A 144,179-nucleotide genomic window follows, 5' to 3' on the forward strand; every position below is an offset into this window, starting at 1 on the left:
GCAGGCATGTTTTTTGAATATGCCCACACAATAACTGATGGCCTTCCTACATTGTTCTTCAAGCCTTCCTGCAGCAAACCTGCTTCCTACTGCCTTTACCACAGTAGTTCATATAAATTATCCTCCTTTCTTGAGGATGTTTAATCTGAGTTAATCACCCCACCAGCAAATCATACAAAAGTATAGTGATGGACCTCAATATGTAATTTGGGCACCTTAACCATCTTCTGATTAAAGCAAACTGGAAGTTAATTGGGAGTTTCTTATTTATACTTCCAGGCGTTTTCCCAATCCTAGACCATTTGTTTTCGCTTTTTTTTTTGCGGACAGAATTTTCCGATCACAAGATCACATTTTCTGTTTCATATTGACTTGAATGAGAGATTAGAGATGTTTATTTTCAAATGTATTTTCATCCAGGTCAACATGGTTTATTTCACATATGGTCATTTGCCTTTAAACCTACATTTGAAGGTTAATTACTGAATGAAAAAGAGGCTGATAATGACAGAATAAATACTGGTTACAAAAAAATGTATACCAGTTTATGAATGCTTCACCAAATGCAACTGAGAAAGTATCATGTTATTGTGATATCTTTTTTGATCAGGATGTTTCTAACTTGGGTTAGAGTTATGAAAAAAGTTGATGAAAAGCTAATAATAAATTTAAAAAAAAAAAAAAGTATGATTGAAATAGATCATTTTTAAATAAAAACAATCAAAAATAAAACTCATACTAAAAAAGATTAAATATTTTATTTGTTTATCTGACCATTAACCAACATCAGAGAGCCGTGAAAGTGAATGTGTTGTTAAATTATTGAAATAATATTTGTGGGAATTTAAAGTAAATACTTTAGGGGTTTATTTGACCAAAAAAGTTTAAGAATCCCAGTTATAGATCAAAATAGCAATTCTGGTGATCTTTTGTAGCAATGGCAGCTAAGCCACCAGGCTAATCGGCTAGCAGTATGTTAAGGTAGCAAGTTATTCAGTTAGCACTACAATAAGATAACAGATTAATCGGCTAGCAGTATGTTAAAGGGTTAGTTCACACAAAACATGAAAATTCTGTCATTAATTACTCACCCTCATGTCTTTTACACCTGTAACACCTTTGTTCATCTTCAAAACACAAATTAAGATATTTTTGATGAAATCTGATGGCTCAGTGAAGCCTGCATAGACAGCAATGGTACTTTCTCTCTCAAGATCCATAAAGGTACTAAAAACATTTAAATCCGTTCATGTGAGTACATTGGTTCTACCTCAATATTATAAAGCGATGAGAATATTTTTTGTGCGCCAAAAAACGACTTTTTAACAATATCTAGTGATGGCCGATTTCATAACACTGCTTCATGAAGCTTCAGAGCTTTACGAATCAAATCAGTGGATCAGAGTGCCAAGGTCACGTGATTTCAGCAGTTTGACGGTTTGATACATAATCTGAATCACTGATTCGACTCAAAAGATTCATAACGCTCTGAAGCAGTCGATCACTAGATATTGTTAAAAAGTTGTTTTGGGTTTTTTTTTGCAGCACAAAAAATATTCTCGTCACTTTATAATATTAAGATAGAATCACTGAACTCACATGAACTGATTTAAATATGTTTTTAGTACCTTTATGGATCTTGAGAGAAAAAAAGTACCATTGCTGTCTATGCAGGCCTCACGGAGCCATCGGATTTATTCAAAAATATCTTAATTTGTGTTCCAAAGATGAACGAAGGTCTTACGGGTGTGGAACGACATGAGGGTGAGTAATTAATGACAGCATTTTCATTTTTGGGTGAACTAACCCTTTAAGGTGGCAAGTTATTCAGTGAGCAGCATGATAAGATAACAGATTAATCAAATAGCAGTATGTTAAGGTAACAGGTTAAATGCTAAGTTTTAAAGCTAGTCAGCTAACCAGTTTGCTTGCAAGTGTCTTTTAGGATGCTGAGTTTGACCATCAACATTTTCTGAAAGTTTAGCACCTCCATTCACTGACCAATATATTTCAGATCGTATTTTACACCATATTTGTGGGAAGTGCCAGCAAGTTTTTTTTCTTTTTTATAGCTTTGTAACATGTAATGTGTAAGCTCATGATTATGACAAGTTAGTGCTTGTGCCATCATGAGAATGACTTGTATTTTTTTTTTTGGGTCTGCGAGCTAACAGGAAAACTGTCGGGTGCTTTTGGATCTTCTGTCCAGAATGCATGAGCGATTTTACCCTGAGGAGATTCTGCTTCAGTAACTCTAAATAGTCCTTCACAAAATCGCTTGCTTGTCTTTGCCAGAATCCTTATGGTTCCTTGTCCTTTGTCATTATGATCTCTGAGATGGAAAGAGGGGCTCTGGTTCTAACACTGAGAGCTTTTTGTGATAGAAATAGCATTGTCTGAAGAGTAATGACATATGGACAGCTCAGTTAGTATTCCATTTCCTTGTATTACATCATCTTTTTTTTTTTATCCGATTAAATTCCCCTGTGACCTCATTCCCATTCAGTTTTAATTCCCAAAATAACTTTTTTTATAAGTTTTCACAAAAGTAGTTTGTGCATACAAAAAGTTTGAATCAATTTCTAGTGATTATGTGAGGTACTATCACAACATACTGCTTCCTTTGAGTATGAGTGCTTGTAGTTACTGATTCAAAGCTCAGGAAACACAAAGCATGATTGTGACCCCGTTCCAGTTACCTTTTCAATGAAATCTAAAAGCACTGTGGTCTGACAGCACCAGCTGTAATATAAAGCTTTTACAAAGATTTTTAAATTTTTAGTAATTTAATCATACTCTGCCTAAATTCCCATTAGTCTAAGCGAGTGTCTAGGATAAATCAGTAACAAAGATCATAGTGAACATAGTGTTTGTTTGTTCTTGCATTCTGCCCTGTCTGGGTCAGAATATTGCAGCCTTCTGTAAATTATTGATTAATATTGATTGAGTTAATGTGGTGAAGAGTAGTATTTCAGTGCATTTAAATATATCCAGCTCATTCTAGTTGGTTAGTTTTTCAAAGCAGCCGGATTTAATGTTTTTTGCTTATATTTTATTGTGGATTGTAGTAGTAAACACTACTGTTCAAAAGTTTGGGATCTGTAAGAAAAAAAGAAAGAAAAGTCACTTATGTTCACTAATCGAACGGCATTTATTTGAAATGGAAATCTTTTGTAACATTATAAATGTCTTTACTGTCACTTTTGTATAGATAGAGTCTAGTGGCAAAATGGACACACAATTTCACTTGAATTTTTATTGGCCCATTGTCTGCATCTTGTTCCAGTACACCACCAACTCACATTGCTTCTTCACAGAATTCAGATGACATAAACCAGTACCATAACATCCCTTCATGACATCAAAAGAGCCCTGCTAAAATGTGTTTCAAAATTCTTCAGCTATGAGACTGTGATCATTAACATGCTTTCAGCACATAAATTGCAGAATGAGAAAATTGCGGAATGAATTGCCATCTTAGGTTACCATAGTAACCTGAAGGTCTCTGTGAATTTGTGTGTAACCCAGTTATTTTAACTCTCTTTCCTGTTTCTTATAAGTTAATTTTTCATGGTATCATATCATTGCAATGCCATGTTCGGACACGTACCATGGTAATATCAAGACCTGGTCTGCTTTCTATACTCTACAAGGTTTTGTTGTATGCATTGCCTTCTCCATACATTTTTGTGTTATGTTGCAGTGTTTACTGAATGTGTGTGTTTTCATCTCTAATCTCTTTTTCCCTGTAGGGCCCAGTATCAAATGAGGGGAGACTGTGATTGGCCCCTGCAACCTGTGGTGTATTTGTGTCTTCAGTGGATCAAATACACTTTCTTACCTTAATAATCTTCAGTCATATATAAGTACACACACGCATGCACAACGCCTCAGCCTCATATCTCTAAGGTGAGAAACACTTTCTTATTGGAAGTCTTCACTTTAAATCAGACCAGATTTATATGTTAAATGCTTATGTTCTCAGTACTTAAAGTCGGCATGAAACTAAAGTTGCGATCATCTTTTCTTCCCAGTTATGACGTATATTAAATGACTTCTTGTCACTTTTATTAGTTTTTTTTTTTTAAATATTGCTGTTTAAGTTGAATTCATTTTTATTTCAGTTTTAGTTTTAGTTAGTTTTATTGTTTACACTTAATAATTTTAGTGCTTGCAACTATTTATATTTTAATTTATTTCAGCTTTATTTCACTTAACAAATGTTTTAATAATTTTTTATAATAACCCTGGTCTATCAGGAATTGATTTCCTTTCATGGTGTCTGTTCTTAATAATTAGCAACATTTTCCTTTGCGGTTGCAAATATTAATATTTCATTTTTTCTGTCTATATTGGTATATAGCCACTATAGGACAGATATTGGCATGATTTTTAGAAATGCAATTTAGTCTTAGACATTCAGTTTTACTGTTTCTCCACCTTTCTTGGCATAGGCTTCACTATGGAAGCCTGTTTCCATCCCAGACTAAAAAATAGAAAAGGTAATTGTGAAATATTGCTTAAAATAAGAAATAAAATCACAGTTGTGAGATATAGTCACAATTACAAAAATTAAAGTTTAAATTGTTTGAGATTTGAGTGGTCAAACTACTTTCTCCACAAACAATGTGCCATCATAACTCTTACTTCAGGATGTTCCAAAACGTTTTCCTCCCGTTTCAGGTTTGTGCTTTCTGCATCCTTGTATTGTGGGTGCAGTTACACCTTCCAACCGCATGGAGGCGCAGCAGGCTTCTCCTGATAGCAGCAGTGAGGAATGTACTGTACTAGAGGCTCTGCCTGGCAAGGGAACAGCACTAATTTGCTCTCAACACAAAGGAAAAGTGAGACATCTTTCAATACACACATACACATAAACAGACACACACACCACAAAATGACTGCACAGATGGGTGTAACGTCTCGCAGGCAGTGTATTTCCCACGAGCATAAGCTTTCTGTCCTGAATAAACAAGTGTACCCTGATCTCAGCTGGTTACTCTATAAATATCATAAGTTGAAAGATGCAGCGAAGTGTCCTCATAGGGAAGGGAACATTTAGGATGACTGTGAACTTTGAGAATGTTAATTTATATTAGGACATGTAGCACCTGAAATTGATTCTAAATATTCTTGGAAAAGATAATGAGCTTCTGTTCAAGCATCACATGACAAAACTATTCTGAAGGAAGGATCAATGGAAAGGCCATCACAGTAAATAGTAGATTGATTTTGGTATCATTGACTGCCACAGAATTGTTGACATTTTTGCAGATTTATTTATTTATTTATTTAGATTTATTTATTCAGACCCTTTGCTCAGTATTTAGTAGAAGCACCTTTTTGATCTAATACAGCCATGAGTCTTTTTGGGAAAGATGCAACAAGTTTGTCACACCTGGATTTGGGGATCCTCTGCCATTCCTCCTTGCAGATCCTCTCCAGTTCTGTCAGGTTGGATGGTAAACGTTGGTGGACAGCCATTTTTAGGTCTCTCCAGAGATGCTCAATTGGGTTTAAGTCAGGGCTCTGGCTGGGCCATTCAAGAACAGTCACGGAGTTGTTGTGAAGCCACTCCTTCGTTATTTTAGCTGTGTGTTTAGGGTCATTGTCTTGTTGGAAGGTAAACCTTTGGCCCAGTCTGAGGTCCTGAGCACTCTGGAGAAGGTTTTCGTCCAGGATATCCCTGTACTTGGCCGCATTCATCTTTCCCTCGATTGCAACCAGTCGTCCTGTCCCTGCAGCTGAAAAACACCCCCATAGCATGATGCTGCCACCACCATGCTTCACTGTTGGGACTGTATTGGACAGGTGATGAGCAGTGCCTGGTTTTCTCCACACATACCGCTTAGAATTAAGGCCAAAAAGTTCTATCTTGGTCTCATCAGACCAGAGAATCTTATTTCTCACCATCTTGGAGTCCTTCAGGCGGGCTTTCATGTGTCTTGCACTGAGGAGAGGCTTCTGTCGGGCCACTCTGCCATAAAGCCCCGACTGGTGGAGGGCTGCAGTGATGGTTGACTTTCTACAACTTTCTCCCATCTCCCGACTGCATCTCTGGAGCTCAGCCACAGTGATCTTTGGGTTCTTCTTTACCTCTCTCACCAAGGCTCTTCTCCCCCGATAGCTCAGTTTGGCCGGACGGCCAGCTCTAGGAAGGTTCTGGTCGTCCCAAACGGCTTCCATTTGAGGATTATGGAGGCCACTGTGCTCTTAGGAACCTTAAGTGCAGCAGAAATTTTTTTGTAACCTTGGCCAGATCTGTGCCTTGCCACAATTCTGTCTCTGAGCTCTTCAGGCAGTTCCTTTGACCTCATGATTCTCATTTGCTCTGACATGCACTGTGAGCTGTAAGGTCTTATATAGACAGGTGTGTGGCTTTCCTAATCAAGTCCAATCAGTATAATCAAACACAGCTGGACTCAAATGAAGGTGTAGAACCATCTCAAGGATGATCAGAAAAAATGGACAGCACCTGAGTTAAATATATGAGGGTCACAGCAAAGGGTCTGAATACTTAGGACCATGTGATATTTCAGTTTTTCTTTTTTAATAAATCTGCAAAAATGTCAACAAATCTGTGTTTTTCTGTCAATATGGGGTGCTGTGTGTACATTAATGAGGAAAAAAATGAACTTAAATGATTTTAGCAAATGGCTGCAATATAACAAAGAGTGAAAAATTTAATTTATTTTTTTGTCAAATACAATTACACTTGTCAAGTCAAGTCAAGTCAAATTTATTTATATAGCGCTTTTACAATTGGTAATTGTTTCAAAGCAGCTTTACATATTAGAAGCGCAGAAAAAAAAAAGGGAAGTGGTTAAAACTGTACAAACAAGCGTGGTAATATGTAACATATACAAGATGGTGCTACATTAAGCCAATGTCGGCTGACTTCCAGGGGTGGAAAAAACCCCCTAGGAGAAAAACCCAGCGTGCTAGCACTGGGAAAAAAGTCCTAGGAGGGAAAAAACCCCTTGGAAGATATATATATGTAAATGTATATGGAGATCAAAATCTGAATTGTACATTTTTATTATAGAGTTTAAAAATCGATTATATATAAATATATGTAAGCGGATACGGGGATCCTGGGCTACGTTGTAGTCAGGTCCAGACGCAGGTTCTCCATCTGACCTGGATACGGCCTGGATCCAGCACCCGGCAAACCTCAGGATAAGCAGAGAGACAGATATTAGCGTAGATGCCGTTCTTGTTCTGATGTACAGGTATATCTAGTGTTATAGGAAATGTTCTCGGTTCCGGCCGACCTAATTATTGCAGCGTAACAATCCTTTAACGGATTTGAAAAATGTTAATGTATTGATAATGTGTTATGTGTATGCAAGAGCAAAGAGATGTGTTTTTAGTCTAGATTTAAACTGACAGAGTGTGTCTGCTTCCCGAACAATGCTAGGAAGATTGTTCCAGAGTTTAGGTGCTAAATAGGAAAATGATCTGCCGCCTTCAGTTGATTTTGATATTCTGGGTATTATCAACTGGCCTAAATTCTGAGATCGCAATAAACGTGAAGGACTATAATGCATTAAGAGCTCACTTAGGTACTGGGGAGCTAAACCATTTAGAGCTTTATAAGTAAGTAGCAAGATTTTAAAATCTATACGATGTTTAATAGGGAGCCAATGTAATGTTGACAGAACTGGGCTAATATGGTCATACTTTCTGGTTCTAGTAAGAACTCTAGCTGCCGCATTTTGAACCAACTGTAGTTTGTTTAAAAGCCGAGCAGAACAACCACCCAGTAGAGCGTTACAATAATCTAGTCTTGAGGTCATGAATGCATGAACCAACTGTTCCGCATTTGTCATTGAGAGCATATGTCGTAATTTAGATATATTTTTTAGATGGAAGAAGGCGGTTTTACAGATACTAGAAACATGACTTTCAAATGAAAGATTGGTATCAAAGAGCACACCCAGGTTCCTAACTGAGGACGAAGGTTTAATGGAGCACCCGTCAAGTGTTAGAGAGTATTCAAGGTTTTTTCGTGAGGAAGTTTTTGGTCCAAAGATTAGGAAATCAGTTTTTTCTGAATTTAATAATAAGAAATTTCTTGTCATCCAGTTTTTAATGTCAGCTATGCATTCTGTTAGTTTTGTGAATTTGTAGGTTTCGTCAGGGCGCGAGGAAATATAGAGCTGAGTATCGTCAGCGTAGCAGTGAAAACTAACACCATGCTTCCTAATTATCTCTCCTAAGGGCAGCATGTACAGAGTGAAAAGCAACGGTCCTAATACTGAGCCTTGTGGTACCCCATATTTAACCTGTGATCGATACGACATCTCTTCATTAACTACCACAGACTGATAACGGTCAGATAAGTATGATTTGAACCATGCCAAAGCAATTCCACTAATGCCAATATAGTTTTCAAGTCTTTTTAAAAGAATGTTATGATCGATAGTGTCAAAAGCAGCACTGAGATCTAATAACACTAATAGAGAAATACAGCCACGATCGGATGATAGGAGTAGATCGTTTGTAACTCTAACGAGAGCAGTCTCAGTACTATGGTATGGTCTAAATCCTGACTGGAAATCCTCACAGATTCCATTTCTTTCTAAAAAGGAACACAGTTGTGTTGAAACTGCCTTTTCTAGTATCTTTGACAGAAAAGGTAGATTCGAGATTGGCCTGTAATTTACTAAATCTCTCGGATCTAGTTGAGGTTTTTTAATAAGAGGTTTGATAATAGCCTGCTTAAAGGTTTTTGGCACGTGTCCTAGTGTTAAAGATGAATTAATTATATCAAGAAGTGGACCTACGACCTCTGGAAGCATTTCTTTCAGTAGTTTAGTCGGCATTGGGTCTAACATACATGTCGTTGATTTTGATGATTTGATAAGTTTAGATAATTCTTCCTCTCCTATAGCGGCGAATGATTCTAGTTTTACCTCAGGGACACTACAGTGCACTGTCTGAAGAGAAACTGTAGACGGATGCATGTTTATAATTTTCTCTCTAATATTATCAATCTTGCAAGTAAAGAAGTTCATAAAGTCATTACTGCTGTGCTCTATGGAGCAGTTGAATCTCTGTTTCTAGTTAATTTAGCCACTGTGTCAAATAAATACCTAGGATTATGTTTGTTTTCTATTAAGAGATTTGAAAAATAAGTAGATCTAGCATTTCTTATGGCTGTTCTGTACTCAATCATTTTTTCTTTCCACGAAAGGCGAAAAACTTCTAGTTTTGTTTTCTTCCAACTACGTTCAGCTTTTCTAACAGTTCGTTTTAGAGCCCGAGTGTGCTCATCATACCACGGCGTTGGATTAGTTTCCTTAATCTTCTTTAGACGTAAAGGAGCGACCGCATCTAATGTGCTGGAAAAGAGAGAGCCAATAGTTTCTGTTGCAGCATCGAGTTCTTTTAAGTTGTCAGGTATACTAAGGCGATGAAACTGCTCGGGGAGATTATTTATAAAGCAATCTTTAGTGGCCGACGTGATTGTTCTACAATATTTATGGCTGGGTGGTGGTTTTGTAGCCTTGGCTAATTGTATTATACACGAGACTAAATAATGATCTGATATATCATCGCTCTGCTGTAGAATTTCAACAGCATCAATATCTATTCCATGCGACAGTATTAGATCTAGGGTATGATTACGACAATGAGTGGGTCCTGACACGTGTTGTTTAACTCCAATAGAGTTTAAAATATCTGCAAATGCCAATCCAAATGCGTCTTTATTATTATCTACATGGATATTAAAATCACCAACAACAAGGACTTTATCCGCAGCCAGTACTAACTCTGATAGAAACTCAGCAAATTCTTTGATAAAGTCAGTATGGTGCCCTGGTGGCCTGTATACAGTAGCCAGCACAAATGTCAACTTACATAATGTTACATAAAGCACCATCACTTCAAAGGAATTATATTTGAAATTCTTTTGAATGATTCTGAATATATTACTATAAATTACAGCAACACCTCCCCCCCCACTTGTCTGTTGCCTGGCTACCAGCTTTCTCTATAGCTGGCTAAGCACTATAATTAAGCACCATAATCACAAATTAACAATAAAACTGAAAGAAATATCTGATCATCCTCCATAACGCAGTTGTTATTTACATATCATCAGTAAACCGTTGCATTAGCAAGGCAGCGACTGACGCTTTTGTATTACATTCCAAAGAGCGGCCATTATCAGCCCCACAGTGGAAAATGAAACTGTAACTGTACCAACTGGCCTGGTTTGGCACGGAATGGAACGGTTACAGAATGAGAATCATTCGGCTCGATGGTGGAAAAGCAGCTATAGAACATTTTTAAGGTGGTTTTAAATTTCTGCATTAATACAAAGTTCTGTCATGAAACTCTAGATGGTGCAGACTGACAAGTCCTTAACTCAGTTTGCTTATAATCACATCATTCTCTATAGAGCATAGCTGATTGGTTCCTGCTGTATCAGTAGAGTTTGTTGCTCAACTTTCAAATACTTGGTCAGCATTTGCTGTAGCAGTTGCAGTGCGCTTTCAGAAACCCTCCACCTTCCCTAGCTCCACCTGTTTAGATCTGCTATGGGTAATTCATGTATGCTGTTTTGCACAGCAAATACATTTTTTTGTACATGCTCACAGCAGCATGTCATGTATTTATTGACAGTACTTGTTCTGCAGCAGCAACAACAGCGTAGCAGATCTGTTCCACCAAGACCAAACATATCAACATTGTCCATTACCATGCCAAACACTCTGAGAGTTGTCATGACAGAACTTTTATGTGCTGTTTTCAGGTGTCTGCGCTGTACTGTTTGGCATGTGAGAATGCAGTATGTGAGGATTGTATGAATGGAGAACATGTTGAACACCCCACTGATTCACTGGAAAATATTGTGGACCAACAACTAGCGGCACTGCAGGACAGAGTGGATTCAGCTAAGAACAGGTGAGCCCATGATGCCAATCCTTACAAATAATACTTAAAAATAAGAAGAGCCACGCATAATATAACCGTGGTGTATTTTTTTGTTTTATATATTTATATATATATATTATTTATAATGCTATCACATGCCAATAAGATTAATTTAGCTACACATTTTACCATATGGCATAAGGAAAGAATCCCATTACCTAATTGCTTGATTCATTAAATGATTGCTTAGTGATTTACTATTGATGTCTTCAGTTATGGTTGATGTATGAATAGATAGATGAATTGATGGTTAATGGACCTATTTAACTAACTTACAGGCTTCCTCAGATAAGAGAAGCAGTTCAGAGTTTGAGAGACATTCTGCAGCAGTTGAACACTCAGCGGAGCTCCATTGAGGAAGATATCCACTCGTCCTTCAGCGAGCTGCACAAAACTCTCGACACGCGGAAGAGCGTCCTGCTCATGGAGCTAGAAGTCACTTATGGACTGAAGCAGAAGGTTTGTTTGCAGCACACAGGAGGCACACAGCTGATTTCAGTAGAGTTTGGTGTGTGCTTGTTGCTGTAGATAACAGCATGATACTCTAATAAGCATTAAAATACATGCTTTGCACAAATATTGGGTAAATTATTCAATTTGTTACTAGATTAAATATGCACAGAATATATTTATTTACATATATTTGCTATACACTACCAATCTAAAGGTTTTTTTATGTTTTTGAAATCTCTTATCCTCACCAAGGCTACATTTATTTGTTTAAAGGGGTCCTTTATGATTTCACTTTTAGTTAGTGCATTGAAGTTAGTCTATAATGTTGCTGTTAGGGCATAAAAAAACATCTGCAAAGTTACAATGCTCAAAGTTCACTTTTTAAGGAATACAACAAACAGCTGATAGAGACTACAATAAGCTTCTTTCTGGGATGGTGACATCAAAACCCCTCAAAATTTACATAAACCCTGCCTCCGAGAACTCACAACAAAGGGGGTGAGGCCATGTTGGGCTGCTTTAGAGAAGAGGAAGAGTTGTTGTAGTAGAGCGTTGTTACCATGCCGTCATTTTACGCCTGACTGCTTCACAAACGAGGGTCAATTCAACGCTGGATTTGCACAAAAGATTAAGATGACGGCACATGCTAGTCGATGAGTTGAATCAACTCCACAGCAACTACATAAATTTATCCACTAACCATTCAGAAACATCCAGATTCATTCTGAAAGTTGTAACTTTCTTTCTGAGTCTCTCCATCAGTGTCCGACTCTGGTTTGAACAATGTAAGGCTGAACACTGTTACTGACAATCGTCATTTGGCTGTGTGAGATTCTCCAGCTTTGTTGTTGAGCAACTGAAGCACGAGCTGTTAAAGCTCCGCCCTCTTCTGTAAAGGGGGCAGGGAGCAGCAGCTCATTTGCATTTAAAGGGACACATAAAACAGAGTGTTTTTGCTCACACCCAAATTGGGGCATATTTGACAAGCTATAATAAATAATCTGTGGGGTATTTTGTGCTGAAACTTTGCAGACACATTCTGGGGACACCAGACACTCATATTACATCTTGTAAAAGAGGCATTATAGTTCCCCTTTAAAAATACAGTAAAACAGTAATATTGCGAAAAATTATTACAAACTTCAATATATTACTTTAATATATTTTAAAATGTTATGTTTTCGTTTGATGGCAAAGCTGGATTTTCAGCATCATTGCTCCAGTCTTCAGTGTCACATGATCCTTCAGAAATCATTCTAATATGCTGATTTTCTGCTCAGGACACATTTCTTATTATTATCAATGTTGAAACAGTTGTGCTGCTTAATATTTTTAGATCTTTTATAACATTATACAGGTCTTTACTGTCACTTTTAATAAATTAAATGCATCCTTGCTGAATAAAATAATCAATTTCTTTAAAAAAAATCTTACTAACCCCAAACTTTTTATATTTATTAAATTAACATTTATTAAAGTATATCAGTAAGTTAATTTGATACAAATAAATACAATATAGATAAGAAATATGTATGTTAATTATGCTGCCTAACTTTTGAAGCATATCTTCCCTTTTATTTTGTGTATCCTAAAGGTTTTGCAGGCTCAGTTGGACACTCTTCTGAAGGAGGAAGCTGCCATCAACTATAACTGCAGCCTGACCGGCGAGGCCCTGGACGGGGGAAACAAGGCTGTTGTTTTGCAGACCCATAAAGACGTAGGAGAGAGACTGAGTGACCTGGCCAGCCAGGGCCTTCCTCTTCAGCCTGAAGAGAACGACCAGCTGGATCTCATGATGGAGATCGAAGGGCTTCGCAAGTCCATCCACAACTTGGGCACTATCGTCACAACCAATGCCGTGGCCAGTCAGACCGAGGCGTCTGGGGAGGGTCTGGAACAGTGTGTTGTGGGCCAGCCGGCATCTGTCATCATAACCACAAGGGACAAGGCTGGAGGACTGTGCAAGACGGGTAACGCCATCATCTCAGCAGAAGTCTGCACGCCGGATGGAAGTGTTGCAGACGGCGAAATCGTGGACCATAAAAATGGAACGTATGAATTCCAATATACGGTGAAGAAAGAGGGCAATTTTAGTCTAGCACTGAGACTTTATGATCAGCATATTAAAGGAAGCCCCTTCCAGTTAAAGGTCACATGCTCTCCGGATGATTCTCCACCCACCACCACTGCAGCCAATGCTGCATCCACGGGGTCCAGCGATGGTGGGGCGCGGAAACGGAGCGCCAAGTCCCCAGGGAGCAGAAGCCGGCAGAAGGGCGTCAGACGGGGAGGAAGCTTGTTTAGCACCCCAAAAAAGAAAGTGAACCCGATCGAGGACGACCTCATTTTTAGAATAGGTACTTGCAGTAAAACGCCCTTTCACACCAAGAATAGTAGAGTCCACACCAAAACTATAATGATAACAGCACAGAGAAACGATCCAGCGATTGTCAGCTGATAAGAATCCACCTGACTTTAAAGAGCTGGAGCATTTAAAGCGACAGACGACATAAACTGCAGCTTGTGCTTCGAATTAACAGAACTATATCATCCACTGGCATGGACACAAATATAGTTATCATTATAGTTATCATTCTTGGTGTCAACGGGCCTTAATAGATGTGGTTTAATAAATCCTAAACTTCTAACTTCTTTTACCCCATTGAAAACACCAACAGCTAGTTTTACTGGCACTTCTAGACTAATACCAGTCCGGTGTTATTTCAGTATCATTGATATATATATATATTATATATATATATATCAATATTAGATTTTATATTTATATTTTCTATATATTCTGTTTTAATTCATTTTTATTTATTAGTTTTAGTTTGTTGTTTTTGGTCTTCATTATGCTAAACAAAAATTAGAAATTTTACCTTGACAAGCTGAACAATAAGTTTTTTTTGTAATATTTTATTTCAGTTAACTTTTGTCTTCAAGTAACACATTTTTTATTTTATTTTTAGCTTTAGTTAACAATAATAATCTTCCTCCAAATTAGTACGTTTTTGAAAGAAGTCGCACCAAAGCTGCATTTACTTGATTAAATATACAGTAAAAAAAACTAACAAAAAAACAAAACAGTAATATTATGCAATAGTATTGCAATTTAAAATAATTGTCTTCTATTTTAATATATTTTAAAATGTAATTTATTCCTGTGATGGCAAAGCTGGATTTTCAGCATCATTACTTCAGTCTTCAGTATCACATGATCCTTCAGAAATCATTCTAATATGCTGATTTGCTGCTAAAGAAATATGTCTTATTGTTATTAATACTGAAAACAGTTGTGCTGTAAACCATGATATATATTTTTGGGATCCTTTGATGCATAGAAAGTTCACAATAACATAATTTAAAATAGAAATCTTTTTTTAACATTATAAATGTCTTTACTGGCCCTTTTGATCAATTCAATGCATCTTTGCTGAATAAAAGTATTAATTTATTTAGTAAAAAAATCTTACTGCCCCCAAACTTTTTACCATATACTAGCTTAGACAAGCATGGAAATTCATGCTAACATGCATATTATTTACCTGATCTAACCATTATAAACAACCCTGAATAAATGCAGAAGAATATTTTTAGGTGACGTTTAGGTTACATGACCAAAATAAAAAAAATCCCTGGCATAACCACCTAGCAACACTCTTGCAACCATCAAACCACATTAATTTTGTTCAAGAAAATGTTCAAGTAAAAGTCAAAAAAGATTTAGTTTTTAATCTTAAACATTTTAATCTCTACAGTATTAATCTTCTCAAAGTACATCGGCTGTTCTGTTATCTTCAGCTCAAGTCTTTTACATAACATTTGTTGGTTTCATAGGAACAAAAGGGAGGAATAAAGGAGAGTTCACTAACCTCCAAGGAGTAGCAGCTTGTTCAACTGGAAAAATCTTAATCGCTGACAGTAACAATCAGTGTGTGCAGGTAAGAAAGCTCTGTCGTCATAATTTTCAAACATGGAAACTCCAGGTACTGTACAGTAAATATTTATACAGATAACTGAACTGAATTCCCTGTTGATCAGATATTTTCAAATACGGGAGAGTTTCAAAGCCGGTTCGGGGTACGTGGACGGTCACCGGGGCAACTGCAGCGGCCCACTGGAGTAGCTGTGCATCCAAATGGGGACATCATTATCGCTGACTATGACAATAAGTGGGTTAGCATCTTCTCTAGTGAGGGCAAATACAAGGTCAGTTATATTTAGTTAGTACGGACAAGCAAATTTAGAATTTGCTGTGCAAATGCCTGCTTCTTGTCTTTGAAATTACACCCAAGTTTTAATGATGATGTTCTGATTTTTCTGAAGGCCAAGCTGGGCTCAGGAAGGCTGATGGGACCAAAGGGAGTGTCTGTGGACCAGAATGGTCATGTTATCGTTGTGGACAACAAGGCTTGTACGGTTTTCATCTTCCAGCCCAGCGGGAAACTCGTCACTAAGTTTGGCAGCCGGGGAAACGGCGACAGACAGTTTGCAGGTAGGTACCTATCTACAGCAGTGAAGACAAACATCTGATGAAGGGTTGCAGACTGCATTGTAACATGCAGATGTCAATTTTATATTTGATTGAATTATTCAATGTCATCATGTAATCTTTCATTGGTTCTGTATGAATTTAACCTAGCCCTTTATTTCCATGTAGGCCCACACTTTGCAGCAGTCAACAACAACAATGAGATAATCATCACAGACTTTCATAACCACTCTGTTAAGGTAAGCTCAGTATACTGTTTTCTAACATTGTTGACCCTCTAACTATCATAGCTTGGACATTCTATAGAAAAATTATTTTATCTCAGAATTAATAATAATAATAATGATAATAGTAGCATTAAAACTGATATAAATAAAAAATATAAATCAAAATAAATAGATAAATATATACATGTGTGTATTTATATATACATAGTAAATATAAACAGCACACACACATATATTATGTAAACACAAACTTTAATTTTGGATTCGATTAATTGCAATTAATCGTTTGACAGCACTAAATACACATATAATAATAAGAATTTTCCTTATAATAATGATAAAAATTATTATATTCATTTAGAAAGTATATTTTAATAAAACACCAAAATATATATTGCACAATATATTGTATTAAATAGTAATATTTATTTATTTAAATACATATTTGTTATAAAAAAATACCCACAATTACTATATCACCATAACATTGCATTAAAGGTGCAATGTGTAAAATTTGTAAGGATCTTTGAAAGAAATGCAAATATAATATACATAACTATATTTTCAGTGGTGCATAAAGACCTTACATAATGAACTGTTATGTTTTTATTACCTTAGAATGAGCCATTTCTCATACACCACAGGCCCCCCCTCCATGTCAAGTCGCCATGATGCGCCGGCATGTTTCTACGGCAGCCATAAATGGACAAACACTCTACAGAGCGTGTTTAGTCACTATGTTGTTGTTCTTCTAAATCATTTTGTGTTTTTAGAGTCAGCTTGCATCATCACTACGTTGAATACGTAGTAGTAGTAGTAGTCATCTGGTTTGTTAGAAGCAGAGGCCGTTCTTTGTTAGAAGTAAGAAGAAATCTCATTGCTTCACACAAGCTACTCTCTGCTCTCTCAGACGACGACATGTCGGCCAGACGGCCACTGTAGCTTCTCCGAAAGGGAGGGGTGCGACGGGTATGCGCCGTTAGTTGCAGTTCACAGCCTCGCCACTAGATGCCGCTAATATTTACACACTGCACCTTTAAATAACATTGTTTTACAGCTTTATTGCAACACTTCTGATTGACACTAGAGGGTGATACAGTTGATTGGAAATTAAACATTGCTTAAAGAAAAAGGCTAGATTTATTTTCTGTCTGCCAGTAATCTGGTTACAAAAAACATGAGGAACAAAATCTCAGAATAGAAGATTGTTGCATGATTGAATTGCCTGTATTTTATGTTAATACTCGTTCTTAATTGCTACTCTGTGTGATACAACCATTCTCCAGTCAATAACCATAAGCTATCACAAATATTTCCATGATGTTACATGAACAAAAGACTGTACTTGTTGTCTTTTGTTCCTAATGTATATTCTGTACTGCTTATAATGTTCTTATGTCATGTTATTTTATAATATTACTTTATACTCTCTTATAGGTGTTTAATGCAGATGGTGAATTCTTGCTCAAATTTGGCTCAAACGGTGAAGGCAATGGCCAGTTCAATGCTCCCACGGGCGTTGCTGTGGATGTCAATGGGAACATTATTGTGGCAGACTGGGGAAACAGTCGGATACAGGTAATGAATTGTTGTGAAGTCGTTTATTAACTTCGAGAGACACAATATTAGAATTAACACTCACCAATGGTGATTTTTACTCGCATTTGGCGCTTGGCGAGTGTTAATTTTAGGTATAAACTCTGTCACTCTCCAGTCGGCCGGTAACATTTTTAGGAATTCTAACAATGCATGAACGCGATTTAACATGAATGACGCCCGGGACAGCACTGCATCACCACAAAAGTCTAATCCTTGACAATTTAAGCGCAAGAAGGTGTGAAATGGAGCTCATTTTGTTACACGTGTGCTGTGTGGGAAGATTTGTGTGCGCACACATCTGAAGCGCGACCAGAAAGACTCGTCTCAGACATCAAGCGAATACTAAACTGAGCTCTTTCATGTCTTCTTGCACTTGAGCGGACAAATTTACACAAAATTATGTCAAAAAATAGCGAGTATCTTAATAAACATAGTCGGTTATGTGAAGTGAACGTAAACAGTTGAGAAACTAAATGCATGTGCACAGTATCAGTATATTGGATCCATGCATTCACTCTTAAAGTGACAGCAGCCTAATATTCCTGCTGCTGTCTGTGTTTTTAATGTTAATCAAAAAACAAAGAGCAAAGAAAAAATCACTTACTGCTCTTGACTGTTATTTTGTAACTTAAATAAGGATTAATTGGTAACACTTTACAATAAGGTTCATTAGTTAACAATAGTTAACTACATATTAGTTTATAACAGCATTTATTAATCTTTGTTAATGTTAATTTTTACTAATACTTTATTAAAATCAAGAGTTGTATGTTAATATGAGTTAATGCACTGTGAACTAACATGAACAATGAACTGATGTATTTTTATTTGTGTTTAGGCCCTGAAGTAACACTCCTACCACCCTGTCTAGACTATATAGCCAGAAACATTTAGCTAATGCACCCCAAGTCAGTCTCCAATAGCTTACCTTTGCAAAAGGAACTTTGTGTCTGAAAAGAATCTGAATAATTGTCTTAAAGGAACATTTCACCCCAAAGTGAATGTTACATGTTACTGGTTGTTACATGTTTGCAACCACTTGATTTTCAGCACTGTTCAGACACTAAAATGACAATACAAAACAGATAAATAAATGCTTACAACACAGAACATTTAAAAATTTCATTCAGAAATCATTCTCATTCTCAGGTGTTTGACGGAAGTGGATCGTTCCTGTCCTACATCAACACCGCCGCCGACCCTCTCTACGGGCCGCAGGGCCTCGCTTTGACCTCGGATGGCCATGTTGTGGTGGCTGATTCTGGGAACCACTGCTTCAAAGTGTACCGCTACCTGCAATGACTTCAGAGGGACTGGAAAAAGAATCATTGTCAAACTGTATGTGTCCAAATCTTGCACTTAATGTGATGAAATGGTATTTTCCCTCCTTGGTTTTCACATCTTTTAGTGTTTGTTATTACTGTCGGATTACCCTCACAGAAGACTAAAGCTTGTTAACACTATTTATGGGATGCCTTGGAATGCCTTTGCCAAACCTCCACACACTACACTGTGGAAATACTGAGACATCAGAATGATTTGGTGAGTGTACTACCTAAGCTGAAAACTCTGCTCTTATGTGCTGCATGTGGGAACCGTGCATGCGCCGCCACCTTTTGGACACATCTGAATCCCATCTGACTCCTAGGATGCTATTAGAACACTATCTCAACACTTTTATGAACCTTTTGATGAGGAAACGTTTAAGAGATACTCATAACTCATGCAGCCAAGAGAGCAGACGGCGATATCTCACTGACTCCAAGCTTTAGCATTCCCTCTTTGACCATTTGGCTCCATTGTTTATGCATCTTACAGTTGACTAATACACTACCAGTCAAAAGTTGGGAATAATTACAAAGTCTCTGATGCTCACAAAGGCTGCATTTATTTGCTCAAAAATATTGTAAAAACTGTAATATTTTGGAATATTATTACAATTTAAAATAACTGTTTTGTATTTGAATATGTTGTAAAATGTAATTTATTTCTGTGATGCAAAGCTGAATTTTCAACACCATTCCTCCAGTCTTCAGAAATCTAATAAGCTGATTTTGAACATAAGAAACATTTCTTGTTATAATTAGTGTTCATGCGACTTTTTTCCTCAGAATTGTGATAAAGTCGCAATTGCGAGTTATAAAATCAGAATTGTGAGACATAAACTCACAATTGCATTATAAAGTCCAATTCTGAGAAAAAAAAAATTTTTGTCTCACAATTCTGACTTTATAACTCACAATTGCAACTTTATAGCATGCAATTCTGAAAAAAAGTCAGAACTGCTAGTTTATATCTCACAATTCTGACTTTATAACTCGCAATTGAGTTTATATCTCACAACTGAGTTTATATCTCACAATTATGACTTTATATCTAGCAATTCTGATTTATAACTTGCAATTCTGACTTTATAACTGGCAATTCTGAGGAAAAAAGTCAGAATTGTGGGATAAAAAGTCAATTACATTTTTTTTTTTTTATTCAGTGGCGGAAACAAGCTTCCATAGAAAAGGTTTTTTTTTTTTGTTTTTTTTTTTTAAGAAATTAACAAACTGCAAGGATGCATTAAATGGTTCAAGTAACAGTAAAGACATTTAATGTTGCAAAAATTTCTATTTCAAATACATGCTGTTTACTGAATTTTCTATTTGTCAAAGAATCTAGAACAAATAAAGCAAAAAAAATAAAATAATAAAAACCATTATTAGATGATAATTTTTGATATACTGTATTTTGATAATAATAAAAACCATTATTAGATGATAATTAAGCAGCATATCAGAAGTCTGGAGTAATGATAATGAAAATTCAGCTTTGCATCACAGGAATAATTTACATTTTAAAATAAATTAAAACAGAAAACAGTTATTTTATATTGTAATAATATATCATATTACTTTTACTGTATTTTGATCAAATATATGCAGCCTTGGTGAGCATAAGACACTTATTAAAAACATAAGAAAAAACTATTATTATTCCAAACTTTTACCGTTAGTGTAGGCCCCGATTATAGCTTCACAAACGCTGATCATATTCCACCCATGTCTGTTTAATTCATCGATCAGTGCAACTGCAATAAGCAAACTTACAGTGTGGAATTGAAACATCACCAATAGCATTTGAAGCATTTGTCCTGTGTAATGACATACTGTGTGGACGTGTGTAAGAGACTAACAGTAGATTACACAACGCACTGTTGCCTTGCATACCTATAGAATGATACTAGCAGCGTACGGCTCTTTATTTAGAACATATTAGGACTCTCTATTTTCCTTACGAATACTATTAAAAACTGGAAATATCTATATATTTGTGTATTTATCGTAAATAATGTTTCAGAGAAAAGAAGTTTGGGTTTCAAATGCAAATGTAGTTAAAAGCCAAACATTTTCAAGAAATTGATTTTGATTTGTCCATTATTCTCTGGTGTATCCCAGGATTCTTAGAGGCATGATTCATACATAGTAGTAGTGATGTCATACAAGTTTCTGCATAACTCACTGGCAATAGTATTTCATCATCATCACAACGCAAAGGTCATTTTTATGTTTTTGCTTTTATATTCAAATTCCAGAATGTGTTCGTTGTTGTTTTGATTTGGTACAGTAAGTCTGTACTGTAAATTATGCATATGATTTAATGTGCTGATTCGCTTTATTTTCTGTATATAAGGATTGTATGTAAAGAATGTTTTGTATGTTCATCAAAAAAGAATTTTACTTGAATGTTATCATTTTATGTCTGTAAAAAAAAAATCAGCCTTAACATTTACTTCATGCGACATTTTACATTGTTTTCACTTTATTGATAAAAAGGGTTTCGGTAGTATATTTTATTTCATTTAGTTTATTTTTTGATGTGTGCCTGTTTACGACTTACAATGATAATCCTGCTTGGACTGTGTTGATTTTTCTAATATTGCTATCACGTCATATCATTATCATGCTAATGTACAGCGCATTAAAAAGTGACTTTGGAAAAGCTTGTTGTCCTGTTTAAAAAAAAAAGAATTGTAAATAAGTGCAAAGCATGATAAATATGACTTCATTAATTTACTTTAAATTCTAAAGATTTTCTCATTCATTTTATATTGGCACTTGAATAGTCAATATTTTGGCTAATATTACCTTGAAAGAAAAACAACTGAACAACAGATCTAGAAAATTCATGTAAAAATGTTTTTGAAAGAAGCCTCTTTTGCTTAACAAGTCTGCATTTCATTGATCAAAAATACCGTAAAACAGTAATATTGTAAAATATATTAATATTTATATATTCAAATAACTTTTTAATAGGCTAAAATGTAGCCTAATTTATTACGGAGAAGGCAAAGCTGAATTTTCAGCATCATTACTGCAGTCTTCAAGTACCACATGATCCTTCAGAAATCATTATAAAATGCTGATTTGGTGCTCAAGAAACATTATTATCAATGCTGAAAAAGGTGTACTGCTTAAAGGGGTGGTTGATTATAATCGCACTATTTTAACTTTAGTCAGTGTGCAATGTTGCTATAGAGCAAAAACAACATCTGCAAAGTTACGACACTCAAAGTTCAATGCAAAGGGAGATCTTTTCTTTTACAGAAATCACTTTTAAGGACTACAACAAGCTTCTTCCCGGGTTAGTGACAACACTAACCCTGAAATTTACATAAACTTTGCCCCCAGGAACACACAAGAAAGAGGGCGAGGGCGATCATGTTGGGCTGCTTTAGAGAAGAGGAAGAGTTGTTGTAGTAGAGTGTTGTTACCATGCCATCATTTTACGCCAGACTGCTTTACAAACGAGGGTCAATTCATTGCTGGATTTGCACAAAAGATTATGATGGCACATGCTAATCGATGAGTTGAATCAACTCCACAGCAACTACATACATTTATCCACTAACCATTCAGAAACGTCGAGTTGCATTCTGAAAGTTTTAACTTCTTTCTGAGTCTCTCCATCAGTGTCTGACTCCGGTTTGAACAATGTAAGGCTGAACACCGTTACTGACAATCATCATTTTGGCTGTGTGAGATTCTCCAGCTTTGTTGTTGTTGAGCAACTGAAGCAGGAGCTGTTAAAGCTCCGCCCTCTCCTGGAAACCGGGCTGGGAGCAGCAGCTCATTTGCACTTAAAGGGACACACACAAAAACAGCATGTTTTGCTCAGACCCAAATAGGGGTAAATTTGACAGGCTATAATAAATTATCTCTGTGGTATTTTGAGCTTAGGGTGCGTTCACACTTGTCATGTTTGGTTCGATTAAAACGAACCCTGGAGCGATTGCTCGGTTAGTGCGGTTCATTTGAACATGTGTGAACGCTGACATCCGAACCCTGGTGCGCACCAAACAAGCGGACCGAGACCGCTGAAAAGATGGGTCTCGGTCCGCTTCCAAACGAACTCTGGTGCGGTTTGAATGATATATGAACGCAACACGGACCAAAAACATGTAAACGAACCAAAAACAGGAAGACGAGACCCTAAAAGGGCAGAATCCTCGCTCATGTCGGTTTTTCTTACCTGTCATAGTCGGGAGTTTGCCCATCACAGGCATTAGACGCGCGTCTCTACGCAGCAGATCATTTGTGTGTGACGGATGGATTCCCGCAACTGTTTTGACTACTATACACATTGTATAAGCACTTCACGAGTTCCCAGCTGGCTAAAATACCATCACATGCAGGCTACACACACACAACGAGTGCATTTACCTCAGAAAACAGCACTGTTTTGGATGTTCGGCAAGTTCCGTCTTAAAATAGGCAGTACGTCAGAAAATCCGACCAATCACGTTGTGAATGTATCACTATGCCTTAAGGTTCGGTATCCTTTGGTTTGGTGATAAAAATGCCAGTCTGAACACTAATCGGACCAGGACTAAATGTTTTTTTTTTCTTCTTTGGTCTGGACCAAATGAACCAAACTAACCGAACTACAAGTGTGAACGCACCCTTAAACTTCACAGACACAATTACAACTTGTAAAAGGGGCATCATAGGTCCCCTTTAACTCTTTTCCCACCATTGACAATTTTCCAGCAATCCATATTTTCACTGTTATACAGTAGAGGCCATTATTATACATCTTCTGAAGGAGTACAGAATCTCTGGATCAAACACAGATGAAGAAGAAGCAGAAACAAGCGATAGAAGCATGCTTTGCATTGCTTTTGTACATGTAAAATAACACAATCATCAAAACTGCATATAAATCAAAACTGCCTAAAGTTACTGAATAAAATTTTGACCCAGGAAGAGGTATAAGACTGTGAAGCTTTGGGGGTGTTGATGGACAAGATCTACTCCATGTATGTTTTGATCATAGTTCTGAATCCAATCCGATGTAGTCTGACAAAAACACGATTTTCTCAGCTTTTTGTTCAAAATGTTGGGGTTTTTTTTTTATGAAATCTACCCACACTCAAGTGTTGATAAATATGAATGCATGATGCTACAATACAAGTAGAGGCTCTGTTCTTTCTTTTGATATATTGTGTGTTCAGATATTTATACAACAAAATATTCTGGGGGCCATGAAAGCTGGTGTTGGCTGGCAACTTTAAAAAAAAAAACTGTTGGGGAAAGAGGTAATATTGGAGAAAGAATTGAGAGAATACTAATTCAATACTAATTCATACCCAAATGTCCTAATTTTTTTCTAACTTTTCACCCTTTCTATTAAACACAATCATGACAGACTCCAGTCATATCAGTAGCCACATAAAAAGGATTTAATTTTACACGGAACAGATTGCCTCATGGGGTTTAACATGTTGGCCAGCTCAACATAAAATAAAAAATACTGAGTGCAGCTTTGGCAATCATCCCTCCTCACCCTTCGTACCCTAACAAAAACATAACCACTTAATATCCACACCTATGTCATACACCATTACAATGCTAAACAATTAAACATACAGACAGACAAAATGAGGCACAGTTTCGATTAGGTGTGATGGACAGCAGCTTTAGAGGGGCTTCTGTATGTCTTTGATTGATGTATCAGCGTAGGTCACTTCTGAAGGAGTTGTGTGTATCTGAATAAGTCTGTTTCTTTGTATCTAATGAATTTAAAAAGCAAAAAAGCAGCTGTCTGATTTATATTATAAAGTGTAAAATTTACAAATAAATATTCAAAAAGGTCAACACATGCACAGATTTAAACTGAATCAAATACTGTTGGTTTATTCAAGTCCAAGTGAAAAATTTATTCCGTGCACGATTCCAATTATGATGGGTTGCCAGGCGACCAGGTACCTCAACCAATCCAGAAGTTGTCCATATAAAACATGTGTTCTCTCCCAGCTGATGTGAAGATTTAAGGTGTAAATATGGTTATTACAAATTTGAACACTTGTAGTTTGTATTTTGGTTTAATTCATCTTTAGTACATAATGTATACATATTTCAGGCCACCAGGGGTTTTCAAACTGGGCTCCGCTGAAAAACTGAGAGACAATAAAATTATTTTTTTAAATATATATTTTAACATTAAGGCCATACCTGACAGCAACATAATGTCGGCCCAGATCCGGCCCACATCTGGTCCCAGTTTAATCCACATGTACCAGATGTGGGCCGGATCTGGGCCACACTATGTGCCAGTTGAAAACACCATGCTAACACCTAGCTGTGGGCACTTGGGAGGGCTTCGGCAGCAGAGCATTTTATTTTATTTATTTATTTTTTCAGTTTGACACATGCACAGTTTTGTGCAATCTCTCGCCACAAGTTACAGCCCATGTAAACATCTTTGTATTCTTTCATGCTAGACTTAGTACTTTCTAACCTCTTCGAACAATCTCTCGTCTATGTAGGCCTCCATTGTCGTTGTAGCTTGCATGAGCTCCAGTCTGTTCTGTTTATGCCGTTTTTCTTTGACTACCTTGTGAATCGACGCCCCCAGGGCACGGTTGCCACCTTGTGGATAAACTAATTACAGCAAAAGTTAAATGCGCATGTACATGTGCCTACAAGTATATGCAGTTAAAATCTGGCAGTGCGCTTACAGCACACACATACTCTTCTAATGGCGAAAATTTGCATTATGCGCACTGTACACTGACCCTCGTGTACACGTAAAAAGTTAACTATGCTTTGGGCTTTTTTTATGCTTGAACATTCTTCAACTCTCGGCGACCGGTAAAAAACTCAGAATGCTCAGCGCGAAATAAACGCTCAGCGCCTCGTCACGCTGCTGCTGTTTTAACCCTTATAGGGTCTTTGGTCTGCACATTAGAGAGAACAAATTTAAAAAAAAAATTCTCTTTGTCCAAATGACATGAAACTTTGCACAGTTGTTAACACTTTCTAGATCTACAAAGAAAAAAAAAAAGGAGTGATACCTTGTTTTTATGTTAGTGTAAAAAAGGGGCACACTCAGGGTCTTCAGGGTCTCCACAGACCCCAAACAACAAAATGTAATTTTGTAACAAAATAATTGTTTTTTAAAAAATAAATGTAATTTTACTCTGTTTATTAATGTTTTTACGTCATATTTGTGCAGTTTTTGGAGGATTTGTCATATCTTTTAAATTTATATAAATAAATAAATAAATATTTGTTTTTTATACAAAAACAGCTTATTATGTAAAATGCACTTTATAAAAGACCCACATTTCTAACTTTCATTCATGGGGATAACATGGATAATTTGACATGGTTTAGTGTAAGATTTTTGCCCACCTTTTGGAAAATGCAGTTTTAAAAGTAAAAAAAAAATATCACTTTTACCAGTAGACGGCTGCAGAGCTCCACTATTTCCTATGTGCTATTTGACTGACAAAAAGACATCTTTTCACAAGTATTTTTCAGTTGGATTTATATCTAAATATTATGAAATCACAATTATGACAATAAAAGACAATAAAAATGACTTTTTGTCAAAGTTTAGCATTTTTTTGTACTGAAAAAAATAAGTTTTTCAAAAATGTCGATTTTGAGGATGAATATTGGCCATTTTCTAAGTGGTCTCATCATAATATAACAACAATATTGAAAAACTGATTTTTTTCATTACAAAAAATACTAAACTTTCACAAAAAGTAGGCTTTATTGTTATAATTGTGATTTCAGAATATTTAGATATGAACCCAACTGAGAAAAAAAAAAAACTTATGAAAAGATGTCTTTCATTCAGTCAAATAACACATAGCAAATAGTAGAGCTCTGCAGCCATCTACTGGTAAAAATTATAGTTTTTTTACTTTTATAACTGCATTTTCCAAAAGATGGGCAAAAATCTTACACTAAACCATGTCAAATTATCAATGTTATCCCCATGAATGAAATTTAGAAATGTGGGTCTTTTATAAAGTGAATTTTACATAAGCTGTTTTTCTACAAAAAAATATTTATTTATAAAAATTTATTTATAAAAATTTAATAAATATGATAAATCCTCCAAAAACTGCACAGACATGGAGTAAAAACATTAATAAACAGAATAAAATTACATTTGTTTAAAAAAAAAAAAAAACAAGTATTTTGTTACAAAATTGCATTTTGTTGCCTGGAGACCCCGAAGACCCTGAGTGTACTTCCCAAACGAAGACCGCACAAGGGTTAAAAATGCAGCCTTGAAAACCCCTAATACAGGTGTTCTATATGCAAGCTTGTTTCCGCCACGAAATTAAGAAACTAAGAAATACAAAAGGTCATTTTGACTTTTTATCTCACAATTCAGACTTTTTCTTCCTGCAATTGCGAGTTCATTAATTGCAATTCTGAGAAAATAGTCAAACAAGCTTCCATAGTTCTAATAACTAAGTTACACTAGTTCTAAGGTCATGATTTAATCAAATGCCATGCATGTAAATTGTGACCAATTTAACAAAATTCAAGGATACGGGTTATTCATCATCCTTTTGAGGTCCACTTTCTCATTGCAGTATGGACACGTCTGCTTTTTTCCCACGATGCACCAGCCACGAATACAGAATTCATGAAATCTGTTGACCATAGGTAGTTAAGGATAAACAGACTAATTGGACAATCAAAAGTTTTGCACAAACTTTCACTTTATGTTTCCTCATACACTATTAAATCAAGCTCTTAAAGTACATAACAATGAATGTAGCTAATGTATCACATTCATTTTTCCATATAACAACAAAACTTCTTGTTTCCTGTTAAGAAAATCATAGGGGAAATGAAGGATACATGTGGTTACAGGAGAGCTGGTAGGTGTCCTCAATGATACCTTCCTCATCTACGTCCACAAAAATCTTCTGACCACACACGGCACATATGTCATTACTAAGGTTTCGGGATGGCATACCACCCATGTTATAGTACTGAAGGAGGCAGACAGAAAAGAAACAAGGTAAAAAACAAACAGTAACAAAAACCTTTACTAAGATATGAATTTATTTTTTTTTTTAATTCGCAAATAAAAAAAAAAATAAATGTAAGGGCTTAAAGCTGTGTGTCCACCATAGCGTTTATAGCTTGCTGAAAACGGCAGGCACTCTTTTTTCAACACCTAGCTGCAGGCAAATGAGAGCACTTCGGCAGCGCAGCGTTTCTTTCATTTAGTTAATATGATATGGAATATGCGTGGAATTGTTACTAGTATCTGATTTCGCAGGTAGTTTGTTTCTGAATATAAAAATGTTGATGCAATATAAAGTACTTGTTTTAAATGATTTTGTTCCATTGTTGTGCTTGTTGTTGTCGTCTGTTGTTGTTGTACAAGCAGGATATGATGGTTGGTCGTTGTGGTGTTTGTCCCGCCCCTCCTCTCTGTGATTGGACGGCTGAGTAAAAAGTGACAGTGATGAGAGCTGCATTTTACCTAAAGTTGAACATTCTTCAACTCTCGGCAACCAGGAAAAAAAAACAGCAAGCACTCAGCGTGAAGCTCAGTGCCTTTTCATGCTGCTTTAAAAAAAAAAACATGCCGCTTCCATTGAAAACAATTGAAAAAATTATGCTGGCCTTAGAAAAAAACACTTTGTCGGACACACAGCCTTAGAATTACATTGAGAATGAGAATGTCTGGACATATAGGAACTGATGATATGTATTTACCCCTATAGTGGATGCCATGTAGTCTGAGCAGATTTCAGCAAAGTCACGTCCCATTACCCCATAGTACAGACCATAGAAAAGCATGATCACACCCACATCCATCGAGTCCTCTGCTTTAATCCTGAAAAAAAAACAACAACATTTCAAATATTTATATTTAATCATCATCTAAAACATGTCACCACAGAAGTACTTTATGCAATCCATCTCTATTCACATTTACAGTGTCACTAAAGCTCTATTCGGACGGGACTAGTTTTCTAAATGACGTCTGAGTTAATATTCTTATCACTCGATGTCTGTGATCTCATGTACCGATTCAGATGGGATTAACATCTCTGTGTTTATTACAGAGGTGGGAGTGTGTGTTTTCTAGATGCGGGCATTACAGAAGCTCATCTGCTGTGCTTGCGTGCATTATGAAATTTATGTGTTTTTAATTGATTATTTATTGATATCATATTAATTTATTCTAAAAACCTTATTTAACGTAAATTTGACTTTTTATAATTAGTATTGATATTAAATTTTACATTTTTTACGAAACTAGGTAACAGTTTTGGCACTTGCTATATGAACACACACTCAAGAAAATAATGGACTTGTTTCGAAAAGCTTAAATGGTCCTAAAAAAAAAAAAATTGTTACACTTGTACTGTTTGTGGTCAAAAATGACTGCACTGGAAATTAATGGGAAGCGAATTTCATCTAGTGGAAATGTTTGGTACTGCACCCAAACAAAATTTTACTGAAAGCTAATTTTTTTTTGAGACATCAACCTCAAATTTGGGACACAACTTGTTTAGATTTATGGCTTTGATTTTCTCACAGACAGTAAAACATGTTACGGAAAATATATATTTCATTTAAAATTTACAAATAGTATTTTAGTGCATTTTTCCATAATAATAAACTTAAAGGATTAGTTCACTTTCAAAAAAAATTTCCTGATAATGTCATCCGAGATGTTCATGTCTTTCTTTCTTCAGTCGAAAAGAAATTAAGGTTTTTGATGAAAACATTCCAGGATTATTCTCCCTATAGCTGACTTCAATGTGCTGAAGGTCAAAATTATAGTTTCAGTGCAGCTTCAAAGGGCTTTAAACCATACCAGACAAGGAATAAGGGTCTTCTCTAGTGAAACGGTCGGTAATTTTCAGAAAAAAAATGTAAATGTATATGCTTTATATAAATAAATGATCGCCTTGCACGTGCTTCTGCCAAAACCGCACTTCTGTATTCTTCGAAAACCTTACGCAGTATGTCCTACGCCTTCCCTACTCTACTTACGAAAAAACTGAACTGGTGCCGCGTTTACTCCGTAAGTAGAACAGGGAAGGTGTAGAACATACAGTGTAAACTTTTTGAACAACACAGAAGTTCAGTTTTGGTGGAAGCACATGCAAGGCGATCATTTGTTTATATAAAGCATATACAGTTGTATTTTTTTTTCCGAAAATGAGTAAATGATAGATTGTTTTGCTAGATAAGACCCTTATTCCTCATCTGGAATCGTTTAAAGCCCTTTGAAGCTGCACTGAAACTGTAATTTTGACCTTCAACCGTCTGGAGGCCATTGAAGTCCACTATAAGGAGAATAATCCTGGAATGTTTTCATCAAAAACCTTAATTTCTTTTTGACTGAAGAAAGACATGAACATCTTGGATGACATGGGGGTGAGTAAATTATCAGGAAAATTTTATTTGAAAGTGGACTAATCCTTTAAATTTCTACATTAATTTCACTGAAATAGTAAAAAGAAGTTGTATCTTTTTTTTTTTTTTTTTTGGATACCATCCATATTGAAATTTAATGAAAGCATGCCTAAAACTAGTGCACAAACAGGTCAAAAAACACATGAGGAGAAGCGTTAGGATAATACAATATTGGCAATCACAGACATTCTCATTCGGATGGGATTAGATTTCCTAGGAGGACCGCTGAGTTTGCCAAAAAACAGTAGGTAATTTGACCTGGAATTTTTACAGAGGTTGTGTGAGAAAAACGCAGACTTGGTAGATTCAGACGGGATTAAAATCGCAAAGCACGTCTGTGAAACACAAATTTCTCTAACGTCCCCCTGGAAAACTAGTCCCGTCCGAATAGGGCTTAAGGGAGTAATTCCTTCTAATTAGAATGCCATTGTGTCAGCATTTCCATGGAAACAATGAACGGGGGCTTAATAACTATTGACTCACTACTCAGTCACAGACAATTTCTCCTCCTTAGGATGCCTGTGCCCTGTGTTTAGGATTTTAGGATCCGAATAAAGGCACTGTTTCATTTCTGAGCAAATATATGTTCCCAATGTTACGTACCTGAAAAAAACATTGAAACCAAACATGGTAAACATGATGGCGAGATATCCAATCACACCCACAGCGTAGCTCAGCTTGTAAATGAGAAGGAACCATTTATACACCATCCTGCACAAGTGAAATACAGAGGCTTTTAGTTTGTATTCTATAGAACAATGCACATTATTACTAACCTACCCTTTTTAATTGATATATTTAATTAACATGGTTAATTATTTTTTTATATTAAGTTAATAATTCATTTTGTGATTCTAGAAGTTATGTTCTGTATTCCAGAACTGTATTTTCTTAATTTAAAATAATAGTTATTGAGGAAAAATAAAAAGACAAAATGGTTTTTATTTTATGCATTCTTTTAGTATTTAATTAAAAAATTAGATTATTTTAATTTATTAATAATATATTAATTTAAATACTTCCAACACTAAGTCATTCTGCTGCCCTTTTGGCTTATTTAAAGGAAATTATCATCCAAAAAATGAAAATTCAATAATGATTAAGTCATTAAGTTTAACTTTCTTTATGCTATGGAGTGTTAGAGTAACCCAAAGACAAGTCATTTTTTGCTTAAAAATTCTTTGATTACAATATAATTTCATTGAATAGAAAGAAAAAAAAAAACAGTGTGAACATTCCTCAGAACTTCTCCTTTTGTGTCTAACAGAAGATACAAATCTATAGAAGAGTCTGGAACAACATATGGGTGAGTAAATTATGACAATTGTCATTTTTTCTTAAAAACTGAAAGCATTTCAAGCGTTACCGTGGCGTTCTGCCAGAGAGAGGCTTGCGTGTGGCTCTGAATATAACATAGCTGGTGATGACGGAGAACATGCCCCATGTGGACAGGAAACGCCACCAATAAAGCTTAATGGTGAAGTATAGAGGAACCACCCACATCTGCAATAGTGTGACCATCTACAAGAGAAACAACATTAACAGTTAATGTTGTCACGATACTGGAATCTCCAACTTTGATGCGATATCTTGAAAAATAGCAATTTTCGATACCGCAGGGAAAACTGCCTTACATACCACCACACAGATAATTTGTTATTATCTCATATTTGTTTTGATAATTTGGGTAATTTTGTTGCAATAGCTTACAAACAACACAGGGAGGCTTTATCTGAATCATTGACATAACTTTACAAAAAATGAGACAAGTAAACAGTCAGTAATGAAATAAGAATACAACAGAATAAAGAGACAAATGAAATAAACATGGCTTTAAGTTTTTCAGGTGGGTCTAAGGCTACGTTTACACATGGGCGGCTATTTTCATAAACGGACATTTCAACCTCTCCGGTTTCAAAAATAACATTGTGCACACATGTCAGTTTTCAGAAATTTTTTATTTACACGTACCCGTGTATGTATGACGTCAAGAGTGTAACGAGCAGTTCAAGCCCACGTAAGCCAATCAGAATCCCGAAAAAAAAATCCCGAATTCCTCTTGAAGTGATTCAAAGTTGTTGCAAAATTGCTGATTTCCGAGCACTCATTCGTCTCTGCTCCTCAACATAATGGAGCAGCTGTATTTGCAAACATAAATGCGACTGCTACTCTAAACGCTTCCATGATCACATGTAAACATAGGTCGCACTTTTGACATAGGTGCGAGCTCTGGCGCATACTGTGACGTTGACAGCCTAAACACCCGTTTGTCTCAGTTTACATGCAAACGTGCAAACGAAGATTTTCAAAATCTCCACTCTGGCCAGAGTTTTTAAAAATACTCGTTTTCAGAGGCGAATTCTCCGTTTGCGTGTAAACGAAGGGCACAAACGAAGGGAAATGTCTACGTTTTTCAAAATAACCATGTACGTGTAAACGGGGCCTAACAGTATTCAGGTAAGAAATACTACAGAAATTAAAGTAATTAAATGTAAAATAACACTGGATACTCTTCGTTGTAAAAATTAAATAGAGATTAATGCTTGCAATTAAAGTTACAAAAGTTATTCAGTCAAGGGCAGCAAGTGATTTTCTGTCTTTTATTAGGCTGCTGTCACTTTAAGAGCTTATGCCAGGATCCAATATACTGTTACACAACATGTGCTTTCTCTCAACTATTTACGTTTCAAAACTGACTGTATTTACCTGAATACTCTGCAAGATGGGCATTTTGACATAATTTTGTATGTATTTGATCATTTAAGCACAATAAGCCAAGAAAAGTAGTCAATTTGGTACTCGCAAGCTGTTTGAGTGGTGCACGCACTTTTGGTGTTAGCACAAAACCTGCGGGAATGAGTAAAATTATGCACAATATGAGCACTATTCAACCGGACTACCAGAGCGAATGAGACGAGTGAGTGAGAGGAGGCGGGTGTGTGTCAATTTTGCTATTGGAAAGGAGACAGCAAGAACGCGCAGCTGGTAACAGTCTATCGATACTGAAGAAAAGGAGTATTGGAACTAGGGCTGCACGATTAATCGCATGAGATTGTCATGCGTGTCTCGTCAGTAAAGCCGGTTCTGTGATTAGCGGTAAATGTCCATCACCTGCTTTCAAATGGAGCGGCACTTAATATACAGAGCCGTAGTTCGTGGACAAGCTACGCAATATCGTGTTCATAATCGAAAGCGATTCATCTGCGATTATGAACACGATATTGCGTAGCGTGTCCGCGAACTACGGCTCTGTATATTAAGTGCCCCTCCATTTGAAAGCAGGTGATGGACATTTACCGCTAATCACAGAACCGGCTTTACTGACGAGACACGCATGACAATCTCATGCGATTAATCGTGCAGCCCTAATTGGAACCGTTTCAGATATTTCAGTATCGATACATAACACAAAACTATACTATATAATGCCAAACTATATAATGTCACTCACGTTGTAGGATCTGCAATGTCTTTGTTTCCACTGAACCAGGACAATCTGAGCAACCACTAGCGTGGCGATGAGTATTAGAACCATCTCAGCATGCATGGCCTCATGACCTCGATGCTTCACATGCAACCTCTCGTGCTGCATCCTGGAGTTACACACACATAAGAGTACAGACAAGTCAGAAATAATCAGAGAATGTTTATGACATGAAACCAAAGCGAACACAGACTGAGATCAACACGGATTTCAAAACTAGAAGCTAATGATACAGAAAAATAGGCCAAGAAGTTGTGAAAGTGCTTTTGTTCATTTTGCAGGATCATATACGAGGCCAGACCTACTGAGGCCACCTGCACGACATTTCTGGCGTTCACTTATAACAATGATACACATGCTCTAGAAACTATTTTTACATAGGAGGTGACAATCATAAGGCACTAAAAAAGACCGGCTGTGACAGTTTAGAAGAGCTGAACACCCTTTTACAACTTTCACATTTCTGAACATCTAAAAGATATTATTTCCATGAATATTCTAAGCAACAATCACATAAAAAAGATTGATTGTGACTACTTACTTCCATGATTCTCTGTGAGACATTTTCAAAAGATCATCCTGTGAAGAAATAACTGAATTTAGAAAATACAAGAATCCACATGCAGTTCTGAATGTTCTTATTTAAACCAGAAAAACAGTAAGCGTTTTCTGAAAAACGCTGTTGAAAGTGGATCGGACCAAACAGTAGGGGTGTGTCCACTGATGATGATGGGGGAGGAGAGAGAGAGAGCTAGAGGGGGATTTGAAGATAGACTGTAGAAAGAGAGATGGCTGAGAGACATTACAAAAGAGAAAATGTTAGAGGAATATCACTGGAAAAAAAGGGTTATGATCAGGCAAGAGCTTTACAACCCGAATTAATATTAGAAAAGTTTTCCAGTGCTGGAGAGACCTAAGAGTGAAGGCCTGAAAACTGATGCAGAGGTTGCGTTGTTTCTGCTGCATACCTGAGTAACACTAGTTTTGAATGTGTGCTGTTGGCAACTAACAACAAACTCCTGCTTCTATATACTTGTTTCCTGTGTTAATTTTTTTGTCATTCGTTCATCATCTTCACAAAGCTTTATTTTGCTTCGCTTATGCTATGATAAAAAGACATCCATCCATGCTTGCTCCACTCTTGCATTGCGTGTTTGTGCATTTTGAGGACGGAGCAATGGAGGGAGGAGTGTGTTTGTTTGGGTTGATTTCATATATCAACAGTGTTCAACAATGATTCTCAGGAATCGGTTAATGCACCTTTAAGTAGCTGACATGATTTACAAATACAACAAAAACACTTTTACAATGATAATGCTTGTAGTTTGTATGACCCTTCAAGATAGTACAAGTCAAATCTCCTGGTCTGGATTTATTTTAGTCATTATTAACAACTATTGATCAGTCAGAGCTCAGAAGATTTCTAGACACCCACATAATAGAGTGCAACAGTCGGGTTGCGTTCTTCAATGGTCTGCCTGGAAACAAATGCCTTGATGCCAAACCCCCTCGTGGAAGAAGTTTACAACTGTGTTTACAACTGTGACAATGAGCGCTTACCAGGAGAATGTATTTTCAAAAGTATGTGAAGTTTGCGGCTCCATTGTTGCAGTAAACTTGCGCAACGTTTTTGAATATTAATCAATAGTACATGCTTTTGTTAAAAGGCATCAACCTCTGTTATTTCAACTTATATATATATATATATATATATATATATATATATATATATGTTATATAAACTATATATGTATAAAGTCATGTTTAAAGGTGCTATAGAGGATGTTTTCGACGCCTGAGAAACCAAAGACTGTTAGTGAGTTTTGGAAATGAGCGCATGCATAAGAACAACCCCCCTCCTGCACAGCTCATTTTCGAGGGAATGCCTCCCAAAACTCGTGCACGAGTATTGGAACACGAGTGTTTACCACCGGCATTCGCTGTGTCGTGTTAGTGGATTCATTATGTCGGACTCACCGCAGGTAACTCATAATCTGCAGTTGTTACTCCTGACAAAAACATTGCATGCGGCGCCTGTGGAAAGTTACTGGAGCGCGCACGTCTCTCACAAGGAACGTCATGGCAGTGATTGACAAACCAGAGGGCCAATTGTTTATACGATGATGACACAAATGATTGGCTGATGTTTTTAAGGCCCTACCTCGTGCACAGATGATGTATATTAATATTATTCCTTTCAGTGCACCTAATAAATAGTCTTTTATCAGTTAGTAAAGACAGTTTCAAGTAATATTGCAAAAATGTATAAAACAAAACATCCTCTATAGCACCTTTAACAGTAGATTCCTGGTTTAGAAAAAAAAAAGAAAAAAAAAAACTACATTACCCATGATTCCGTAGAGAAATTTCACCAATCAGAGAATCACAACAAGCAAATGCCAAAAGAACAATTTAGCCTCATTTTACCAAATTAAAGATGTTAAGTACACAGTCTTGTCTTTTTGTCTGATGAAGTTTTTTTATAATGTGATGTGATCAGGTGGCACCATCTGATATTGGCAAAATATATTTGGCAAACACTCCAGTGTGTGTTTGTGTTCTGGAGATTCTGTGACCCGCCGAATTATGTGACCATAGTAGGCGAGCTAATCCTAATCCCAATCCTAATCCTACCGTCACTACGTTATGTGTACGCCGGTCACATAATTCAGTGGGTCACAGAATTCGGCACAACACTGGGCATTCCGGTAAATGCCAAAGAATTCATTATAATAACAAAATAATTATAAATGCCAAAATTATTAAATGTTTAGTTTTAAATTATTAAATTGGTTGTACATTAAATAATTTTAATTATTAAAACAAACAAAAAAAAATTAGGTATAGCTTACTATACATTGTTCGTTCTCGTGATAACTGTCAGAGAAGAAAGTATATATATATATATATATATGCCTTGTGTTTCAGGTCTTGATTTTATTTGTTTGCTTGCGTGCTTCTCCTGGGCGCGACAGAGCTAAACTGAGTACACTCGCATGAATGTACACAGGAGTGTTTTTTGTTTTATTTTTGCTTAAATTTACAGTAAAAAACCAGCAGTGGTTTACCGTAATTTACCGCCCCCACCTGGAATTTGCTTAGGGCCCCCAAATCACTAAGTCTGTTCAAGAGATATAATAATAATTGAAAGACTACACAGAATATTTAATTAAAAATGCCTATTTAAGTGAATCAGAAAAGAAACCTTAAGAAATGGTACAATTGCACCGATTTCTTTATACATTCATCACAAATTTGAACATATAACTACCCATCTAGAGTGCATATTCTGATGCTGGCATCTCATTCTGTAGGTCAGTGAGTGTGAGATAAACATGACCCGCTTGTCCACACCTCTGCATGACGAGTCAGCTGACTAGAAGAGAGCTTTTGTAGTTAGCTGGCCCTTAATACAAACTACTGATCATACAACAACCTTTCAAACCTCAAAGTCTTCATTACATAGCCCTCAATATAACGAATATATATATAAAAGGGTCAACAGGCATGCACTTATTCATAAACCAGATGTGTCCACTTGCAGGTTGAGAATGTCAAGTCCTTCTGACTGCCCAATGGTTCACATTTAATAAAACAGGCAGTGATAGGCAATGGATTTCCCATTACAGTATCACAGTGAATATCATAATCATATGTTTGCAATATCTATAAATACATGCATACACAAACAGATGTTCCTGCCACGTTTAAAGGCGTTTTACTCACACCCAGTTTGCACAACAAACAAAACCGACACACTAAACAATTCCCATTATAATCACGGAAACTATCTACACCGCACGCGAGCGTGTTGATTAAACAGCAGTGTAAACAGATTCGTTCATTATAACGACAGTGTACTAGCTAGCCGCCGAGTCGCTGGCAGTGTACAAGACAGCTATAACATAACAAAATATTAGTGCGGAACATTAGCGGTTTTAGTTGTCTGAGGACCATGTAATACTGAACCCAGTACCTGTGGTTGTAGGTCAGCCATTATTAATATCGGTCAAGATTCCAGTCATCTATTAATGGCTCCGTTTCTACCGGCAGACATCATGCTCGTGTTCCATCGTAAACGAATCATTCCGGTGAGTCGATTCTCTTCAATGAATCATTTGAAACTGTTCATGAATTGGATTGAAAAGATTCGTTCCGCGCGGTATTTGAGTCATCTTCTGATTTGTTTGAGCCGTATGTTCCACTCGTAACGAGCACTGAGTGATACCGAAAGCTTGTGAAAGCTGCATAAAGAAAAGTCTTTTCGAATTAAGAAATGTCCGACCTTTATCGCTCCAAATCGCCATCAGAGCCTTTAGAGTGAACCAAATATTTCTAAAAATAGCCTACTTAGTAATTTATTGTAAATACTATAGTGTTTTTGAACCATAAATTGTATTATACTGTATATTTACAACACTTGTTAATGAATGCTACAGAATACTGTAGTATAGTGATAAACTGAAGTTTCGTTTTTACTACATTAAACTGTAGTGTATTGTAGTATAATATACCCTAATTGTAGAAAACTTAGTAGGCCTACAGTATTGGGTAAAGTAATTTGTATATATTACTATAGTTGTTAATATACTACATGAAATGTAGAATTAACAAATTAAATTATAAGTTCACTTTCAAATGAAAATTACCCCAAGCTTTATTCACCCTCATGCCATCCTAGGTGTATTTGACTTTCTTCTTTCTGATGAACATGTTTGGAGATATATTAAAGGGGCTCTATGTAGGAATGACACCAGTGGTCGATATAGGTACTGCAGTCCAAATTCAAAATATTGTTTGCCCGCCCCTTCCTTCAAAGACGCGGGTGGCCAGCTTGAGGACATGCAACAATAAGGAGCACAATTGACAATGAAAGCTGAGGAGACTTACACACTGTAAGCTGATGAGCTGATTTATCTGTGTTTTAATATGCTGTCGTTCATAGAGATCTTTAGATGGATGCAGAGGCTTTTTCGGTCTGGTAGAATCTGTGATTCTCTGACCCAGTTTGTTTTCTGGTTTCCATGGCTGCAATATGCGGCGTTTTCCACCAACTAGCAACCTGTGATGTCAAAATTCTATTGGATAAACTGGCAGCATGGTTTTGCACAGACCAAAACAAAGACAGACATTCCGACACGGAACACACTAGGGCTGGACAATAATTCAATATCAATATATATCGCGATATAATTATTTTCGATAACGGTGATATGATTTTTAAACACATTTCCGGTATTTCGATATACATTACAGCATTTCTCATTGACTTGAGGCGCAGCGGTTAGAAAGAGCAGAACAAGATTGGCTATTTGCGTGATGACGTACACCACAGAGACACGCTGCCATCAGCGTATCTATTGGTTAATATGGTTTGTTTAAAATAGTAACGTGGAAAACAGACAGAGTTCAGATAATGTATGTTTCAGTCGATGGATGCGCAAAACGACGATAATCAAAAAGCGTGGACAAAACAGTCACTCTTTGTAAACTGTAAACAGCTAACATTAGTACCGTGTGCTCTCATGTCCAGTCATTTACGCCGTCATCACCCGGGTGTTGATAGCGCGCGAACGCAGGTGAGACCTGAACAGCACACATTGCTATTTGTGTTTAAACTAAACTCATTTGAGCCTTGCTGATTTAAACCTTCAAGAATAAGTCGCGAAAGAGAGAGAACTCGCACGCGCTATGAGAAGATTTGTGTGCGCTCATCCGAAGCGCGCACACGCTTATTTCAGACAGCGCGCAAATACTGAGTTCTCTTTCAAGTCTTGCGCTTCGACGGCCACATTCATACAAAAAATGATGTCAACATGCCCGTCTTGTCGAGTATCCTAGCAAACATAGTCAGTTATGTGTTAAGTGAACGTATAACAGTCGAGAAAGACAGCGCATGTGTAACAGTGTACTGGTTGTCTTAAAGGGAAACAAAAAACTATTCCTGCTGCCTGTTTTTAATGTTAAATCAAATAACAAAGAAATCACTCACTGCTCTTGACTGAATAGTTTTTGTAACTTCAATAATGATTCATCTTATATACAGTAAAGATAATATGCAGTGTTATTTTATATTTGATTACTTTATCCATTTTCTGTACCTGAAAACTACTGTTACATACCTGAAAAACCTGAAAAGCACTGTTTATTTTATTTGAATATTTGCTTTATTGTACTTATTTGTGATGTTGCTTGTAGTTTGATTGTTTGTTCTTATTTTCTTTATTTTTATTTGGCAGTAGTCCTATTTTTAGGGTCACGGTTTCGGTGCGGTACGGTACAGACATCCATTGTGGCCGTTCTTGGCAGTTTTTCTGAGGCTATTATATAGTTCATATCGATATCGGAATTATATCGTATCGACCGAAATTTAGAATTATATCGTGATATAAATTTTGGCCATATCGTCCAGCCCTAGAACACACATTTCAAAGTAGAATATCTGGCTGTAGCATTGTTTTTCTGAGAAACAAGTAGGTGAACTTAGCATGTTTCCTAAATATCTGCAAACATATTGCGGTATTTTTATGCTTTATTAAAGTGAAAATCTTACATATAGCCCCTTTAATAAATATCCTGACATCCAAGCTTTATAATGACAGTGAACGGGGTCACGAATAGTTTATGTGAAAGTGCATCCATCCACCATAAACGTGTACCCAATACAGTGAACGGGTTTTAATAAAGGCCTTCTGAAGCGAAGCAATGCGTTTGTGTTAAAAAAATCCATATTTAACAAGTTACTAAGTAAAATATCTTGCTTCCCTCAGACCGCCTTCTGTATTCAAGTTACGTTGCATCAGTTACATTTTTTCCTTAAGTTGAATAGGGAAGGCATAGGACGTAGTGCAAGCTTTTTGAACTGCAAGACTTTTACACTTTCTTCATACATTAAACGGAAGGCGGTCTGGCGGAAGCTAGATATTTTACTTCATAACTTGTTAAATATGGATATTTTTTATACACAAATGCATCGCTCGCTTCAGAAGGCCTATTAACGCCCTGGAGCGGTGTGGAGTATGTTTATGATGGATGGATGTGGATGGATGCACTTTCTTCTGCTCATACTCGTGAACCCAGTTCTCACTGCCATTTCACTGCCATTATAAAGCTTGAATGCATCAGGATATTTATTAATATTTCTCTGATTGTGTTCATCAGAAAGAAGAAAGTCATATACACCTAGGATGGCTTGAGTAAAGCTTCATTTGAAAGAGAACTAATCCTTTAATTCAAGTACTTTAGGCCTGTTATAGTATGGTTCAAAAACACTATAGTATTTACTATAAATTACTATAGTATTTTTTCATGTGCAGAAATTTTACATCTTAAACGTACTGAAAATAGGTATGTGTATGACTTCTGACAGTTTTATTAACACTCACGAAATAGAGTTCAGAGTTCCAGAGAAATCATGTTAAAGGGATAATTCACTCAAAAATGAAAATTTTATCATCATTTACTCACTCTCAAGTGGTTCCAGATCTGTATAAATTTATTTGTTCTGTTGAACACAAAGGAAGATATTTTGAAGAAAGTTTGTAACCAGGCCACTTTGAGGCACCATTAAGAAAAAACTACTATGGAAGTCAATGGTGCCCCAAAACTGTTCAGTTTAACACATTCTTCTCAATATCTTCCTTTGTGTTCAACAGAACAAATAAATTTATACAGATTTGGAACCACTTGAGGGTGAGTAAATGACGATACAATTTTCATTTTTGGGTGAACTATCCCTTTAAAACGTGCAAAAACACTTTCAGCTGGATTGCACAAATTAATTTGATTAGGCTGTTGTTTCATTTTTTTATGGTTTAAATATTATTAGACTCTAAAAGACGTTTTATGAGCTGACATATGATTTGAAAAAAAAAAAAAAACGTAATAGAGCTAAACAGCAAAGTGTGCCTACATATGCCTTTTTTTATTGGAACGTTTTGATATTTTACAGTGGGATTTCAGGAGCGCGAGATGACGTTTTGACGTAAAAGAATCATGAATCGTTTTTAACTGAATCTTTGAAGTGAACCGTTCAAAAGAACCGACGGACTTCCTGTAATGTTCATGACTGGCACAGATCTGCGCAGGAGCAACACTCATGCACATATCTACGGGATTGGCTCTGTTCACTACAACTGATTAAAATCAGTTTAAAGTAGACTAATTTCTGTTTCCTAAAATGTCAAATAGCTACTTACATTTAGGGTATACACATTTTGCTTTTTACTGTTTATATATATACTTTATTATATAAAATATTATTATATTATATTTTATATATATATAATTATTTTTTTTAATTCAATATTTTTAATTAAGTAATGTAATATATAATTTGTAATTCAGCAACATCTGAGAATTAATTCTAATTTACCCTTAATAGCTTAATAAAAGCTATCAGTACTTTTACATTGTTAGTTGGGAGTGATTGAGAGCATTAAAGTGTTTTTTTTTTTTTTTTTTTTTTTTTTTTTTTTAATCACTACATACTGAGTACAAAGTGTCTGTTTGTCATGTTTGTTAACTCCTCTGAGTCAGAGTTAGAGATGTGGGTGGTTGAAGATATGGCAGAACAAATCACACTGGCCAAACAAACAGCAATAGTTTACTTGCTGATTAATGCAGATTTAACAGAACATACAGAAACATATTCATCAACTCTTACAGAGATCCTTTCCTGTTTAATCTTAATCACAGGTCAAAACCTTGATTGACCTTCAATTGGGTATTAGTCATTTTACGAAAAATGTGTTGTTGGTTTTTTTATTGGTTTTTTACCGTAATATGTAGTAGGACACTGTAATTATTTATTATACACATGTATAATAAATATGTACACATTATTTATTATACATATAATAAATATGTACACATTATCATACACATGTTCTGGTAGCAACTGATATATGTAGTGGCCTTGTAGGCAATTACATTAAAATATGGCCAGAAGTGTTATCAGCCATGTAACACTGTTAATTGCTAGTTTGTTTGTTATATTGAAATATGCATTAGCATAGACATATAGATTACAAGATTGCGTCATGATTATTTATCATTACTTTGTTCACATCATTTCTTCATTTCCCAAAAATGATGCGTCCCTGAACTGATTACCAAAAGCGAAATATCAAGAATTAAAGATTAACCAGCACTGCAGTCCCTCCTGTTCCAGTGTAGGGGGGCATCAGGTATAAATTGTGGGAGAGCAGCACTGAATTATCTACAGCTGAGAACCTCACACTGTTGCTGGAACTGAAGTGTGAGCTCTACAAAAATGAAGCTACTACTATTACTTTTTCTGTGTGTTGTTGGAACTCTCGCACAAGATGGAGTGGTAAATGTTATTAACATTCTAGTTTATAGAATTTTAATATTAAATTTTGATAACAGTCATTTTTGTCTTGTTTTTATGTCACTTTACTTCAGGAAGGAAGAGTCTTAGTCTTTTTTTTTTTTAATTCAGAATAGTAATAAACAGTCAGTTGACTTTGGATATATAATTGTCTGTTATGGTTGGTTAAGATTGTATTCAGTTTAAAAAACTTCATACTGTGTATAATTTTTTGGAGAACATATGACCTCAAAAAATATGGAATGTGCAAGTAATTACATTTTAAATGTTTGTATTGATTTTAGCTTAAAGAAACCGTAGATGCCCGGGGTCATCGTCCTGTCAGTAGAGGTCGTGAGACGTACTCCGCAGGCCAGGCTGCCCCTCCCCCCATCAGTGGGGGAAGCCGTTACGGTGGACGACCAACTTCCGCCCCGGTGGGGAGAGCTACGCAGGAGAAGAAAGAGTATCCAGAATCGGGTGGATGTACCCACATGTCTGAGGAAATGGTTAGAGTGCCAATATGCTTTGATTCTATCTGTGCAGTATGTGTTTAGACGGGCGACGTAACTCATTCAGGCACTAATTTCTGATATTTTAGGATAAGATGACAAAATTGTAAGCGAGGCCTAGAGAAATAATCTTAACAGTATAAAAATCTTTGATGTAAGATTGTGAACCAATATCCACTCAATTGCTGTTTTGCTACATTGCCATATTGTGGAGAACACATGTGTGTAACCGGTCCTACTCGACCCGCTCCAAGCGGAATTCGAACCAGTGTCTCCGGCATGGGAGACGGGTGTGCTAACAAGGACGCTAAAGACTGCAGCCTCTAGCATCAGGTGCTAATGTGCCTCTTGAGATCGGGGGTTGAGGTTTACATGCACAGCTCTTACTAGCCTATGTTACATGTACAGCATTGATAATCTCTCACTGAAAACCCATTTGTTCAACCATTAATCTGAATATTAGTGTTTACAGTAGTAACAAGTAAATATCTCGCGCACAAACCACAATTCAAATTAATTCTCTCTCTCTTTCTCTTTTCAGGGAGTGTTGTGTCCCACAGGTTGTGAGTTGAAGAAAAGCCTCCTGAAGCAAGAACGTAACGTGAAGCCAACTGTAGATCAGCTGAAAAGATCTGTGGATGAGTTGACCCAGTCCACCAACTCCATCTATGGCTACGTCTTAGATATGACTGCAGAAGTAGCTCAAAGACAAAGAGTCAGCGAGGGTAACTATACTTCATTAAGAGAGAATAGTTTTTCAACACTGGCCCTCAAGGTCCACTTTCCTGAAGACCCTAAACAAACACACCAGAAGAAAAGAATCAAGGTCTTTAAGATTACAAGAAAATTATAAGCAGATGAGTTTGATCAAGGTTGGAGCTAAACTCTGCAGGAAGGTGGACCTCAAGGGCCAGAGTTGACAACCCCTGCAAGTCAATTGATCAGATAAGGATGATTCTTGATTAGCCATAGAAACTCAATTCTTAAACATCACCCTCTGTATGTTCTCTCGTAGGCAATGGTTTGCTGGTTGGTCAGTACACAGACAGCCTAGAGGACCAGCATGCTTTCATTAAGGATGCTGTAGACGTCACCTTCCCCCAGAACATCAAAATCCTACAGAGTGTGCTGGAAAAGATCCGTGAGAAGATCCAGCGTTTGGAGAAAGCCATCACTACTCAGAGGGCCAAGTGCCAAGTGCCTTGTAAAGTCAGCTGTCCGATTCCTGTGGTTTCCGGCAAGGAGTGTGAGGACATCATTCGCAAAGGAGGAGAGACCTCACAGATGTACCTCGTACGGCCTGATGCGCTCAGTACGCCTTACAAGGTCTTCTGCGATCAGACAAGTCAAAACGGAGGTATGTCGACTTCATCACTCAAACAAACCCCTAACCCTAATGTAACTCAGGTTCTCTAAATCATGTGGCCTGTTGAGGAAAGTCATGAGATACGCCCAACCAAGACTCATTGGGAAAATGTACCTGTGGCGACATTTCTGCTAAATGATATTACGTTGCTTCTTGAAAGTTTTACAACAAGTGAAATGTCCAGTGAGTGGCGCAAAAAGGGAGTTCAGTTTTATCTGAAACAAATGAATGTGAATCTGTGAACACAGAAGCACTTGAAAGCAGAATATATTAGGGATTCGCTGATAGACGCCTGCTTTCAAACGCTCGGTGAAGAACGTCAAAGATGTCTATGTCTTCTGTTGAGCACATGAACACAATGGCCAATCAGAGGTGTATAAGAATCTGCTCAACAGCACTCAAATGCTAGGGTGAAATGCTGGTATTGTCACATTTTTAAAATTTCAATGCTGACTTGGAACTGAAGTCGGTACTTTTGACAACCCTAAAATAAAGTAGCACCTATATTATATTAAATCCCACCGTAATCCCAACCGATAGTGGTAACAAAAGCAAGTGTGAGATAAAAACATGTGCTAAAGTAACCATGCCAGTTTAATTTTAGTCTTTGAGCTGTTTTTTTTTTAAATTCACATTTGTGATTCTCCACATCACAAATGCAATGCTGTATCAGGTGAGCTACCAAGCAAGTTTACTGTGTCCAAAAAGCTCAACTTATAGAGGTTATGTGATGCAATTGACAAAATGCATGTTTACGAATCATGCACTATGGTAAAAGTGTTTTGAGGTCATAACATAGTATTGTGCAAGGAACTGCACCAAAATGAGTCTTTCTTAATCAATAATCTGCTTTTGTAATCATAATTTGTGTGAAAAGGAATAAATATTGTTGGTGTCTTATTGCCACTAATGGTAATTTTAGCCGGAAACTGCAGTAAATTGTATCTACAGGTACAATTTTGGAGTTTTGTAAAAATTTAGGTAGAGGTAAGTTTTTCCAATGATGAAACCATCATCATAAACTTCTCTACTATTTCAAAGGTTGGGTGGTCATCCAGAACCGAATGGATGGCAGTGTTGATTTTGGCAGGCGCTGGGACGACTACCGAAGAGGCTTTGGAAACATTGCATTTGATGTGGGCAAAGGGCACTGCCAGACTCCTGGTGAGCTACGACTAATAAATCATATGCAGAACCATGATATAAACTTAGAAATGTGTTTTAGAATCAGCATAAACCAACCTGTACCAGCATAGCAGATCTAAATCCTGGTCTTTCCAGGTTCTCAATATCTGTCACATTCATTGACTCTCCATTTCATCTCATTCTCTAATGAACTTGTTGTGTACTGTTTTAGGTGAGTACTGGTTGGGTAACGAGCGTATTAGTCAGCTTACAAAGATGGGTCCAACTGAGCTTCTGGTTGAAATGGAAGATTGGTCCGGTTCAAAGGTCTACGCTCAGTACGAGCAGTTCACTGTGCAGGGCGAAGCCACCAACTACATCCTAGCAGTTGGTCGTTACTCAGGAACAGCTGGAAACACACTTTTGGATGGCGCAACAGAACTGTTTGGAGAAAACCGTACCATGACCATCCATAATGGCATGATGTTCAGCACCTATGACAGAGATAATGACAAATGGTTCGTATGGTACAAATAGTTTGACCTAATGATAGCCAGACTGCTTGAAAAACTTCAGTATCTAATGTTCTTTCTCTCTGCAACTGTGTCAATTGTAAACAGGACACCTGGAGATCCTTCAAAGCAGTGTTCAAGAGAAGATGGAGGCGGATGGTGGTATAACCGCTGCCACGCTTGTAATCCTAATGGGCGATACTACTGGGGTGGAGCTTATACAAAATACATGGCCAAGCATGGGACAGATGATGGCATTGTATGGATGAACTGGAAGGGTTCGTGGTATTCGCTCAAAACTATCAGCATGAAGATCAGACCTTACTTCAAACAGAGATAAAAGTGAATTGAAATGAGATACAGTAGATGTGTCCATTCTTGAGTACATCCCCATTCAATGCCACCCATTTATTTTAGTTTTTTTGGGAAAATATAGGAGGATAATAAAAACTAAACCTAGATGTTTACAAGAGCTACTATTCGTATTTGCATGAAAGTGTATGACTTAAAGTGAAAAGTCTGAGACTGTGTTATTGGAAATGTTAAATATAGAATATGTGGGGGCAAAATGCAAAAACATAAAAAATAAGATGGATACACAATCCACCTAATTCTCATTAAAGCTGATCTACAAAAAAATAATTAACAATGTGTCATCTGTATTTATGTACATTTTTTCTTATTTTAGAGCAACAGTACACTCAGTGTGGTATGAGATGTATGAAGAAATAAATGCAGGCATACATTCACGCATATACAGTTATTTCTTTGCCACTTTATGAGTACTTTTGAATTTTAAGAAAAAGTAATTTGTATCAAAACCCTTTTCACACACTTACAGGTTTATTTAATTTATCTACTAATAATATCCAAAAGTGTATGCATCAAGGGAGAATTTTATTTTTGTGTTTCCATTCTTTGACGGAAATGACAATGTCATTTTTACAACCTGAATTCTGGAAATGTTGGGATGTTTTTATTAAATTTGAATAAAATGAAAACTAAAACACTTTCAAATCACATGAGCCAATATTTTATTCACAATAGATCATAGATAACATAACAAATGTTTAAACAAAGAAATTTTACACTTTTATCCTCTAAATTAGCTCTTTTCAAATTTGATGCCTACAAATGACTGGAAAAGCAAGACATTTGGAAAAGGTTCGGATGAGAGAACATCTAGCAGCTAATTAAGTTAATTGATATCTGGTCCGATTAGCTATAAAAGGGATATCTTAGAGAGGCAGAGTCTTTCAGAAGTAAAGATGGGCAGAGCTGTGAAAGAGTGCGTAAAAAGATTGTGGAATACTTTAAAAACTATGTTACTTAATGTCAAATTGCAAAGGCTTTAAAAATCTCATCGTCTACAGTGAAGAACATCATCAAAAGATTCAGAAGAACTGTGCGTAAGGGACAAGGCCGAAGACCTTTATTGGACCCCATGGTCTTCGGGCCCTCAGACGACACTGCATCACTGCATTACTAAATGGGCCCAGGAATACTTCCGGAAACCACTATCGGTAAACACAATCTGCCGTGCCATCTGCAGATGCCAACTAAAGTTATATCATGCAAAAAGAAAGGTCCAGAAGCACCGTTGTGTTCTGTGTGCCAAAGCACATATAAAATGGACTGTTTCAAAGTGGAAAAGTGTTCTATGGTCAGTCGAGTCCAAATTTGACATTCTTGTTGGAAATCACAGACGCCATGTCCTCCGGGCTAAAGAGGAGGGAGACCTTCCAGCATGTCATGAGCGTTCAGTGCAAAAGCCAGCATCTTTGCTGGTATGGGGGTGCATAAGTGCATAAGGTATGGGCAGCTTGCATGTTTTGGAAGGCACTACGAATGCTGAAAGGTATATAAAGGTTTTAGAGCAACATATGCTCCCCTCCAGACAATGTCTATTTCAGGGAAGGCCTTGTGTATTTCAGCAGGACAATGCAAAACCATGCATGGCTTCATTGTAGAAGAGTCCTGCCTGCCTGCAGTCCACATCTTTTACTTATAGAAAAAAATACATCAAAGATGACCACAAACTCTTCAGCAGCTGGAAACCTATATCAGGCAAAAATGGGACAAAATTTCAACACCAAAACTCCAGAAACTCATAACCTCGATGCCCAGACATCTTCACACTGTTTTGAAAAGGAGATGCTACAGCTACACCATGGTAAACATGCCCCCGTCCCAAATATTTTGAGACCAGTAGCAGTTACATTTTAAATGAGCTCCTTTTATGCATAAAATTGTAAAATTTCTCCATTTAAACATTTATGTTATCTAAAATATTGGCTCATGTGATTTGAAAGTCTTTTAGTTTTCATTTTTTTCAAATTTAAAAAACGTCCCAACATTTTTGGAATTCGAGTTGTAAAATAAAAATAATAAAATGGCAGAATCCTTTTTGTTGCTAAGACGTTAAGACTTTTTTAGCAGAACCTGATTTCACGAAGTGCAACATATTCCTGGATGACCATCTTTTGTTGCCCCTGGAACATTCCAATCAACCAATCAGATTTGAGGGATAAGTTTACATTTTATGTTGTTTAAGCTTACAGCCAGGATTAAGTGCATTACATTGCATTCTACATTAGTGTTTTTCATCTATCATTTCCCTCTGATTTAGGGATAATTTATGGGAAGGGTTAGGTTTAGGGGTAGAGATATAGTCAGGATGAAACATGGAATGCATCCAACTCCGCCAAATCAGGATGTGCTGCATTGCACAACCTCAGAAAAAAGGTACAAAAGGTACAAAAGCTGTCACTGGATTAGTACCCTTTTAAAAAGTACTAATATGTACCATTAAAGAACTATTATGTACACTTTAGGTACTAAAATGTACATTTAAGGTACTAATATGCACCTTTTAGGGGTAAATAAGGTACAAACGTGTACCTTTTGTAAAGGTGCCACTCCAGTGACAGATTTTGTACCTTTTTCTGAAAACGTATGTATCCTAAACATACACAATTAAATAAAAATGTCATACTTTATTTGACATAATTGCAGCTTGGTTGGAAATGATGCCCAATAAAAATATCTACTTTGATTTTTTTTTTCTTTATACGTCACATGTCTTATTTCCCCTCCATGTTTATTACTTTGTTGTCTCCTTGGTAAACAAGTAGACTTTATGAGGGGCAATATTGTTTGGTGGAAACAATGCAGTTTTAATGTGAACTTCATATACTTAACTTAAAGAAAGAAAGAAAAAAAAATGAAAAAGTAGCCTACAAAAACGTATGCCATATGAAACATTGTTTTATTGGGGCAGAAGTTATGATACTCATTATATGGTTTACAAAAACGTTACACAGTTGTGAGAATTTACTGAGGTATTTAATACATTTAATACATTCTGCTCGTTTTTAAAATATAATTTTGTACAGTATCTCATTCACATTTTCTTCTTAGCTGCAACTAAGACACAGCCATCTTTTTTTTTTTCTTCTGCTGCAAAGAATAGAATATTTGTATTTCTAACACTATACCTGGAATATTGGACATAAGTTAGATATATAAAATAAAAACAACAAGGAACTGTTCAAGTGATGTTGACAAAATAAATGGCACAGTGATCTTTAAATAAATATGCAGCAAATATTTAACAAAGTAAGTCACAAGGAATAAGTGCAGTATTTGCCAATATAGCCTACTGCTCATACATTACCAAATCATACACTGTTTCAGATCAAAACAATCCTAAACTAGACATTAAAAATCTTCAAGGAGTTCATCTAAAACCATCTGATGCTGCTCAATGTCTTCAAACTTTGTAAGAAGCTCAGTGCGTACAATGGGAATTTTCCGGTAAGTGGGGGACACAGTGGGCCGAACAGCCGACTGCAGTTTTAGTTTTTGGACTTTAGAGAATGATTTCCGCCTCTTCGAGATTACACTGAACTGCGCCATTTTGTTCTCCATAGCTTCGAAGGCTTCGTTATCAACGGCATGGTCAAAGGTTTGCTTGCATGATCCTTTGCACGCACGGATTTTTATGTCAATGTCCACCTTCACTCCAAAAAATTAAACAAAAACAAGTCTGAATCAGGGCAAAAGTTACATTTCAACTTTTAAGCAAACAGTGAAATCCCTGACTCATACGTTTTTTGCAGAACATTTGATCAAATATATTGATTTTGTGAAGCTGAATTTATTTGTCCTTCCAGTCAAAAACAAACAGCAGTGGTGCATAACTGAGGGGATTTAATAAACTTCTAAGTAGGGTGCAATATATATAGAGAGAGATATTTAGATATCAGAGATATTTATTCATAATATGTTATTTGTATGTTCAAATAGTATTGACTTTAAAATTAAAAGATAAAATGCATTACCTCAATTCGACGGATTTCATTGATCTGATCCCAGATCATGCGATGGTGCTTCTGTAAATCTTTTGCAAGTCCTGCAGACCTCTTGTGCAGCAATGTTAGGTTTCTTTGAAGGTCTTCAGCAAACTCTGCATATCTAAGCTCCTGCACTGCACAAAGAGAATACCAACAGACCAGAGTTTTGTAAATGACTAATACAACATATTTTTTGTATTTTTGTTTATATCTCAGGTGCCTTCTGAGTAATCGCTCAGAAATTTAGGTTCTTGAAATGAATATTGTACATAACTGTTCACCACATTGGAAGAACCTGCTGGAGAACCAATAGGAACCCTTCCAAAAAAGTATAGTTCTCTTAGGAAAATACAAGATGGAAGCTAAAACTTCCAATCATTGATTAATCCAGTGACCTCTTCATAAGGGAAAAGATTAGAGGCACTTATATATTAAAACTCAAAAATAGAATATCTGAGACAACTTAAAAAGGGTGTCTAGAGGTTCTCTAGAGGATTCCTTCTTGTTTTGCAATTTAACAACCCCCAAATGGTGCTTCAGTTATCTTTCCATTTCTATTTTTCCATTTACAAAACACCTGATTTGAGAATAAGGTATAAAATCACATGTAAAGAACCATAACATTTCACATACTATATGTTTGGATGATAGTTTTTCTTTGTGACCCATAAAACTGGACACTCTTTTGCATTACTGATGAAGTGATGTCCTGATTTTGTTGAATCCTTTCACAAATATTTCTCAGTCGTTTACGAATATCTTCATCTGCCATATTAATTAGACCCTCCAGTTGACACCCAGATGGACATTTATCCTCCTGCAAAAAACAAACACAAAAACCCCCCGAAAAATTCCAATACCGACCAATTCCAACATTTATTTATTCTCTTAACCTTTTCGTTAATGAATGTACTTTTCGTTCTTTCTTAGTAGTTTGTGGTGTGCAATATAATCATTATTGTATGATTTATTACTAATTTACTTATTAATTAATTTACTAAAAAAAAAACGTTCTTTTTTTTCCAAGATAAGTGATCTGATTCTCCAAAATCACTCACCCTCTCCTCATCAGAGCACAAAGGGTACATTGGCCGTGCTGGACACTGTCCAAATTTGCTGTAACCATATTGATTATGTTGTTTGCGACTGGATTTCAAGGCCGTACACACTGCAACAAACCAAACACACTTGCATTAAACTTTAATGTTTATACTTCATAGATGGGTGATGATGGCTAATTTTGACAATTTCATTCACAGTAAGAGGGTAATCATATGACTGTGATATACAGCGGTAATGTTGTAAGCTCATTGTTTGTTCTACAACCTTGATGTGAAACCTGTACCCTCGGGTTTACAGACAAGACTTAAGTCTAGTCCCAGACTAAAATGCATGTTTGAGCTGTTTTGAAAGCAACTTAAAATATGTCGGTGCCATTGTTTTGTCAAAAGATGCACACCAGTAATGTTTTTTTTTTTCTTTTTCTAAGGCATGTTAATAAAAGCTACTTAAATGTCCTAATTGAATTAATCCTGGCTTAATCTAAGCCCTGTCTGTGAAACCAGTGCATAAACTTTAACTAACTAGAATTGTATCTAAACCAGTAGGGCACAGATGGCTAGTCTTATATTAAATATAGGCCTACTGAATAGTAGGTAAATGCATTTTAATCTTTAACTAGTGGTCAAGATGATAATATGATCTTTAAGATACACTGCCAGAAGAAAATGAGCAAAAATTGCATCTTTAGGGATACAATTGCTTGTCACAGGGACAACTTTGTAAAGTATTAGTACCTTAACCTAGTAATACGTACTCTAAAGGTACTACTATTAACCTTTTAGGGTAAAAAAAGATGTCTATTGGTATGTACAAGGTACAAAGATGTATATTGCACACTTTTTTTGCTAAACCAGACTAAAAAAATGCTTTATTTATTGTGGTTATCATGACTATTTCCAGAAAATTATTCTAAAAGCAGATATTTTGAAATAAAAAAAACACACTCCAAACTTTAAAGTGAACACATTTTTATTGGAAACATGAGGTAAGATGGTTGTGTAAAAATGGAAACATTACAGCTTTACATTATGGCAAGCAGGAAATTTATACTAATCATTCAAAACAATGGCTGTCCACCCTCACCCACCCCCTGACATCCCCTCTTTTTCACTTTTCAGACAGGTCTGATCTTCATTCTCACTACTTTGAGAGAGTAATCAGCTGGTTTGAAAAGCAGCCATACAACACCATTCTCAATCTCATAAGGGACTTTGGTGCCGGGGTCGTACTGGCCTCCTTTATAGTAAATGCCATTGAGATTGGCTGACTGGCAGTTATTGTACCACCACCCTCCACCGTACATCTCCGCACAGTTCTCCTCCCACTTATCGTTGTCCCTATCAAAAGTGCTAAACTTCATGCCAGTATGTGAAAGGAATGATCCGAGGTTAGGCTGCCCTTGCACTAACGCATCACCTGCGTCACCCGTGTAATCCGACACGGTCAACGGGAACCCCTCTGCCTCCGAGCCAACTTTAACACTGTACTCGGCATAGGCCTCGTTCCCATGCCAGTCCTGCAGCTCCACTCTAAGAAGACTCTCTTTCTGAGTGAGAAGGTGTAGATAGTTGTTCCCGATCCAGATCTCACCCTTACCCTGTTGGTCTACCTGGCCAAAACCATTTTGATACTCCTTCCAAGTGCGATTGAAGTTAACAGACCCGTCCTCCCGCTGCTGAACCAGAACCCAGCCCCCCATCCCAGTGCCCTGGTCACAGTAAACCTCTACTACCTCCTCCGACCCAGCCGGCTTTATTTTGAACAGGCCGCTCTGACCTCCGTTCGCATGCTTCTGCAGGATATCAACGCAATCTGAAAGAAGATTACACACCTGCTGATTAGAGCAAAGCTGCATTGCAAATTTGTTCCATTAATTTCGGAACTAATACAGAATTTACATAGTTCTGCAACATTGTTTCTGGATGAGCAATTAAATGTGACATGTTGTTTGTAATTACTTGGATATTAGTTTAGCCCATTACACCACGTTTCCAATAAGCTCTTAACAAACTCTTGCTAATATTGTCAGTATTATGAAGAGAATTATGGTTCACTTGTGTATGCTGCTTGAGTTAAGAGTTTCACTCGAGTGTACCTCCACCAACAAGGTCAGCCTTGCGGTCGTCCTTCGATTTCAAACTTCGTGCGTGGATGTCGGGCATATCCTCTTCCACATCACCACGCATAAATGCCCCAAGGTCATCCCCGAAAATTGGATCGCTAGAGAGGGTGGTCTTTGAGGAACTCTTGGTTCCATGTGACACGACTGTTTTTGTGGAGGATGAGGATGAGGATAACCTTTGGGTATCAGTGCCAAGCCCCTTGAAGAAGTCTCCACCGAAGCCACCTAGATCGTCGGTGTCACGAGTGAGAGAAGTGATGGACTTTTCACCCCCACCAGTCAAGGTTACTGTCACACCGTCACGCTTCAGTTCTTTCCTGTCTTTGCCTGACAAAAATTCTGAATCAGAAATTCCTAGTTTTTCTAAATCTTCACACCCGGGCCCACTAGCCGTAACCTCAGTCTTCGTCACGGGGCCGTCTTTGGTATGTGTTACCACTGTGCGCACTGACTTAGTGCACTGCTTGACGGTGGAGGTGGAGGAGGAGGAGGAGGAGGAGGAGGAGGAATGTGATGTAGAGGAGGAAGTTGAGCCCGTACCTGATGTGGGGAACTTGCTAACAGTTGCGGCAGATTCGGCAGTGGAACCTTCTGCTTCCAGAGTAAGCTGCATCTGACCCACGTCTCCGAAGAGGAGCTGCTTCTGCTCGGCTTTACCCGTTCCACTTTTGTATATGGAGGGTAACACCACGTCCTTCAACGGCCTGCTCTTCATGATTCCCAGGGAACTGACTGTCTCCACACTCTGTACGCGGAAAGTGTTCAGATGGTCCATTTGCTTGTCCAGAGCCACATAGCTCTCCTTGTCCACCGTGAACTCACTGTAGCTGGCGCAAGAGCCCTTGCATGTGCGTAGTTTGATGTCAATGTCGACCTGCGCCAAGAGATCATATTGGGGGAATGTGCTTTAATAGGAAGTTATGTCAAGAAATCAGTGTAGAGATTTTAGCCCTGGGTAAAGCACGAAATCTTACATAAATCATAAATTCAACCCTCCATATGAAGGTTTATGTAAATAAATAGATTAAATAATAGTTCAAAACAAGACATGGTTTGTAGGATTGATGTCCCAGAATGTTCTGGGAACCAAAAATTGTAAGCTGGGAGGAACATTTCACACTTGTAATTTATGCTGCTTTCACTGCTCTCAGAATTATTGTGAATATGAGTTTCCTAGGTAAAAATTGCACATGAACGTCCTCCGAGTTCGAAACTTGAATGCAATGAGCTCATGATCAAGACTTCAGAAGTGGGAATTATCAAATTTCCGATAGCACATGAAGGCAGCATTAGAAGAAAATTTTTAACCCCGGGTGAAATGTGAAGAATGAAAACCCAGGATTTACACAGGGTTAACTATTTCAAGTGTGAAAAGCCCTTTTCTCTTACAGTTACCTTTTTTTTTAACTCTTAAAGGGCTTCGATGAATTTCTCATTAACCACTGAATTTTGATAAATTAAAAGATATTGTTTAAGTATTTTGCTCACCTCAAGTCGCTGCATTATAATAACTTGATCTTTGACCTGCGACTTCAGAGCGTCCAGTAACCGGAGTTGACGGTCAATTTTAATCTTGATATCAGTAATTCTCTGTCTCAGCTGGTCGGCCAGCGAGGCGTACCTGTTATCATTACCTGAGTGAATGTAGAAAACATTATCTGAAGTGTCTTCCTCAAATAAACTTTGGCATTAATGATGAACATTTCCAAAAATCAAAGACTGAATCAAAGCGAATCCTTACCGGAGGAAGAGGTCAGTCGCTCTCTTAGGTAAGTGTAAGTGGTTTTGGACACTTGATCAGCAGAGCGATAAAGTTTCTTGCCCTCGTCTAGGAGACTGCGAATTTTCTCAATCTTCTTGAGGATATCGTGGTCAGCTTTGTCCATGAGGCCTTGAACTCGGCAACCGGATGGACATCTGCTTCCCTGAAGGATTGAAATGTGTGTTTGCTTTCTTTAGCCAACTTGTTGTTGGGCAATTGTTTTGTGCTTGATGATCTTCAATTGATATTTATGACTTAAATAACAATAAGTAATAGTACATACCCAATCATCATCTGTGCACATAGGCCATTCTTTTGTCTGACAGGTGTCTTGTGCCTTGTAGCCGTGTTCAATAGGACGAGCACCTCTAGGGTCCACGATTGTGTCCTCTGACTGTAAAAGTAAGAGTCAAAGAGGGAAAACAACTACTTTAAGTGTGCAAATATATATATTGTGATCAGTGCATAAATAAACAAATAGTTGTATTTATTTAAGAATCCAAATTGGTTCAAATAAAGATTGAATAAAGGAGATTCATTGACTGTTTGTTAGTGATAAATGATAAGACCCAGTGCATGAAGAAGAATCACTTACCAAGGCAGAGGACACAACCACGAACATGCAGAAGAGCGAATGTGTGAGCTTCATCTCTGGCCGCTCTGTGCAGAATACAGACTCTCAGTGCTCACACATCCCATATGAACCCTTCTGATTGATCAACAGATTGACTCATTATTGACCATCGTCACTGAGTCCCCAGCCCCCGCAGCCTGGAACAGAGGACAGTGTGTGGACAAACTCGCCCCCAGAAACAGAGAAAGAGAGAGAGAGAGAGATTACACAATTACGAAAAAACTGGTTTACGGGAAAGATAATGCGTGTGCTTGTACAAGAACTGACCCTGCAATATGACTTTCCTCATGGGGCTAGGAGCACATTAATGGAATATTTATCATATATATATATATATATATATATATTTTTTTTTTTTTTTTTTGGGGGGGGGGGGGGGACTTAGAAGCCAGATTGATTTAATTGTATTTTAAATAAAAGCTGTTCTTTTGAACTTTATATTCATCAAAGAGTCCTGAAAAAGCAATGTATCGCAGTTTTAACAAATATATTAAGCAGCACAACTGTTTTCAACATTGATAATAATAAAAAATATTTCTTGGGTAGCTAGTCAGCATATTAGAATGATTTGTGAAGGATCATGTGACACTGAAGACTGGAGTAATGATGCTGAAAATTCAGCTTTGCCATCACAAGAATTAATTACATGTTAAGATTTTTTTATTTTTATTTTTTTTTTTGTTTTTTATTTTAAACTTTTTATTTGTATGACCAAAGGTTGTTTAACATTTGATCTTTATTTCGCACATTTTTTATTTTTAGGTTTGTGAATAAATAATTTACTTACTGACTGATTCATCAGGGTTCATTTCACTGTTTGCAAACAGGGTGAATCATCATTTGAGTCTTTGCACATTTAACGCACCAAGGAAGGGGTGAGAACATGTGTCTGTGAAGATCATTTCGGACTGTCTTTTTCAATTACACAACCAATGTTTGTTTTAAGTTGTTTAGAAGTGTGCTTAACTTGTTGCACAAATATCACATCTCTTCTGTTGATGAAAGACAGCTCAGAGACAGCGTTAAGTGCTCTTCTTAATCACTATGCTTTGTGTATTTACAGTAAAAATTAAAATAGATAAAGGAGAGGCACTATTGGAAAATTATGATTTTGGAACAATTTCGGCTACCAAACTTTCCTTCAAACCACCAACAGAATCTATACCAATTTTTTTAAATTTAAAATTTTTATATTAAAACAAACAAACCACCCATACAAATTTGCATTTTCCTTGTAAGGTAACCTTGTCCCAGACCCATTTTAAAAATTTCAGATTTTTGTCTCTAAAATAATGTTACAAATCACATATTATTGTGTGTGTGTGTGTGTGTGTGTGTGTGTGTGTGTGTGTGTGTGTGTGTGTGTGTGTGTGTGTGTGTGTGTGTGTGTGTGTGTGTGTGCTTTTGTTTATATTACATTGTGGGGACCAAATGTCCCCAAGATGTAATATAAACCTGAGTTTATATTACCCACCTGACCCACAATGTAAATTAATTAATAAAAATACTAAATGATGTTTTTGTGAGAAAATAAAGGTGTGCACAGTTTCATGTGATGGTTAGGTTTAGGGTTAGGGTTAGGGTAGGGGGATAGAAAGTATGGTTTGTACAGTATAAAATGCATTGCGGCCTATGGAAAGTCCCCACAATTCACAAAAACAAACATGTGTGTGTGTGTTGTTGTTGTTGTTACTTATACCCATAAAAACTGAGAGTTATGCCTCCTCTTATAGTAGGAACCACGACAACATGATTTTGTCCTACACGGATGAGATTGTGTGTCGTACGAGAATGTACTTTTGACAGTCCAATCTTGTACGTTAGTAGGTGTGCGACCGTCTGACCGCAGAAATATAAAAAAATAATTTCAAAAGAAACGCGTTTGTCGAGCATGATGAATCTCACGCGCATATCCGGGAGTTTGCATCGGTTGTCAGTGAGAGTTTGTTCAACCTCACCACTGCTTTTCTGCGGGAACAATGTTTTATATTCACACAATATCAGTAAATTTGCAACTACTGTCAGATGTTTTACAAGACAATCATGTCACAGAAGCAGTATCAGACATTACGCCTCATCAGCACACAGAACTGTTCGTATTGGATGCGCGTCGGGGTTTTGGGGTGATACTGCAACGTCAGGTATTTAGATTAAATTACTTTACTTTATATACTTTGACATCGATTATAAGTTATTCTTCTCTGCACAATAGTTCTTGACAAGAAAGTACTTACACAAAACAAGCGAACTATAAAACTTTCCATGTGTAGTTTCCTTGACTGACCTCTAGATGTCACCAAAACCTTTTTACTCGTTCTAACCTCCCTGACTCCAAAAATATTAATTGTTTGACTGTCACTGCATTAGAGTAAATTACATCAAAACAAGCAGGAATTTGAAAAAGTTTCTAAACATTTTCTTACAACTTGTTCTCAAGATAATTTTAGTTGATGTATGTCCATAAAATATGTTTTACAAAACGTTTAACAAATAGTTTTGTCTTCATTAATGGGCTTCTTTGTTATCATTTTTAAGCTTAAATTTTTTTTTTTAAATGTTTTGCTTGTAAAAGTATGCTTGTGAAATATTTCTCTACAATAAATGCCACTTTTTTTTTTTTTTTTTTAATTCGTTCATACATTTTTAAGTGTGGTGTAAGTGTCCAAATACTGTTTAGGTCAGTTTTGTTTTGATGAAACTGTGTAAAAAGAACCATCAAACCTCACACAATGTCTTCAATGCAGTTCCTCAGCTCATATATGGTGGGAAATTGGACTTCCTTGTGTTTGATTATCTGTCTGAAATCACCATGTCACTGCTCACAGCAGCCAAAGCCAAAGCACCTGTAAGTTATTCCTCCCACCTGACAGTATGACCCATAAAACTGCTGTTATTGGTGTAAGATAAGAACGTCAGGGTGATTCTGTGATATTTAATAATATTTTTTGACTTAATTATGATATACACTTGGATTAACAATGCTCTGTTTTCTTCAAGAATATGGGATATGCTCCTGATTTCGTTCTTTCCCTTTCTCCATTTATTAAGGATATCAGCAAAAGAGGTAAAGTTATGATAAGAATATCCCTAGACACATTTTTTAGATTAACTAATGTTTATATAGGTTATATTTATTTTTATAATATAATATGCAAAAATTATTTATTTTTATTCATAATATTTTATGGAAACACTGAATGTTTTGTTGTCATGCTGTGTTTTTCCCTGTAGGCATTCGTGTGGTCAGTAATGCTGGAGGTGTCAATCCTCTTGCTTGTGGAGCAGCTTTACAGGAAGTAGTTCAAAAGGCGGGACTTGACTTGAAGGTAGCTGTGGTTACCGGCGATGACCTGATGCCACGGGTAATTGAACTTTATTTATGCTTATGTGATGCATGGGCATTTACTCACCTCATGGCAGCTGACATGTTGACATTACATGATCCGACGAATACTACTCATTTAATCTCAGTTACTCCCTATTATCAGACTATTATTATGACACTTTGGCTGACTGCAAATATCACAGTTCTACAAAAACTTTATTTTTTTTCCTGATGCTACAGCCACATCACTAGGTGTCAGTATAATCCAACATGAAAGCCATACCCAATAACCATAAGATACAGCACAACAAACAATAGTTTTGAGTGCACCTTAAAGGGTTAGCTCACCCAAAAATGAAAATTCTGTCATTTATTACTTACCCTCATGTCATTTCACACCCGTAAGACCTTCATTAATCTTTGGAACGCAAATTAAGATATATTAGTTGAAATCCGATGGCTCCGTGAGGCCTCCATAGGGAGCAATGACACTTCCTCTGTCAAGATCCATAAAGGTACTAAAAACATATTTAAATCAGTTCATGTGAGTACAGTGGCTCAATATTAATGTTATAAAGTGACGAGAATACTTTTGGTGCGGCAAAAAAACTAAATAACGACTTATTTAGTGATGGCCTATTTCAAAACAATGCTTCAGGAAGCATCGGAGCATTGTGAATCAGTGTCGAATCTGCTGTTCGGAGCGCCAAAGTCACGTGACTTCAGCAGCTTGGCGTTTTGACCCACGATCCGATTCATGATTCGATACACTGATTCATTTGTGCTCCGATGCTTTCTGAAGCAGTGTTTTGAAATTTGTATTCTGAAGATGAACGAAGGTCTTACGGGTGTGTAACGATATGAGGGTAAGTAATAAATGACAGAATTTTCATTTTTGGGTGAATTAACCCTTTAAGGAGATTCTGTATTTAGCATCTAGTATTCAGAACATATTGACAAATTCTAATTAATTATATTTAATGACTAGATTTTTTACAAAGTTTGAATACTAATACTTATACTACCATTTAAATGTCTATTGTCAGTAGGAATTTAATAGTTTTATTCAGCAAGGATGCATTAAACTGATAAAAAGTGACAGTAAAGACATTTATAATACATATAAATACTGAAAATTGAGCTTTGCCATCACATGAATAAATTGCATCTTAAAGTACGTTCATATAGAAAACAGTTATTTTAAATCGTACAAATATTTCACAATATTGCTATTTTTACTGTGTTTTTGATCAAATAAATGCACCTTGGTGACTTTCTTTAAAAAAAACATGAAAAAATCTTACCAAGCGCGATCCTTTGAACTGTAGTGTATAGTTAATACATTAACACTACTTATGGCTATAAGTGTGTATTACCCTTGGCAACCACCAGCTGTAAAACATTACCCTTCTTCTTGCCCAAATTCATTGCAATAATTCTTATGGGTCTGTTTAAATTCCTAAACTAATTATGAGCAATAGTAATAATTATTACTATAAAGCCATAGTACTAACAATATACTCTACAATTACTAAGGAACTTTAAGACAGTGTTGAAATCTTCCCTGTGATCTTTTGATTTGTTGTGTATCCTAGAAAGACTCTTTGACTGAACTCAGGATGACTGATTCAGAGGGAAAGAAACCACTTCCAAAGACCGTCCACAGCATGAATGCGTATTTGGGGTATGAACTACAAGTTAATTATAGCGTGTCATTGGTCATGTCTGTTATTCATGCCTGGAGCCAGACTGGTGGTTTGAGCATATGAGATTCAGCTTTCTTGTGTCTGTATCTCATAGCGCCCTCCCCATTAAACGGTGCCTGGACCTCGGGGCTGATATTGTAGTGACGGGACGCTGTGTGGACAGCGCTGTGGTTCTTGGACCGCTGATGCATTCGGTATGATTTGTCATGCAAGAGTGTTCTTCAGATTTCTTGTGCAACAGATTCATTCCTCCTCAGTAACGACGAGTTGGTAATTTGAACCTCCTACATCAGCACAAAACAAAAACAGAAACAAGTTACACACCAGCAGTGTATCTTTTCAGAAGGAGCTAAGTTTACTTTAGCTTCTACAGGGAGATGTCCAGACTTTCAAATTCAAACCACCTACCTGTGTTTTCTTTGTTAAGCTTTTATTGTTGTGGTGGATTTAACAGTATTTCTGTTCATATTTGGCAGTATTTGTCATTTACAAAATATTTGGCTTCCACAGAACCACTTCGCATTTGAATTTTCAAGACAAACCTAAAGACTTTATTTTAATGTTTTGTTTTTTTATTTGTAAATGAAATATTTTTAAAAAGTTGTCTAAAATAAGTGCATACATAATTTACATAGCATGTTGTGTCTACAAATTCTTATTACAAATATATTTTGAGGTATTGTCACAGAACCCTTGTTTCCCTGGACTTCAATTCCCATGTTCCTCCTGTTCTCCACACCTGCACTCACTTCCCTCGTCAGCTCCTCATCATCACAGATCACCTGCACCTGGACTCTATTGTTAGCACTCCTATATAATGCACTCACTCCCTGCACTCCTCGTCCGTTCTCTGTTTTGTTAAGGTGTCTGTCTGTTGTTCATTGCCATTGTTTGAAGTAAAGTCTCTATTATCGTGGAAATCCGTATCTGCCTCATCTCTCTACCAGCCACCCGTAACAGAAGAACGGACCTAAACCGACCGGATTTTCCACGAAAAAAAAAAAATGGAGACTTTCCCCAGCTCCCTGGATCCAGCTCCTCCATCGCCTCTCACCCTAACAGCCAGCGAACGCATTATCGGGCTCCTGCAGGTAGGACGTTCGCTGGAGAGGTATGTGGAGGAGTTCGTTGAGCTTGCTTACTTGTCTAACTGGCCCGACGCTCAGTTGATCTCCCTGTTTTTGGATGGATTGGATGACGACACTATCCGTTTTGATGAACCTGTTTTTTGTTTCTCCTTAAGCGAAACTATCAATTTAATTTTGTGGTTGAATGGCTCCAAATTCTTAGTGAAAGAGGTTCAGGATCAGTGTTGTCGTCCGGTCCATCCAGAAACACGGTTGGCCGGGCCAGTTAGTCAACCTCCGGCTTCCTCCGCACACCGCTCCAGCGAACTCCCTGCCTGCCCCAGGCTGGACCCATATTCCGCTACTGGGCCCAGTAAGCGGAGGAGGAGGAAGAAAGCGGCCCCAATGTCTCCAGAGCCCGCTCCAGTATCTCCAGAGCCCGCTCCAGTATCTCCAGAGCCCGCTCCAGTTTCTCCAGAGCCCGCTCCAGTTTCTCCAGAGCCCGCTCCAGTATCTCCAGAGCCCGCTCCAGTATCTCCAGAGCCCGCTCCAGTGTCTCCAGAGCCCGCTCCAGTGTCTCCAGAGCCCGCTCCAGTATCTCCAGAGCCCGCTCCAGTATCTCCAGAGCCCGCTCCAGTATCTCCAGAGCCCGCTCCAGTATCTCCAGAGCCCGCTCCAGTATCTCCAGAGCCCGCTCCAGGATCTCCAGAGCCCGCTCCAGGATCTCCAGAGCCCGCTCCAGTATCTCCAGAGCCAGCTCCAGTATCTCCAGAGCCAGCTCCAGTATCTCCAGAGCCAGCTCCAGTATCTCCAGAGCCAGCTCCAGTATCTCCAGAGCCAGCTCCAGTCCCCACAGAGCCAGCTCCAGTGCCTGTGGGGATTTTAATTGTATTTGAGGGGATGAAATGGCCCTCAACCCCAGTCTCCGCCGAGCCAAGTTCTCCAGTCTCCGCCGCCGAGCAAAGTTCTCCAGTCTCCGCCTCCGAGCCAAGTTCTCCAGTCTCCGCCGCCGAGCAAAGTTCTCCAGTCTCCGCCGCCGAGCAAAGTTCTCCAGTCTCCGCCGCCGAGCAAAGTTCTCCAGTCTCCGCCGCCGAGCAAAGTTCTCCAGTCTCCGCCGCCTACGAGCCCTCAGCTCCAGCCGCCGCCGCCGAGCCCTCAGCTCCAGCCGCCGCCGCCGAGCCTGCCGCTCCAGCCGCCGCCGCCGAGCCTGCCGCTCCAGCCGCCGCCGCCGAGCCAGCCGCTCCAGCCGCCGCCGCCGAGCCTGCCGCTCCAGCCGCCGCCGCCGAGCCTGCCGCTCCAGCCGCCGCCGCCGAGCCTGCCGCTCCAGCCGCCGCCGCCCGAGCCTGCCGCTCCAGCCGCCGCCGCCGAGCCTGCCGCTCCTAGTATGGTCTCTGTGATTGAACTCTCCAGCCCAAAGACTGTTTTCCCTCCCTGCCTCCCTCTCCCCGCCTCCTCCAAGTCATGTCTATACTGCACCTCCACCTCAAGCCCCCTCGCCCAGATCTCCACCTCGGACCTCTGGGCGATTACCTTCACCCGGCTCCAACCTCCCTCTGCTCCACCGTTGCCCATCAGTCCTCCAGCTTCACCAGTCTCCATCCTGCCTCCACTCACACCTTGGTCATTCATCAGCCTGCCCTCCCCTCTGGACTTCACTCCTCCGTCTCCGCTCCGTCACTCCGTCCCTCGGATTCAGTTGGCCTCCTCACTCCCCCCGGTGTTCGTTTTGTTGGCTGTCCTTCTGCTTTCACTGCGGCCTTCTGGAGCCCCGGCTGCGCTTCGGTCGGCGGAGCCTTCGGTTCCGCCATCACCCGCCAGTCCTTCAGCGACGCCTGGGCTCAACGCCTCGAAGGCTTCGGCTCCTGACCCGCCATGGCTGCCCGCTGCACCTGACCCGCCATGGCTGCCCGCTGCACCTGACCCGCCATGTATGCCTGCTGCATGTCTGCCCGCTGCACCTGACCCGCCATGGCTGCCCGCTGCACCTGACCCGCCATGGCTGCCCGCTGCACCTGACCCGCCATGGCTGCCTTCAGCCCCTGACCCGCCATGGCTGCCTTCAGCCCCTGACCCGCCATGGCTGCCTTCAGCCCCTGACCCGCCATGGATGCCTTCAGCCCCTGACCCGCCATGGCTGCCTTCAGCCCCTGACCTGCCATGGCTTTTGAACCTGCCCTGGAGACCTCCACTCCAGTTTGCTCCTCCCCCTGCACCAGCTTGAGGTCTCCAGGGCGCCCGCCCCCCTCCCGGTTGTTACATCTACGGCGCGAGGACGCGCCTACCGGGAGGGGGGGGTAATGTCACAGAACCCTTGTTTCCCTGGACTTCAATTCCCATGTTCCTCCTGTTCTCCACACCTGCACTCACTTCCCTCGTCAGCTCCTCATCATCACAGATCACCTGCACCTGGACTCTATTGTTAGCACTCCTATATAATGCACTCACTCCCTGCACTCCTCGTCCGTTCTCTGTTTTGTTAAGGTGTCTGTCTGTTGTTCATTGCCATTGTTTGAAGTAAAGTCTCTATTATCGTGGAAATCCGTATCTGCCTCATCTCTCTACCAGCCACCCGTAACAGGTATCTTTGTTTAATTTTTTTTTTTTCATTATTAGGTGCATTAGATTCTCATTATTGTAATTTATTTTAAAATACTGTAAGTAGTATATACAGGTGCTGGTCATATAATTAGAATATCATCAAAAAGTTGATTTATTTCACTAATTCCATTCAAAAAGTGAAACTTGTATATTATATTCATTCATTACACACAGACTGATAGATTTCAAATGTTTATTTCTTTTAATTTTGATGATTATAATTGACAACTAAGGAAATTCTCAAATTCAGTATCTCAGAAAATTAGAATATTGTGAAAAGGTTCAATATTGAAGACACCTGGTGCCACACTCTAATCAGCTAATTAACTCAAAACACCTGCAAAGGCCTTTAAATGTCTCTCAGTCTAGTTCTGTAGGCTGCACAATCATGGGGAAGACTGCTGACTTGACAGTTGTCCAAAAGACGACCATTGACACCTTGCACAAGGAGGGCAAGACTCAAAAGGTAATTTCAAAAGAGACTGGCTGTTAACAGAGCTCTGTGTCCAAGCACATTAATAGAGAGGCGAAGGGATGGAAAAGATGTGGTAGAAAAAAGTGTACAAGCAATAGGGATAACCGCACCCTGGAGAGGATTGTGAAACAAAACCCATTCAAAAATGTGGGGGAGATTCACAAAGAGTGGACTGCAGCTGGAGTCAGTGCTTCAAGAACCACCACGCACAGACGTATGCAAGACATGGGTTTCAGCTGTCGCATTCCTTGTGTCAAGCCACTCTTGAACAACAGACAGCGTCAGAAGCGTCTAAAGACAAAAAGGACTGGACTGCTGCTGAGTGGTCCAAAGTTATGTTCTCTGATGAAAGTAAATTTTGTATTTCCTTTGGAAATCAGGGTCCCAAAGTCTGGAGGAAGAGAGGAGAGGCACACAATACACGTTGCTTGAGGTCCAGTGTAAAGTTTCCACAGTCAGTGATGGCTTGGGGTGCCATGTCATCTGCTGGTGTTGGTCCACTGTGTTTTCTGAGGTCCAAGGTCAACGCAGCCGTATACCAGGAAGTTTTAGAGCACTTCATGCTTCCTGATGCTGACCAACTTTATGGAGATGCAGATTTAATTTCCCAACAGGACTTGGCATCTGCATACAGTGCCAAAACTACCAGTACCCGGTTTAAGGACCATGGTATCCCTGTTCTTAATTGGCCAGCAAACTCGCCTGACCTTAACCTCATAGAAAATCTATGGGATATTGTGAAGAGGAAGATGCGATATGCCAGACCCAACAATGCAGAAGAGCTGAAGGCCACTATCAGAGCAACCTGGGCTCTCATAACACCTGAGCAGTGCCACAGACTGATCGACTCCATGCCACGCCGCATTGCTGCAGTAATTCAGGCAAAAGGAGCCCCAACTAAGTATTGAGTGCTGTACATGCTCATACTTTTCATGTTCATACTTTTCAGTTGGCCAAGATTTCTAAAAATCCTTTCTTTGTATTGGTCTTATGTAATATTCTAATTTTCTGAGATACTGAATTTGGGATTTTCCTCAGTTGTCAGTTATAATCATCAAAATTAAAAGAAACAAACATTTGAAATATATCAGTCTGTGTAATGAATGAATATAATATACAAGTTTCACTTTTTGAATGGAATTAGTGAAAGAAATCAACTTTTTGATGATATTCTAATTATATGACCAGCACCTGTATGAGCAATATCACACTTGTAGCCATGCGGCGTGCTGATATACAGCCATATTGCACAGCTATGAGTGTAATATTGTGTTTATACAACAGTTCGATGGCACGAGTGTGTAAATAAATCAGAAACAACAACGGATTGTCTTTAAAAAACCTCTTTTGTGAGGAACTACTTCCTTCCGCCACGGATTCAATCTCAAGTTGACAGTTTAGCAGTTGAGCCCAAGCCTTCGTTACTAATTCTAAAATGTCTCTTTAGATCTAGTAATGAAGGAACGTTAAGTGACTTAATTGAAACTCATTGTAAGAGAGATTGCCTGAGCGACTTGCGTCTGGCTGATGTTCTTCAGGTCAATCTTATATTCATAATCACAAAATCAGTTTGAATGTCCACTCAGGAAAGCGATATCTTTGTCCTTTTAACATCAGGCTGTTATCACTCCCATGAGAGCGTTAGGCAATGCATTTGTCAGTTGAGTCTCGCAAGATGTTTAAAGTAAAAACAACATCCTTGTTTCAGTCCATTTCGATATAAAAGTCTTTGCGACTTACTGACTCACTCATAAAGACAGTCTTTGCCGCCATCTCATGGCATATTAATGCAACTTTAACTGAAGTCAAAATCACTAACGGACTCTTTCTCAATACCAAAAAAATATGACATGTTATTTATATAAAATATTATTTATTGAACAATAATATTTAAATGAACAACAATAGCCATTATAACAGTATAAAAAGTAAAATAAGACATAAACAAGTAACAGTTCAGTCAAACGTACAAAAGCAGCACTTTAGTTAGTACAGGATTTAATTTCAATGTAAATATAAAGTTATGAAACTTAATACAGCCCTTAAGCCAAATCCATTAGCTCTGAAACAAGTAATAGATTATTAAGACCAAAGATTGCCTGTTTGATATTCCCAAAACGAATTATACCTCATGATTAAACACTATTTACATAAGAGCCAGTGGTAAATTCTTGAAGGACTGGGTGAGATTAAGCTGTTCTCTGCGGGTACATGAGCACTGAACAGTCGCTGATGGCGTGGAGCTTGCATCTCCGAAAGCGTCTAAACAAATTTTCAAGTAGGTGTTGTTTAGGTGTAAATCGCATATGTCAGGTCTAAACAACTATATTGTTGCCTAAAAAAATGGTTCCCGTGGCGATATTGATACAATATCACACGGCTGGAAAGACCTCTCAGCCAATCAGATTCGAGGACCAGAAAGAACTATTTTATATATATGTTAGCAGCATAAGCACAGAATGAAGACAGATGAATGAAGTTCAAACACAATGTTTAATAAGGGTCCGCAGGAAAATAAACGTAGAGAGAGTAGCTGCTAACACATGAATCGTGAAAGTAGACTGGACACTGAACTGAGGAAAAGGAGGAACTTAAGTACGCATCCAAACAAGGTTAATTAATTAAACACCACTGAACCAAACAAACTAATAATTATCAGTAACCATATAAACAAAAGGACAGGCAGGAAAATAACAAAGGAAACCAGGAAAACAATGAAAACAAACTAAAAGTCCATGAAAACAGAAACTAACTGAACATAATTGTGACAATATACACAACCCATATATATCAAAAACAAGAAGTTTTTTAAATAAGTCTCTCTTAAATAAATGTACAAATCATTTATATAATTTTAATTAGTGTGAAAATAAATAATTTTTTGTCTTTCGACAGTTTGCATGGGACTCCAATAACTATGACCTGTTGGCTGCTGGAAGGTACTGCTGAATCTATGAGCTCTTAAAATACACACACACACACACACACACACACACACACACACACACACACACACAGGACAGAGATATGTACGTTGTAGTCCGAGATGAACATAAGCGCAGACAGCCATACATGACTCGTTTGTTGATGTCACATGTTGTGAAGCACCATTCAATGTAAGAATATTTGTGGTTAACCACATTTACGTTATTAGTCACATTTTGTTCCTGTTTTGGTTACCATGAAATTTCATGAGAAAATGTTATTTTCTTTTGTTGTAGTCTTGCTGGTCATCTGATTGAGTGTGGTGCACAAGCTACAGGGGGGATTTTTACAGACTGGCACACAGTTCCTGACTGGTAACAACTCAAAATCTAATATATTCATGGAATATTTCATCGCAAAATCAAGAGAGAAAAAATCATTGCATTGTGACATTATTTTCATGACAGCACTTTTTTCTCCATAAATTCTCAGTAATTTATTTTGACATTTCTTTGATGTTTATATATGTGTATGTTTGGGATCGGTAATATTTTTTTAATGTTTTTATAAGTCTTATGCTCACAAAGGATGCATTTACTTGATTGAAAAAAAACAACAACAACAGTAATATTGTAAAATGTTTATAACTTAAAATAACTGTTTTTTATTTATGTTACGAAATGTTACGAAAATGTATTCCTGTGATGCAAATCTGAATTTTCAGCTTTACAGTATATATATATATTTAATCAATATCTGAATGCAGTATTTCATACTTAATTCCATTAAGTTATCACATCTTTGCTTCCGGTAACACTTTATTTTACAGTCCTTGTTACACATTACATGTAGTTACTTTAGTAAACTGTGCATAATTACATGCAACTAACCTTAAACCACACCCTAATATTTAATTATTATTACTCAGTACTTAAATGTTATGTAATACAGACAACTTAAAATAAAGTGTAATCAAAAATCCATATGGTCCTAAAAAAGGCTTTCTTCTCTTCAAGTAAAATACAATTTGTTAATTCTTTTGATTTTGGTGTGAAATATAACTGTGACTTTAGTGACTTCAGATACTACAAAACGTACCTCATTCTTTGTTTATAATGACATTGGGAAGTATTATGTGCATTCTCATTTGATTTGCAGGGATAACATGGGCTTCCCGGTGGTGGAATGTTCTGCTGATGGTTCATTTACTCTGTCCAAACCTCCAAAAACTGGTGGGCTGGTTTCATTTGGTACAGTGGCAGAGCAATTAGTGTATGAGATCGGAGACCCGCAGCATTACCTCCTACCTGATGTAACATGTGACTTCTCTAATGTCACCATTACTGAGATCACAGGTAATTTACTGGATCTTACAGTTGTTGTTGTTCTGATATTCAGGCAGTGGCATATTTAAAATGAGTAATAATTTTAAAGGTACCCTAGAATCAAAAATTGAATTTATATTGGCATAGTTAAATAACAAGTGTTCAGTACATGGAAATGACATACAGTGAGTCTCAAACACCATTGCTTCCTCCTTCTTATATAAATCTCATTTGTTTAAAAGACTTCCGGAAAACGTGGATCTCAACATAACACAGACTGTTACATAACAGTCGGGATCATTAATATGTATGACCCCAATATTTGCATATGCCGGCCCATGTTCAAGGCATTAGACAAGGAAAGGCAGTATTAACGTCTGGATCTGTGCACAGACAAGGTAAGCCAGCAAGAGCAACAGCGAAAAATGGCAGATGGAGCAATAATAACTGACATGATAGCATGATAGTTTTAGTGATATTTGTAAACTGTCTTTCTAAATGTTTTGTTAACATGTTGCTAATGTACTGTTAAATGTGGTTAAAGTTACCATCGTTTCTTACTGTATTCACGGAGACAAGTGTCGTCGCTATTTTCATTTTTAAACACTTGCAGTCTGTATAATGCATAAACACAACTTAATTCTTTATAAATCTCTCCAACAGTGTAGCATTAGCCGTTAGCCACAGAGCACAGCCTCAAACTCATATAGAATCAAACGTAAACATCAAAATAAATACTTTACTCACATAATTCGAAGCATGCATACAGCATGCATGACGAACATCTTGTAAAGATCCATTTGAGGGTTATATTAGCTGTGTGAACTTTGTAAATGCACTATAATATAGTCAAGAGCTCGTGTGGCAGGGAGCATGCCATTTAAAGGGGCGGCGCTGCCAAAATCAGTGTATAGTTAATGATGCCCCAAAATAGGCCGTTAAAAAAATTAATAAAAAAAAATCTATGGGGTATTTTGAGCTGAAACTTCACAGACACATTCAGGAGATACCTTAGACTTATATTACATCTTGTGAAAAAGCATTCTTGGGCACCTTTAATATTGTGTAGGGACAACTTTCAACAAGCCAAAACTGGGGTGAGTTTCCCGAAAGCATCGTTGGTGAACCATGGTCGTAAGTCCCATTGAACTCTATTGGTAACAACGGAACTTGCGACCATAGTTCGCTTTGGGAAACGCACCCCTGGTTGGTGACAGTTCTTATCTCCAGTAGAAAGTCCTCACACAGTGATTAGATGGTTGTTGTTTATTATCTCTAAATGTCTGACTCAGAGACGCAGCCCATTGACTTTACACCAGTTGTCTAGACTGGCTACCTAAGAGCCGGTTCCAGCTATCTGCTATAACCTTTGCAACCTCTTTCATTTAAATGTTATTTTCTTTGTCACAAAACAAGTATTTTATTTCATTTTCATTATTTAACTTTCATCTCATTGTCCATGTAATCAGTAAGCTAACAGTACAGTACGTACACTAGCTTGATTTGACCTTTTGTGGAAACATTCAAAATGCTGAGATCAATATGTTACAAGGGTGTTTTAAGGGCTGATATCTAGAGACGAATAGCTGCTATATATAAAAATATCCACAATATTGAATTAAAATTAAAATTTGCCATAGATTAAGATCACATTATTACATTATTGTTATTTTTTATATAAATTATAAATATTAATTATTATATATGCTACTTCTTTTCCCTTCTGATTTCTAGATGTGGATGGTGGAGCAGTGAAAGTAGGTGGTGCCAAGGGATCACCTCCATCAGGTGACTATAAGGTTGGTTAACCTTTCCACTTGAGTTAAAGTCAGTCATTTTAATTAAAGTTTACATTTTATTTTTTATGTAATAATCAAGAATTAATAAATTAGTTTCTTTTTAAATTGGTTGTATTTTGTCATCTCAAGGTTTGTGCCACATATATGGATGGGTTCAGGGCAACAGCAGTTTGTCCTGTTGGTGGTCCAAGAGCTGTGGAAAAAGCCAGAAGAACAGCAGAGAGTATTATCAAAAGGTTAAGGTTTTATTCTTAAAAAGGCTTTAGAGCTTAGTTTATTCTTATAGGTCAAATACTTGATATTTAATTAATTGTTTAAAAAACAAAACACATTTTTACCATTGGAATCGACAATACAATTTGGTAAAAGGTAGATTAAAGGACAGTTCACACTGGACCGACAGACGCCAACCAATTTGGACAATCACCAGATTACAGTATGTTTACCATTGCATATTTTTAGAACTGTTACTATTTAAATCTAGCGGGTTTGGTGTCTCGTGTTTCAAATCCAATGGCACTGGTAGTGATGATTCTCTCTGACCAATCAGTGATCTGCAGTGTTACACGTCACATTTAGTATCGGTACAGCTTGATTGGAACCTCAGCCGAGGTGGTACTGTTTAAGCGAGCTGTACTGAGCCGTCCCATGCAGTGCAACAGTGCCAAAAAGTGAGCCAAAGTTAGCCGTACTGAACAGTACCATGCAGTGGAAAAGTGTCATTTAAGTGAGCCGTGATGTTCCGTACCAAGCCGTGACGTCCCAAGCAGTGGAAAAGCAACAAAAAGTGAGCCGTATTGAGCCGTACCGTACTATGCAGTGGAAAAGTGTCATTAGAAGAAAAGGTTCTATATAGAATCATTAAGGGTTCTGCCAGGTGCTTCATATATAGAACATTTTAGGGTTTCCCATTATGGGATCATTTTATGAATGTAGTTTTAATTAATTAATTTAGTTTTAATTAATTTCTAATTTTAAAGTGCCCCAATTATGCTTTTTTGAATATTACATTTTAATGCAATGGGTAATAAAGCTGTTTGTGAAGGTAAAAGTTCTGCAAAGTTTTAAAGGTGCCCTAGATTAAAAAATAGAATTTACCTTGGCATAGTTAAATAACAAGAGTTCAGTACATGGAAATGACATACAGTGAGTCTCAAACTCCATTGTTTCCTTCTTCTTATATAAATCCCATTTGTTTAAAAGACCTCCGAAGAACAGGTGAATCTCAACATAATACCGACTGTTACGTAACAGTCGGGGTGTACGCCCCAATATTTGCATATGCCAGCCCTTGTTCCCAACATTATGAAAGGGATTACACATCTGGATGTGCACAGCTGAATCATCAGACTAGGTAAGCAAGCAAGGACAAAAGCGAAAAATGTCAGATGGAGCAATAATAACTGACATGATCCATTATATCATGATATTTTTAGTGATATTTGTAAATTGTCTTTCTAAATGTTTCGTTAGGATGTTGCTAATGCACTGTTAAATGTGGTTAAAGTTACCATCGTTTCTTACTGTATTCACGGAGACAAGCTGTTGCATTTTCATTTATAAACACTTTCAGTCTGTATAATGCACAAACACAACTTCATTCTTTATAAATCTCTCCAACACTGTAGCATTAGCTGTTAGCCACAGAGCACAGCCTCAAACTCATTCAGAATCAATGTAAACATCCAAATAAACACTGTACTTACACGATTAGACATGCTGCATGACGAAAACTTTGTAAAGATCCATTTTGAGGGTTATATTAGCTGTTTGAACTTTTTTTATGTTAAGGCAAGTGCGAGCTCTTTGGGCGTGGAGCACGAGATTTAAAGGGCCACACACCCTGAATTGGCTCATATTTAATGATGCCCCAAAATAGGCAGTTAAAAAAATGAATTAAAAAAATCTATGGGGTATTTTGAGCTGAAACTTCACAGACACATTCAGGGGACACCTTAGACTTATATTACATCTTTTAAAAAAAGTTCTAGGGCACCTTATAAGATCAAAATGCATGACAAAAAAAGTTATTGTCTCCTAAAAGAAAGAATAGATTCTGAACTGCTGAAACGAGTCATCAGCAATTCCAGTCTCACTTCCTGTTACATACCTACATAACAATTGTAAAAAAAATTGCATAATGCCCACCTATGGTTTTCATTGGCTGCCTGCAAATGGTGTCTATTTTGCCCTGCACTTAAACACTGTAGTTGTAGCTGAGGGCTGGAAGAGCTTGGTTCATGTTGTTGTTGACATGTCAAGAAGCTGTTTTCAGTGCTACGGATCCACTTTTCATGCACTTCAAAAAGGACAAGGACTCGTGTTGGAATTGATAAGTAAAAACCGATGCCATCGTTTGTATCACTGCATATCGAGTGCTGAGGAAAACTCCAGAGCTGAAAATCAGGTGTTTCGTTTCCGACACGCGCTGTAAGTAGTAAACCAATCACGACAGAATGGGCCATCTGACCAATCAGAGCAGACTCACGGAAAGGAGAGGTTTAGAGAGTGAATATTTGAACAAACCATTTGTGCAATATATATTATGAGAAAAATAAAATGTTTTTTTGACCTTGGATTCATGTAAACCTATTGTAGGAGACCTCCAAAATAAACCATTAAAATAGCATAATAGGGCAATTTTATGAATTAAACAGCTTGTAAGCATACGTTACCAATATAAAAAATCGATACGACCCATTAAACATGAAAGTATTATGCAGTCATTTAAGACATTTCTCCTTATGTAGAATCTTTTTGATATAAAGGGCTCTATTAAAATTAGTCAAGAACCCTAGGGTTTTATATAGAACCCCATTGAACCTTTTTTTCTAAGACTGTAGCACTTCATCATGAAACATCATCTGTAGGACCCAGCGAATTTTCAGACAGCTGGGTTTGGAGGACTATGCTGAAGTCAACATTCAAGTTCTAGGCGCCGAAGACACATATGGACCACATGCGGTCAATAAAGTAGGCTGTCTGTTTTTGTTTCTGTTGAAAATTGTGTTTAACATCACAGTCCGTTTACAGTTAGAACAAATAACCTGCAGTTGTTGAAGGCTGTTCTTTATTGTGCAGGGTCCTCGTGAGGCTGTGGTTTGGATGGCCGTCCATCACAAGCAGAAGAAAGCGCTAGAGTTTTTCTCAAGAGAAGTGGCACCAGCGGGAACAGGCATGGGTAAGTTAAAACCTCAACTCAGTCTTATCCTACTCTGTTTCCAAACCACTATGGTTAAGCTTGAAGTTGAAGAACATTTGAACAACTTAGGTCAGTATCTTATTTCTTTCTTTCTCCCCTCTATAGCCCCAGGACTCACAGCTATTGTAGGAGGGCGACCAAAAATGTAAGTGTTAGTTAGTAGTTTTTTAAGCATGAAAAACTGTTTATAAGTTGTACCACCAAATGTTGTATATGTTTGTCTTATTTCTCTTTCTAGATCACCAGTTCTGAAACCTTTCTTTTTTCTGCATCCCAAAGCAGATCTGGAGGTATTACCACTATTTTTTTTTATGAGTACCATGATAATAGCATGTTTTTGTTGTTTAAAATGTACCATGATAATGATATTTTATTTTGGAAAATTATTCAAATACAATAATTTTAGGAATATGGTAAGGGTGTAAATAGTATAGGGTGAAATCAGGCAAACTAGCTCACATTTCCTACTGAGATGAACAGAAAAAAGTGGCCCAAGAAACCTGAATTCACACTTACATCTATGTATCTGATACAAATAAAAAATATAAATGAGGACATATGAAAATCAGACTTTTTCTGTGTTTAAGTGCTAACAACCCATTTTCGCTCCCCTTGTGATGTAGGAAGGGTATATCATAATAATATTACCACCCCTTAAAGGGTTAGTTCACCCAAAAATGAAATTTCTGTCATTTATTACCCCTCATGCCGTTCCACACCCGTAAGACCTTCGTTCATCTTCAGAACACAAATTAAGATATTTTAGTTGAAATCTGATGGCTCTGTGAGGCCTCCATAGGGAGCAATGACATTTCCTCTCTCAAGATCCATAAAGGTACTAAAAACATATTTAAATCGGTTCATGTGAGTACAGTAGTTTAATATTTCTTTCTTTCTTTCTTTATTTATTCATTTCGAGCAATCAAACAAAAAAAACAAAATTACATCAATAAAACAAATTTACATACATCCAAAGACATGGTACATGTCTCTTCGATCATGTCAACAAATAATTTATATCACATCAGCTCGAAAAGGAGTGGGAAGAAGAAAACTTATTTAATCCCACCCCCATAATATTAATATTAATATTATAAAGTGACGAGAATATTTTTGGAGCGCCAAAAAAACAAAATAACGACTTATTTAGTGATGGCCGATTTCAAAACACTGCTTCATGAAGCATCAGAGCACAAATGAATCAGTGTGTCGAATCATGATTCAGATCGCGTGTCAAACTGCCAACGGCTGAAATCACGTGACTTTGGCGCTACGAACAGCAGCTTCAACATACTGATTAATCTGTGCTCTGATGCTTCATGAAGCAGTGTTTTGAAATCGCCATCAATAAATAAGTCGTTATTTCGATTTTTTTGGTGCTCCAAAATATCTCGTCGCTTTAAAATATTAATATTGAACCACTGTACTCACATGAACTGATTTAAATATGTTTTTAGTACCTTTATGGATCTTGAGAGAGGAAGTGTCATTGCTCCATATGAAGTCCTCACGGAGCCATCGGATTTCAACTAAAATATCTTAATTTGTGTTCTGAAGATGAACGAAGGTCTTACAGGTGTAGAACGGCATGAGGGTGAGTAATAAAGCAATTGAAAGAAGAGTTAGCAAATTTCATTTTTGGGTGAACTAATCCTTTAATCTGCACGTTTCTAACCACGGTGCCGCCATTTTGTTTTCGCAAGCAAAAACTGTGTACCAAAAGTTCGAGCAAAGCATGCTAACTCTTCTTTCAATTGCTGCACAGATGAGCACTATTTAGAGCTTTGTTGTTGTTGAGCAACCGAAGCACGAGCTGTTAAAGCTCCACCCTCTTTTGGAAAGCCGGCAGGGAGCAGCAGCTCATTTGCATTTAAAGGGACACGCACAGTAACGGGGTGCTTTTGCTCATACCCACAAAGGTGCAAATTTGACAAGCTATAATAAATGATCTGTGGGGTATTTCGAGCTGAAACTTCACAGACACATTCTGGGGATGCCAGAGACTTACATTACATCTTGTGAAAAGGGGAATTATAGGTCCCCTTTAAATTAAAAGGTCATTCTAAATGGAATGGAAAGAATATGGAAATGGATAATTTGAAGTATACATATTGATGATTGTGTGAATGAATGACTCTTAATTGGTGCTTTCAGGTGCACATTCATGTGAATGGGGAGCTTGTGGAGACACACAGAGAGGTGGTATCAGACCCTTCATTAGCGGAAGGACATGACCCCTCCCTCCACTCAGAGGAATACAAAGGAAAATCCACAGGTAACCTGCCAATTTTATGTGGACTTACTCATTTAAAAGTTTATGGTCAGTAATTTTTACTTTTTATCAGTAATTAATACTTTTATTTAGCAATGATGCATTTAGTTTATCAAAAATGACAGTAAAGACATTTATAATGTTACAAAAAATATATATTTCAAATAAATGCTTTTGAACTTTCTATGCATCAAAGAATCCTAAAAAATGTATCACAGTTTCCAAAAAAATATTAAGCAGCACAACTGTTTTCAACATTGATAATAAACATTATTAATTACAGTATATTATAATGATTTCTGAAGGATCATGTGACACTGAAGACTGCTGAAAATTCAGTTTTGCCATTACAGGATTAAATTACATTTTAAAATATATTCAAATAGAAAACAGTTATTTTGATTTACTATTTCACAAAATTGCTGTTTTTACTGTTTTTTGACCAAACAAATGCAGCTTTGGTGAGACTTCTATCAAGAAAATCATACCGACCAAAAAAACTTTTGAATGGTAGTGTACACCATCTGTTCACCTTAACATTGAAACCTCTATGATTTGCAAAAGTTATTTAGCAAGATGTCAAAGCTGCTCTTTTCTATACAGTGAAAGAAGGTGGTAACCCCGACTGTCAAACTTCACAACCACACCACTTCTAAAGGTCATACGATACACGCTTTGAAATTAAATATGCATAATGTTTCATTTAATGACAATAAATAATCAAACAGTCTCCACATTCATTGCAGAAACAGTGAAGTTTCTATACTAAATTTAGAACACAGTTATACTTAAAGGGATAGTTCACCCAGAAATGAAATTCTGTCATCATTTACTCACCCTCAAGTAGTTCCAAACCTGTATGAATTTATTTCTTCTGCTGAACACAAAAGAAGATATTTCGTTAACCAGACAGTTGACATAGTAGGAAAAAAAATACTATGGAATTCAATGGCTACCGTCAACTGTCTGGTTACCAACATTCTTCAAAATATCTTCTTTTGTGTTCAACAGAAGAAAGAAACTTAAAACTATCCCTTTAATTCTATATAAATGTGTTCAAAAGGAATCTGAAGATTAACAGGATAATATGACATTTCTTTACTTTCAAGTTATTCTCTGTATCTTCTTCTCAGAGAACATGCTTTCTACACTTTCCAGCAAATCAGCACATTGTGCCTAATCCTTATTAATGTCAGACTCTCTTGTGAATCAAAATATTTGTATTGCGTATTTTTTCAATTGGAGATAAGCATGCAGTGTTTGATATGACCTACTTCAAGGTGGAAGTGGATGGAATGCAACAAACTCAACTGAAAGAAATGGGCTTAAGCCTTGTTTTAAGGGCCAATGTGATTGTTCTACCAAGAGAAGGTTTTATAAGACCCTTTGCACCGGAATCCAGTGCCGCTTGTTTTCCCAGAGTTCTTTGCTTTAGGTTCTCTGAAAGGCACAACCTTTGTAGTGTTCTGGCAGTGTTTGCTTGAGTCTCTTTATCTATCTGCCACTTCTCAGTTGCACTAAACAAGCAGCTAAACCTTTTAAATAATCGGAAACATCCTTTCATTGGATCTAGTGTTTGAACATACACAAGCGCAGACCTTTACGCACAAACTCGCATTCATTTAAAAATACGCAAGGGCACACAAACACAGAAGGTCTTAAATACAAATTAACACAAAATAAAGCGACATAGACTCTTTTATTTTTTTACTTTGTTTCGCTTTCCTTCCCACTCAAATCAACAGACAGACGAACCTGGAGCCACGGTGATTAGAGCATCACAGAGGGCTGATTGTAAGAGAGGCTTCTAATGTTACTACAGCCCAAGGGCATTTTTCTGAGACAGAAAAACTGATTAACGGGGATGTAGACAATGATAACCAGATAAACCAATTAGACCGTCAATGAGCTGTGTTGAACTCCAAAATAACCAAGTATCACTATTACTAATGATAGTTAACTCAAAAATGTGTATTTCTTTCTTCTGTAGAACGTAAATGTTTCGAAGAATGTTCATGCTGCTCTTCTCTATTCAATAAAGGTGTATAACTCTAAAAGACCCAAAAGGTACAAAAAATCATTATCAATGCTGTCCTATACTGTCTTCTCAAAGCATTTAATAGCTTTAAATGAGAAACAGACTGAATTTTCTTGAGCATCTCTGAAATTCTCATTTTGTTTTCCACAAAAGAGAGTACAATTTTAAAATGTCAGATTACATAATTGAAACATCATGAAGGAGTAACTGATGACACATAAAAAAATCTTGTCTGTGGAAATAGACTGGGCTTTTTAGACTTTGGACAATAAGCAACTACTCACAACATCCTTAGAACCATATTGCAACACCCTGGCAACCACCCGAAACACACCAGCAGCATAGGGGCCTCTTCCATTTTCTTCAGTAAAAAGTACGCTACCTTTCAAAAGTTTGAGGTAAGATTTTCATGTTTTTGAAAGAAGCCTCTTATCTTCATCAAGTCTGCATTTGTTTGGTCAGAAATACAGTAAATACAGCAATATTGCGAAATATTATTACAATTTAAAATATTTGTTTTCTATTTTAATATATTTTAAAATGTAATTTATTCCTGTGATGCCAAAACTAAAATAGCATCATTACTCCAGTCTTCAGTGTCACATGATCCTTCAGAAATAATTCTAATATGCTGATTTGCTGCTCAAGAAGCATTATTCTTGATATTATCAGTGTTGAAAACAGTTGTACTGCTTAATATTTTTGTGGAAACCATGATACATTTTGTCAGAACAGCATTTATTTGAAAAAAATAAAGTAAAAAATGTAACATTAGAAATGTCTTGTACTGTCATACTGTCTTTTTTGATCGTTTTAATGCATCCTTGCTGTATAAAAGTATTCATTTATTAAAAAAAAAAAAAAACTTTGAACATTAGTGTAAATGTTTATTTTTATTTGCTTGTTCCTATTTAAATGATCAGTCAGATCTGGGAGCTCTCTGGGAGCAAAATGATCATTGAATGGGCTCAGATGCTTGCTGTTAGTTCAACCTGCCAGCCGCTGAATTTAATTACACCGAGAACAAAATTGTCTCTCTTTTAGATCTGCCCTCTGGCTCGCATACCTACAGACTGGAGGAGTTAGCATACACGCGCAGTGGAGACAAAGGGGACTCCGCAAACATTGGTAAGCATCTCTCCGTGTGCTTTCACACGCAGAGAATAATATTTCCACGATGAGACAATTTGCTTACTGCATGTCAATGTCAAACCAAAAAAACCATTCTGGCAATAAATGCTGGGAAAATGCTGGGTCAGGCCATGTTCTCTGACCACAAACCACGAATCACAGCCCACTGTCTGCAGCCCAAAAAGCAACACTCTCTTGTGATGTGGCAACTTGCCCTAGTCTTAACTTCATTTTCGATGTGCTGGTGGTTATTTGTCATTCATAGTAGACTGTGAGTCTGTGTTTTTTTTTGTTTTTTTTTTAGATAGTGTGGTTCACATAATTTGTTAGCTTTTCTCAAGTTGAAATATGATGTCAAACTCATACTGAAATTTCCATCTCTCTCTCTCTCAATTAAATTCAATTCAGATAGCTTTATTGGCATGACAAAAAAATACATTTTGCATTGCCAAAGCATTTAACCAACATGGAAAAATATTTAGAACAACAGAACATCTGAGTAAAGTCTATGTAGAAAAAATAAAAAAATAAATAAAAATAATAGTAACAAAATAAAATAAATAATTATAAAAAATAATAAAGATTATAATACGGAAATCATGTAACAACTGAACTTTTTTGAACATTAAATACATTATATACATGTGTGTAGGTCTGATGGGTGTGTTTACTGGCTGTTTATTTCTGGTTGTCCCTCAGGAGATGGCAAGTTGCTACAAATCTTGCAGCTATGTTGGAACATTTGGCTTCTTCGCCAAGAATGTAACATAGTTTTTGGATTTGGGCTATAGGAGTTAAATTGGGGAAATATTTTATTAATTTTGGGGAAGTAGTGGTCTCTGATTTCTTGGTATTTTGGGCATTCTGTGAGGAAGTGCAACTCCATCTCCGTCACTCCCAGGATGCAGTGTGTCTCTCTCTCTCTCTCTCTCTCTCGCGCTCTATCTATCTAAATTCAAATTCAATTTGCTTTATTGGCATGACATATTTAGGTACATATTGCCAAAGCATTGCATAAAGCAAAACAAAATCAAACAAACATACGAACAAGAACATATATAAAATGCATTCATACATATATATCTATACACATATTGATAGTAGTATAATATGGATGTGTTCACTCAGTCTATCAGTTTATCTATCTATCTATCTATCTATCTATCTATCTATCTATCTATCTATCTATCTATCTATCTATCTATCTATCTATCTATCTATCTGTCTGTCTGTCTGTCTGTCTGTCTGTCTGTCTGTCTCTGTCTGTGTCTATCTATCTATTTATCATCTTTCTGTCTGTCTTATCTATCTATCTATCTATCTATCTATCTGTCTGTCTGTCTGTCTGTCTGTCTATCTATTTATCATCTTTCTGTCTGTCTTTCTATTTACCATCTCTCTCTTTTTCTTTCTCTCTCGATCTATCTATCTGTCTGCCTGTCTTTCTATTTACTGATTCTCTCTCTCTCTTTCTATCTATCTATACATTATTATAAATAAATACATGTGTAAATGTAAACAACTCCTGTGTTTAGGGGTTATTGCAAGACACCCACTGTATTTCCCGTACCTGAAAAAGTTTTTATCCGCCGAAGTTGTGGAACAGTATTTCCAACATTTGATCAGAAAGGATCAGACTGATGTACCCTCCGTCATACGGTAAGAAGAAATAATAATAAAAAAAAAAATTATCACCAAAAACACAATATAATACTTTGTTAGTAGTCTATTTTTAAGGAAAGTATTACATTTATGTCTGAAGCTGTAAGGAAGTTAAAGTCACGCAAAATAAACATTGTAACACTTTTATACTGATAAACTCCACATCTGTACAGCTTTTTAAAGACCTGTGTGTGTGTGTGTGTGTGTGTGTGTGAGAGAGAGAGTGTGTGCATGCATGCAAGCCTCTTGTTTTATGGGCTGGGGAAAACTCCTTTGGTGCTGCTAATGAGGACCACCTCATGCTGAGGACTGACATGTCTAGGTGCCTGTCTGTATGAGAGTGTGGTGTGAGCTAATGCACAGATGTGTGAAAACCGGGAGGTGATCTCAATTATAATAATGTATTTCGCATGCTTGCGGTGGCTTCCAGGTACGAACTGCCTGGTATTCACGGTCTGAACTTCATTCTTCCAAACTCACTCGGAGGGGGAGGGGTGGCGTCACTGCGCAGCGACCCTCAGGTAACACACATTCATTCATACAAACTTGCAAAATGGACACATGCACATGTAGTGACGTCAACCAGTGGGGGTCTTTTTGAAGTTTCACAGAAAGGTTAGCTAAAAAAACAATAATGAAACTCTGGGGAGAAAAAGTAATTTTAAGGAAGAAAACAAATCACACTTGGCATGAGATTACTTGGGTATCTAGCTAGTTGCAACCTTAAAGAAATGGTTCCAAAAAAAAAAAAAAATCTCATCTTTGTTGTTCTAAACATATATATCATGATACTTTTAGGCCCTGTTTACACTTGGTATTAAGATGTATTTTAGTCGATCGGATCACAAGTAGACGAGGGACACATCCCCGTTTACACCTGGTGTCTCTTTTGTCCACTTTCAACAGTGTTGCCAGATTGGAAATGTCCAAGTATCGTACCAGAAGCTCAAAATTATCGTATTTGGAAGAAAATGATCGTACACAAGTTTTAAGTATAGGTAAATTAACAAAATTAATAACTAATTATTTTAATCAATATCGAACTTACTTAAGCTGGACAATCACACTATTTTAGCTGCTGTACAGCCAAAATGATGTTCCCTCTATACATTGACACAATCTGCATTGTAAAAAGCACTATATAAATAAAGGTGACTTGACGAGTCAAACGTACAGAATACAGCTATTTATCTGGACCAACAACTTTTTGACATGACCTGCAAATGACCACAATAGATAAATAACTAGGCTTAACTCAGTGGGAAACAACTGGCCTAAAAGCGAGAGAGATGAGACGGAAGACATGCATAACAACGTTCACGTTCTCCTTACAATCATGACATAGAGGATCCGCACAGCTAGATCAATGAGTATAAGCCGATAATAACGAGCATCATTTGAAGTGTCACAAAATTCTGAAATTATCGTACATTTTTTCATTATTGATCGTACATCGTACAGGGGTCAAAATTATCGTACGTCTGGCAACACTGACTTTCAACCACTTCTGCCCTGATTTCTTCGAAGGGAGGGTCTATAGGCGGGTTAATGTATGGGTTTTTTCAGATCTTTCGATCTAATGGACAAAATAAGCTTGCGCAATTTACATGTGACCCTGGACCACAAAACCAGTCTTAAGTTGCACGGGTATATTTGTAGCAATAGCCAACAATACATTGCATGGTTCAAAATGATCGTTTTTTCTTTTATACAAAGAATCATTAGGATACTAAGGAAAGATCTTTTTGTATATTTTGTAAATGTATTTTTGTGAGTGGATATGCTATGGACTTCATTTGGACAACTTTAAAGGCGATTTTCGATTTTTTTTGCACCCTCAGATTCCAGATTTTCAAATAGTTGTGTATCGGATATTGTCCTATTCTAACATTTACCTTATTTATTCAGCTTTCATATGATGTATAAATCTCAATTTCAAAAAATTGACCCTTATGACTGGTTTGTGGTCCAGGGGCACATATATGAACGCTACCAGAGACGATGGAAAAACATAGTGAGAGCATCAGCTTTCGTTTCTGCTCTGACAGCCATTGTGCTTGGATCATTTTTCATCTTCAAACCAAACTTGGGTCTTCAGCCGACAAAGTTTAAATCCTGACACATGAGCATTTCCATTACTAAAACAATCCAATTGAATGTGTTTTCGACTACCTCTAGAAGTGGTCGAAAGGGGACAAGCTCAAAGCGTTTTACAGCCCGTTTACACCTGTATTTAGAGTCGTCCACTTGTGATCCGATCGACCAAAACACATCTTAAAACTAGGTGTAAATAGAGCCTTATTCAGATAGGACATATTTGATTGATGTAACTGATCAAAAGGAACAGCAAAGACATTTATAATGTTACAAAAGATTGCTGTTCTTTTGAATTTTATTCATCAAAGAATCCTGAAAAACAATTACAATAATGTGATAATAATAAATGTTTCTTGAGCAGCAAATCAGCATATTAAAATGATTTCTGAAGGATGTGACACCTAAGACTGGAGTAATGATGCTGAATCACAGGAATAAATAATTTTTTTTAAATCTATTAAAATAGAAAGAGAGTTTCTTTAAATGACTATTTTTACTGAAATTCATTTTTGACAAAATAAATGCAGCCTTGGTGAGCATAAGACTTTAAAAAAACGTTTTCAGACCCCAAACTTTTGTACAGTAGTACAGTATGATCAGCATAAAGACTAGTTGTATAAATACCTCACAACTTTCATACAGTGTAACATCATGTTTTTAGTGTTTCTAAAAATGTGTTATTACAGGGAAAAGCCTACGGGCAAATGCTGCTTGACTACAAACTGAGAGGCCTACCTGATTTGAAATCACTGGTCGATTAAAAAAGGACGTAGACTGAAAGATGTCGGGGTGTGCTGAGATTTCACATTTAAAAATGTGCTTTGAATGGATAATGTCAAAGAATTGTAGTTTTATAATGTTTGAAAATGTCCAGATGGATTATATTATGATGTTTGTACAATGTAAACAGTGTTTTCCGTTTTAGTTTGTGTCTACTAACAAACTGTTGAAATGATTCCATGGAATCAAAATGTGAACTTTTTAAACACATAGTTGTGCCTTTAATCATTCTTATTTTATGTTGTTAGTAATACACGTAAGAATGATTAGTAGTATGAATGAGCATTAAAAAATGGTATTTTTTCAGATAAAACAAAACAAAGAGAGCCAGTTGAAGCTGAATGTCACTTTTGGTGGGTCGTTGTTGAACATGCAAGCACTTTGATATGTAGTGAGTACATTACAGAACGCCGTACTTCACTTAGCTGTGTTGAGTTGGCCACGTCTTACAGGCGACGGCAAAACAATAAACCCTTGAAGTCCCGATATACAACGTCTCCTCTCATTACCTCTGACCCCTATCGACACAGGAAGTCAGAAAGCAAAAGGCTTTTCCTCTTTGGATGACTGAGTTTGTGTTTACTGTTGAAGATGTATTCTAAGAAAGATGAAGAATTTGCTTTAAAAAAACTTTGCAAACGCAAAAAAAAAAAATCACTACTTATCAATGAGGTAATGATTTGAATGATTGTAGAAAATGGCCCAAACTCAAATACCTCATGCATTTTTATTCAATGAGACGTTAACACGTTCTTTTATTGGGTTTTATGGGAAATCGTTCAAACTGTGATGTTTTGACCCGCATTAGCATGCGCTAACAGCATGACCTCAGAAGCGCAGAGTGATCAAAAGGAAGTGGTAGGCGAGACATGTGAAGAGTTCATTTGTCAACGGCCGACAGACAGATCCAGCAGTTCTTCATTGTGCGCATGCAGAGCTTCTTGGCTTCATCTCAATGCAACTGAGTGTCATTCACAACAAACGCATACACGGTCAAATAAACCGAAATCACTCTCCCTCAAAACTCGCACATTTATCACAAGCGCATTCAGCTGTCACATACAGACTTTGGGATGCTGGGGGACAAAACAGGGAAGGAAGATAAATGGCTTGTCATTTATCACCCGCTATCTTTCAGCGCTCCACTGCTGTTCAAACAAGCAACAGCCTCGAGAGAGCACCAAGTAATCACCCATCCCTCAACATTCAGCTTTTGCCCTCACTGGGACACCTTTGTTACCACTATGACACGGATTTCTCCTCCTGTCCATCATCGCTCTCCCACTAAACTAAACCTCAGGGGGAGGGTGGCGTTTTGGGGCAGCTTTAATCCTTTCTATTATCTCCGAGTTAAGACTGTTTTGCATCATTTTGCTAAAACTTTACCTACTTAATGTCCCCTAAAGCTCAGTGTGGGTTTTATAAACTTTGCATTAAGGTTTGTATAGAGCTGGACTATTTACAAGACAATCAGTTGTTTTCATTCCATTGACACTCTCTTAGGTAAGACCATTAGGTGCTATTGGTATTCATTAGTAGTGCTGCTGAACTCGTGGGGAATTTAATCTTTTTCTGTTTTGGAAATGTGATGGCTACATTTCTGGGGACTTTTAATAAAGTGCTGACATGTGCTGTGTCTGCACAGCCCACAAACTAGTCTATTGGTAAAAGGAGCTCTTGTTTGGTGCGGTCTGCGTGAATGTATTCAGGACTTTAATTACTGCCACATGGCATGAACCGGCTCTCAACTTCAAACCACCGTTGGCCAAACTTTCTGCTCTCACTTTTTCCACATTCATCTACCCTGCTCGTACCTACATCAGAGAAAATCCAGACGCTGACATCCAGACATTCAGTTGAACTATTTATTTGTTCAATTTCTACCAATAGCCTAAATGATTCTTATACAACACATAATGGTCAGGTCAAAGTGTCTGAATAATTTTTGGTTCCAAATTTGTATCAATTTTACTGGTAGTCCACTGTATGAAGAATTTTTGGGTAAATGAACTGTAGTGTCCTGCACCCACTAGTAAAAAAAAAATATATATATATATCTCACACACACACACACACACACACACACACACACACAGTCAAACCAAAAATTATTCAGACACTAGAGAGAGATATATATATATATCTAGTGTCTGAATAATTTTTGGTTTGACTGTGTGTGTGTGTGTGTGTGTGTGTGAGATATAATATATATATATATATATATTATATATGTGTATATATACATATATATGTGTGTGTGTGTGTATATATATATACACACACACACACACAGGTTTTTGTGAATTGTGGGGACATTCCATAGGCGTAATGGTTTTTATACTGTACAAACTGTATTTTCTATTGCCCTACACCAACCCTACTCCTAAATCTACCCATCACAGGAAACTGCAATTTTTTTCTTTCTCAAAAAAACTCATTCTGTATGATGTATAAGCCTTTTGAAAAATGGGGACATGGGGTAATGTCCTCATAAGTAACCCTCTCCTTGTAATACCTATGTCTTACCCATGTCATTATACAAATTTGTGTCCTGATATGTCACAAAAAACGTGCGCGCACACACACACACACACATATATATATATATATATATATATATATATATATATATAATATATATATATATATATGAAAATGTCCAATGGTTTGTGTATTCATTCTACAAACTTTTTAAAATAGGTTAATATTAAAAATGCTATGTTATTTTTCTGTGTTATAAGCATTTCTGGAAGCACTTTGGCTACATGCCTATATTGTAACGTATATATAAGGTAAAATACAGTTAATCAGGTTTTTATTGCGCTATCATATTCTTTTTTATGTTTTCATTTTCACATCTCCTCAGTAGCCCATCAATAATGGCCAATAGTCTTTCCGCTAACGCAGTGACGTCACGAGGACCGCTGCTCCTTAGAATAAAACGAAGCGGGGAAGTGAAGCCTGAGCAGCACTGCAAAATGTTAGATTCTCTTGCTTTACTGTTGGAGAAAACCTTCCTTCTTGCACATTTTAACTTTTTCAGTACAACATCTAAACAAGCAAGATGCACAAAGCGTCGCGAGGAGAGCACTTTATCACTGCAGCGCGGGGATCTTTTGGAGGTTCCTCGCACTTTGTTCACTCATTTTGGCATTTATCTCGGTGACAACAAAGTTGCACACCTTATGCCTGACATACTGCCGGTTCTGACGAGCAACAAATCTCAAATTCAAAAAGTAGTGACGAACAAGAGATTGCTTCTCGGCGTGATCTACAAGTACGCATCAATACGGGTCGACACGGTGGAGGATTTTGCCTTCGGATCCCCTGTTTTGCTCAACACGATGGATACTACCCTGAGAAAACAGCCGCTGGCCGCTGAGGAGGTCGCCAGAAGAGCTGAAAAACTTATCGGTCATATTCCATATAGTCTTCTGTGGAATAACTGCGAACATTTTGTCACTTACTGCCGCTACGGGACAGCGGTCAGCCTGCAGACAGACAAGGTAAACGCGGCTGGCTTCCACCAGCACGTTTTTCGTTTGAATCGACGAGTGCATACTTCATATCAATGACCACTAGATTAAAAGTTAATCATTAAATGTTGCCAATTTCTTGACTTTTCTTCTGTGCACGACACGCACATTTATGCACCAAGGTCTGTTTAAAATAGGGTTAGCAAGATCAATATAAAAATAAAATGCATAACTTTGTAGCTACATGGTCGATTAGAAAAAAGTTGGATACTATTTTATAAAACCTTATTTTTGCACAAACTTAATTTAAGGCTAAACTAAATTTTGTAGCCTACACAGAAAAAAAAAGAAGATAGAAGCTGTCACTGGGGCGGTCCCCTTTCAAAAGATACACCTTCATACCTCAAACCAAATATACTGGAACCACATATTAGAACCTTTTAAATGGTACCGTCCCAGTGAAGGCTTTTGTACCATTTTTCTGAGAGTTTATATAGACTAATTAAATAGCCTAAATAAATAAATCAACATTGTTAAATTTTTTTTAACCAAAAAGATAGGTAGCCTATAGATCTTTTTTTTTTTTTCCACAGTCTTTACGTTTTCTTATATGTTTAATGTGAACTAATTAAACCATTACTTTTCATAAGGTTAAAGCATGTATTTTTATTATTATTAAAAGAGTATTCTCTACAGTTTTCTTGTCACATGACAACAAAATGGCTTCCTGCATTTTGTTTTCGTCACTCTGACTTTAAAGTTTGGCGAACGAACGTTTTTAATAAAGTTTAACAATAGCCTAATAGCATATTTTAAAACAAAATACCTCACTGTTATTTTGGAATAGCCTATAATTAGCTAAAATTTTACTAAACAATACTAGGCCTATATATACGATCTACATTTAACTTTAAGCCCCACACAAATATCAAATTGACTTGAATTAAAAGTGGTGTAGCTTTTCAGCTAATTTTCGTCCTAATACACACACACACACACACATTATATATATATATATATAGTCTCGTTCTACTAGAAAGTGTTAGGCTACTAAAAGTTAGCATTGAAATCTTTCTCAGATTGGCACAGGGCTGCATGTTCCACCCCTTTAATTCCTTACTTCCCTCTCCAGTGACAACGTATTTTCACGTCATTTGGCTGACCGGGAGCTTTTCGGAAAAATCTGGGTCATTTTAGCGCAAAAAGAAACAACAGCTTCATTCAGTGGCAAGTGGGTTTGGGGAGATACGCGCCCAGAAAAACATAGCAGCACCGTCCCAGATGCGAGTTTGCACTTTGTTTTTTGTTGGTTTTAGTGCTCTGAATCTCATCTATCCCATCTCTTTCATCCAACAGTTCTGTGAAATTTTAAAATCAGTAATCCGGGACCAGAGGAGTGTTCTTCTGACCACTGTCATCGGAATGCTTTCCATGTTTTTTCTTGGAATAGCGCCGTCCACCGCACTTCCAACCTTTATCATTCCTTTCATCTTGTGGATGGCTGGATAAGAGACACTTCGAGTCTAAACACATATGAACTATTTAACGTAGCATATCAAAAGTTTGTATTTTTGCTGTATCATAGAATGTCACTGCAGCAATTGTTGACAATGACAGTTTTATTTTTCTCCCCCTATATACATAACTTAATCTTTTCCATTGTTTTTACTTTCATATATTAACATTTTATTTTGTACATTTTTATGAGCTTTTTTGAAAACGTACTGTACAATGTTAATAAATGTCAAATCAAATGGTAAAATGTCCTTTTATATGCTCTTGCCTAATGGCAAAGGTTCCACAAAGAGCCTTTTTGATATCAATGGAACCTTTCCATTGCACAAAAGGTTATTTAGTGGAAAAATTAGTCTTTAAATTAATAGCCTATAGAGTCAGAGCGCATTTATTGAACAATCCAACCGCCTCCATTGCATATGATGAGGCGGCCTCCTTATCATTTCTAAACTTATTACAAAAAACAGAACAATGTCTACAATTTGCTATGTGACAAGGTGTACAGCAAACAAGCTAAAAAAACAACAACCCAGAACTAAATTTTTATAAGCTGTCGACCCCAAAAAAACGAATGTTTAAGGACACAAAAGTGGAGACCCATTGTGCTCTGTCTCACTGCCTGTATCCACTTTTGTGTCCTTAAAGGTGCCCTCGAATGAAAAATTGAATTTATCTTGGCATGGTTAAATAACAAGAGTTCAGTACATGGAAATGACATACAGTGAGTTTCAAACTCCATTGTTTCCTCCTTCTTATGTAAATCTCATTTGTTTAAAAGACTTCCGGAAAACACTGGGATCTCAACATAACACCGACTGTTACGTAACAGTCGGGGGCTCCGCCCCCAATATTTGCATAATGCCAGCCCCTGTTCGACGAAGAAATGTAGAAATTAGACAAGGAAAGGCAGTATTAACGTCTGGATCTGTGCACAGACGAGGTAAGCAAGCAAGAACAACAGCGAATAATGGCAGATGGAGCAATAATAACTGGCATGATCCATGATATCATGATATTTTTTGTGATATTTGTAAATTGTCTTTCTAAATGTTTCTTTAGCATGTTGCTATCGTTTCTTACTGTATTCACGGAGACAAGAGCCGTTGCTGTTTTCATTTTTAGACATGTGCAGTCTGTATAATGCATAAACACAACTTCATTCTTTATAAATCTCTCCAACTGTGTAGAATAAGCCGTTAGCCACAGAGCACAGCCTCAAACTCACACAGAATCAAACATAACCATCTAAATAAATACTTTACTCACATAATTCGAAGCATGCATACAGCATGCATGACGAACATCTTGTAAAGATCCATTTGAGGGTTATATTAGCTGTGTGAACTTTGTTTATGCGATGAATATAGAGTCCAGAGCTCGTGTGGCAGAGGTAGCGCATCTCTTAAAGGGGCCACGCTTAAAAAATCCGTGCATAGGTAATGATGCCCCAAAATAGGCAGTTAAAAAAATTTATTAAAAAAAAAAAAATCTATGGGGTATTTTGAGCTGAAACTTCACAGACACATTCAGGGGACACCTAGGACTTATATTACATCTTGTAAAAAAACAATCTAGGGCACCTTTAAAGGATTAGTTCACTTTTAAATAAACTTTTCCTGATAATTTACTCACCCCCATGTCATCCAAGATGTCCATGTCTTTCTTTCTTCAGTCGAAAAGAAATTAAAGTTTTTGATGAAAACATTCCAGGATTTTTCTCCTTATAGTAGACTTGAATGGGCACCAAACAATTGAAGGTCAAAATTAGTTTCACTGCAGCTTCAAACTGTTCAACACAGCCCCAGATGAGAAATAAGGGTCTTATCTAGTGAAACCAGAGCTCATTTTCTGAAAAAAATTGAAAATTATATAAATTAACCTTAAATGCTCATCTTGAACTAGCTTTCTTCTTCTTCTCCTCTATTAGAATTCCAGCAGTGTAGAAACTGCTAAGTGTATTACTGCCCTCCACAGGCCAAAGTTTGAACTAATTGTTATATACTATTGAACTAGCATATTGCATATAAAAATTAGTTCAAACTTTGGCCTGTGGAGGGCAGTATTATGCTTAGCAGCATCTACACTGCTGGAATTCAAATAGAGAAGAAGATGAAGAGCTAGTTCAAGATGAGCATTTCTGGTTAAAACTTACATAATTTTCATTTTTTTTTCAGAAAATGAGTGATGGTTTCACTAGATAAGACCCTTATTTCTCATCTGGGATAGTTCTGAACAATTTGAAGCTGCAGTGAAACTAATTTTGACCTTCAATTGTCTGGTGCCCATTCAAGTCTACTATAAGGAGAATAATCCTGGAATGTTTTCATCAAAAACTTTAATATCTTTTCGACAGAAGAAAGAAAGACATGGACATCTTGGATGACATGGGGGTGAGTAAATTATCAGGAAAAGTTTATTTAAAAGTGAACTAATCCTTTAAACATTCGTTTTTTGGGGTCGACAGCTTATAAAAATTTAGTTCTGGGTTTTTTTTTTTTTTTAGCTTGTTTGCTGTACACCTTGTCACATCGCAGCTTTTAGACATTGATCTATTTTTTTGTTTTAAGCCAGCCAGAAATGACAAGGAGGCAGCCTCACGCTATATAAAGTCAATGGGGACCCCCCCCCCCAGCGGTTTTCAGATTATGACGCGTGTCGCTCTGTCTCTATAATGTTCTAAACACTAAAGAAAACAATGTTCTTAACTGTTCACTGAAATGTCCAACTTTTTTTTTCCAGCAGACCCCTATTTTTAACATTCAAAATCCTTAATGATTATATGTATTTTATCAGCTCCATGAATAATTCTGAATACTGTATTATCCGAATTTAGATTTTTAGAATGAATATTAGCTTATTTTTCCATCAACCACTAAAAAATGTAATACGCAAACAGCCTGAATGAAATGTAAATCCACTCTCTGACAGTAGATGGCGCTAACCTGCGCTTTAAGTTATAAACACGAAGATGAAAACATATGAAATCAAATCTTCTCAATGCATTTCAGAGATACATTCATATAATACTTTAAATTTATATAGCCTAAATTTGTAAATCCACTAAATTTGTAAAACCTGCAAGATGCTGCATCTGCAGTATGCAGTATTTAGAGTTTTTCAAATCCTGGTAATCAAATACGGTTTTAAATATTTAATATATCCAACATTAAACTGTAATACTAATGTATCGTGTGCCAGTAACCGTTGCATCCCTACTTGTAACCCTCAAACTAAGCTTCTCAATCAATTCAATTAGTATCAATTAGTTGATATTAATATTAACATTCACTAATAGGCTATATTTTTAAGATCAAAAGTTGTGTTTGTTAACATTAGATGTGCACTGTGAACATTAACATTCTGAGCTCGCTTAATGTAATATATTGCTCCTTCTTAGTTAATCTTCGTTAATGCATTAAAATGAGACCTTACCTCATTGTAAAGTGTTACCATTTTAGGAGAATTTTGAAAAATTCTAACAAGCTATTTGTTTTAAGGGTATTACAGGTCTTGGCATTGCTGCAACATTTGTACATAATCAGCATTACCTTTCTTTGTTCCAGAAATAGAAAACATAATGCAATTTCACCACAAAGGGTGAGAAAGTTGAATACAATCTACAGGGTCATAACTATGCTTTGTTTGTTTCATTGGGCATGTGATGTACTTATTCTGGAGCTTTTACAGAAAAAAAAGCCCTGGGTTTGTAATCCTCACGCCTCCTCCCCAGTCTGCCTCGAGTGGGATAAAGCCTGCAGGTGCCAGACCATCTACAGAAGCTCACCACATCTCCAGAGAGGATGTTTCCCCTACAGTTCCTCAGCCTGTTTAATATTGCTGTGGCCACAGTCTTTGAAGAAAAAAAGAAGCAGCAAGTGGTCCAACATGACACCTCCATCTACAAAAGAGGAGATCTGCTAGAGGTCCCTCGGACTCTCTTTACGCATTTCGGAATTTATCTGGGGAACAACCGCGTGGCTCACCTCATTCCTGATATCTTGCCGGTCTTGACCACAGACCAGAAGGCCATTGAGAAAATGGTGAATAACAACCGGTTGATTTTGGGTGTGATAGCAAAAAAAGCAAGTGTCCGTGTAGACTCAGTGGAGGACTTTGCATATGGATCAGAGATTCTGGTCAACCATATGGACAAGGTGTGCAGTCGGCCACCTTTCGCCAATGAGGAGGTGGCTAGACGAGCTGAGAAGCTCATGGGCTCCGTGGCTTACAGTCTGCTGTGGTACAACTGCGAGCATTACGTCATGTACTGCAGATACGGCACCAGCATGAGCTTTCAGACCTACCAGGTGAGATGTTTCAGAAGAGAGAGAGAGAGCAAAATCTATGATTATCCATGTTGAAAATCAATCTATCAAAGGAAAAAAGAAGTTATTTTCAAGCACTCTTGAAATAATTAATCCGAAGCTCTGTTTGTAAATCTCCAATATTATCAACATTTTTAATATTCAGTGCCAAATTAGACTTTCTTGGGTTGCTTTGGTATTTGTAAACATAAGACCATGTCAAAGTGAATTCACGTAGTCTACAAGGACTTAGTAAGAAGGAGTCTTAAAATTCTTTAAGCATCTATAGTTCTTTGTTCCATCTCTCGCTCTGTTGCTACTTGAGCGTGAGGAGACTGAGAACACTTGTGCAAAAGCATAGCATTGACTATTTACCAAAAACTCTAGGATAATTAGGATAAAATATATATATATATTATCTGGATTGACGTGCTGACCAGCAGTGGCTGATGAACCTTGTAGGTTAAGGATGTGTTGCAATAGCACTAATTCCGTTTCAAATGGGATTACACACAAAAAACAAGTTAAGGAATGTAATGGGATTTAGAAATATAAATCACTTTATGTAAGACATTGTTGGTGAATGACAAAGTAGAAGAAGTAAAAGTTAATTGTCTGGAAATATTAAAGCACTCAATCAGATGTCTATAAGTGAACAATATGTATGAGTTGAATACAATACGTATTTTTAAGTTCATATTTTATTGGTTCATTTGTTTTGAAATAAATATCTAAAAAATTCAGTGATAACTGGAAGAGGACAGGCTATTAGACCGTTAACATTATTCTATATTTATATGATTCATTTGCTCCAGCTGGTCTTGAGCACTAATGTTAATCTGCAGATTTCAGGGAACAGGCAGTAATCTCTTTGAAACACTTTCGATACAGAAACAACATCTCTTTTTCTTTGTTCAGTCTAAGAAAGATGACAATGTTCCAACAGCATGCATGACAAAACTAACCACTCTCCAACTGTGCTGGAAGTATTATTTTGCCACAAGAATCTAAAATATAGGCTCATCAAAGGACAACTATTTTGTTTTTTTGTTTTGTTAGGCTCTTCAAATGATTTCCAAATGGTTTTCCATTAAATGAAAATTAACCATGGAAATCATGACATATGTGACAGTACTTTTGAAAAATGATGCATTTATAACACCATGTAGGAAAATTCCACCAATGCAACAGCAAAGAAAAGCATTAATGTCACCTTAAAAGATCCTCAACTGACCTTTCTCATTTTTATCTTTTTAATTTAATTTAATTCAAATGCAAAATTCCTAACTTTGAAATTCTTGTTTTCTCTTCAACAGTTCTGCAAAGCTGTGCGCAAGATTGTGTGCAGCAAGACGAGTTCTCTTCTAAGTCTTCTGTTGTGCCTCTCCATTATGTTTTATCTGCAATCTGTGTCCATCTTTGTAATTTTACCTACGTTTTTCATCCCCTCCACTATTTGGATGGCATCCTGAAGCTGTGTCAAACACAATTTGGTTAACTATCAGGAGACAACAGGATATATATATATATTTTTTTTATCATTGTTCATTATTTAGTTCAACATAGTGCTTCATTACCCTAAAGCACATATTGAGCATTGTAAAAACAAAAAACAGGAAATTTAAGACTGATCAGGGTAAAGAAGACCTTTTGATTAAACCCATGTAAACCCCTTTCCAGTACTGTCATGTTAATATACATCAGATAATTTATTTTCATACTGTTTGTTGTGACTTGCAATACTGCCTTATCAGTATTAATTAAAGAACATGTATGTTTTTGTCTGTAAATTTTGTCTGTGTACCATTTATGTATATTTATTTAGAGCCTACTCGAAGCTGCTTCAAAGAATGCCATGGTATATATTTCGTAAAAGTAATAAATAAATAAATGCCATACTTTTTTTTTTTTCTTATTGGACAAAATATCCCAGATTTTCCTTAGAATTTTGATTCCCATGCACTTTTTACCCTCTTGAATGCAAATGTAAACGTGCAGAAACGCTCTGGCAGCTCATTGGTTGAAAACACGATCGTCAGTCAGGTAAATAGTGTTTGACTCAACAACATCGAACCGTCGATCATCAAGTGTCACACAAAGTTATCCCCGTATTTTACGTTTCTTAATTCATTTACTGAGTGGCCAAAAGGTAAGAGAAGCGGTTTAATTGCATCTATATCATTATGAAGACTTCCAATGTCATTTTCACGAGAGCTGACGACAGAAGCGTGTCACACATTAATCACATTAAAATATTATTCACACGCAGCTTGGTATATAAAATATATTCGACTAAATAATCTTGTTTTGGTAGACATTACAGGTTCCCGCTCATTTAAATGGTTTGGCTGTTCTGTATCATTGAACATATGAACGTTTTACCTCAAAATCGTGACTTTTATATAATAGGTTTTATATAGTAACGTTAGTGAATAATTAAATCAGTTTTATTGTTGTTTTCATAAATAAATGAAAGTTAAATTCGTATAAGAACGTATATTTTGTACTTTTGAACGTATATTATACTTGACAGCTCGATAGTTATGATGCTAACTGTGTTTGCTAGCTGAGCAAAGCTGCGTTCCTACGCGAGCCTTAAATCTCATACTCAATAAACGACATTTTATGAATATATATATATATATATATATATATATATATATATATATATATATATATATATATATATATATATATATATGACATTTGTGTGTAACACCTTAACGTTTTTTTACATACTACGTATCTACAGATATAACGTACACGAAAGTTACGTCATTTAAACGATCAAATAAAAGGGCTTAAGTGTAATAACGTTACCTGACAACGGTTTTCTTTGGTAGCGCTGGGTTTTCTGAAGTGATCATGGATGAAGGCAGCACCAGTCAACTATCTGAAAACATTAAGATGATGGACAGCTCTAAAGAAGCTGCTCTTTTATCCCTGATGGACAGGACCGGCTACAGCATGGTTCAGGAAAATGGACAGAGAAAGTTTGGTGGTCCACCTCCAGGTAATATGGAAACTGTATATACAAGACATCATCTAGGCCACATGAATACTTTATTTATGGGCTACATGGATGGGAATTACAGTAGCCAAATAGCTATTTAGGTATTATTTTAAGCTCCTGATGTAGATAAATCAGCCTTTTTAAAAATCTCTGATTCCTGGGACAAAATGTTTATCCTCTCCACAAATGACTACAAACTTGCAATGAGCTTTATTCTGTTTCATTACAATTCAGTCATTTCAGTATAGATAGAATCAATCTCCAGCCAATGCTTTTTCTTGCTTAAACGATTAGTTCACTTTCTAATTAAAATTTTCCTGATAATTTACTCACCCCCATGTCATTCAAGATGTTCATGTCTTTCTTTCTTCAGTCGAAAAGAAATTAAGGTTTTTGATAAAAACATTCCAGGATTTTTCTCCATATAGTGGACTTCAATGGGTTCAAACGGTCAAAATTACAGTTTCATTGCAGCTTCAAAGCATTCTACATGATCCCAGAATCGTATATTACGTGTATTACTGCCCTCCACAGGTCAAAGTTTGAACTAATTGTTATATACTTGCACTAGCATATTGTATATGACAATTTAGTTCAAACTTTGACCTGTGGAGGGCAGTAATACACTGCTGGAATTCAAATAGAGAAGAAGAAGAGAGCTAGTTCAAGATGAGCATTTAACGTATAAAATTTTTATTTTTTTTAGAAAATGAGTGATGGTTTCTCTAGATAAGACCCTTATTTCTCGTCTGGGATCGCTGTAAACTGTAATTTTGACCGTTTGGGCTCCATTGAAATCCACTATATGGAGAAAAATCCTGGAATGTTTCCATCAAAAACTTTAATTTCTTTTCGACTGAAGAAAGAAAGACCTGAACATCTTGGATGACATGGGGGTGAGTAAATTATCAGGAAATTTGAATAAGAAAGTGCACTAATCCTTTAATTAATATAATCACATATCATATTAACAAGGTAAAATGCCATTTCATGTTGTCTTTTACAGTTAACAATTAGATTGATTCATAACAGTATGGTTTGTAAGTTATAAAGTTAAAATTGCTCAACTCCTTATGATGTATTTAATCATATTTAATTTTTTTTAATTAGCCTGTATCATAATTTACCATAAAATGTGCAATAATATTGCTTTAAAACATTACTGTAATAAAATTAAGGCTGAAATGCTATAATACAAAACCATTCAAACTTGACATTTTTAGTTTCATCAGATAGTGGCGTTCATAATAATAAACTAAAGTTATGTCTCAGGTTGGGAGGGCCCCCCTCCTCCACGAGGTTGTGAGGTGTTTGTGGGTAAAATCCCAAGAGACATGTATGAAGACGAGCTGGTACCTGTTTTTGAGCAAGCCGGTCGCATCTACGAATTCCGTCTGATGATGGAGTTCAGCGGGGAGAACCGTGGCTACGCCTTCGTCATGTACACCACGCGTGAGGGAGCACAACGAGCCATCCAGCTTCTTGACAACTACGAAATCCGCCCCGGAAAGTTCATAGGAGTATGTGTTAGTCTGGACAACTGTCGCCTTTTTATCGGCTCCATCCCGAAAGATAAGAAAAAGGAGGAGATCCAAGAAGAAATGATGAAGGTCAGTATATCACATTACAGCACACATGAGTACCTACACAGAACTGTTAAAACAGTATGACATGTTCACTAGCACCATCTTGTGAACAAAAAACCTGAAAGATATTGACTACATTTAATTGCATTACAGAAAGCATAATAAAACAGTCGGTTGTGATCTAATGCCTAGTCTTTTTTTTATATTGCACTTCTAAATCCAGGTGACTGAAGGGGTGGTGGATGTGATTGTGTATCCCAGTGCAATGGATAGGATGAAGAATCGTGGCTTTGCCTTTGTTGAGTATGAATCCCACAAGGCAGCGGCCATGGCTCGCAGGAAACTCATACCAGGTGCAAAAGCACAGTGGAAATATACAAAAAGATTTATTTGTGGTACTTGATATGGCAAGCATCATTATTTTGTTTGCTACTACTTTCCTCTTTGGCCAAGCATGCCTCTTCCCCTCCAGCAACTGGGTACATGCTAGTATAGTATGTAATGACAACTTTTCACAATTCAGTCAATTCCCCTTTATTTTTTTTATTAAATATTTTCTATGTGATTAAGTATAGACCAGATTATGGAAGTAAAACAAGTGATTTTTGCTAGTTATTCCAAGGAAAACTCAATGGAAAAACACACATGATATTTTGTAAATAAAATAGTTTTATTTCAGACAGATAGGAATAAAGTGGCTAGAGAAGTTAAGCAAAAATAGAAATGTCATTTATTATAATGGGAGCAAATTATTTTTGATGCATCTGGACCTACTAGTGCCCACTGTAGACAGTGTTTTCTGTTTTTTATTTTTTTATTTAAAGAACAATAATTTCAACTCTTTTTCTTCTGGACATGAAACACATTTACAGTAAATACACTTGCAGTAGAAGCCTAGTAATCAAGCAGTCAGGACTGCAAATAAAAATATAAAATATGAAACTAATCTCACTATTTTGAAAGTGTAACCACGGCTTGGTCCATTTTTTGCATTTTCAGAAAGGGTAAATCTGCAGAATTCTGCACAATGGATGTTAAAAAACTACACTTCTGTTGGTAGCTGAAAACATTTAGACCGTTTTTATCACGCTTATGTTCGTTAAAGTGTTCGTTCTTTAAATAAATTAGTTTTTAGTTAGTTATTTGATGCTATAACATTTCCAGAACTGTCTATTTCACAACCTCATAATGAGTTGTTCTGCTGTATTAATCCATTCTGCGTGAGTGTGGCTGGGACCTTGATATCGCGGCTCTACTTCTCGCTCACTACTGTGCAGACTCGAGACTCAAGATGTCAGGGCCATATTAGCACACTGGTGGCTTCACTTACTTCAATGGAAGAGAGTGAAGGTGCGTCATACATCTTTTTTTACAGTCTATGACACAGCCCAGCCTATGATAACTTTCATATTGGGAGATGTTTGCATGCATCAGGGAGGCGCTTTCAAAATGCAGGGTATTGAAATCGCTTTACTTTCCCTTTTGCAATCACACATACTCAGTATATAGGGAGCGGCGGTGCTGAGCATGCATTGTTACGAGATAAGATATATTTGTCAGACGCTTAGGCTCTGTTGTGCAACGAGCCTTTTGAATCTTTTCGTATGCCTCTGCAGCTCATGTTGGATGAGAATTGACCGTTATCCAACTGAAATAAATGGTTTTTATTTCTATAAAAAGGAAAAAGGATATTGGAGGTGTAATATAAACGTAGCGATAGCATATTCTATCCTAATTTCACCTTTACACTCCGTCATGGCAATATCACAAGACAGCTTCTCACCTCGATGAGAAATCTTGTCACATTTTAATCTCACGAGATCTCATGGCACGAGATCTCGTCACACCCCTAATAAATAAACATGCAAGATGCATGAGATTTATGTCATTTGATGAATGACAGATGTTTCAGTTTTGTGGGTCCTAGCATGACACTTCAACATTACACTTGTTAGAACTATTCACAAACACTTAACTTGCTGTGTGTCAATGTCAACTTGATGTTTCAGGAACATTTCAGTTGTGGGGTCACACCATTCAGGTTGACTGGGCAGAGCCTGAAAAGGAATTAGATGAGGAAACCATGCAGCGAGTGCGAGTCCTCTATGTTCGTAATCTCATGCTGAGCACCACGGAGGAGACGCTTCGCTCTGAGTTCTCACGTCTGAAGCCTGGCTCCGTGGAACGTGTTAAGAAGCTGACAGATTATGCCTTCATCCACTTCTATAACCGTGAGGATGCCCTAACCACTCTTGAGTCCATGAATGGGAAAGTTATTGATGGTTCGCCCATCGAGGTGACTCTTGCCAAGCCTGTCAGCAAAGACGGGAGCAGAAGATCCGGTCCACGAAGTAGCCACAATGGAGTGGCAGCTGCCGGAAACTACAGTGATTCCAACTTCTTGTTCCAAAGCAGAGATGATGTGACCATCAGCTTGGGAACAGGAGCAATGGGTGATGGGTTAAACGCACGCCCCCTCAGCCTGCCGCCTCACTTGGGCAGCCCGTATGCAGTGGACTTAGATCGCTGTGTGTATCCATTCCTACCAGGATCCACTTTGGTCCCAGTCAGCCTGAACACCCTGAAGCCCAGCCAGCTGAGCTCAGCTGTATCATTGCTGGATTACTACTGCCACAAGAATGACTGGTCTCTGCCGGAGTATCACCTCTACTCCCTGGCTGCACAGGAGGGGAAAATACTGCTCATCTACAAAGTAGTCATCAGCAGCACCAGGAGCAGCTTCATGCCTGATAAAGTCTGCACCATATTAGAGGACGCCAAGGAGCTTGCTGCTCAGAATGCACTCTGGAATCTGGGTTAGTTTCTCTCAGTTTTTCTCTGGTTTCTGTAGTTTTTGTTTCAGTACAGCATTTAAAGGAATACAGGTTACATTCAACTTAAAATTAGGAGTGCACTGATATTACATTTCTGGCCGATACATACAGTATAAGATAGGAGTCGGCAACCTTATGGCACGCGGATGGATAATCACAGAAGCGATTAAAAACTACAATCAGTAATTTTAAATGCATCACAAGTGAACATTATAAAGTACAATATGAAGAATGGATATTTCCTTTGAGATTTGCATTTAACATTAACATTAATTTACATTTAACAGTGTTATTAAATTATTAGTGTTTTTAAAGATTATTTTTTTATGAGCATTAGATGAATAAATGAAAATGGGTGAAATGAGCACGCACAATTACACTACCATTCAAAATTTTAGGGTCAGTAAGATATTTAAAGAAATTAATACTTTTATTAAGCAAAGACTGATCAAAAGTGACATAAAATATTAGAATGATTTCTGAAGCATCATGTGACACTTATATAAATAAAATATATTAAAGTAGAAAATGTTATTTTTGTGCAAGCAGCCTAGGTGTGCATAAGAAACTTAAGTCTCACCAACCCCCAACTTTTGAATGGTAGTGTAAATATCAAATATCAACTGATATATATCATAAATTGATTGTTATAGATAAATTAAAATGTCTCTAATATTGACTAATAAGCCATATGGTACTGATATATTGTGCAAATACTTTCAGTATGTACCAGGTACACGTTAAAGGGTTAGTTCACCCAAAAATTAAATTTCTGTCATTAATTACTCACCCTCGTGTCGTTCCAAACTCGCAAGACCTTCGTTCATCTTTGGAACGTGACTACAGTGGTTCAACCTTAATGTTATAAAGCGATGAGAATACTTTTTGTGCACAAAAACAGAACAAAAATAATGATTTTGTTTAACAATTTGAAGTGTTGTCATACGCAGTTGACGTAATGAAGGCAGTGCAGGCTTCCGTGTTCTATGTCTGCAAGCCGGCTTATTATTGGCCAACGTGTTCACGCGAGCAGCACAACGCATGCATGTGATGTTGACCCAGGAGCCGGCCAGTACTGAGTAGGCATTCGGACATAGAACACGGAAGGCTGCACTGCGTTCACTACATCAACTGCGTATGACAACAGTTCAAATTGTTAAATAAAGTTGTTATTTTTGTTTTGTTTATGAAGTGACAATGTTATTATAATGTAAAAATAATTTTTGTCACTTCATAACATTAAAGGATTAGTCCACTTTTAAATAAACTTTTCCTGATAATTTACTCACCCCCATGTTATCCATGTCTTTCTTTCTTCAGTCGAAAAGAAATTAAAGTTTTTGATGAAAACATTCCAGGATTTTTTTTCCATATAGTGGACTTCAATGGGCACCAAACAGTTGAAGGTCAAAATTAGTTTCACTGCAGCTTCAAATTGTTCTACATGATCCCAGACGAGAAATAATGGTCTTATCTAGAGAAACAATCACTCATTTTCTAAAAAAATAAAATAAAATTTGATACACTTTAACCATAAATGCTCATCTTGAACTAGCTCTCTTCTTCTTCTCTATTAGAATTCCGGCAGTGTAGACACTGCTAAGTTTATTACTGCCCTCCACAGGTCAAAGTTTGAACTAATTTTTATATGCAATATGCTAGTTCAATAGTACATAACAATTAGTTCAAACTTTGACCTGTGGAGGGCATACTATTTTAACGATGCCTTTACTACTTCTCTGGACCTTGAATGTGGTAATTTCTTTGCTTTCTATATAGCAAAGAAAAAGTACCTCTCGGATAAAGAAACCTCTTGGATTTCATCAAATATATCTGAATTTCTGTTCTGAAGGTCTTGCGGGTTTGGAATGACATGAGGGTTCATTTTAGGTGAACTTACCCTTTAAATGTTGTGTTTTCTATGTGTTTGTTTTCATATAACAGATTGCTCTATCAGTTCCCCTGGCTCCCCTGTGAATGTTTCTTCTCCTGCACCTTCTGGCTCTGGTTTCCTGTCCTTTGGATGCAGGTCTCTGCCTTACCCAGCATACCCCATGGCCTCCATCTCACCTCCCCTACCCATCTCCTGCTCCTCTGCCCAGAGACTTTTCATCCCCAACCAGTCATCCTTCCTGTAGTTAAGACATCCAGTATCTAAGAAGTTACTTTTATTTGCAGTGTGTTTCTTAAAAGTTCATATCCTTTAATGTCGTTTTTATTGTTTCACAGACTTTTTGGTTTACTGCTGTTTTAAAAGAATAACTAGCAGCGGCAGGATTTTTTTTCCATGTATATACTATAACTTTTAAGCCACTGTTGTTGTTTCTTTAGCTGTGTAATTTATATATACTGTTTGGGTGTTTATTTCCCTTTTTTATTCTTCAGAAGTTTTTTACTTGCATTAGAAACAGTGTTTGAATAGAAACAAAAGATATAAACTGTTAAAAGTAGCAAAATCTTCTTAATATTGGAATAGTGAGTAGGTAATGTTGCACGTTCAACTTTGTGTTACATTCCCCTGGCAGATTAAATTTTATAAAGTCATTTTGATTGTTTATTTATTTATTATGGATTTAAAAAGAATGTTTTGATAATGCTAAAACTACCAACAATGCTTAAACATTATAACAACCTAGTCAAACATGTCACTACATTTATTTAGTACATTAAAGGTGCACTTTTTTTTTGTCCTTGGCCTATTTGGCAGTCGTCCTCAATTGATATGCTAGGTATATGAATACCTAGCGACATAGATGCAGTGTCATGCAAAAGCAAAACTTTTCATCATGATCTCATCATGTCTGTCTTCATAATGCAACCAGGTCCATGTTATATAAAATAGCTTTTATTAGTCTTTTATCATTTTAAAACTTTATAAAGATTTCTTTGTGTAATACTTTTGAGCAGTTTTAAGACATTTGAAGTATATTTAATTTAATTATTTATGACTTTTATGATATTATTTGATTAAAGCAATTAAACCAAGTAAATATCGAAAAAGTACTGAATAATACATCCAAGGGCAATTAAGTTTTATGCATACAAAATTAAATAGACTCTTACACAAGGATTCAGGCTAAATTAATTTTATTTAGCATAAAAAGTAATAATATCCAATGACTAAGATAAAAACAAAACAAAAAACAATAAAATTTGTGCAAATATAACTAATTTAAAACTATTTAGCATAATTGTGTGTCAAACTCCTGGCTTGACTCAGTACTGTCTAGTTGTTTTTCAGTAATTGGATAGCCTCTGCTATGCTCTAACAAATTTAGATCACCTTAGTCAGGAACTTTTAAGAAGTAGCTTAAATTGGCTATGGAGATACTGTCTGTTTTGCTGTGCTGGGGCCTTTCTCCCGGTCTTGCTGCTCACAGAATGGGCAGAGGCTTAGTAGGACCACTCCAGTGATTTCTAATGAGATTTTTGATGCTTTGGAGGCAGTTTATCTTCATAACAGTGAGAAATGCAAACCACTATGGAGGACGAAAGGGAGAAACATAGAATACTCTCAATATAGGAGCTGTAGAAGGTTTGTAAGATGTTTTTAGGACACAAAATTAGTTGTTTCTTCACAAAATATAGTCATTAGTGTACTGTTTTACTTACATTTTTTGTTTAACTATATAGGACAGTACAGACAGAGAGAGACAGGAAAGTGGTTGGGATTTGGAAGTGCAGACTGGACCTGAACTTTCATTGCATAAATTCTGCATTGGGTCAAGTGAGTGTATTTGAAATATTTAATTGGATTTTACTTTAGAATCTTTCTAGGAATGTGTTGTAAATGTTGCATTACCACCTCAGCCTCTGTTTTTATTGACTCCAATAAAGGACCAGTGGGACTGGCATCCATGAAGTACACTAGACAAGCAGATGTTTGAAGAAGCTCAGGGGACGTCTGTGACTTCAAATCAGGCATGTGGCTGCAACTCTTTCTGTTTTTTGTTTTGTTTTTGTTTTTAAATTCAGTTGGGACATTTCAAACATTGGTTTATTAAAGCATTTTTATTATTTCCTTTTTTAGGAAAGAGAACAGGGTTTGCTGAATAAAAGTAGCACCTCGGTTCACCATTACTTCTTCATTCTCATCATTAGGTGTACTGTAACAGTACAAAAGGTGCTTTTGGTAAGTACTGTATTGTGAAACTTCACATCATTTATGATTTTGAATAGGTTTACTTTATTATTTTTTCAAGGCTGTTGACTCTGGGAATTAACCTGTCCACTCTGGGTACTGATAAAAGTGTTTTTATCATGTCAGGAGCTCTTTTTAGCATTTCAGAGACTGTGAGACACTTCATCTGTTTGTTGTAAATGTAGTGCTCATTTACGTCACATATACTTCATTGGATAGGGAGTACTTCAGCTTTGAAAATCGTGAAGGGAGCAGTGAAGAGGGGCTTTTTAACATGGCATCTACAGAAATCCTGCAGTAACCTTGGAAACCACAGCCAAACGCTGTGTTGCTAGAGAAACAAACCATTTTATCCTCTCTCAAAAGACGAGGTCAAATAGTTCCCTTGAAGGAAAGCTTTGCCCACCCTTAAAAGGTGATGTTTAGGATTAACTGACCATTTTGGTGTATCTCAAAGATTGATGGTATTTGTAATTTCTTTTGGATTGGCTTCTCATAGAAGGATTACAGTTGTGCCCACTTATTAAATATTAGTCAATATGATTTCCATCAAATACCTGTTTAGTAAAACAAACTGTAGGGATAAACCAATGTGCAGTTTGTCCCATAGAATCAAATTTCCTTGTTAAAATTAAATAAAAATTACTGTGGCTTAGGACACATTTTAGTGCATATTGTGGGACTCTTAACAGGACTATAAAGGTACTATCTTCAGTGCCTATCACTAGGGGGCAGTGCAGCACTTTGTGACTGCAAAATTGTCCGAATTCCACTGAATTTATGTTGAGGTGATGATTGGAGTGCTGTGAACATTTTCCTCTATTTTCACAGCTCAGTTCAATAGGTTTTATGCAGTTCACTTATATGGATACATCTATTTATTATACTCACCTTTCTTAAGTACGTCACATATATAGCCTAGTATTTTTATTCCATGATCATAATTTTGACCTCAATTACATAGTGCACTTTGAAAATGGTTCACATGGGGGTAATAGTATTCTACCAAAAGACAGTTGCCTCCTACAAAATGACATGAGTAGTTCCTTAACTGTATTATGCTGTACAGTGCAAGAAAAAGGAATATGCATTCACTTATTATTTCAGCAGCATCTTAGTCCTTATATTTTTTTATATTCTGTTTCTGATTATGAAGCTATTTGTGGAATGAGAGTGCCCAAAGCAATGCATCATTTTAAGAGCCAATTGCTAAGCGTTTTAAATTTAGAGTAAATCTTATTAATAAAGTCGAAGGCCTCTCAGTGCTTATGTGTTATAGATACAGTCCAATAAAACAAGCACACACAGAAACACACACACACGTGCACTCTCGTGCATGAAAAATGGATAAGTTAGACAGATGAGGTCAAGTAGCAGTCTCAGGGAGAATGTGAGAATGGGTTCAGGTGGCAGAGCCCATATGTCAGAAGCAACACTAGAGGAAAAATGAAATAAATTCTCCTTTCTCTCAAGCAACCTCATATATGGTGTACACACGGGACACATTGTTACTTATGAGGGTATCATAAGATAGTGGCCTTCACGGGATAAAATGATCCCAGTATGATTTTTCTCACCCTTAATATATACGAGCTTGGATCATGACTGACAGCATGCAGAAAAGAAAAAAAATTAAATGTTTTTAATTTGTGTTCCTTGGTAGGGAGCTGTTAAATGTACACAATGCATGTTTGGAAAACAGCAAAATAGACCAGACTTTCTCTATTAGTTCACAATTTCTTTATCAATTTTTATTTTTTTAGGTATAGCCCATCACAACATTAACACTATGGTGTGTCATTAACGCTAGTTTTTTTTTTTTTTTTTAATAAATGCCCTCAGACCAGCTCCAGTATATATGGATAGTTCATAAATAAAAATGACCTTTTTCAAATAAAAGGTTTAATATTTAGATGTATTTATTTGCAAGAGAACATGTTTGTTTTTAGATGCCACCATGTTAATCCCCTTTTTGCCCTGACATAATTAGTCCTTTGGTTTGACAAATTATTTTTTAAAGCATATGTTCCACGTATTCCTTCAATTAAGACAAGGTAATATAAAGTGCATGTATAATAATGATAAATAAATGGAATATAGCATTTTACACTGCGGGACATTTCAAGCTATTTTGAGAAATTGCTGCCAACATTTAGCCTTCCAGTTTCCAGAGAAGTCATCATGTGTTTTTGTTGCAGTTTATGATGAATTCGTCACGTCACAGAGCAATCGTCACGTCACAGGGCAATTTCCACATGTTGCTTACAATTTGAATGGATTGTTATATTTTTATAGACAAAGCTTTCCATGGCAAATTATAAAAGTCTAAGAAAAACAAAAATAATTGGTGTTTTTTTTTTACATGAAAATAACATGGCAAGTCAGTTGAACATGCAGAAGTCAGTTATAAAAAGCCATTCAAGAAACCTAGAAACCATTCGCCTTTCCAGGAATTTTATAAGCATGCCAGAGATTTACAAATCTTCACGTTCATGGCTCTTACCGCCACTTTGCACCTGCAGCTTGACTCTTAAATACTGTTCTCCAAAGGTCACTATGTAGCCAGCTGTCAAATAGCCCACCTCCTGTGGCAGATGATGACGAACTTTTCCAACCTCTGCGTTCAAGCACAAGCCAATCTGATGAACAGCGGGAGCTATAGTCACATATCTGCTAGCAGACCTTAATCATCTGGACAAGAGCACTGTAATCTAGCTGTCTAACCTCATTGCAATGATATAGTTTGACCTTTGGCCATTGTGAGCTAGAATATTGACACAGGAGACACCGATTCTATATATTAGATTTTCTGTGCTCTTTTGTCATTTTCAATTTATGTGCATTTGTGCCAGACTTTCATTATAAATCTATTTTAATGCACAGCTACTTTACGGTTTGACATACTGTTTTATTGGACATTAACCATGCAAGATGAGACTGGGTTATACCTGTGATATATGAATATCGCTTACACAGCACATCCTTTCATTCTCTTTTACATTTCTCTATCAATCTTTCACTTTTACCTTCTATAAAACTGTCTTGTATAGCACTGTGATTCGACACCTTGTCTTTTACATTTGATCAGAGCAGCTGCATATAACTAGATGTGATGTTTTAGTCACAAAGGCAGCTTTAATAAGATAAAATGTGTATTTTAAACAACTTCAGCTGAATCGGTTAGGATTGGAGTCTGCTGTTCACACGGTAAAAAACAGTTAATTGGTTTACAGAAAGTTTCCGTACTATATACAGTGAATAACTGTAATAGATCTAATGGTACATTTAATGTAATTTTACGTTAAAATACAGTTAAATTTACAGTTTTTGGAAGTGAAAAATAACAAGTCATTGTATAATTTACAGTGAAAAAACGTAAATTTACATTCCCACAATTCCCAGTATGACACTTCACATTTGATGTATGTTTGTTGAAATTTCTTCTTAGTTTTTTTTCTAATCAGTTATGCACATTAGGGTTTTATGTTACATCTACTGTTGTTAAATTAATGTTTATTGCATTTTTAAAATTTCATGTTTGTTACCATGATGAGTGTTTGTGTGAATGACACTGTGTGCACCTTCTATATATTAGTATTGTCCTTCTCAGCTTGTGGAAAAGCTGCTTGTGATGAACTTTGATTCATCATGTGACTCTCATAACCACTGTGTTTGGTGGTTGTCAGTGTATTACAAAGGACAAAACAGATATTAGTACTTCAATCGGTTGGTAAATTAACATTATATCAGTTAATGAAATACGTTTTTTTTTTTTTTTTTTTTATTTAACTGAATTCTTTTACAGTGTGTAAAATAAACAGTTATGAACCGTAATTATTACAATATAAACCTTTAAATTATATGTTTTGAACTGTAAAATAGACATTAAACTAAGTGCTGTCCTGTAAAACCTAAGCTTTATTTGTAGGCCAACCTTATGATTTGAAATTACTCATTTCAGTCTTAATGAATGGAAGTTCCCAAAACCGGAAACAAATCTCACAATTAGGACTTTAAAACTCGCAATTGCAAGTTTACATGTCACAAATCTGAGAAAAAAGTTAGAATTGTGAGATGTAAACTTTTGCAATTATGACTGTTTCTTTTTGCAATTTTGAGTTTTTTATCTCACAATTCTTTTTTTTAATTTTCACAGTTTCAGGTTTATTTCTCACAATTGCAAGAAAAGAGTCACTATTGCCTTTTTTTTGTTCCGGAAACAAGCTTCCATGAGATTAAAATCAGACAAAACATAACAGTGTGCCATAGAGAATAAGAAAAAACCTGACCCTGTTGGGAACATGTTGGTGACATTTGCACAGCAATTTCTTCAGAAAATGTTTTTATTTCATGTTGAAACTCCCCACTTGTTGAAAGGTTTCCACTTTTACTACCGTTTATCTACTGGAAACCAACAAAAGACACAAAAAGCATGTCAAGAAACAGCTCGTTCAAATGGGGTCATGAAAACATTTAACACACCACGTGTAAAGCTTTGTGTGCCATGCTGAAAGCAAAGAAACAGCAAATAACTACAGGGGGGAGTAGAATGACTAAATCTGCCCTCATTTCAGTTTCAATCAAGCACTTAGCAGGCAGATGGAAATTAATAAATCTGAGCTTTTGGTCTGCAGCATATTTTAAAATTACAATTCAACAAGCCAAAAAACATTCTGCAACACAATGAAACATGATTGACTTATTAGAGGCAGGGCTCAAGAAGCTTTTGCAAGTAAAAGAAAGTAATTTTCATGAGAATTATTGAAATGCCTCCATGGGTTTTACCATTTAGCACCTAAACGCTCCTGAGATTAATGCTTGGCTCAGACTAAATCCCTGACATGTGCCACTTACTTTGAAGCCTAAATCCCTGGTATTTGTCATCTTTCACTAGCTAAAAGTGCTGTGGACAGTTCAAGGCCCAGTGTGAGGTGAAAATAGCAGGGGAGCTCTTGAGCTCAGTGGACTAATGATGTTCATCTGTCCTTGCAGCTAACAGCTGTTATAAAAGATAAAAATGAAGTGCTACGTGTATAAATTCTCTATCTGTACTTTCTCTCTTAGCTGCTCTCGACCTCAAAAGTTTAAATATTGCTATCAAACTTTGTATCACTTTCCCTTTCAAAGGGTTTACAAAAAACTATGCATAAAATGTTACTCTGACCGATATAATTGAAATCACACCTGTCTCTGTGACGGCTTTAAAGCTTTAAAGTGTCAGGGCAGCAGCCTGTACTTTTTTTTTAGCCAATCAGAAATGCCCTCTGACTGTCATATAAGGCTGTTATAAGAACAGAGCAATTCAGGGTCATATCTGTGCTGCTTTTTATTCATGTAGACTCACATTTTAACACACATTGGGCCTCATTAAAGAAACATGAGCAGAACAAACTGTAAATCATTCTCAAATCCATTCAAATGGAAATTGTTGCATTTTTTATGGAAATTGAATTTAATACATAATTATATACAAGTATGGTTTTGCAAACAATTTGCACAGAAATTTGTTCTGCTTGTGTTTTATAAATGATGCCCTTTAAATACAAAACATTATTTTCACTAATATTTCCACTCAGTCATATCTAACACTCACAAAAGTCAGAAAGCAGCTCTGAAAAATAATTAAAAAAAAGAAATAAAAAAAAAGAAAAAGAAGTGAGGGCATATATAACAAACATGTTTAAATATAGACAGTGCAATGGTCATATCATAGATTGAGAAATCAAGATATAAAATCAGGATATATCCCTTCATCTCTGTTGAATTTACAGTGGATCTCATATCACTTGTTTTATGTATTGTAACATGTTTTATTATATTATATTGGTTTGGTTTTCACTAGGAATGTTGCTCAGACTCTTGCAAAGTGCAACACTAATTAACAAACACCGTCTGGGACATTTAATCCCTTAACAGACCAAGAGAGTTCACTACAGTTCATATGTAACCTGCAGGCAATGTGAGCGATTTTAATGCAAGTATGGTGTTCAGAAAGTGTTGAACTGCTCTGAAACGCTTGCAGCACTTTGCTTTTTTGTGTGTGTGTGTGTGTGTGTGTGTGTGTGTGTGTGTATACCAGGTTGCAGTTGCGTATGAAACCTTATTTTGAGTTTTTATTGATGGTTAGAAGGCACTTAAGTGCTGCGTGTTTGTCTTTGAATCACATGGATCCATTAAAATGCTATAAAATATAAAGATATCATAACATGACATGATTTTTTTTTAAATTATAATGAGTCCTTTTAGTATTGTCTATTTTATAACAAAGATTGTTTTATCATCTGTTGATGTTTCAGAAAGCTAAGCAAGAACAGATAACTTAAAGGTGCCCTAGAACGATTTTTTACAAGATGTAATATAAGTCTAAGGTGTCCCCTGAATGTGTCTGTTAAGTTTCAGTTCAAAATACCCCATAGATTTTTTTAAATTAATTTTTTTAACTGCCTTTTTTGGGGCATCATTAGAAATGCGCCGATTCAGGATGCTGCCCCTTTAAATGCTCACGCTCCCCACCCACGAGCTCTCGACTCTATATACATTGCATAAACAAAGTTCACACAGCTAATATAACCCTCAAAATGGATCTTTACAAAGTGTTCGTCATGCATACTGCATGCATGCATCGGATCATGTGAGTATAGTATTTATTTGGATGTTTACATTTGATTCTGAATGAGTTTGATAGTGCTCCGTGGCTAAAGCTAACATTACACACTGTTTGAGAGATTTATAAAGAAGTTGTGTTTATGAATTATACAGTCTGCAAGTGTTTAATAATGAAAATAGCGACGGCTCTTGTTTCCGTGAATACAGTAAGAAACAATGGTAACTTTAACCACATTTAACAGTACATTAGCAACATGCTAACGAAACATTTAGAAAGACAATTTACAAATATCACTAAAAATATCATGTTATCATGGATCATGTCAGTTATTATCGCTCCATCTGCCATTTTTCGCTATTGTTCTTGCTTGCTTACCTAGTCTGATGATTCAGCTGTGCACATCCAGACGTCCTGCCCTTGTCTAATGTTGGGAATATGAGCTGGCATATGCAAATATTGGGGGCGTACATATTATTGATCCCGACTGTTACGTAACAGTCAGTGTTATGTTGAGATTCGCCTGTTCTTCGGAGGTCCTTTAAACAAATGAGATTTACATAAGAAGGAGAAAACAATGGTGTTTGAGACTCACTGTATGTCATTTCCATATACTGAACTCTTATTTAACTATGTTATTTATTATTTATTTATATGTTATTTAACTATGCCAAGGTAAATTGTTCTAATTGAACTTTTAAGGGTAAATTAGAGCATTCTGGGAAATTCCTCCACCATATTCATAAAATACCTAAAAGTAATGTAATAAATATTACAATGAAACATACAAAATAAATATAAATTTGTGTAGAATGTGGCATTTCATTTATAATTAATAACATTAATAATTAAACATCCAGTGTTTCTGGAACAGTGTTGAGTGTGATGCATTACTAATGAATTAATTACTGTTCTTTTCCCTAGAAATCATAACGCATGGTTACTGGCAAACATCATTTCGCTAGATAAGACCCTTATTCCTCAGCTGGGATCCTTCCTCAGCCCTTTGAAGCCGCATTGAAACTGCAATTTGGACCTTCAACCAGTTGGTAGCCATTGAAGTCCACTATTTGGAGAAAAATCCTGGAATGTTTTCCTCAAAAAACATAATTTCTTTTCAACTGAAGAAAGAAAGACATGGACATCTTGGATGACATGGGGGCAAGTAAATGATCAGGAAATTTTAATTCTGAAGCGAACTAGTCCTTTAAAATTTGGTGTTTACCAAATGTAGCTTTTCTTTCTTTCTTTCTTTCTTTCTTTCTTTCTTTCTTTCTTTCTTTCTTTCTTTCTTTCTTTCTTTCTTTCTTTCTTTCTTTCTTTCTTTCTTTCTTTCTTTCTTTCTGCATTGAAAAGAGAAAAATGCCTTAGGACGGTCATGTTTTTTTAACACCCATTCTCACCTCTTCAGCTGCAGGTGCCACTGTAATGACGGTCTTTGAAATCCTGAACTCTACACCGCACTAGTGAGAGGAGGCGTGATGCTCAGCTGGTTGCTATGGCTCTCCTCCTCTCAACCCAGTGAGATCACTGAGGCTAATGGAACAAATTTCCTAACATTAAAGGGTGAACATATCTGGGTCATCTCATCCCCCTCGCTTCCTATAGGAAACAAGCTAACAAACAAGCTGAGCGTTATAAATGTGCATCAATGTGTGTGTGATATCTGCATTGTATGCAGCACCTTACAAACTGATGCGCAGGTAATCAAGTGTGGCGTACTGGGATAATTTCACCAATGTTAGAAATGAGAGGTCAGATCGCTGCGTGTAACACTTTACAGACACCGTTTGCCTATTTGTGGTGTTTTTCTGGGGCATGAACGCAAGATACATTGCACTTTTGTGAAAAAAACACTCACCATAAGCATAGTTCTAGATTATCCCCAAGATATATTTGGCTTGTTTTATAATACATGTTTAAATGCGTTTGAAGTTTGTAAGAAGAATTTGATGGAAGATGGAAGGAGCATTTGTTGTTTGGTTCACAGGAAAACAAAATCATTTAAGTGTCTCCTTTTTCATTTAGCATCCCTGGATGTTGTTGTACTTGGTGTGAAGTTTGTTTATTGAGTTCATAGCTCATTTTGCTGCAGCATTTTCATATGGTCCTTACATCAGTTCATCTTGTAAATTGTTCAGGCTGTTCTGATGCCGTGCCAGTTCTAAGTGATTTTTATGATGCTGTCATGACTTGTGCTGTTGTAATGGGCTTTTAAGGACTCTGTGTTCAGAGGAAACAGATGTTTCGGTGGGCATGGAACCAAGTTAAGCCTAAATCACAGGCATCTTTTGATTTAAAACTACTGATGGTGGTTTGTGTGACTTTTCTGACAGTGGAGTAATATAAAATGTCACAATCGCTGATGCGATCAGATTGAATTTTCTGTCTGAGTATGTGTGTGTTATCTCTTAAAGGGATCAGTCATATCATGAAAAATCCAATTTCCCTTGATATTTTGAGGGTAAACTCTTTGAAGTAACAAACTAAAGATTTTAAAATTTCATTCCCAATCAATGTATCAGTACTAAGCTGTTTTAATGGCTGTAATTCTGTAATCTATTACTTTGTGAATAAAGAATGCATTATGACCGCCCACGTTTATGCATATACACTGAAAATAAATAAATAAAAGCTCTGCAATGAAAATAGCAGTATGACAAGGGACAGACGAATATTGAATTCTTTAGTACCTTTCTGGACCTCAAAAGGTGCAATGTCGTTGCTGCTTATGTGTGGATCAGATACACTCTAAAAAATGCTGGGTTAAAAACGACCCAAGTTGGGTTGAAAATGGACAAACCCAGGAATTGGGTTGTTTTAACCCAGCGGTAGGGTTAAATGTTTGCCCAACCTGCTGGGTAGTTTTATTTAACTCAACTATTGTTTAAAAATGACTGTATTGCTTAATTAAAATTAACCCAAAGTATGTTGGAAATGAACATTTATTAATGTTCAATGAATAATTATTAAGCAATAAACATTTATTAAATTACTTATTAATACATTTATATTATTAAACTATTAAATGTATATTAATAAAATATTAAAGCTTATTAATAAACATTCACCTTTTGTCAATTATTGTTGTCTCTAATTGCATCTGGTTTTTAATTTCCCAACTAATTTGGGTTCATTTTATTGCAATTTTTAAACAATAGTTGGTTTAAATAAAACTACCCAGCAGGTTGGGCAAACATTTAACCCAACCGCTGGGTTTGTCCATTTTCAACCCAACCTGAGTTGTTTTTAACCCAGCATTTTTTAGAGTGTACCCTCGGATTTCATCAAAAATATCTTAATTTGTGTTCCGAAGACAATCAAAGGTCTTACGGGTTTGGGATGACACGAGGGTGAGTAATTAATGACAGAAATTTCATTTTTGGGTAAACTAACCCTTTAAATTGTGACTGTATGGTCAAAAAGACCTTGACTAACATCATAAATCAACCTCGGGAGTTTATCATACGAAAATTATGATATGACTCCTTTAAGTATGTGTATGTTGCACCGGATTCCTCAATCTTGTGTGTTTTCCTTTCTCATTTGTTTTCTCCCCTTCTTTGACTTCTTTCCTTCCATGCTATCCAGTCTGTCATTATCTTCCTTGTCTCGTTCTCATGTAATGCAGCTCCCTCCTCCCGTCTCGGCTCTGCTCATCCGCGTGACTTTTTCACAGCTTGTCATTTCTCATTGCTGGTCGCCATAACCTTCAGAGTTGATGCTCAGTGTTCAGACTTGTATCATCTCTCTCCCCCTTTCTTGGTCTTTTTCTTATATCATATTTCACTCCTGTTTCTTTTCGACGGAAGAAACATGTGTTTCTTTTGTTGCTGTCTTTCTGTCTTATAGAAAACTGGATTGTGCTCTGGCAGCATGTAAAGAGCTTATCTCCGATGCCCTTTTGCCCTATTTATCCATGTTCCCTGTCATTTCACATCTGTGAGTGAGAATACATCACAATCGGATCACTTGAGAAGTGTGTAGATGGCTAACAGCTGGTGTCATGTTTATTTTAGTCCTTTTTGTTGAGACTGTCCAACTAATGACCCTCAGAATGACTGTAATGGCTCCAAATTAGATCTGATAAGAGTGATAATGGGGTTGGAGGAACTGCGGATTTACTTCTGTCAGTCTGTGATGGTTGAAGGCTCTGTGAAACCTGACAGAGATTAAATAATTATGGCTATTACTGAAATGTTTATTCTGTCTTGGAACAGAGACAGAACATAGCTGTCTTTTAAACAAACATTTTTAATTTCCTTTGTGGTTCTGCCTCTCTTGCCCTGATTATTTCTAAACTGTGTTGAAATGTGCTGCTGGTGCTTTTGAAGTATATATTTGAGCTTCCATTCCTCTGGAAAAACAGCAGAAGAGAATGTTTTCAGCAGATGACATGCAGTGATGTTATGGAAACCTTGAGGTGAATCTCAAGAATAAATGTCTTTTTCCCATAATAAAATAACAAGAAAAAAGAAAAGAAAGAATTGTGTTTGCTTACTAAAAAGGAGAACCATTAAGATTTTTGCATTGTGACAAACTCTCATTACAGTGATGTGAAAATATCTCATTCTCATTACTGTAATACACTGAAGTTATCCTTCTGGACAAATTTTTTTCCCATTAAAATAATTTAAATTTAGTATAACAAATATGTGTACTTACAATTATAGAACAAAATGCTAAAGTCTCTTCTTGGTTGGCTTACAGATTGATATTCACTTGTGTGGTTCTGTTCTCACACAAAGCAATGTAAGGGATAATCCATGGCTAGCTGTGCATTAAACCATTTTAAAGGTCCCGTTTTTCGTGTTGTTTTTTTTTTGAAGCTTTGATTGTGTTTATAGTGTGCAATATAACGTGTTCATGTTTTGCGTGTATTTTTCACATAATTTACTTATCTGTATACCGCTGTTTCCACTGTCATAAAAACGGGCTGATGACTTCCTTGTTCTAGAAGTCCCTCCTTCAGAAATACGTAACAAGTTCTGATTGTGCCAGCGGTTCCTGTGTTGTGATTCGACAGCAGTTTAGCGCATCTTGCCCGGAAAGGTCATGCCTCTTACCATAACGTGTGCTGCACATAGTTTTACATGTGGATTATTGTGGTGTTGTGCCGAATGAACACAAAAGACAATAATTCCCGAGAGACTGAACTCTTTAATCTCCACAAGCAGCGACAGAAAATGTACAACGTTAGCACTCACTCAGAAGAGTACCTCACACGGACAACAGCCATATACATAAACATAGTCCCCTCTTGTGGCCATTATGTGCACTGCAGTCCAACATTAACTATTGCAGTAAAGATACCACAATTATCATTTTCGGGAACCGAGTTAAACATAAATTGTAACCATTGATCTCTAAGTACAGCGTCCCTGGGAAGGCCAAACAAAGGTGATTGGACTGCGGGATGAAAATAACACCGTTTCGACGACATGGCGACAAACACATGTCCATCATTGTTGTTTTAACTGCTAAATTTGACTGTAAGGTTTAAAATGGTTACTTTTGTCAGGTATGACTCGTAAAGCCCAATTTATGTTTCTGTGTCGAGTGTGCACAGTAGGTATGGTGTAGCTTATCCATAGTCATGTACCCTATGCCGTACCCTGATGCGCACCTCCCCAAAAATGTAACTACACGTCGCAGTGACTGTGATTGGTTGCCTTGGTAGCATTGCATATCCTCCTATGCATTTCTGGCTTGTTCTTCATGTTCTGCATTGTTTTTCTGATCGCACTGCGCACACACAGAAACATTCAGGAGCACAGAAACTTATCAATGCTGACCTTTGACTTTTATTAATAAAATAGCTTAGCTACTAAATCTTTACGTTATGTTTCTCAGCAATGATTATTGGTTTTGAAGTAATTAAACTCACAGCATCATTATTAATAGAGACGCTGAACAGACATGGGTACTTCACACATGCATCTCATATCTCTCTCTCTTGATAATGAATGCAAATAACTGCTATAATTTATTCACTGAAATAAATGTAATCTTCTGCACTACTTTATCTCTGATTAAAAGTCTGATTAAAAAAAGTGTCTGATTAAAAGCAGGCAGAATGCCAGATCTTACGAGCTGTAACTGACAAAAATAACTTTTCTTGTGCAAATTTGCGCTGCAAACATCAATAACAGAATTAAGTTGTCAGTGTTGGCAAATGACCATGATATAAGTTGAATAATCCACAGCTAGCTGTGCATTAAGCAATTTGAATGCACTCCGCTTCACATCGTGTGATTCTTTGCCTCCACGTCTTGCATTAATATCGCTTAACGCACATGCAGCTTGCAATCGATTATCCCTTACATAAAAGTCGCTGAGCAGCTTTGACAGCAAGCTTCTGAATGTTCCTGTGTGTGCACGGTCTCCGATCTCTTTGTGCGAGTGATGTGTGTGTGCTTCAGTGAAAGCATAGTGATCAAACTGACTGGAACTACCTGTGCATTACATGGTTTTAATCCACAGAATCGAGTATGCAGACAGACTGTGGTATAATGCAAAATATTCCACAAAGACTCTTGGACTATTTTTTATTAAAGTTTTGATTTAGCATTTAGCTTTTTTAGTGTTGTTATTGTTAACTAAAACTATGAAAAATAGCCTGAAGTAAAGCTGAAATAAAATAATAATATTAGATGGAAACCTTGATGAAAATGAGAAAAATTGCTTTGGCAACTGCCTGAAATAAAATAAGTACTAAACTGAAATAAAACTAACAAAAATGATAAAAGCACAAAAATGACTCAAACTTTAACTAAAAATAAAATGAAAATTGAAACTATAAAAATAAAAGCTAATTCAAAATATTAACAAATACTATAAATAATGCTAAAATAACTGTTCTTTTTTAAACATTTGGGTTTGGAGTGACATGAAGGTTAATAAATGATGATATTTGGGTGAACTATTCCTGTGTAAAACACAGCTGTGAACTTTAACTGTTTAAAGTCTCAATTGCATATCAAAACATTTTTATCTTGCATATAATCCATTATGTCACCTTCACTTCAGCATAGCTTAGAGTTTTGTTTTATCACATTCAGTCTTTAAAGTTTAAGATCTTTCCAGATCTTAAGTTCAACATCAGGCTCATCATTTATAAATGTCCTAAAACAACCCCTGTCCTTTGAGTGCTGCCTGTGTTGAGTTTACTGAAGCACATGATCTGCATTGCTGCACTGTATGGGACAGTTTGACAGTATGCTTCCTTGCGCAATTGCTTTTGTATTCTTGGTAAATTGGTGCATGAACTGATACTTTTGAAAACGTACATATTTAACTTACGTAGTTCATTCTAGCTGCTGTGTTGCCTGACAGTGTTAATGATATTCAGAATCATTACAGTTAATCATTTACACATGTAATCATTTACACCAAGAAATCAATAGCATGTGATGGTAATTCTTTACCAAGAGTAATGCATTTCTAACATTTCGCAGTTTTTCACTCTGACTGCAATACGTTAGTCTGTGATTGATTGTGCAATTCATGTGAAACTAAATTTAAACAACCATCACAATACATAATGATTCCAGTGTATGTTCAGCCAAAAATGAAAAATTGTTTTCTGATCGTTATGTTGTTGCTCTTTACTTCACAATTAAGTGCAAGGGACATACACTATTGAGCTCCAAAAATACACAAAGTATACCATTAAAGGTGCCATTGAACGTTTTTTTACAAGATGTAATGTAAGTCTAAGGTGTCCCCTGAATGTGTCTGTGAAGTTGCAGCTCAAAATACCCCATAGATTTTTTTAAAATTTATTTGTTTAACTGCCTATTTTGAGACATAATTAGAAATGCGCCGATTCAGGCTGCGGCCCCTTTAATTGCTCGTGCTCTCCGCCCCCTCCCGAGCTCTCGACTCTATCATTGCATTCACACAGCTGATATAACCCTCAAAATGGATCTTCACAAAGTGTTCGTCATGCAGCATGTCTAATCGCGTAAGTATGGTATTTATTTGGATGTTTACATTTGATTCTGAATGAGTTTGATGGTGCTCCGTGGCTAACACTAACATTACACACTGTTGGAGAGATTTATAAAGAATGAAGTTGTGTTTATGAATTATACAGACTGCAAGTGTTTAATAATGAAAATAGCGACGATTGTCTCCGTGAATACAGTAAGAAACGATGGTAACATTAACCACATTTAACAGTGCATTAGCAACATGCTAACTAAAGATTTAGAAAGACAATTTACAAATATCACTAAAAATATCATGATATCATGGATCATGTCAGTTATTATTGCTCCATCTGACATTTTTCGCTATTGTTCTTGCTTGCTTACCTAGTCTGATGATTCAGCTGTGCACAGATCCAAACGTTAATACTGGCTGCCCTTATTTAATGCCTCGATCATGGGCTGGCATATGCAAATATTGGGGTTGTACATATTAATGATCCCGACTGTTACGTAACAGTCGGTGTTATGTTGAGATTCGCCTGTTCTTCGGAGGTCTTTTAAACAAATGAGATTTATATAAGAAGGAGGAAACAATGGAGTTTGAGACTCACTCTGTCATTTCCATGTACTGAACACTTGTTATTCAACTATGCCGAGGTAAATTCAATTTTCAGTTCGATGGCACATTTAAGGTAGTCTAGAGATGGTAAAACAAAGCTTCACAAAGCACTGAGGCTATTCTCTCAACTATATCTTGAAAGGGTTCATTACTCAAACCTTTTTTAACGCAATGTACATTGTGACCGTCTAGTGGTCAAAAGAATGAATAAAGACCAATTCACATTGCCCCAACAGACTCCGACCAATGGCAACAGGCACTTTGTAGGGTTTTGTCAGATCAGTGTGTTGCCCCTGTTGGTGTCTGTTGCCGTTGGTCGCTGCTTGTCAATTGGTATTTGTTTGGAATCTGATTTTGCAACTGATTCTTCGTGAACATATTATTATTATTATTATTATTAATTTAAAGAAAAAAAAAGTAGATCTGCAGTCTTATTAACAATGCTCCAGACCTTTGACTCTTGATTCATGATAAAGGTTCTGCATTTTTGTATTTGTCACTTTTATAAACTAGATACTGAACCAGTTACTTCTCAGGTGAATAAATATCCCCATGGGACATGGACTGCCATTATGGACAAAAAACACTGAGACATTTTCCAAAATATTTTATTTTATGTTCCACAGAAGAAAAAAGTCCTTCAGGTTTGGAACGACATGAGTAAATGAAGACAGAATCTCAATTTTTGGCAAGTGGAATCAACTCATTATTAAGGAGTTGATTATTATTATGATCATGCACATCCAATATCATTTTAACATAGTATGTCATGCTTAAACATTCAAATAAAGCCATATGTGTGAATTGATTATTTTCATCCACTCAAGTTAATTGAGTTTTGTTTTATTCTGTGATCCTGCATGTCGATTAGCATAATGACAAAACTGATTAGCCTTTGTCTTGGGCAAGTTTCCTACATTAAAGTTTTGCACCTGATACACAATACAGACATGGATGCACAAACGTGGATTTGTTCTAGTTGCCTGAAGTACATAAAACTAATAAACTAGTGTTATAAACTGCATGATTTAGCTTGTGCTGTTGTCCACAATGAAAGGTTTTGAGCACAGCTCTGGACTACACAAATAAATGACAGATGCTGATAATAATCAGTGAATACTAAGGAAGTTTAAAAGGAGCCTTCATATCATGTATATATATATATATATATATATATATATATATATATATATATATGACACAACAAGATTAGATGAACATGTTATTCCAATCTTTAAAAAAAGAAAGAAAAAAACAGGATGCGTCGATTTCAAAAAATTCTGAATTAAACAGCCCTACTAAATCATGTCCAAATTATTATTTTTTGGATGTACTATTGTTTTGAATACTGTATATATGACCCTTCAATAATATATATAATAAGTTTGTCAAGTGTTGGGAAAAATTGCGCTTTTGTAATTGTGGAAAGTTTGTTGCAGTGTGATTAAGACCAGACACAGACAGACACAGAAATGTTTGGCATCCACAGAGAAATAGATATTTGGCTTTAGTTGAAAAGATTCTCCATTGCTATTGATTGCTTGACTGTGACGCTCAGCAACTAAAGCTCAGGTCAATCAGCAGACTCTCTATGGACTTGCACTGTGCACTATTTACCATTAGTATTCATACAGGCCAATGGGCTCCTAATCTATAAGGCCTCCAATATCTACCCACAGGGATGGTTGTATAATTACATGTCATTAATATTCATAACATAAGCCAAAGGAGATGTATCTCTAAAGGCTGTGTTTTACTGAGGTTATCTCAGGTGTAGAAACAAGCTGCAGCTTATATTTATACTAAACCTAGAATTGCATTATGGATTCTGATGATTTAAATTGGGGTCAACATGCACTTCTACAAACCGAAGGCATAAAATAGCAAAATAGCTGGCATTCAAAGCAAAAAGTTAAAAGAAAATGTGACTACTTTGATTGTATTTAGTGTTTTGCTAATGCAAACCGCAGTCCTTTGGGATTTAGTGATTCCGGTTATCGACGCTCTCTCATTTCCTCATAGATATGTGGGTGTCAGACAAATTGAATAAATAATGCTGGAATGAAAGATAAAACACTGCTTGTCCCCTTTGGTCCAGCTCATTTCCTTTTGCTAAGGATGCAAGGTATGTCTTCACATTTGTATCGTGCCCACGCCTGAGTAAGCTCCCTCTAATAAGACTAGGCAACCTGCCGAAGTATCTTCGTCTCACAACACAAAAGCAAATGCACAGTTGTTTATCTAATGTGCAACATTGTATTATGAACAGATTTAGCTACCAGGCAGAAATGAGTTCTGTCAGTGTTTAAAAAATGAGTATAGGAAGGACTTGGTCATGAGTGAAAATACTCACCGGCCACTTTATTAGGTACTCTTGTTCATCTGTTTGTTAATATTTAATCAGCCAATGACGTGGCAGCAACTCAGTGCATTTAGTCATGTGGACTTTAGCTGCATTCACGTCACCTCGTATTTACCGGAATCTTGAAATGACAACACGTGACGTTATATTCGGAGCTGTTCACGTCCTTTTGGTCCTTGGACTGGGAATTATGCGTTTCCATGGCACCACTATCAACACCTAATAAATCAATCTACAGCGGTCAGGTGGTACAGCGGCCACGTGGTACATCAGGGAGCTTTCAGAAAACTCCCAGCTTACAAGCTGTAATTACGAGCTCTACGAGAACGTGAACGCTTTTTACAAGCTAGAATCTTGTAACTACAGGAATTACGACGCACCTATGGTCAAGACAATCTGCTGAAGTTCAAACTGAGCATCAGAATGGGGAAGAAAGGTGATTAAAGTGACTTTGAATGTGGTTGTTGGTGCCAGACGGGCTGGTATTTCAGAAACTGCTGATCTACTGGGATTTTCGCACACAACCATCTCTAGGGTTTACAGAGAATGGTCCGAAAAAGAGAAAATATCCAGAAATATCCTTATAACCACTTTTAACTCAAATAACCACAACAACCAACCGAGGTCTGCAGAAGAGCATCTCTGAAAGCAAAACACATCAAACCTTGAAGCAGATGGGCTACTACAGCAGAAGATCACACCGGGTGCCACTCCTGTCAACTAAGAACAAGAAACGGAGGCTACAATTTGTACAGGCTCACTAAAATTGGACAATAAAAGATTGGAAAAATGTTGCCTGGTCTGACGAGTCGATTTCTGCTGCGGAATTCAGATGGTTGGATCATAATTTGGCGTAAACAACATGAAAGCATGGATCCATCCTGCTTTGTATGAGCGATTCAGGCTGGTGGTGTCATGGTGTAAGGATATTCTCTTGGCACACTTTGGGCCCCTTAGTACCAATTGAGCATCATTTAAACGCCACAGTCTACTTGAGTATTGCTGTCCATGTCCATCACTTTATGACCACAGTGTACTCATCTTCCGATGGCAACTTCCAGCAGGATAACACGTCATGTCACAAAGCTCAAATCATCTCAATCTGGTTTCTTGAACATGACAATGAGTTGACTATACTCAAACGGCCTCCACACTGACCAGATTTCAATCCAACAGAGCACCTTTGGTATAGTCTGTGGTGGAACGGGAGATTCGCATCATGGATGTGCAGCCAACAAATATGCAGTAACTGCTTGATGCCATCATGTCAATACGGACCAAAATGTATGAGGAATGTTTCTTGTTGAATCTATGCGTTCAGTCCGGTACTAGCAAGTTGCACCTAATAAAGTGGCTGGTGAGTGTTTGTGTATACACTGTAAAAAATAAAAACGGAAAATGTACTGATAATTTTCTGTCAGGACATTATCCAGTAATTTTACAGAAATTTCCGTTAACCTTTAAAACACAACCTTGTAATGCGTAATTCAAAATACAGGTAAAACACCTGTAAAAAACGAATACGGAAACTAATACGGATACGGTTTTATGGTTATACATATATTTATACACACACACACACACACTCTGTCACAGAGACGAACTCCGTGGTTCCCTCCTCTGACCATCGGAGGGAGCCATCACTAGAATACTAAAATATATACAGACCTTGCACTACATTTCCCAGAAGCCCGTGCCTTGGACTAATTAGCTGACACCCATTACCTGGACTATAAAAGACTGTCACACACGCCAGTTATTTGTGAAGTCTTGTTTTGCCATGGTGAACATTACTGAGCGTTTGTATCCTGTTCTGATTTCGTCTGACCCTGTTTCTCGACCCTTTGCTGCCAGCCCTCGATCTCTGCCTTGTTTACTGTACTGTGAGTGATAGCCGCCTGTCCTGACCTATTGCCTGTTGCTTGACCACGATTCTGCCTGCCTCTGTTGTTCCTGTTTGCCCCTGTTTGACCCAGCCTGTACGACCACTCTGTTTCTTAATAAAGCATGCAAATGGATCCCAGTCTGAGTGACGATTCGTTACAAACACAAACACAAACTATGAGTTCTGAAAACAGTATCTCAAAGAGGACGAATCTTCCACATGGTGAAGCAGATCTCTACAATCTCTACATTTAAATCTATAGTAGTTATGGTGGTGACAATGTTTTCCCAGATTTAGCTTGTAAAGTCTTTTGGTTTTACTTGCAGCGTCCAAACCCATCATCAGTATTCTCATCTGTTTTACAGCAACTATTACAGCTACTGATTTCTGTATCATCAAGATATGAGAACAATGTGGTCAATCTGAAATACTAAAAAATGCCAAAATGCAATTTTCTTCTCTTTGCAGTATTGGCAGAGGGTTACCTTGCCAGATGTATCCCGAGAGGCTTGATTAAATTCACACCCCAGTCTCCAGTCCCAGTGGAGTGTGCAGACAGAGCCCCAGTGTACATGTGTGCAGAAAACTAAAGCCTTGACTGCCTAGCTCCCTTAACCGCAATTCTCATCTGGCTGTGATGCAGAAAGTAGGACACAAAGGTACTGGCTTTAACCCTGATAGGGAAAAGGGGCACTAGTGCTATACTTACTAGCACATCAAGCTCTTTTATCTTAGTGAAACTCTTTCTTTATAATGAAAGTTTTCATTGAAAAGTAAAATTGCCATCAAAACAAATTTTTTATGCAATGTAAATGCGTGTTAAGAAAAATGCATAGGCTATGTCAAGGGTTTTTCAAACATTTTGATGCCCTCTGCAAGGGCCTTCTTATATTTTAAATATTATAAATCAAATTATTTATATACTGTCTTATTAACTAAACATTTCCCGTGGACTAAGTTATTATTCTTTTCAAGACTTTAGCCTCAGGCTCATATTTCTCACATGCAAAGGCCAAGGATATGGAATTTAAATTATTTAAACCTTTACATGCAGTGTTCTGACACCTCCAAGTATTACTCCCTGCTTTCCTGGTGTTGGTTTGTAATGTCACATTAAAGGTGTATCTAAGGCCTGCTTGTCTGTTTGGTTGATAGGAATATTGTTCCAGTACTAGAAAGTATTTCCAGGAACATGTCCTACTTGGGCATTTGTCTAGGGGATATGTTGAGCTTTATGAGGAACTCATTAGTCATTCTGGTGACAGCAAATCAACTGAAAGCATTTTTTAAAACCGAATTTACTTCAAACTAAAGAGCAAAGGAAAAATGCGACTTAAGGAATTTCTTATATTCTGTGCTTTTATTTTTTTTTACTTTTCAAAATGTCTCTCTTCTTTGCTGCAGGCATATTTGGAGCCGTTCTTAATATATTAGGGAGACGACAAAGGGACTCTTGGAGGGCTGTCATTATAATTGTCATCATCTCTCTATTTAATGTCTCTCACTCTCATTTACTCCCCTCCATAATGAAAAAAGAAATTAAGTCTCGAGACAAATGCATCTCTGATAATATACCAGAACCATTAGCGGGAAAGAAATGTCCACTTCAGGATCACTTGATATAATATAGAAGCTAAAATTGGAGGAAGAAAGCGTACACATGATTATAAGAGCTCGATAAGGCTCATAATACAATAGATAGTGACATTTTAATGTCTCTTAAGGCCTCTTTAAGGATTTATTTTGGTCTGCATTGATGTTGTGTTTGATTTATAGAAATATTTGCTGGTGATGTTTAAAGGAACTATAGTTTTACAATATGTAAACAGAAAATTACTTGTGCAGTGTTCATATTTTAGCCACAGTCTTGGTTAAAATGGACATACATTGGACTACCAGTTATGAAAATGTAAAGTATGCAGTGCGTAGAAGTATTCTGTGTGCCCTTCCCACCTTCGTTATGTGGAAGATATCACGTAAAATAGATTACTTTTTTTTAAATTCAGTTGTTAAACAAAATGCATTGAGCAATCTGCATAATTATTTGAACTACTGTGACTGGCTTCAATCAGTGGCAGCCGCTTTCTCTCTGTCGCTTCGACTAGGTAAATTAAAGAAAGCTTGTGCCCAAATATTAAAGCCCATTATGAATCAGCCACGGGGCAAACTCCAAGTAATTAATTCAAATAAAATACAGTCTCTAGACAGGAATTATTTGTGGATTTGGTGGTTATAATTACACTGAACCAACCATAAAAATAAATAGTGATTCTCTCTTGACATTTCAATTATAACCATGTCAGTATTTACTGTATGGTCAGTGTAATACCATTACAGATTAAAAAAAAAAAAAAAAAACACTGTTTATTTAAAAATATGAGCCTTTTGAACAATATAAAGCAGAATATAAACATAATATGATTCATCCATGTCATTTGCTCCAAAAAAAGATATGTCTAATGATTCAAATATTTCCATAAGGGAGGTCAGGTTTAGCTATCAAGTGGAATTTTTCACAAAAATAAATTAGAATTTTATTTTTTATAGTGCCCCTATTGTGCAATTTTAAAGCTTCCTAATTTTGTATTCCTAATACAACAGGTTTACATGCATCCAAGGTCAAAAAACACTTTAATTTTCTCATTACATGCATTGCAGTATCACCTCTTTTCTCACAGTGAAATGATTCAATTAAAGGTGAGGTAAGCCATATTTGGAAGTTAGTCGGACTAACACAAACAACAACTTGTAGCCAATCAGCATTAGGGGCATATGACAGTTGAGGAGACAGAAGAGCAAGAGGGAGATTTGTAGAAAGACTGCAGAAAGAGAGATGAGACACAATACAAAAGAGCTCAAAAGAATATCACTGGAATGAAGGTTTATGACTGGGCAAGTGCTTTAGGACCTGAGTTAAAGGGGGGTATTACACAGTTTCTGCCAATCTCATGTTAATCTTGAGTACATATAGAGTGACAATGCATCCTTCATATTCCGAAAAGTCTTTAGTTTTATCATGTTGATAAAGGAAAGATATGCTGTACCGAGTCTTTCAGAAAAAAGCCGATCTACTGGAGGGGTTCCTGCCGTCAGTGCCGTGGGCGGAGCTAAAGAGTCACGTGCGTGCGCAGCTTTTGTTTAGAGATTATCTGCTAGCTGCAACATCATTATAAATAAAAAAGGGAACAAAAATGTTTGTGTTGTTTACAATATATGCACTTGCATGCCGATTGCCAACAAAACAGGCAAAATCTGAGGCAGCTTTACTCACTACCCGCGATCTGCAAATCCAGCGCCGAACTGGGACTTGCTTACAAAGCATTCGTCACCAAAGTGTGCAGCCTTTGAATTGGGACACAGCCATTGTTGAAAAATCTCTCGGCTTCCGTATCCCGAACAAAGCGCGTTGATGGGCGTGCTCTTGCTCTGGGTGATGTGTGTGCACGCTTATCAGGGAGAAGTGCCTATACAGGGAATTCCGCTCTCTTTTGACGTCATACAGGCCATACTCGAAAAAAAAAAAAAACTCTCAGAAACCCCATCCGAAACCGGAAGTAGTGTATTTGGCACAGAAATACTCAACTCCAATTCATGTTTCAAAACTTTGGCCATGTTTAGCATAAAAATGCAACTCTTTAACAGTGTAAATAAGTCAGAATATACATTACTAATAGCATCACACCCCCCCTTTAATGATAGAAAAGCTTTCCAGAACTGGAGAGAGCTAAGCGGGAAGGCCTGAAAACAGACGCGGAGACTGCTTTGATTCCGCTTCACAAGTGAGTAACACTGGGTTTGAGTGTCACTGATTGTCTGGAGCTGCTGTGCTGTTGGTGACTAACAACAAAGTCTTGTTTGTATTTACTCTTGTATAATGTACGCTCATTTTTTGTGTTTCCTTGACGTTTGTTCATCATCTGCACTTTAGTTTTGGGAAGCATTATTTTGTTGTGCATCAGCTGTGATAGATATCCACTCTTGCATTGCATGTGTAACAGTGGCCAGATAGTGAGAGTTGTGCAGGTAAACCACTGCGCACTGATGACTGCTAGAGAATGCGGTGTTTAGCGTCATTATTAGTGCACTCGCCTCGCCTGCCTGCAATCAGGGTTCAAGACAAACTCGGAGCAGGGTGGTTAGGATTGGAGGGTGAGCTTTGGAGGCGGAGCAATGAAGAGAGGGGTGGGTTTGTTTGGCTTGATTTCAGATATCAACAATGCCCAACAGCGTTTTTGAAATAACGCTTACCCCAATTTTTAATCCAATCTCTCTAAACCTCTCCTTTCCTGGGTCTATATGGTCTGATGGCCCAGTCTGTTGTGATTGGTTGACTGCTTACACCACGTGTTGGAAACAAAACACCCAGCTCCAAAGGCGTTCTCAGCACTTGTATACACAGTGATGCTGACAGTATCTACAGTAGATTTTACCATATCAATTCAAGCCAGAGTCCTTACCCTTTGGAAGTGCTGCGAATCCTTTGCATCTTCAGCAACATGTTGACAATACGAACCAAACTTCCAGGCCTCAGCTACAACTACAGTGTTTGAGAATCAAAGTAGACATTGTTCGCGAGCAGCTAATGAAGACCATAGGCTGGCAACTTTGTTACAAACCTATGTAGATTCGTGCAGGAAGTGAGACTGGAATTATTGACAACTAGTTTCAGGCCGTTCAGAATTGGTTCTATCTTTTGGGAGACAGTCCCCCGGTTTCACAAACAAGGCTTAAAATGTGTTAGTTCACCCAAAAAAAAAAAAAAAAAAAAAAATTGTCACCCTCATGTCGTTCCAAACCCGTAAGACTTTTGTTTATCTTCGGAATGAAAATTAAGATCTTTTTGATGAAATCTGAGAGCTTTCTGTCCCTCCATAGACCAATTTAATCTTTGATGCTTCAAAAAGTGAGTTAAAGAGGATGGAAAACTAATCCATATTAATTGAGTGGTTTAGTCCAAATTTTTCTGAAGGGACTTGATCACTTAATATGATGAACAGATTGAATTTAGGCTTTTAATGACATATAAACATTGATCAGGGAACATAAACAGAAGCTCAACCGAACCTGAATGAAACGTGCTGCGTAACCACACTACATGAAAAGCATAATAATATTTAAATAATTATATAAATGCTAAAATTGTAGTATCATATTTTTGCAACATCAGTTCAACAGGAGACCACAACAAAATTACATGGTTATTCATTCAGGCACTTTTGTATAGGACCAGGTTGTTACAAGTTTGTCACCTGTGCATGATGATATTTCATAGAACTTATCATTGCAGTTTCTGCTGTCAGTTTCTCCACAATAGTGGTTTAATATTTTTGTGTGTTATAGTTTTCATAGCTTTTTTGTTGTTTCATGAAGCTTTTATTCTTTAAATTGTGCTGAAATGGCAACAAAAGTCTATCAAATTACAGGTTCCTGTTGTGAAAACAAATAACTACTATAGTAGTACTATAGAAAAAAAGTACTATAAGCACTATAATTATACTAATATAATAATATATCATTTTAAAATGTTTTTGTTGTTGTTGTTGTTTTGATGTTTTTTTGTCATTAGTTTAGCTTAACAGATGTGGTCAATAAGAAATGTCGTTGTATGAAAAAGCCGCTTGAAGAGTCTACTTTTGTGTTCAACAGAGAAAATAACAGCATATGGGTTTGGAAGAACAGTGTAAGAGTAAGTGTGCAATATACATTTTTGGGTCAGCTATCCCTTTAAGACTTGATTTGTACTTTAGGGTGTCTATTCTATTCAAGTTAATCATTCAGTTCTCTTTTTTCCCATTCTCAGACTCTTTCTGTTGTCTTGTTCATCTTTGGGGAGTTAGTCTCCAGTGATTGACTATTGAAGGCAGAAGTCTTTCTGTAGTGTTTCTGTAGTGGTTCTCTCATATGGTGTAATTATCCCAGGGTTGAGAGAAAAGTTTTGAACGGGGTCATCTAACTGTTGGTATGACTGCTAGACAAGCCTTTCATTTCATGCAAGTAGCTGAGAGGTCTTAAAATTAGACAATTAAGACTGGACTCTCTTAAGGGGGAAAACACATACAGAGACGCACAAGTCTGCAATGACACGTACACCAAGTTCAAAACCATATTTTACGAAAGAGAACGTGGGCGTGAGGCTGAGATATTTTTGCTGCTCTGCTATCTTTCAAAAGAGACATACGCACTGAATGACGTGAAGTTGCTCTTTCGCTGTATTTCTTTCTCCTGCTAATATTTGTGTTGTCATATACAGCCACTTCCACATATGGAAACCCATTGTTGAAAGCTGAAAGGTCTGTCAGAATCCCTTTTCTTGGCTTGTACGATATGTGATCTAATAACTTCTTCCTCAGCCTCAGCACTTTGAATACTTTCATGGCACCATTTTCTTTTGATGGCTTCTGAAATTTTGTCAGTCTTGAAAAAAGCAAGTAGGCAGTCTCTGTTCATGTTTTTCAAGCGTAGCAATCCTGCTTCACTTCAGTCGTGTCTCTGAATCCTCAATCAGTTTAACTATTTCCTGTCCAGTCACAGAGGTATTGTCCTAGTGTAGATTTCTTCTGTGAACATTTATTTGGAAGATGATGAAAAAAAAAAAAAATCATGTGCCATGTTGGTTTTGATTTAATGACTAAAAAAAGTCAAATGGTGTAACCACTTATTTTATTTTAATTAAATATTAGAATGACTTTTTCTACACTGTAAAAAATGACTGTGATTTTAACAGTAAAAGACTGTCAATTGGTTTACAGAAAGTTTCCGTAATATATACGGTGAATAACTGTGATAGATCTAACGGTTCATTTAATGTAATTTTACGGTAAAATACCGTTAAATTCACAGTTTTTGGAAGTGAAAAATAACAATTCATTGTAAAATTTACTGTGAGAAACCATAAATTGACATTCCCACAATTCCCTGCGTGACACTTCACATTTGATATATTTTCGTTGAAATAACTCTGTTTCTTCTTAGTTTTTCTCATTTTTTTCTAATCAGTTATGTACATTAGGGTTTTATGTTACATCTAATGTTGTTAAATTAATGTTTATTGCATTTTTAATTTCATGCATGTTACCATGATGGTGTTTAGTGTGTGTGTGAATGACACTGTGTGCACCTTCTATATGTTAGTGTTGTCCTTCTCAGCTTGTGGAAAATCTGCTTGTGATGAACTTTGATTCATCATGTGACTCTTATCACCACTGTGTTTGGTGACTGTCAGTGTATTATAAAGATACAAAACAGATATTAGTACTTCATTAGGTTGGTAAATTAACATTATATCAGTTAATGAAATATGTTATTTTACCGTCAATTTAACAGATTTTTTTTTTTACGTTGCTACTGTATTTTTTTACGGTAAAGTTCTGGCAACCACAGCTGCCTTTTTTTTAACGTTAATTTTACTGGGATTTTTTTTTTACAGTGTAGTACCTTTAAAATGTACACTACCATTCAAAAGTGTGTTGTTAGTAAGATGTTTTTTATAGAAGTTAATAATAATTCATTAATAATTAATAAATTAATAATTCAACAAGGACTAATATAGGAATAAGAATAAGCCTTTTATATTGTTAAGAAAAAATAAATGTTTCAAATTAATGCTGTTCTTTTGAACTTTCTATTCATCAACAAATCTCTCATGGTTTCCACAAAAATATTAAGCAGCACAACTGTTTTCAACATTGATAATAATATGAAATGTTACTTGAGCACCGAATCTGACACTGGAGTAACGGCTGCTGAAAATTCAGCTTTGCTATTACAGGAATAAATTACATTTTAAAATATAATTGAAATTGAAAACAGTTATTTTAAATTGTAGTTTTTTACAACATTGTTGTAATTTATAAATACAGCATTGGTGACCATAGAAACTTCTTTCAAAAACATTTGTTTTAAAATCATTATTAATTTTGAGTCATTATGTAATTTGTACTGTTTGAAAATCTAAACTTACCTTGCTTTGTCATAATGATTGATGATTTCCTATGTAATGCTTTTCTTGCCACATTTTGTCTTCAGAAAATAAGTGCCACATCGGTGACTTTTGCGTTAACTGACTGGTTTCAATTAAGTGTTTGGTTAAAATATCTTTTTTGCCCGACCCTGAAGCTTTCCAGATCAAACAGCATGAACACTGAACATGGCCCCTTTTTGAAAAAGTAGTACATTAAATTATAAGCCATATTAGTGAAAATGGGTAATGTTCTCCATCACCTTATCATCTTGTATCATTTTTTTCATTATCTAAATTTTGTCAAAAAATCACAAACCCATCCATTCCGTGAGGTTCTGAGGCTTGATGTGAGATGGAAGGACACTCATAGAGATTTTTTTGAGCAATATAACCTCATCATGATTCTGTGATTTTTATTTATTTCTTTTTTTGCTTAGGTGTGAACCACACAGATATAAATTCATAGCAAAGGAGAATATTAGCTCTTCTCAATAGCTATTACATTTTAAATTTGTCATTTTCCACATCCCTCAGGGTTTTTGAGATTGTGTGACTCTGAGGTCTTTGGGGCTTGAAGGAACAGGGCTTGAGGTCTCTAGCCATTCTGAACCTGAAAATATATTAAAGATTCCATGCCATCTGCTGCAAAGAAGACATATATCTTTTGCCTGTTGGGCTTTAAAGAAGTCATGACATGGATTTTCATTATTTTTATATGTTCCTTGAGGTTTACTTATAATGTTAATAAAGTAAAATAATTGTTTTTGCACACAAAACAATCATATATTTGCAAAAATAAATATTTCCAAACCTCAATTTTCAACCCTTTGTCTGAAATGATCAGTTTAAGATGGCATCTTCCTTAAGGGGCCATTCACACAAAATGCATTTTTCCATTCCAGTTCCCTTGTTTTTCTATGTAAACATGCTAGCCGGACATGTTTTACCATTGTGCTCACGTCTTGTGTCTTTTACAGCATCTTGTGATTGACATGGCATTCTAAAAACGTGGCGCTCAATTTAAAAGTCTCAAGTTTTTTTGTTTTTTTTTTTTAGCACTGACCAGTGTCTTATGTTTTTAACAGCAAAAAGTTCTTTGTGAATGGTCCCTAAAGGCCTGTACACACCGGGACGAATATCGCACGTGTTTATCGCCAGCGTTTTTCGAGACGTTTTTTGTGTTCACACCCAAGCGATTTTCACTGGCGATGCACAGAGAGTGAACGTGCAAATTCACTCCCTGACAGTATTTGGCACTTGTGCTTAACAGTAGTGCAAATAAACATATTTAGGATATTAATAAAATTAAAGAAGATAAAAATGCAGATATTAAATGGCATATATGAGAGATGGTAGTCAGAAACAGTAGTGCAAATAAACATTTATGAAATAGACATTCTCAATTATATTTCTTGAATGTAAAAGAAAAAAAAACAGCAAAAATACAGAAATAATACACATCTATTGGTATGGCCAAGAACTGGCAGAGCACCCATAGCATGCATCTCAATCAGCTCCCTAGTTCACTAGTCAGGGCACTGATCAGGGAGTCGGCCACATTCATTTATATGGTATACTGATACACGACCTAGGAAGCTAGGGAGCTGTTTGAGATGCAGGGATAGTTTTGGGGTCTTCCTCATCTACCTACTTTCTCTTCGTCGTCTTGTGTGCTCGGCAAGACTGTTTTGTGCTTGAGCGCCACCTAGTCGTGTTTTACTGTAACTCCAGGCACGTGAACAAAAGCTCCAATCTCATTGGTTGGCCAGTTTTTAACGCGGCGCGCCAAACCAAAAAAATGTACCCGGGGCGTTTTTTTAAAAAATGACGCTTTTACGCCTCGTGTTTTTCGCGTTGGTGTGCACACTCACATTGGCGCCCGTTGTTTAGTCACAAGGCGTTAAACGTCGGTGAAAATCACGCGCGATATGCATCCCAGTGTGAACAGGCCTTAAGGCTTGTCAGTGAATAGCCACTGTTTTGATGGATAAAGCAATTGCACTGGAAAAAGTATCAACGCCCCTGCTTTTGCACATGAGTAAGTGTATTGAAAACATTATCCATATAAAATCATCATTTATAGACAAAGAATTATGAAACTGTTTACTTGTACTTTATGCTGTCAGTTGGTTGCTTCATCTTTCAACATAATTTTATTTGTTTAAACTCTTGAAAACTCTCAATTATACTGTGCCTCATTTAAAAAATAACCTGCAGTCATATGCTCCGAACAAACATGTAATCCTCTGATGTGATCTGGGACGGCACTAAAGCCACCCACTTGTTCCTGATGCTGAGGACCTTCTAAAGGTTAAACAGAGGCAATTATGTTATTTAAACCGGACATGTGTGAGCGAATGTTCCTTTACTCTTCTATTTGTCCTGTTGTCGGCAGTAGCTCAGTTGTGTGTGTTATGTCATAAATTGATCATCTTTATACTGTATCTAGTGTAGAGAGAATCAGTGATTATTATGGGTTCAACTTGCTATTGATGTGACAAAACATGTGTCCCGTGTAGATTAGTGTCAGCCATTATGCGGCTAACGTTAGTGGGGGCCTATGGTGTGATGGTGTAAAAGCATTCATTGATGTCTTTCTCTAAAGGCAGTCATGCACAAATGTATTTGACATCACAAATCCCAAAACATCCAAAGAAGCCATTTTGGGAGCCTGGTTAAATAAATGTTCTTTTTATAGCTATTTAGTATAATATAATATAATATAATATAATATAATATAATATAATATAATATAATATAATATAATATAATATAATATAATATAATATAATATAACTTTTTATAGCTATATTATAATTTTAAAGCTATTCAGTTATATAAATTCTAATGGGATCAAATAAAAATCCTCTAAGTACTGTAGGTTGTTTTTTTTTTTCATTATTTTTATCCAGTAATATTTGCTTTGCTGATTCTTAGAAAATCCTAAAATCCGTCAGCAATATACACATTTACCGTAAAACTACTTAAATAGAACTGCATGAATAAAAGGGGAGGTCTGAAAATGAAATGGTTGACTGTAGTGAAGGGTCAATTTCTGGTGGAAAACAAATCTGTTTATTGATAAGAGCTTTTGAATGATCAATTTCAATCAGTCTGAACTCAAATATAACCAATCCAGAGTAATTGAATAGATACAAAAAAGGCTGAATAGCACTAAAACGCAGTTGTTTTTACCTCTCAGAAGATATTAAGCTCATTTCATTAAGCTGGAGCTACAATGTCTACAATCAATGGTTCAAATAGATAAGAATTAGCTCTGAATGTTCTTTTCATTTGTTTCTCTGATGCTCATTCTTCCTTTTTACAAACACTCAGACAAATTGTATTTCAGCAGTTTCCTCTGATTAAGCTTTGAGAGATGTTCCCTCACTCAAAGTCAGTTCACCCTTGGCAGCCTGTAGCCGTTTTTGTGGATTTGCAACAATCGATTTTATTTTTTTTTTAAAGGCTACTTAGCCATTTATTGCATTGCAATTCAACTGTCTTGTGTTTTGTGTGAGGTCGGATTAATTTAACTTGTTTTATAGTGCTTATTTATTTGTTAAAAGGAGGTTATCGAGTGGGATATGGCTGCTATACCCTTAACAGCGAGCTACTTCCAAGCCCATTACATGGCAAACACTGGTGTAATGGGCTGGGAAGTACCCTCACTGCCGGAAATTCATCTGAAATTCGTATTCCAGGGTTCACTACCCTAAACGTGTGTGTCTGAGGGTAAATGGCACACTAAAGAGAGGAAGACAGAATGGCAGCGAAAAACAGACGCTTTGCACTCTAACATTTGTATGCATCACTGGTGTTCTTTTACCATGGTACACCCATGCAAATGCACTCAAATTCTCACAAATACAAGCAACAGAAGCAGCTGCAATCCATCCCCTGCTGTTACCCTTAGGAAAGCATTCAGTCATAATCCCATCAGAGCACTCAGTGTTTGTGTGAGTGTGTGTATGTTTGCGTGAAGTCAATGGCATGGAGTGTTTTGGATCTGCTAAATGAAACAATGCATGAAAGCGAGAAAGTATTGATCTTTTTTTTTTTCTTTTTTTTTTTTTTGCATCTCAGTGGCGGTTTACAGCTGTGTCAATGCCTTTTGCATTATTCATAATATCACAAATGTGTGTTTTGTGTGTGTTTGTGTGTTTACTGACCCTGAACTGGCCTGTGTTCATTGCCCAGATGTATGTCCACAGCAAGTATTAACAGATTTAATTTGCTTGTCACTGGCATGTTGTTGATCAAAAAAAACTCTGGAAAGAAATGATGAGATAGCAGCAGCTTGCAGGCTTAATAGTTTTCAGTGTAAGATAAAAGCTTGACATTTGTAAATGTTTTTTGCATTTTAAGCTGCTGCTCTGGACATAGACCTTGCCAGCTGCACTGCACACAAACAGTGGATTATGTCTAACGGGAACATTTAGCCTGGAGCATTGTGTTATTTTGATGTTTTTAAGAGGGAGGTTGCTGATGAGATGGCCAAAATAAAACACTCTAAAGGTAATAAGGCGATGAACAGAAATGAAGATGTCACAGTGCAAATATGGCCATAAACTTTGAAGTACTGCAGGCATCAGTATATTCTCTGCCTCAGACTGATGACAAGAGCTTTCTCAAAACCACAGTTTGAAGTTTATGGCATGAAATTAGGGATGCACCAATAAAGTTTTGGTTGATAACGAAAAGCTGGTGTCTAAATAAAACACCAAAATCTAAAATCAATCATTTTAAAGCGGAACTCAGTAAGATTTGCGAATCTCCCCCTACAGGCTCCTTCAGTGAATCACACTGTAAATACTCCAAGCGCAGCTCTGGACTACAACGACTACAATGCTCACCAGCGCAGTAGTTTTGCAAATACAGTACAAGAAATCTCGATGGAGGTGGGTAATTTTCAAAATTGTCTTATAAAGTCATAATATATACATTGTTTTTGAGTTACCATAAAGCATTTTGTCACTCTCGCGTGAACGTGAACGTGAGGCAAAATTGTGTCGGGTCGGTGCAGCTCAACTTGCAAGTGCTGTATTCTGGCGTAGACGTGCCAGAGGGTGTTGGTGCTCGCCTCAAACACACCACTACAAGTCAATTAACCATCGTAAGGACTTAGAAAACTATTTATGAAGGTAAAAAAAAGTAACTTAGTTCTGCTTTAAAGTAATAAAGTATGGTATTGTTCAAAACTGTGAGGTTGGCAAGATTTTTGGTTGAATACAGTAATGCTGTGAAATATTATTACAATTTAAAATAACTTGTAAATTACATTTAGAAATGTAATTTATTCCTGTGATGCCAAAGCTGAATTTTCAGCATCATTACTCCAGTCTTCAGTGTCACATGATCTTTCAAAAATCATTCTAATATGCTGATTTGCTGCTCAAGAGACATTTCTTATTATTATCAATGTTTAAAATAGTTATTCTGCTTAATATTTTTGTGGAAATAATGTTTAATATTTTTTGACATTCTGTCACCTTTGATCAATTTAAATCATCCTTGATGAATACAAGTATTTAAATATGTATATTCATATTGAGATTTTTCTAAAGATTACATTTAACGTGCTATTCAATTTTTCATATTTTTACAAATTGCCTTTGCTATCATTACAGTAAAATAAAGATAATCTGATCAGCCAATCCAGTCAGTACCAACAAATGAAAAGTCTAGTTTTGTTTTCAGAGTTAACTCTGTATAAAATAATTTTCTGTTCAAATGGAACGTCTAACCACAAATCCTACTCACATTTTCCAGTGATTTATTCTGTGTTATCTGTACAAGTGTCAGTGCTGCACACCATTATTATTGTTGTAAGCTTTTCTATTATTGTGGTACCATCTATTTCAGTTCCCTTAAATGGCAGAAAAAAGGATAACATTGGATAGCATTGTGGAAAAGCTGAAGTCAACACAGCTGAAAGCAGCACTTCAACAACATATTAATTAAAACTCAACTAGGCCTACACTAGCTGTTTAATTGGGAAGTTTTCACCTAGATTTATCTACTTTTTACTATACTGTTAGGAGTGTGCAGTTTCTTCAGTAGATTTGCCATAGTACCAATCATTTGGTGTGAGTGTAGTGTAAACTTGTTATTCTGTTTCAGACTTTTCTGCACTTTAATTTTAACTTTTGTTAGTTCCAATCCATGTTAATTGGACGAAAAAGCCAATATGTGTTAATGCATGTCTAGTTTTCTACATGCTTTTCTCTTTGACTGACCTCTAGGGTTGTTACAGCAGCTGTATTCCATGCTGTGAAAGATAAGTGATCCATCATACCAAACATCCACATTTATCTCTGTAATGAGTGCCAATGACTCATGCAGGACATAGAAGAGGAAACCATAGAGTCAAATTAAGGGCAGCAGTATGAGAAGAGATTAGTTGATATTTCTTTTAATCTTTACATCTTTTCATGATTGCTATTAGTTGGGCTTATGCATACGAGCACAGAAGAATCTCTTCACAGTTATATATATATATATATATATATATATATATATATATATATATATATAAAATATAATATATATATATATTTTTAGCAGACGCTTTTATCAACGGCAACTCTCAAATGAGGAATGATCCACTATAAGCTACAACACAATCAATCTCCACAAAGCTAAATGCATTTTTGATGCTTTATAATTCTAGAACCACACAGTCAGACTAAGAATGTGTCATAATGCTGAATAACTTGAAAACCATGTAATTTTTCAAAAACTCTCTGTCGTCCAGTTTAAGTTATCGTCTGGTGCATTTTTATATGCACCTCATTTATTGTCATTTCACTGAATTCATCCAGTTGTCAGTTCAGTGTAGAAAATAAATAGGTGCGATGCTTGGGAAAAGAATTGCTTATTTAGATTTTAAGTATTAATGTACCATTTAAAAACAAAACAGTGCAAGGAATGCTACTGAAATGTGTACATTTTAAGTTAAAACCTGTATGACTTTCTTTCTTCCACATAACTCAAAAGGAGATGTTTAGCAGAATGTCCAAGCTGCTTTCCTCCATTCAATGGAAATGGATGGGGACCAGGGATTGTCAAGCTCTAAAGAAAAAAAATGTATAATAAAAGACGAATAAAGGTAGTCCATACAACTTCTGCGTTATATTCCATATCTTATGATAGCTTTGTGAGAGGAACAGATGGAAAATCTTGCCTTGACAGCTGTGGTAACTATTCACTTTCATTGTATACAAAAGAACTTGAACATTGCTATAAATAATTCCTTTTGATTTTCAGGGAAGAAAAAAGTCATTCAGGGTTTAAAAGTAAGGTAATAATAACAATTTTCCTTTTTAGGTAAACTATTTTTTTATATGCATCTTCCTGTGGCATAAATTACAGCACGGGTGTATATTACCTATGATTGATATTCAGTAATTAATTGTTTTTGTGAAGTCGACTAAGCCCTTAGGCAGTGGCTAGTCTCATTACCTTCACCAACCAAGCACACTAATCTCAATCATTTTGATCTTAGCATTGCCTTTAGCTCTCCCAGAGCTGTCTATCTGTTGGGTGAAGGCAATTCAGTATTGAGCTTTGATTATTTTTTCCAGCTCTCTGGAAACTAGCACACTCTTTCTCAGCACCAGCACTTTCCCTTCATCTGCTTCATTACCAACTTTCACAGAAAGACTACTGCATCTCTGTAGGGGGCTAAACATGGAAACTTCCCTGGTATTGATCTCAAAACTATTCATTTGTAAGCTGATGTACACATGCAGTCCACATGGATTTTAGAACTTTATTCTTGAGAGATATTGGCTAACTTTAAATTGTCACCAACAACGTTTTTGTATTTTTTTTTTAACGTGTGTAATTTTTTCAATGTTAAAATACCAGCAACTTTTTTTGTGTTACCATTCTCTGGTTGGCCGCCATAGCCTTTGGTGTTCTGGTTGCTCTTATGTCAACTACTGCTGAGAATTCATTTCAGGTCATCCCATGTTGATATTGAAAAGGAATTGGAAAAACACTAAAAAGGAACATTCTTGTTTTATGTAAACTGCCTAAAGATTAATGTGGCTGACAGATTACACTTCCATCGGTAGTGGCATGTGCATAAAGTGAAACTCAAAAAAAGCTCAAAAAAGTCTGTGAAAATGGGCGTGTAAAGCTCTGGAAAAGTGGGAGTGTAGAGGGGGAGAAGAGGGGAGAGAACAACCAATGAAGCACAGACATAGAGCACACTCATTATACAGAATAATTAATATTAATATATGAGCAAAGAGAAAATGACAACAAACTCCCAAGCACAAGTGAGAAATGCGAAAGAATATTTAATACAACATGTTCTCCAACCAATACGACCATATAGGTCACTTCCCTGAAATACGACTCATAGGAGCGTTTACTAAAGTGGCGCCCCTATCGACAACAGGACACTTTCATTTTTATTCATGAAATACGACCCATAGGAGCATTTGCTTTCATTTTAATGCATTGTTCCCTTTTATCTGCATCAGGTTTCGGGTTTCGCGTAACTCAACTAGTAGAGCATTGCAATAACAATGTGCAATCATGTGATCGTGGGTTCGATTCCAGGGAACACGTGCTCATAAAGTGTAAATGCACTATAAATCACTAAGGTTAGGTTTAGGGATGGGGTAGGTGTAGTCATTAATAAAATTAAATTTTTGTAAATGGAAATAGGAGAAATAGTGTAAAAAGTCCACACATTGCATTTAAATGAACACGCATTTTGATTGGTAATGACAGTCATACGTCATTTCATGACGGCAGACGTAACACGACACTGTCATTATTTTTACGCCCACTAGAGGGCGCATGACTTCAAAACGTAAATATAGGTCGTAATATGGTGCTTAAAAAACGACCTATAGGGTCGTTTTTCTTTTTTGGAGGACAGTCTGATTTAATAGGGCTAATAATAGGTACTTTGATTACATTTGCCGTCTCAAAATCAGTCTTTTGTCTTTTAGAATAATCATGTTGTCGCGTTCAGATGGCTACACCACTGTATCAGTGTCCAGTTTGCACATATAATTCATTTGAAGAAGACCTGATGAAATATGTGTGCATAACTACACCGTGCTGGTTAATGTTTGGTGCAGGAGAATGTGTGAAATAAAAACTTTAAACACGGATACTTTATTCTGTATATGAGCTATGATCCACGTGGCTAGTATTGTTAAATACAACGCGAAGCTCCGCGCTGAAACCGATCACATACGCGCTCCGTGTGTATCAATCGTATTTTTCATGTGTACATATTCAAATTTCAGTTCTGTACACATCGTGGTCAAAATACAAACAACACATGTGCTGCTGTGCTGAGGGAAACAGCCTACGGCTTGCGTATTTGAACGCAGCTAAAGCAGGCAGAGGTGAATGAGTCGCACTTTTATGACATTTGAATTCTCTGATGTAACGCGATCTCATGCGACCATATTTTCCATGTGTGCTGGTAGATTACAGCAAAACAATCCACATGCACACAAACCTCTGCTCTGGTCGCGTCGCAAGAAAACACATTGTGTTGTAGCACTGAGGAAACTAACACCAACGATTATGTCTCTGAATGACAAGAGACCGAGGCGAGAGAAGTGATACTTCCTCATGCATAATACCACAATTATAATCTTATGCATACAGCGCAGTGATTGGATTGAATGAGCTTTAAGTCCAACGGAAACTGTTGACATCAGCATGTTCGACCAGCCCATACTTGGAGCCAACCAGCACTCCGGATCTTGCCGGTGGTACACGATGACGTCAGATTTTGTGATGTTGCTCCGACTTTGCTTTTCAAACCGGATATTAGAAATCGCTCTGAAAAATGCAAAAATAGCTAATTTTAACTTTTAAATAAAATGAATGAGTACCTTATGTGTTTTCAATGGTACAGCCTATACATAATAATGTGTTCTGGGGTTTCATGACCCTTTAATAAAACATTGTTTAGTATGTTTTTAAATATGAGGACTCATGAAATGCCCTCATATTTCATGTTTACGTCATAATACCAGCGTAATACCTATGTCATTATACAAATTTGTGTCCTCATAAATCACAACCCCCCCCCCATTTACATGGCACAAGCATAACTGCAATTGCTTTGATATGAATCCACAAGAGGTCTAAAGTAATCATACTCACAACGGCTTAAACACAGAGCGTCTCCAGACAGACAGATAATGGGAATGTCTTTGTGTGTAGCTCATTTCTATTAAGTCATAATATCATTTTCTTCTGCTTTTCTTGATTCAGCCCAGCACACCGCATTCTGTTGGTTAGTTTGACTGAAACAATTAGCTGTCAGACGCAACTGCTGAGTGCACTCTGAGTCTTTTTTAAATTATATTTTGAATACATTGTCCAAATCAATGATGGGTGTATGGATGCATTAATTAGTGGTGCTTGCTAAGCCAAGAATTACTATTATTGCTCATAGCTGCGGTCAGGGATTTGTCAAAATACTAACGCTGTGTCCAAACCAGGCACAACATAAATTAAGCGTTTTTTTCCGTTGAGTAAATCTGCCCAGACCAGCCACCATGTGTAGTGTACACTTAAATAATGCATCAAATTGTGCAATTTATTGAGAAGAGATGCAAAAACATTAATATTTTTGCCTGACAGATGATAAAATCCTTACATTGCAGGATCAGTGCAACAGTTGGGTTCTGGAAGTAAAAACTCCATTCATTTTGAATGATAACTTATAAGCCTTTAAAGACAGACCTACTGTGAGCAACGAGGTTGTTAATCCATGGCATTTGCTTCTGCTGAAGTCATCAGCCCACATTATTTTAGCTTATTTTC

At 36.8% G+C, this 144,179-nt stretch overlaps 8 protein-coding genes and 1 pseudogene across 10 annotated transcripts; 6 read left to right on the top strand and 3 right to left on the bottom strand.

Moving 5' to 3' along the window:
- The first annotated feature begins 3,790 nt into the window (after window positions 1-3,790).
- trim2b (tripartite motif containing 2b) lies at window positions 3,791-19,713 on the top strand. The gene is made up of 11 exons (XM_067402962.1): window positions 3,791-3,909; window positions 4,684-4,844; window positions 10,766-10,917; window positions 11,226-11,406; window positions 12,995-13,757; window positions 15,241-15,344; window positions 15,445-15,612; window positions 15,730-15,898; window positions 16,064-16,134; window positions 17,560-17,700; window positions 18,871-19,713. Exons 2-11 carry the CDS (start codon window positions 4,737-4,739, stop codon window positions 19,021-19,023), a joined length of 2,010 nt encoding a protein of 669 aa, XP_067259063.1. The 5' UTR covers window positions 3,791-3,909; window positions 4,684-4,736; the 3' UTR covers window positions 19,024-19,713.
- Window positions 19,714-24,099: 4,386 nt separating this feature from the next.
- On the bottom strand, window positions 24,100-38,046 carry rnf175 (ring finger protein 175). Of its 2 annotated transcripts, XM_067403892.1 has the most exons (10): window positions 37,925-38,046; window positions 34,490-34,527; window positions 33,916-34,057; window positions 31,831-31,985; window positions 31,068-31,175; window positions 28,749-28,869; window positions 27,879-28,012; window positions 27,566-27,667; window positions 24,975-25,022; window positions 24,100-24,778 (listed from the first exon to the last, which is right to left on the bottom strand). In XM_067403892.1, exons 1-10 carry the CDS (start codon window positions 37,943-37,945, stop codon window positions 24,730-24,732), a joined length of 918 nt encoding a protein of 305 aa, XP_067259993.1. In that variant the 5' UTR covers window positions 37,946-38,046; the 3' UTR covers window positions 24,100-24,729. The 2 variants fall into 2 exon arrangements, with proteins under 2 accessions (XP_067259993.1, XP_067259992.1); XM_067403891.1 differs by having other exon boundaries at window positions 24,110-25,022.
- A 5,078-nt stretch (window positions 38,047-43,124) lies between these two features.
- On the top strand, window positions 43,125-47,620 carry fgb (fibrinogen beta chain). The gene is made up of 7 exons (XM_067404333.1): window positions 43,125-43,282; window positions 43,585-43,788; window positions 44,333-44,516; window positions 44,807-45,148; window positions 46,199-46,321; window positions 46,515-46,800; window positions 46,903-47,620. Exons 1-7 carry the CDS (start codon window positions 43,223-43,225, stop codon window positions 47,132-47,134), a joined length of 1,431 nt encoding a protein of 476 aa, XP_067260434.1. The 5' UTR covers window positions 43,125-43,222; the 3' UTR covers window positions 47,135-47,620.
- Window positions 47,621-50,049: 2,429 nt separating this feature from the next.
- On the bottom strand, window positions 50,050-53,008 carry LOC137032091 (fibrinogen alpha chain). The gene is made up of 4 exons (XM_067403626.1): window positions 52,208-53,008; window positions 51,783-51,966; window positions 51,138-51,283; window positions 50,050-50,811 (listed from the first exon to the last, which is right to left on the bottom strand). The coding sequence occupies exons 1-4, from the start codon at window positions 52,235-52,237 to the stop codon at window positions 50,515-50,517; spliced, it is 657 nt and encodes a 218-aa protein (XP_067259727.1). The 5' UTR covers window positions 52,238-53,008; the 3' UTR covers window positions 50,050-50,514.
- Window positions 53,009-53,162: 154 nt separating this feature from the next.
- fga (fibrinogen alpha chain) lies at window positions 53,163-56,849 on the bottom strand. Its single transcript, XM_067403625.1, has 6 exons — window positions 56,691-56,849; window positions 56,379-56,489; window positions 56,075-56,258; window positions 55,822-55,967; window positions 54,307-55,207; window positions 53,163-54,023 (listed from the first exon to the last, which is right to left on the bottom strand). Exons 1-6 carry the CDS (start codon window positions 56,742-56,744, stop codon window positions 53,326-53,328), a joined length of 2,094 nt encoding a protein of 697 aa, XP_067259726.1. The 5' UTR covers window positions 56,745-56,849; the 3' UTR covers window positions 53,163-53,325.
- A 1,513-nt stretch (window positions 56,850-58,362) lies between these two features.
- On the top strand, window positions 58,363-90,235 carry lratb.1 (lecithin retinol acyltransferase b, tandem duplicate 1). Of its 2 annotated transcripts, none has more exons than XM_067403765.1 (20): window positions 58,363-58,870; window positions 59,474-59,574; window positions 59,727-59,793; window positions 59,961-60,091; window positions 61,650-61,738; window positions 61,855-61,954; window positions 68,796-68,839; window positions 69,122-69,199; window positions 69,984-70,180; window positions 71,885-71,949; window positions 72,079-72,185; window positions 74,820-74,922; window positions 75,031-75,130; window positions 75,257-75,296; window positions 75,390-75,441; window positions 77,306-77,426; window positions 80,506-80,589; window positions 82,128-82,251; window positions 82,685-82,775; window positions 89,964-90,235. In XM_067403765.1, exons 1-20 carry the CDS (start codon window positions 58,621-58,623, stop codon window positions 90,114-90,116), a joined length of 2,097 nt encoding a protein of 698 aa, XP_067259866.1. In that variant the 5' UTR covers window positions 58,363-58,620; the 3' UTR covers window positions 90,117-90,235. The 2 variants fall into 2 exon arrangements, with proteins under 2 accessions (XP_067259866.1, XP_067259867.1); XM_067403766.1 differs by lacking the exon at window positions 89,964-90,235 and adding an exon at window positions 85,038-87,149.
- Window positions 87,971-89,019, top strand: LOC137032157 (lecithin retinol acyltransferase pseudogene; annotated as a pseudogene).
- A 3,546-nt stretch (window positions 90,236-93,781) lies between the features above and the next one.
- On the top strand, window positions 93,782-96,096 carry lratb.2 (lecithin retinol acyltransferase b, tandem duplicate 2). The gene is made up of 2 exons (XM_067404523.1): window positions 93,782-94,429; window positions 95,743-96,096. Exons 1-2 carry the CDS (start codon window positions 93,923-93,925, stop codon window positions 95,896-95,898), a joined length of 663 nt encoding a protein of 220 aa, XP_067260624.1. The 5' UTR covers window positions 93,782-93,922; the 3' UTR covers window positions 95,899-96,096.
- Window positions 96,097-97,291: 1,195 nt separating this feature from the next.
- rbm46 (RNA binding motif protein 46) lies at window positions 97,292-103,997 on the top strand. Its single transcript, XM_067404703.1, has 5 exons — window positions 97,292-97,439; window positions 98,712-99,049; window positions 99,249-99,378; window positions 101,035-101,841; window positions 103,804-103,997. Exons 1-5 carry the CDS (start codon window positions 97,292-97,294, stop codon window positions 103,995-103,997), a joined length of 1,617 nt encoding a protein of 538 aa, XP_067260804.1.
- Window positions 103,998-144,179: the final 40,182 nt, after the last annotated feature.

This window comes from Chanodichthys erythropterus, chromosome 12 (genome assembly GCF_024489055.1).
Source record: "Chanodichthys erythropterus isolate Z2021 chromosome 12, ASM2448905v1, whole genome shotgun sequence".
In the NCBI taxonomy this organism is placed as follows: Eukaryota; Metazoa; Chordata; class Actinopteri; order Cypriniformes; family Xenocyprididae; genus Chanodichthys; species Chanodichthys erythropterus.

Bases quoted from the DNA above. Each gene is read 5' to 3' on its own strand.
- trim2b (XM_067402962.1), top strand. From the start codon at position 4,737: ATGGAGGCGCAGCAGGCTTCTCCTGATAGCAGCAGTGAGGAATGTACT. The intron at 11,407-12,994 runs GTTTGTTTGCAG...TGTATCCTAAAG, and splicing joins CTTATGGACTGAAGCAGAAG to GTTTTGCAGGCTCAGTTGGA. The intron at 16,135-17,559 runs GTAAGCTCAGTA...ACTCTCTTATAG, and splicing joins TTCATAACCACTCTGTTAAG to GTGTTTAATGCAGATGGTGA.
- rnf175 (XM_067403891.1), bottom strand. From the start codon at position 37,945: ATGGCTGACCTACAACCACAG. The intron at 28,870-31,067 runs GTACGTAACATT...TTTTTTTTTCAG, and splicing joins GGTTTCAATGTTTTTTTCAG to GATTAAAGCAGAGGACTCGA. The intron at 27,668-27,878 runs GTATCCTTCATT...TATGGTCAACAG, and splicing joins CAGCTCTCCTGTAACCACAT to ATTTCATGAATTCTGTATTC.
- fgb (XM_067404333.1), top strand. From the start codon at position 43,223: ATGAAGCTACTACTATTACTTTTTCTGTGTGTTGTTGGAACTCTCGCA. The intron at 46,322-46,514 runs GTGAGCTACGAC...GTACTGTTTTAG, and splicing joins AGGGCACTGCCAGACTCCTG to GTGAGTACTGGTTGGGTAAC. The intron at 46,801-46,902 runs GTTCGTATGGTA...AATTGTAAACAG, and splicing joins GACAGAGATAATGACAAATG to GACACCTGGAGATCCTTCAA.
- LOC137032091 (XM_067403626.1), bottom strand. From the start codon at position 52,237: ATGTACCCTTTGTGCTCTGATGAGGAGAGG. The intron at 51,967-52,207 runs GTGAGTGATTTT...TGTTTTTTGCAG, and splicing joins TGTGCTCTGATGAGGAGAGG to GAGGATAAATGTCCATCTGG. The intron at 50,812-51,137 runs GTAATGCATTTT...TTTGGAGTGAAG, and splicing joins ATGAAATCCGTCGAATTGAG to GTGGACATTGACATAAAAAT.
- fga (XM_067403625.1), bottom strand. From the start codon at position 56,744: ATGAAGCTCACACATTCGCTCTTCTGCATGTTCGTGGTTGTGTCCTCT. The intron at 56,490-56,690 runs GTAAGTGATTCT...TTACTTTTACAG, and splicing joins TGGTTGTGTCCTCTGCCTTG to TCAGAGGACACAATCGTGGA. The intron at 56,259-56,378 runs GTATGTACTATT...TCAATCCTTCAG, and splicing joins TGTGCACAGATGATGATTGG to GGAAGCAGATGTCCATCCGG.
- lratb.1 (XM_067403765.1), top strand. From the start codon at position 58,621: ATGATGAATCTCACGCGCATATCCGGGAGTTTGCATCGGTTGTCAGTG. The intron at 60,092-61,649 runs GTAATTGAACTT...TGTGTATCCTAG, and splicing joins GCGATGACCTGATGCCACGG to AAAGACTCTTTGACTGAACT. The intron at 72,186-74,819 runs GTTAAGGTTTTA...CATCATCTGTAG, and splicing joins GCAGAGAGTATTATCAAAAG to GACCCAGCGAATTTTCAGAC.
- lratb.2 (XM_067404523.1), top strand. From the start codon at position 93,923: ATGTTTCCCCTACAGTTCCTCAGCCTGTTTAATATTGCTGTGGCCACA. The intron at 94,430-95,742 runs GTGAGATGTTTC...TCTCTTCAACAG, and splicing joins TGAGCTTTCAGACCTACCAG to TTCTGCAAAGCTGTGCGCAA.
- rbm46 (XM_067404703.1), top strand. From the start codon at position 97,292: ATGGATGAAGGCAGCACCAGTCAACTATCTGAAAACATTAAGATGATG. The intron at 99,379-101,034 runs GTGCAAAAGCAC...TTGATGTTTCAG, and splicing joins TCGCAGGAAACTCATACCAG to GAACATTTCAGTTGTGGGGT. The intron at 101,842-103,803 runs GTTAGTTTCTCT...TTCATATAACAG, and splicing joins GAATGCACTCTGGAATCTGG to ATTGCTCTATCAGTTCCCCT.